At 51.2% G+C, this 138,027-nt stretch overlaps 17 protein-coding genes and 1 long non-coding RNA gene across 23 annotated transcripts in view; 8 read left to right on the plus strand and 10 right to left on the minus strand.

The window, feature by feature from the left end:
* The first annotated feature begins 6,142 nt into the window (after positions 1–6,142).
* LOC149914558 (olfactory receptor 14J1-like) lies at positions 6,143–7,105 on the plus strand. Its single transcript, XM_090126562.1, has one exon. The coding sequence runs from the start codon at positions 6,143–6,145 to the stop codon at positions 7,103–7,105; it is 963 nt and encodes a 320-aa protein (XP_089982688.1).
* Positions 7,106–12,815: 5,710 nt separating this feature from the next.
* On the minus strand, positions 12,816–13,772 carry LOC149914559 (olfactory receptor 14J1-like). The gene has a single exon (XM_090126540.1). The coding sequence runs from the start codon at positions 13,770–13,772 to the stop codon at positions 12,816–12,818; it is 957 nt and encodes a 318-aa protein (XP_089982666.1).
* A 9,300-nt stretch (positions 13,773–23,072) lies between these two features.
* Positions 23,073–29,363, plus strand: LOC149914560 (olfactory receptor 14C36-like). Its single transcript, XM_090126426.1, has 2 exons — positions 23,073–23,985; positions 29,239–29,363. Exons 1-2 carry the CDS (start codon positions 23,073–23,075, stop codon positions 29,361–29,363), a joined length of 1,038 nt encoding a protein of 345 aa, XP_089982552.1.
* A 446-nt stretch (positions 29,364–29,809) lies between these two features.
* LOC149914561 (olfactory receptor 14A16-like) lies at positions 29,810–30,784 on the minus strand. Its single transcript, XM_090126427.1, has one exon. It carries the CDS (start codon positions 30,782–30,784, stop codon positions 29,810–29,812), a length of 975 nt encoding a protein of 324 aa, XP_089982553.1.
* Positions 30,785–37,737: 6,953 nt separating this feature from the next.
* Positions 37,738–38,694, plus strand: LOC149914562 (olfactory receptor 14J1-like). Its single transcript, XM_090126511.1, has one exon. It carries the CDS (start codon positions 37,738–37,740, stop codon positions 38,692–38,694), a length of 957 nt encoding a protein of 318 aa, XP_089982637.1.
* A 2,666-nt stretch (positions 38,695–41,360) lies between these two features.
* Positions 41,361–49,183, minus strand: LOC149914563 (uncharacterized). 6 transcript variants are annotated; one of them, XR_016460373.1, is made up of 7 exons: positions 48,848–49,183; positions 46,377–48,362; positions 45,213–45,349; positions 44,904–45,081; positions 44,539–44,664; positions 44,339–44,432; positions 41,361–44,058 (listed from the first exon to the last, which is right to left on the minus strand). It is a non-coding gene; the product is annotated as an uncharacterized LOC149914563 (long non-coding RNA). The 6 variants fall into 6 exon arrangements; XR_016460374.1 differs by having other exon boundaries at positions 44,527–44,664; XR_016460371.1 differs by having other exon boundaries at positions 41,361–41,845; positions 41,954–44,058; positions 44,339–44,664.
* A 216-nt stretch (positions 49,184–49,399) lies between these two features.
* On the minus strand, positions 49,400–55,081 carry LOC149914564 (uncharacterized). The gene is made up of 4 exons (XM_090126680.1): positions 53,238–55,081; positions 53,068–53,139; positions 52,897–52,968; positions 49,400–52,798 (listed from the first exon to the last, which is right to left on the minus strand). Exons 1-4 carry the CDS (start codon positions 53,821–53,823, stop codon positions 52,191–52,193), a joined length of 1,338 nt encoding a protein of 445 aa, XP_089982806.1. The 5' UTR covers positions 53,824–55,081; the 3' UTR covers positions 49,400–52,190.
* A 6,468-nt stretch (positions 55,082–61,549) lies between these two features.
* LOC149914565 (olfactory receptor 14A16-like) lies at positions 61,550–62,506 on the minus strand. Its single transcript, XM_090126695.1, has one exon. It carries the CDS (start codon positions 62,504–62,506, stop codon positions 61,550–61,552), a length of 957 nt encoding a protein of 318 aa, XP_089982821.1.
* Positions 62,507–72,349: 9,843 nt separating this feature from the next.
* Positions 72,350–73,306, plus strand: LOC149914566 (olfactory receptor 14J1-like). The gene has a single exon (XM_090126702.1). The coding sequence runs from the start codon at positions 72,350–72,352 to the stop codon at positions 73,304–73,306; it is 957 nt and encodes a 318-aa protein (XP_089982828.1).
* A 4,659-nt stretch (positions 73,307–77,965) lies between these two features.
* Positions 77,966–80,995, plus strand: LOC116241635 (uncharacterized). Its single transcript, XM_090126428.1, has 5 exons — positions 77,966–78,176; positions 78,912–79,589; positions 79,687–79,758; positions 79,858–79,929; positions 80,029–80,995. Exons 1-5 carry the CDS (start codon positions 77,966–77,968, stop codon positions 80,634–80,636), a joined length of 1,641 nt encoding a protein of 546 aa, XP_089982554.1. The 3' UTR covers positions 80,637–80,995.
* A 5,554-nt stretch (positions 80,996–86,549) lies between these two features.
* Positions 86,550–87,506, minus strand: LOC149914567 (olfactory receptor 14J1-like). Its single transcript, XM_090126429.1, has one exon. The coding sequence runs from the start codon at positions 87,504–87,506 to the stop codon at positions 86,550–86,552; it is 957 nt and encodes a 318-aa protein (XP_089982555.1).
* An 8,947-nt stretch (positions 87,507–96,453) lies between these two features.
* On the plus strand, positions 96,454–97,386 carry LOC149914568 (olfactory receptor 14C36-like). The gene has a single exon (XM_090126430.1). The coding sequence runs from the start codon at positions 96,454–96,456 to the stop codon at positions 97,384–97,386; it is 933 nt and encodes a 310-aa protein (XP_089982556.1).
* Positions 97,387–102,222: 4,836 nt separating this feature from the next.
* On the minus strand, positions 102,223–102,837 carry LOC149914569 (olfactory receptor 14J1-like). Its single transcript, XM_090126712.1, has one exon. The coding sequence runs from the start codon at positions 102,835–102,837 to the stop codon at positions 102,223–102,225; it is 615 nt and encodes a 204-aa protein (XP_089982838.1).
* A 7,268-nt stretch (positions 102,838–110,105) lies between these two features.
* On the plus strand, positions 110,106–111,068 carry LOC149914570 (olfactory receptor 14J1-like). The gene has a single exon (XM_090126432.1). It carries the CDS (start codon positions 110,106–110,108, stop codon positions 111,066–111,068), a length of 963 nt encoding a protein of 320 aa, XP_089982558.1.
* A 5,713-nt stretch (positions 111,069–116,781) lies between these two features.
* LOC149914571 (olfactory receptor 14J1-like) lies at positions 116,782–117,738 on the minus strand. Its single transcript, XM_090126433.1, has one exon. The coding sequence runs from the start codon at positions 117,736–117,738 to the stop codon at positions 116,782–116,784; it is 957 nt and encodes a 318-aa protein (XP_089982559.1).
* A 4,994-nt stretch (positions 117,739–122,732) lies between these two features.
* LOC149914572 (olfactory receptor 14C36-like) lies at positions 122,733–123,707 on the plus strand. The gene has a single exon (XM_090126434.1). The coding sequence runs from the start codon at positions 122,733–122,735 to the stop codon at positions 123,705–123,707; it is 975 nt and encodes a 324-aa protein (XP_089982560.1).
* A 4,035-nt stretch (positions 123,708–127,742) lies between these two features.
* Positions 127,743–129,549, minus strand: LOC149914573 (uncharacterized). Its single transcript, XM_090126679.1, has 4 exons — positions 128,950–129,549; positions 128,781–128,852; positions 128,610–128,681; positions 127,743–128,511 (listed from the first exon to the last, which is right to left on the minus strand). The coding sequence occupies exons 1-4, from the start codon at positions 129,536–129,538 to the stop codon at positions 127,904–127,906; spliced, it is 1,341 nt and encodes a 446-aa protein (XP_089982805.1). The 5' UTR covers positions 129,539–129,549; the 3' UTR covers positions 127,743–127,903.
* Positions 129,550–137,192: 7,643 nt separating this feature from the next.
* LOC149914574 (olfactory receptor 14J1-like) overlaps positions 137,193–138,027 on the minus strand; it is a 957-nt gene continuing 122 nt past the window's right edge. The window contains exon 1 of the mRNA XM_090126693.1: positions 137,193–138,027. This exon is cut by the window's right edge and continues 122 nt beyond it. Coding sequence (XP_089982819.1) covers positions 137,193–138,027 — 835 coding nt within the window.

Genomic DNA, 138,027 nt, shown 5'->3' on the forward strand with positions numbered 1-138,027 from the left:
CAGTAAAAGCAGCAGCACTGCCTGCAGCCAGAGACTTACCGTGTCTATGGCTGTGAGCAGTGTTCCTTCCGTGAGCTCACAGCCTGCTCACACTCCACATAGACTGTAACTCTCCTTCCTCTCTCTTCTATCCTCATGTCACCTGCGGATCATGCCCCCAGCCCTGCTGTGCTGTGCAGAAGAGCTGCTCCTGGGCACAGCTGTCTCTCTGCAGCACTGCCCCCTTGTAGGAGCTTCCTGTGTCCCAGGAGCCTGGCCCAACTCAGCAACAGAGGATGTGATTTTTTTTTCCCCAGGTAATCTCCCTTGAGATGTCCCTGCATCTCCATGGCCAACAGCTCCTGAAAAACAACCGTGTCATGACTTTACTTTGAAATCTGCTTAGTTAACCACCAAACGTCCGGTGGACAGTGACTAATTCCAGACATATGATTAGAGAGTGTTTGCTGAAACAAAAAGGACACACTGAGAAGGTCAGGAAGGGTGGACTTCCCCTGGGCAGGGCACTGATCCAGCTGAGGTAGTGCAGGCATTTCATCGCTAGTTGGAAACTCTGGGGCTGAAATCAGATTCTGCTCCCCACGGACCAACAGGAGTTTCAGAGATTCCTCTGGTTCAGTTCAGATGTGCACAAGGAGTTGCCTGCATGTGAGCTGCTGCTCCGAGTCCTTGGTCCTTCAGCGGGGAGTCAGTTGCCCAACACAGGCCCTGGGTGATGACCAAGGTGCCTGGGGTGCTCCTGGATGTGTGCTAGTGCTTGGGAAGTGCGTGGGAAATCCCTGACTTAGACACCTCCTTTCCTTCCTGAGCATCAGCTGAGGGCCAGAGAGGGGATGGAGATATTCTTGGCCATCCTAAATGATATCTGACCCATGCATTTATGGCAATTTATGGCACTTGTGTGTCTTTTTTCACTTTTCTCCATGGAGCATGCAGAGGTATGCAGCTGACTAAATGGATGAGCTCTCAAAAGAAGAGGCAGATCTTTCTCTGTTCTACATCTGCTGAATATTCTGGAGCTCAAGGCACGACAGAGCTAACACATCTGTATTGTTTAACAGAAAACACTTCAGTTTTCTATGGGCTCTCAAGCAAACGGTGTCAGAAGCAGCCACGTCCTGTCATGTGATGTCATGCCAGTTCTCCAGGCTGTCCAGCACACTCACATGCAGCTGCAAATGCAGCCCAGGGCCTTCAGGAAAGACATATCCAGGAGTGTCTGTGCTGCTTAGTCAACTTGACGCCCCACAGTGGATCCAATGCCTTTGTGCCATCTTCAGAAAGACAATGGATGCACTGAATCCAATGACCCATCCTGAATAGGTTGTTTTCTTCTGTGCTTTTTCACTATTGTGAACACCAGCACATGCTGGGCTAGAAAGCTTTGAAGAGTTGCAGACCTGAGGTCTTGTTTGGATCTCAGGGATGTGGTTAAATGGCTTCCAAAAGAGACAAGGAAGGGCAACTGCCCTTTCAGAGAGTGCACTGAGCTCATCTTGGGGGAGGCAGAGCAGCCAGGTCAGAGTGAATGGCAATGGCAATGGCAAACAGAGGAGACCAACGGTGTCTGTTCCTGGCTTCCTGATCAGGAAGAGCAAGTGGAAGGTGCCCTTTACATGCAGATGGGAGCCTCGTGTTGTCAGGCCCTTGTCCCATTTGGGGGCTTTTTCCACTGCAGTATCTGCTGCAGGGACAGCAGAGCAGGGCATGCACCATCCAGAAGAACCCTGGAGAGCACAGCTGGCAGCTTCTTGACCAAGCCATAGAGGAACCAAAGAGCAGAGGTGCTCTGCTGCATCTCATACTGCCAAGGAAGGGTTGATAGGGAATGTGAATGTGAAAGAGAACCTGGTCTGCAGTGGCCATGGGATGGTGGAGCTGAGGAATCTGAAGGGAGGGCAAATGAGAAGCTCACACCTTTGGGCTTCAGGAGAGCACACCTTGGCTTCTTCAAGTGTCTGTGGTGTACAGAACAGCAGGGAAAGGCACTGAGGGAATAGGGTCAAAAAATGTGGCAACTATCTAAGCAACTTGGCTTCCAAGCAGAATATTTCCATTCCGAGGAAGAGGAAGGCAAGTTAAGATGTCAGAAATCCTGCATTATTGTGAATTGATTGTGTTGCTCTAACCCAAACACAGAAAGGAAGCGTACAGGAAATGGAAACAAGAAGTGATCACCTGGCAGCAATGCAGAGACTTTGTCCAGTGTTCCTGAGATGAGTCTAGGAAAGTCAGAGTTCAACTGCAATTGAATGTGCCCAGGCATATCACAGACAAGAAGGGCTTGTAGAAATATGTAGTCTACAAAAGAAAGGCTAGCGAGAATGTGGGCCCACAGTAGAATGGTGTAGGGAACATGGTGAGACAGGACATGGAAAAGTCTCTGATACTCATTTCCTTCCTGACCTCACGGTTTATTAGTTTGTCTGGTCTTCTTGGAATCCTAGGAGGCAGAGACAGGTGGGAATTGTTGGTGCATGGCAGATGTGTCCTTGGTGAAAAAAGAGGTGATCAGGGAATACCTAAGCAAACAGGATTCTGAGTTGGATGAGACTGACAGGAACCCCAGAATCCTTGAATGGCTTGGATCGGAAGGACCTAAAAGACCATCCAGTTTCAGCTCCCTTGCTGTGGGCAGCGCTGTCATCCAGTACATGAGGATGCTTGGGGCCCTTGACATCTTGAACTTTGCCAGGGATGGGGCATCCACCACTTCTCTGGGCTACCTGTTCCACAGCTGTTCCATGCCTCACAATCATGATCTTAGAAATGTTAAGAATTCCTTCCAAATGTTTAATGTTAGTATCTCCTGTAATCAATAACTATTCTTCCTTGTTTCAGAATTTGGAAATCTGGTAAGAAATCAAGTTTCCAGTTTTTTAATATGAAGAAGATAATGGGTGGAAGATGGAGGGAAGGCATTATCCAGAGCATTGCCTCTACAGTTCGGATCCCCAACACAAGGCTGATGAGAGCAAGACAAAGTGAGTTTGGGAAGGTTCACTCAAGGTGACTGGGGATGGAGCACTTCACATGTGAGGAGAGACTGATGGAGCTGGGCTTGTCCAGCAAGGAAAACGGAAGCCTGATGGGGATCTGTCCACACAGTGACAGAGCAGAGCTCATTAGGGGACATCCTGGGTCAATATCAGTTCCAAAGTGTTGCTTTAAATTCTTGTTTAAACTGAACAATAACTAACTAAATAAATAGACTTCATTAATGCCTGTTGTTCTCGTCCTCTTTTAGATGTCTCCAGATACCTGTCCAGTTTGCTGTACAAGTTCTGAACACCTGAAGAAGATGACAGGAAGGCACAAGGCACAGGAGGGCTCTTCAGGTTGTAATGGGCCCCAGGGGGCATTTGCTGCTGAGTCCATCACCTCCAGTGCAGAAAGAAGATTGCACGAAGTGCTCAAGAGTACAAAGTCAGAAGGAACAGTGAAGTTTCTTGGAGTAGTAATGGGCCCCACTGAGGGCCATGGACAAGCAAGCTTCCCCAGGGACTTGTTAGAGCAGATAATTGGAAGCCATGATTGCAGGCAGACCAAGGCACTGGGATGGTGGCTGTGATGCTGAGCAAAGCCTCCTTTGTCTTCTGAAGCAGAAAGGCCAAGCCCTGATCCCCAGAGCCTTGGCAGGGAGATCGTGTCCCTCCCTCCTGCTGGCTCAGGGCCCTTCCTGGGGCAGTGGGATGGAGGTTTGTCTGATGTCAAATGAAAGACCAGGGCACAGCAGCTGCCAGACTCTGCATGGGGTGCAAGGATGCCGTGAGGCCAAGTCCCATGTGGGCAGTGTGTCTCATGCCAGGATGTGGGATGTGAGAGGGGCCCAGTCTGAACAAGCAGTCAATCACAACAGAACTTTGAACTCCCAGGCCCAAGGTGGAGGCACCATTTCCTCACTGGTAGCATTTGGTTCTGGGGATGCCGTGTTTGATGCTCACCCACATGCAGAGCTCCTGTCTCACTGCAACACCACTGTGCTCATATCAGCTGTGACGACACAGTGGAGCTGAAATCACTGAGATTGTCTCCCCTTTCCAGCACAGTGACTCTGACATCACTGTAATAATGATCACTGCCACAACCCAGTAATTCTGACATCACTGCTCTCCACACTTTTGAGAGAACATCGTGACTGTGTTACTGAACTCCTACCCACAGTGACACCACAGTCATTCCAACCCACCGTGCTTGTATCCAGCTTGTCATGGAATCCTAGGACAACCCACAATGGGAAGGACCCATAGTGATCATCAGGTCCAACGTTTGGCTCCACACGCCCGTCCTAAAAGCAGAGCACATGACTGAGTGTGTTGTCTTGTTACGTAGTTATCTGGATCAATGTGTGTCCATGACAGAGGGCTGAAGGCTTGGCAGTCCCACTGGCCAAAAAATAAAATAAAATAAAATAAAATAAAATATAAAAAAATTATAATAATAAATAAAGAAATAAAATAATAATAAAAATAATAAAGAACAGCATCAATGATTGAAGAAGGAAACTTATTTTTACTAAACATGATACTGGAATGTAAGATAACACAATGTTATAAAATAAAATTGGAATTCAGGGTAATAACTCAAATATAATGAGAGAGCAAGTGTCTGAAACCAAAAGCCTTACTTTGAACTGAAGGCGCACGGCTGGGGCGCGCAGCCACACACTGCCAGGCAGCGAGCAAGTGAGAGATCCCAGGTCTTCCTCCCACGGCTTATCTTCCCCTCTGAACTCAGAGTCCCCTGGGATATGCGGTTCTTCTTCTCTTCTGAGAACCAGGTATCCAGAAAGTTGTCCGTCCACAGAACTGGAGTATTAACTCTTTAATTCCCGGTGCTTTACATGATGTTATGATGTGGAATACTGATAACAAGAATCATAAAGCCATGACACCAGATGGGGCATTGGCAGCTTTGCTCGGCACACACAATTTTTTAGGACAAACAATGCTTCTGGAATCAAACTGTCTACTGGTGATTAATTCATCTGACTTCAAAGTACGTTTTGCAGAGATGACCCTGTTGTCTATCGGGAGCTGCCAGCCCTGCAGCCCCCAAGTCATCTCCAGGGAGAGCAGTGAGGAAGAGAAAATGACATCCTCTGCTGGGCTGGGCTGGGCTGGGCTCCTGGGACTCAGGGAGCTCCTACAAGTGGGCAGCGCTGCAGAGAGACAGCTGTGCCCAGGAGCAGCTCTTCTGCACAGCACAGCCTGCAGGTGACAGGAGGAGAGGAGAGAAAGGGCAGAGAGCTTATAGGATATGTATGGTTTGAGCAGGTGTTGAGTTCACTGCAGGAGCACTGCTCACAGCCTTTGACAAGGTAAGTCTCACTGCAGGCTGTGACTCTGCCGCCTGCCAGGCTCAGCACTCAGCACTCAGCACTCAGCACTCAGCACTCAGCACTCAGCCTGCCCGGGGAGCTGCCCAGGGCGCTGCGGGGAGATGTGTGGGGGGAAGGAGACCCACGGCAGGGCAGGGCAGAGGTCTGCTGCTGCTACAGCTGCTGCCTGGGGCAGGGGGATAACAGCTACACTCACCACTGGGTGTTTTTTTTTCCAAGGGTGCTTTGCAGGAGGAGAGACGAGGCAGGGATTTTCCAACACCTGTTCTTAGGGAAGGAGAATGAGTTGGAGGCAGAATTCTGAAAGGAGATGTGAAATATGAACACATCTCTGAGAATCCTGAGTTGTACCATTCACAATTTGCCCTTATATGAACATTCTCCTAAAGTGCTTTCAGCTGAAATTGCTATCGTTTTCTGCTGACATGAATAATGCTCTTATCCTGAAAACAGACAGCTTTCTCTAACAGAAATTTAAGGGCAGAAAAGAGGTAGGGATGGGCACTGTGAGTGCAGACAGCATAAAGATATGAGGGATGGAAATTGATTGTAAGAGGAAATTATCTAGGAAGCTGAGATATGATTAGGAAATGAGAGGAAAGTAAGAGCTCTTTCAGCTTCTACTTCTTAAGGTACACTAAAGCTCATGCAAGGAAATTGAAGTTATGGAGTTAAATGAACATTTTTCAAAGAGAAAGAAACATTTCTATAGAATAGCAGGAGGAGAGTGTCTGCAAGTTATCTTGACTTCTGTCATTATTTTCTGCACTCTGCACAGGACTCCCTGCCCAGGAACTGCAGATGCCCAACAGCAGCTCCATCAGCGAGTTCCTCCTGCTGGCGTTGGCAGACACGCGGCAGCTGCAGCTCCTGCACTTCTGGCTCTTGCTGGGCATCTACCTGGCTGCCCTCCTGGGCAACGGCCTCATCAGCACAGCCGTAGCCTGCCACCACCGCCTGCACACCCCCATGTACTTCTTCCTCCTCAACCTCGCCCTCCTCGACCTGGGCTGCATCTCCACCACTCTCCCCAAAGCCATGGCCAATGCCCTCTGGGGCACCAGGCACATCTCCTACTCAGGATGTGCTGCACAGGTCTTTTTTTTGTTGTTTTTGTTTTCCGCAGAGTATTGCATTCTCACCATCATGTCCTATGACCGCTACGTTGCCATCTGCAAGCCCCTGCACTACGGGACCTTGATGGACAGCAGAGCTTGTGCCACCATGGCAGCAGCTGCCTGGGGCACTGGGGTTCTCTATTCCCTGCTGCACACTGCCAATACATTTTCCCTGCCTCTCTGCCAAGGCAATGCCATCAATCAGTTCTTCTGTGAAATCCCCCAGATTCTCAAGCTCTCCTGCTCAGAATCAGACTACCTCAGGGAAATGGGTTTTATTATGTTTAGTGTTCTTGCCGTATTTGTGTGTTTTGTTTTCATTGTTGTGTCCTATGTGCAGATCTTCAGGGCCGTGCTGAGGATGCCCTCTGAGCAGGGACGGCACAAAGCCTTCTCCACGTGCCTCCCTCACCTGGCCGTGGTCTCCCTCTTTGTCAGCACTGACTTTTTGGCCTACCTGAAGCCCCCCTCCATCTCCTCCCCATCCCTGGACCTGGTGGTGTCATTTTTGTACTCGGTGGTGCCTCCCACACTGAACCCCCTCATCTACAGCATGAGGAACCAGGAGCTCAAGGATGCAGTTCGGAAAATGATATCATGGACAAATTTCAGCAGGGATTGTCTTCTCATCTGTCTCAACAAATGACTCACAGCCTTTTCCGCAAGTTGCCTATGTTATCACAGAGTCATTGAATGGCCTGTATTGAAAAGGATCACAATGATCATCTGGTTTCAACCCCCCTGCCACAGGCTGGGTTGCCAACCAGCAGACCAGGCTGCTCAGAGTCACGTCCAGAGTGGCCTTGAATGCCTCCAAGATGGGGCATCCTCAACCTCCTTGGGCAACCTGTCCCAGTGCCTCACCACCCTCTGAGTGAAAAACTTCCTTTTAATATCTAACTTAAGCCTCCCCAGACTCCGTTTAAAACCATTGCCCCTTGTCCTATCAGCATTCACCCTCGTACACAGTCGTTCTCCCTCCTGTTTATCTGCTCCCTTCAAGTATTGGAAGGCCACAATAAGGTCTCCCTGCAGCCTTCTCTTCTCCAAGCTAAACAAGCCCAGTTCCCTCAACCTTTCATCATAGGAGAGGCTCTCCAGCCTTCTTATCACCTTAGTGGCCCTCCTCAGGAACCGCCCCAAGAGCTCCACGTCCTTCCTCTACTGGGGGCCCCAGGCCTGGACGCAGCACTGCAGATGGGGCCTCACAAGAGCTGAGTAGAGGGGGACAATCACCTCCCTCTCCCTGCTGGCCACCCCTTTTTTAATGCAGCTCAGAACACAGTTGGACTTCTGGGCTGCAAGCGCACACTGCTGGCTCATGTCCACCTTCTCATCCACCAGGACCCCCAAGTCCTTCTCCGCAGGGCTGCTCTCAAGTGTTTCTTTGCCCAGTCTGTATAAACACCTTGCATTGCTCCAGCCAAAGTGCAGCACCTTGCGCTTAGCCTTCTTGAACCTCTTTAGGTTCACATGGTCGCACTTCTCCAGCCTGTCCAGGTCCCTCTGGATAGCTTCCCTTCCCTCCAATGGATCAACTGCACTGCTCAGCTTGGTGTCATTTTCAAACTTGCTGAGGGTGCACTCGATGCCATCATCTGTGTCACTGATGAAGATGCTGAAGAGCATCCATGTCAAGACTGACCCTTGAGGGACACCACCTTCTTTCTTCCTGATGTTGTCATAAACCAGTGTCCTTCACTCTGACAGTGTTTGTATCAGCTCATGGATTAAATGAATTAGACCTCCTTTAGTTCTTTGAGTCACAATTCAATGCCTTTTGCTCTCCGCCTCTGTAGCAGATAAATTTTTACTCATCTGAGGACTGACCTGGTGGGTCTTTTCACACTGTTCCTTTTTCATGTCCATAGTTGGGTGGGGACGTTTTTCCAATGCGATGGGTTTCACCACAGTGACTGTGACCCATACTTGAGACTTTTGGGCAGAGCTTGACACCAATGACCCACAGTGGTTCACGGATGTTTGTGTTTATTGAGAATAAATCAGAGTTTCTTGGCTTCCCAGTGGCCATTTCAGCGCTGAGTCACCCCCAGGGCTCCACTGACTTGTCTGGGGGGCATTGAGTGCGCTGGGTTGGGCTGCAGCTACAAGGACAAAGACAACAGTTGGCAGTTACTTCCCGGAGACCCTCTTCCCAAGTTCCATCTGCAGCTTCCAGGGGCTCTGGTCTCCTGTAGGTCCTCTTGGAAAGCTGCCTGTCCCTGGGGCCTCCGGAGATGGCATGGGATGCTTGTGATCACACAGTGGAGCTTTGCTCCCCACTCATTTATCCTTCAATTAATCATAATCCTCACTCATTTATCCTTCAATTAATATGTGTTTCCTATTAATATTTATCATTTCCTATCTACCTATGTAAAGTACTTATCCTTTGGGTTAGGTGAACCACGCTGGTGGGATATGGCTGAGGAGTATGCTCTGTTTTTAGGGAAGTTGTATTGTATTTTACTGTTGCTTGTTTCAAAGTAGGAAGCAACATCCTGTGCTTGTTGCAAACAGTTCTCTAAGGAAAGCAGGTGAAGGAATGGTGTAAAGGAACTGTAACATCCAGACTTCAGTGAAGAATTCTGCTGTCGGGAAAAGTGATGCAAGTGCCAGGTGGCATACAGCAGACACGTCAGGCCTGGGGAGGTGAGCAGTCAGGTTGTCCGTACTGTGTCAGACCTCAAGCAATTGCTTTTCCTGCCTATGCAGCTCTCCTTAGGAGACTCTCTGGATCAACATCAATTGGAGAATCACAGAATCACAAAATGGCCTGGGTTTGAAGGGGCCTCAAGGATCGTGGATCTCCAACCCTCCGGCCACATGCAGGGCCACCAACCTCCACATTTAATACCATCCCAGGATGCCCAGGGCCCCATCCAACCTGGCCTTGAACACCTCCAAGGATGAATGGGGCATCCACAGCCTCTCTGGGCAGCTGCTCCAGCACCTCACCACTCTCTCTGTAAAGAACTTCCCCCTGACAGCCAACCTAAATCTTCCCTCCCTCAACTTCAAACCATTTTCCTTTGTCCTGCTGTTACCTACCCCTTCAAAGAGTTGATTCCCCTCCTGCTTGTAGGCTCCCTTTAGGTACTGAAAGGCTGCAATGAGGTCACCCTGCAGCCTTCTTTTCTCCAGGCTGAACAAGCCCAGCTCCCTCAGCCTGTCTTAGTAGAGGAGGTGTTCCAACACCCTGATCATTTCCATGGCTCTCCTCTGGATCCTCTCCAACAGAATAATGCTCCAAAAGCAACAAGATGCACTACTTAAAAACACAAAACATTTTTATTGGGTGCCCTTTGAAGCCTTTTTTCTTTACTACATTATGAAACCTCTCCAACTATCTGTATAAATCTTGACTTCAAACACATTATGGAACAGACATGGCTCATTGCAACTTGCTGTACTTCAGAGAGACCCGTGGTACATTTGATGTCAGGTCTAAGAACCTCAGGTATTGAGTGGATAATGTTGTAAGCACTTGAGAAAGTAAAGTTGGAAGAAAAAGAGGAGGGATCTTGGCGTAGTAATGGGGCCCACTGAGGGACATTACCAACACAGCCTCCCCTTGGACTTGTTAGAGCAGGGAATTGTAGGCAATGATTATAGTTAGGTAAAGACTTGTGCTGAGAAATCTTCTGGTTTGTTTGATGAAGAAAGACAAGGCCTGACATCCAGACCCCGGAGGGGAGATCCATCGTATGTGAGGGAATGAGCTCAGGGCTCATCCTGGGGTTGGTGTGATGGGGCAGATTGTACTCCATGTGAAGGACAGCAGTGTGACACCTCCCAGTCTCTGCACAGAGATTCAAGGAGGCATTAAGGACCCATTACCATAAGCATAGCAAATCTCCTCACAAACCATGGCCAAGGGGACAAAGATTTCATTGCTTTTGGGCCCTCCATCCTCACCAGCACCCACTGCCTTCTCCTCTGCAGGATTTCCTACGCTGCTCCAACCCAGCCCCTATTTCCCTGTGGTCTGCAGACACCCACCTCTCCTCTCTGCCCCGCTCTGACCCTGGCACTGCAGTCATGTCACTGATGTCTCTCAAGCCCCTCTGAACGTCCCTTGAAACACAAAGCCATGGAGTGATCCCTCAGCATGGCCCCACATCATAACTTCCAGTGACAATTCCTCCTCCTCATGCCCCATCTCAAGCTTTCAAGCTGCACTTTGAGGGAGTTTTATCCCTCCTTTGCACATTTCCACTACCAAGGTCAACTCCATCATGTTGGAAATCACTTCCTCATGGAAACGCCACCCATCAGCTTTCTTGTGGCCTGTCAGCCATTGAGAAGAAGGAACCTCACCATCATCTTCCAAGGCACGTGCCAGCTTCATGGACAGACACAACCAAGTCACGTCCCTCCTGCTATGGAGTTGTGTCCTCACACAGAAGAGCCATCACAATCCCTTACACAAACCTCCTTCTTCCTCCATGGGCCATGCCAAGTGCTCAGGCAGAGAGGATCCCACAGGCAACACAGCAACCTGGCACTTTCTGTCGGCCTCTCAGGGACACTGCAGATGTGATCCTGTGTGCACAGATCCCAGCCAGAAGTCAAGGGCTGACCACCAGCTGCTTCAGGCAGAAGGCAGCACACCATTCCTTTCTGGGACACGCTCCTGGGGCTGGCCTGTCAACTGCACACACAGAAGTGACCTCACAGCCACCTTCACAGCCTCGTGCCACCTGCAGGCCCATGAGGGCCTGAGGTAGAGCTGAGCTCATGGCAGCATTCCTACCCACCTCCTCCTTATGGCCTCAAGCTGATCAGTCACACGTCACCTCCTGTACAGACATCGCCTCACATTCATCACTGCATTACATGGATTTGCTCTAAGACTCCACCATTCCTGCTCTGCCCTGAAGGGCCAAGTACCCAAGTTTAGGGTTAGGGGAGGGGTTGATGTTCAAGAGGGCAGAGCACAGGAGCAGGGTCTGTGGGTGTTGGGTGTTCAGGATAGGGATTAGGGGTTAGAAGTCACCTTTAGGGGCAGAGATTAAGCAAAGGTTTGGTGAGAGGGCTTGGTGTTTTGCTAAGGTTTTCAGGACAGTGTTAGGGTACAGGTAAGCATTACGGATTAGCGTTCTGTTTTGGGCTGCAGTGAGGGTATTTAACAATTGTTAAATTCAATATTTTAATGCTAGCAATTAAAGCTTGGTTTTAGCATGAGTGGGAGAGTAAGTGTGGGAATCTGTGCAGTCCATTCCTTGGGAATGTTCTTGGCAGCAACTTTTAAAAAAGCCCAGAGCCTTCAGGCACTGCCATGAGGAGATCTCCATTAGCAATAGACTTGCTGTGGTGGAAACTGTCTGACAGAAGTGCCCACTGCGTGTCCTTGCTTGTGTTTGCAGCCACACAGCAGCACTGTCACCAAGCCACAGGAGCTGCAAGGCTAAGGGGCTATGGGGTTGAGTTTCAGCTCAACACAGCGCCAACACATCACTGAATTCTGTCTCTCAGTGCAACCCTGAGCCTTTTCTTGAAAAGTTTCTGTCTCACCTCTGTTGGCTGTTCCATTCCTGAGATGGAAGTGGCACCTGACTCAGGAAGGAGAAGGACACAGAGCTCTGCAGGAGGACCTGCACCACCTGCCCAGCAGCTCTGAGCTACCCCACAGTTGCACTTCCTACCTACAAATTCATGCTCCAGAATGTCTCCTGAGAGTCCTGGGGAACCTTTCCTGGCTCTCATGTGTGCTTCAGCTACCATAGGCTTTCCTGGACGCAGTGCCCACCTCTGTGTGGCAAATGGAAAGAAGCCTGAAGGGAGACTTCAGGGAAAAGTCTAAGCCTCTGAGATGAAAACCCATATCCAAGACATTTTCATACACAAGGTCTCACAGGGACTGAGGAAGAGGGGATCTGACAACCAACGTGCAAACCAGGTGCTGCTGCTGGCCTGTCAGAGGCACTGACAGATGTCAGCCTGAAAGCACAGACCCCAGCCAGGCGCCAAGGGATGGCCCGTCAGCTATTGCAGGCTGCAGTCACTGCACAGTTTGATTAACAGCTGTATGCTTCGTGCTGGATTATGGGGTGCTGAGAACAGCTGACCCCGAAAGCTCCATAAATGTCCCACAGTAAGGAAGACAGACAAAGTCATTGCATTCCCGTTGTTTGGATAAGCTTCACGGAGATCCTGTTTTATAATGTACTGTGTGACTGGGCAACACTGCAAAGGTACAAACTGAGTAGTAATTGATGTGGATAATGACATTTAAATGAAAAACATTAGAACACATAAAACACGGAATAAAACATTCAATAAATTACACTTAGAAAAGTAATACGTAAACCAAGTAAGACAGTTTGATTCTGTCAAAAACTGTATTACAACTCTTAGATAGAAAAAGGTGGGCAGTTCACTGCTTTCGAAACGCATTTGGTCATCAGTTTCTGAAGAGCATCTTTGAGCTCCTGGTTCCTCATGCTGTAGATGAGGGGGTTCACAGCTGGAGGCACCACTGAGTACAGAAATGACACCACCAGGTCCAGGGATGGGGAGGAAAGTGATGGGGGTTTCAGGTGGGTAAACATCACGGTGCTGAGAAATAGGGAGAGCACGGCCAGGTGAGGGAGGCACGTGGAGAAGGCTTTGTGCCGTCCCTGCTCAGAGGGCATCCTCAGCACGGCCCTGAAGATCTGCACATAGGACACAACAATGAATACAAAGCACCCAAAGAAGGCAAGAATACTAACAACAATAAGCCCAACTTCCCTGAGATAGGATTTTGAGCAGGAGAGCTTGAGAATCTGGGGGATTTCACAGAAGAACTGATCCACAGCATTCCCTTTGCAGAGAGGCAGGGAAAATGTATTGGCAGTGTGCAGCAGGGAATAGAGAACCCCAGTGCCCCAGGCAGCTGCTGCCTTGGTGGCACAAGCTCTGCTGTCCATCAAGGTCCCGTAGTGCAGGGGCTTGCAGATGGCAACGTAGCGGTCATAGGACATGATGGTGAGAATGCAATACTCTGCTGAGATGAAGAAGAGAAAGAAAAAGACCTGTGCAGCACATCCTGCGTAGGAGATGTGCCTGGTGTCCCAGAGGGCATTGGCCATGGCTTTGGGGAGAGTGGTGGAGATGCAGCCCAGGTCGAGGAGGGCGAGGTTGAGGAGGAAGAAGTACATGGGGGTGTGCAGGCGGTGGTGGCAGGCTACGGCTGTGCTGATGAGGCCGTTGCCCAGGAGGGCAGCCAGGTAGATGCCCAGCAAGAGCCAGAAGTGCAGGAGCTGCAGCTGCCGCGTGTCTGCCAACGCCAGCAGGAGGAACTCCCTGATGGAGCTGCTGTTGGGCATCTGCAGTTCCTGGGCAGGGAGTCCTGTTCAGAGAGCAGAAGATAATGATGAGTCAAGACCTTTTTCAGAAACACTCCTCCTGCTAAACTTCAAATTTTTTTGCTCCATAACTTGAATTTATTTTCATGAAGTTTAGCACTCCATAAGCAGAAGACCATTATGGAGCTTTTACATTTCTCTCATTTCCTAATCTTATCCCATCTCCCTGGGTACTTTCATCTGTTTCCCTGTCTCATATCTTTAACACAACTGCTCTAAAAGCACCCAGCACCAACTGCTGTGCCCTTAAAATTCTATTAGAGTAAGTTGACTGATTGCAGGGTAAGTACATGTATGTACTTCATGTCTGCAGAAAACGATGGTATAGTAATTTTGTTCTATTGCTCAAGAGAGGAGAGGCTGAAAGCACATTCTGTGTGACTGTTCATAGAACAATTGATTGAGAAAAGTGTGATTCAGGAGTCTCAGAGGTGTGTTCAAAGTTGACAGCCCCTTTTAAATTTCTGCCTTGAATCATTTTCTTTACACTGAGAAAAGGAAAATCCCTGCCTTGTCTCTCCTCTTGCACAGTGCCCTTCGAAACACTCTGGCATGCACTGTATCTATGATGCCCCTGCCTGAGGCAGCAGCTGTGGCAGCTGTCGTGCCGGGGGCCTCCTTCCCCCCACACATCTCCTGCAGCGCCCTGGGCAGCTCCCCAGGCAGGCTGAGTGCTGAGCCTGGCAGGCGGCAGAGTCCCTGCCCCGGCACACAGCCCCTGGGGCACAGCAGGGACCTGCTCTGCAGGACAGCCCTGGGCACCCGGCTGCAGCCCCGGCTGCACAGCCTGCAGCCATCCTGGGACACGCAGCCCTCAGGGCTGTGCTCTGATGCAGCAGCAGGGAAGCCTTCAGCTGGAGCAGGTCTTTTTCCATGATCAAGAAACTGAGCGTATGCAGCCTGTTTTGCAAAGGGATGTCCCTGATTTAGATATCCATATCCCTGCAGTAAAGCCCACTCTGCTGCCCACAGCCAGAGACTTACTGGGTCAAGGGCTGTGAGCAATGCCCTTCCAGTGAGCTCACATCCTGCTAGCATACCACTCTGCCTGTACGCTCTTTTCCTTCTTCTCTCTGTCACTTGCAGATCATGCCCCCAGCCCTGCAGTGTGTTGCACAGGAGCTGCTCCTGGGCACAGCTGTCCAACCTGCTGTGCTGCCCACTTGTATGAGCTCTCTGTGTCCCAAGAGCCCAGAGCAGCTCAGCAGCAGAGAATGTCATTTCTATCCTCCCAAAGACCTCCCTCGAGATGTCCCTGGGTCTCCAAGGCCAACAGCTCCTGTAAGACAACTGCATCATGACTGTACTCTGAAATCTGCTGAATTAACCACCAAATGCCCACTGGACAGTGGCCAACTCCAGACATATGGTTAGTCCAACCCGAGAGTGTCTGCTGTAACAAAAAGGGCACACAGACCTGGACAGGGAGGGGTGGACTTCCCCTGGGCAGGGCAATGATCCAGCTGAAGCAGTGCAGGCATCTCATCCCTAGATGGAAACCCTGCAGCTGAAATGGGATTCAGCTCCCCACGGACGCCCAGGAGCTGAGATTCCTCTGGTTCAGTTCAGATGTGCACAAGGAGTTGCCTGCATGTGAGCTCTTGCTCCGAGTCCTTGGTCCTTCAGCAGCAGGGAGTCAGTTGCTCACACACAGAGCCTGGGTGATGACCAAGGTGCCTGGGGTGCTCCTGGATGTGTGCTAGTGCTTGGGAAGTGTGTGGGAAATCCCTGACTTAGACACCTCCTTCCTGAGCATCAGCTGAGGGCCATAGAGGGGATAGTGGTATTCTTGTTCATCCTAAATGGCAACAGACTCCTGCGTTTAGGGCACCCAAGTGTGCCTTTTCCACCCATCTCCATGGAACATGGAGAGTTATGCAGCTGACTAAATGGATCTTTCTCTGTTCTCTATCTACTGCATATTCTGAAGCTCAAGGCACTTGAGCTTATATACACGTCTTTATTCTTCAACTGATGAAACCTCATTTTTCTATAGGCTCTCATGTGAATGGCATCAGAAGCAGCCTAGTGTCATGCCAGTTCCCTGGGCTGTCCAGCACACTCACATGCAGCTGCAAATTCAGCACTGGGCCTTCAGGAAAGCCATGTCCTTGCTTTGTGTGTGCTGCTTGGGCAACTTGGCGCCCCACAATGTGTTCAATGCCTTTGTGACACCTTTATAAATGCCACTGATTTATGAGGGCCAATGGCATCCTGGCCTGCATTAGAAATAGTGTGGCCAGCAGGAGCAGGGAGGGAATCATCCCACTGTACTCAGCACTGGTGAGGCCGCACCTTGACTATTGTGTCCAGTTTTGGGCCCCTGACTACAAGAAAGACATTGAGGCCCTGGAGCGTGTCCAGAGAAAGGCAACAAAAGTGGTGAGGGGTCTGGAGCACAAGGGGGTCTTAAGAGGAGCGGTTGAGGGAGCTGGGATTGTTTAGAGCTGGTAGTAGCAATGGTAATGGGAGGATAGTTGGCTAGATGATCTTACAGGTCATTTCCAACCTTGTGATTCTATGATTCTATGATTCTATGGATGCACTGAATCCAATAATGCCTCCTGAATAGGATGTATTTTTATGTGTTTTTACACTAATGAGAACACCAGCATATGCTGGGCTAGAAAGCTTTGTACACTTGCAGGTCTGAGCTCTTGTTTGGACCACAGGGATATGCTTATATGGCTTCCACAACTGGACTGTAGCACAAGTCTTTACAATGGATGAGCAAGAAGACAAGGCAGGGCCACTGCCCTCTGTGAGAATGCACTGAGCTCTTTCTGGGGATGGCAGAGCAGCCAGGTCAGAGTGAATGGCAATGGCAAACCGAGGAGACCAACAGTGTCTGTTCCTGGCTTCCTGATCAGGAAGAGCAAGTGGAAGGTGCCCTCTGCAGAAAGGTGGGAGCCTGATGTTGTCAGGCCCTTATCCCCTTTGGGGGCCTTTTCTACTGCAGGGACAGCAGAGCAGGGCATACACCATCCAGAAGATCCCTGCAGAGCACAGATGGCAGCTTCTTGAACAAGCCATACAGGAACCAGAGATGAGGGGTGCTCTGCCAGATCTCATACTGGCAAGGAAGGGCTGGTGGGGAAAGGAAATGTCAAAGGGAACTTGGTCTGCAGTGGCCATGGGATGTTGGAGCTGAGGAGTCTGAAGGGAGGGCAAAAGACACGTTCACACATCTGAGCTTCAGGAGAGCACACCTTGGCTTCTTCAAGTATCTGTGGGGTACAGAACAGCAGGGAAAGGCTCTGAGGGAATAGAGTAAAAAAATGTGGTAACTATCTGAGGATCTTGGCTTCCAGGCAGAATACGTCCATTCCAAGGAAGAGGAAGCCAAATAAAAATGTCAGAATTCCTGCATGGTTGGGAATGGATTGATCTCACCCAAACACTGAAAGGAAGCCAATAGGTAGTGGAAACAAGAAGAGGTCACCTGGCAGCAATGCAGAGACTTTGTCCAGAGTACCTGTTGAGATGAATATAGGTAAGTCAGAGTTCAACTGCAATTGAATGTGCCCAGGCATACCACAGACAAGAAGGGCTTGTAGAAATACAATGTAGTCTACGAAAGGAAGGCTAGAGAGAATGTGGGCCCAGTGTAGAATGGGGCAGGGAACCTGGTGAGACAGGACATGGAAAAGCCTCTGATACTCATTTTCTTCCTGACCTCACGGTTTATTAGTTGGTCTGGGCTTCTTGGAATCCTAGGTGCCAGAGACAGGTGGGAACTGTTAGTGTAAGGCAGATGTACTGTTGGTGAAGAAAGAGGTGGAATACCTAAGCAAACAGGATCCCCAGTTGGAAGAGGCCGACAGGAATGGTAGGATTTTGGAATGGTTTGGGTTGGAAGGACCTTAAAGACCATCCAGTTCCATCTGCCTTGCTGTGGGCAGGGCTGTCACACAGTAGATCAGGATGCCTGGAGCCCTTGACATCTCGAACATCTCCAGGGATGGGGCAGCAACATCTTCTCTGGGCAGCCTGTTCCCTACCAGCTCCATGCCTCACATCATGATCTATGGAATGTTAGAAATTCCTTCCAAATGTCCAATGTAAATCTCTCTTTCAGTTTATTATCTTGTCATCCTAGCCCTACAATTCAGAAGTAATGTAAGAAGTCCGTCTCCACCTTTTTGTGTTTGAGCAAGACCATGGCTAGAAGATGGAAGGAAGGCATAATGCAGAGTAGTGCCTCCACATTTCAGATCCCCAACACAAGGAAGATGTCTGCAAGTGGGAGATGGTATAAATGTGTTCACACTTCTCAACTTCAAATATTCTCATGTGTCATTTCTCACTTTTTAAGCTGTAGACACTCATATTTGAGGGATATTGTGTCTTTTATTTTATTTATTTATTTAGATACTTTTCCTAAAAGGACAATGTTTTCAAGAACTGTGTTAGCAGGACACAGATGCCTTCAGGCACAGGGACACAGACAGTTGTGCCAGTGCCAATGCCCTATGACTAATGCCCAGCATCCACTGCTGCTCTACCCTGCTGCGTATTTGATGTCCCTCATCCTCCAGGTGTCTCCAGCTCTCCTAAATCAGTGACCATGGTTCAGGGCGTGTTTTCAGCCCTGAAAACCTCCCAGCTATCTGGCTGATCTGTGACCTTCACAGAGATTACTGGAACTTGCTCCGTCTCTCCAAAATGTGATGGACTCTTTTCTCAGTTCCTTAGCTGTGACTGTATCTATCCCTTCCTATCCCCGTCTAACTCATTTCTTGTACAAATATTCTGAGTGAAAGACAAACATTATTAGGTGCATCTTGGACAAGGCATGCAGTTATCACTGTGTTTTACCATTCATTCAATTGCATCATGTTTACAAAAGTTTGTTGGCAAAAAAAAAAAAAAAAAAAGAGAGAGAGAGAAATCTTTCCTTGCCCATGTGCAGCTGGTTCTCTAAGGAAAGCCAGTGGGAGTTGGTGCAAAAGACGTTTAACTCTGTGTGGGTAACTGCAGAGGAGAAGTGTGATGTGATGAAAAGAGGTGCAAGTCCCATAGGGAAAAATGAGTAGAAGTGGGGTGGAAAAGTTGAGGAGGACATTTGTCCATATAGTGACAGAACAAAGTCCGTTAGGGGACATCTTGGATCAATATCAGTTGCCAAGTGCTGCTTTAAATTCTTGTTTAAACCCAACTGTAAATAAATAATCAATAAATGTCTGTTGGATTCATCGTCCTTAAGCAGTCTCCAGATGCCTCTCCAGTTTGCTGCACAAGTTCTGAACACCTGAAGAAGATGACAGGAAGGCACAAGGCACAGGAGGGCTCTTCAGGTTGTCATGGGCCCCAGGGGGCATTTGCTGCTGAGTCCATCAACCTCCAGTGCACAGAGAAGATTGCACGAAGTGCTCAAGAAGACAAAGTCAGAAGGAACAGTGAAGTTTCCTGGAGTATTAATGGGCCCCACTGAGGGCCATTGACAAGCCAGCTTCCCCAGGGACTTGTTAGAGCAGATAATTGGAAGCCATGATTGCAGGCAGACCAAGGCACTGGGATGGTGGCTGTGATGCTGAGCAAAGCCTCCTTTGTCTTCTGAAGCAGAAAGGCCAAGGCCTGATCCCCAGAGCCTTGGCAGGGAGATCGTGTCCCTCCTGCTGGCTCAGGACCCTTCCTGGGGCAGTGGGATGGAGGTTTGTCTGATGTCAAATGAAAGACCAGGGCACAGCAGCTGCCAGACTCTGCATGGGGTGCAAGGATGCCGTGAGGCCCAAGTCCCATGTGGGCAGTGTGTCTCATGCCAGGATGTGGGATGTGAGAAGGGCCCAGTCTGAACAAGCAGTCAATCCCAGTGAAACGTCGAACTCCAGATCTTTCAGCTCTTCTGCCCTCCTTTGGACAGTCCCCAATAGTTTTATGTCCTTTATGTTCTGCAGTGCCCAGAAATGCTTCCAGTGCTCCAGCAGTGCAGAGCAGATCAGGAAAATCCCCCCTCAGTTCCACATTTAGCAATGCCATGCACAGTGCACCCAAGGGAATGGTTGGCCTTCCTGGCTGCCTGGGCACACTGCTGACTCATGTTCAATTTGATGTTGACCAGGACCCCCAATCCCTTTCAGTCAAACTGCTCTCCAGTGTCCCATATTCAGTCAGTATGTTCAGGGTTGCCCCTACCCAGGTGCAGAATCAGGCACTTGTTCTTGTTACATGTATTACAATTGGTGCTTACCCAGTTCTCTAACTTGTCCACAACGCTCTGTAAGTCTTCTCCAATCTCATAGAATCAACTTGGTATCATCAGCAAACTTTCTCAAAACATCTAGTCCTGCATACAAGTCATTGATGAAAACAATAAAGAGAAGTGCCCTTAATTGGAGTACTAGGGAACCCTGCTATTGGCAGTCCATTAGCCTGATGGAACCACATTTACTGTAATCCTTTGGTCCAACCCATTGGCCAACTGCTCACCCATCACATTATGTTTCCGTGTAGCTGAATGCAGGACATTTGGCCCAGAAGTATGCTGTGAGAAATAGTATCAAAGGCTCTATTGAAATCCTAAAGGATAACCTCAACTGTCTTCCCTTGGTCGACTCAATGGGTGATGTTGTCATAAAAGGACATTAAATTAAACAGGACCTTCCCCTCATGAACTTGTGTTGGCTGGGCCAATGACAGAATTGTCCTTCAAGTTCTTTTCAGGAACTCTCAGCACCATTTTCTCCATATGTTTACCAGCCTTTGAAGTAAGAATGACAGCTCTGTAATTGCCGATGTCCTCTTTCTTCCTCTTCTTTAAAATTAGCTCAGTGTTTGCCATCTTCCTCTGAACTGGGAACTGGCATGACCCTAGACTTCTTCTGATGCCACTCTCATAGGAGTCCAGAGCAAACTAGTAAGGTGTCATGAGTGAAAGACTGTAGATATGTCATAGCTTTGTAATGCCTTGAACTCCAGACTATGCCACAGATGGAGCAGAGAGAAAGATCTGCCTCTTGTTCTGAGCTCATCCATTTGGTCAGCAGAATAACACGACATGCTCCATGGAGACAGGTGCAAAAGGCACAGTGGGTGCCCCAAGCACAGGGCTGTGGTGGCATTTAGGATGGCCACGAATACCTCCCTTCTGGCCCTCAGCTGATGCTCAGGAAGGAGCTGTCTGTCTCACAGATTTTCCACCACAGTTTACAAGCACGAGCGCACAGCTAGGATCACCCCAGGCACCTTGGTCATCCCTGAGTGTGTGTGTGTGAGCAGTGCAGTCCCTGTTGAATAAAGAGCATGGATTCAGATGAGGGGCTCACACACAGACACCTCACTGTGCACACCTGAACTCAGCTAAGAGGACTTCTGGCTCCCATGATCCTGTGAGGAACAGAATCCCATTTCAGCCCCAGGGTTTGCATCTGAAGATGAAATGCCTAAACTTAGTGTTAGGGTGAGATGGCCTGATAGAAACAGGACAAGGGGAAATAGCTTTAAATTTAAAAGGGGACTGAGGTTAGATGTTAAGAAGACATTTTTTTACACACGGGCACTGGAAAATGTTGCCAAAAGAAGCTGTGGATGACCCATCTTTGGAGGCATTCAAGGTCAGAATGGATGAGATTCTGGGCAGCCTGATCTGGTGTTTGGCAACTCTGGCCATGGCTAGGGACCAGAACTGGGTGATCTTCAAAGTCCCCTCCAGCCAAAATTTTTCTATGGTTCTGTGATGTTACGACTGCATTTACAAGTCATGAATGGAGCATTTCCAGATTTGCCATTTGTTTCTCTCATGATAAAATTTCTTCTTGTAGGAACAACTGTGCTTTCGGAATCCAGTGGATGTTTTGATTAATTGAGCTGACTTTGAAGTACATTCTGTAGCTATGACCCTACTGCGTTGCAGGAGCTCTCAGTTCAGGAGGGCCATGGATACCTCCAGGGAGAGAAGGAAATCACATTCTCTGCTGCTGAGCTGGGTTGGGCTCCTGGGACACAGGGAGCTTATAGTAGTGGGCAGCACAGCAGAGAGACAGCTGTGCCCAGGAGCAGCTCCTGTGCAGCACACAGCAGTGCTGGGAGCATGATCTGCAGGTGACTGGGACAGAAGGAAAGAGCTTACAGGCTGTGAGGTACGTTTGCAGGCTGTGAGATCACTGAAGGAGCATTGCTCACAACCCTTGACAAGGTAATTTCTCATTGCAGGCAATGTTGTGGCTTTTTCTGCGGGGATCACTATGCTGGTGACATCCCATTGCAGATCAGGCTGCAAACTCTGTTTCTTTATCATGGAAAAAGACCTGCTCCAACTGAGGGCTTCCGTGCTGCAGCATCAGAGCACAGCCCTGAGGGCTGCGTGTCCCAGGACGGCTGCAGGCTGTGCAGCCGGGGCTGCAGCCGGATGCCCAGGGCTGTCCTGCAGAGCAGGTCCCTGCTGTGCCCCAGGGGCTGTGTGCCGGGCCAGGGACTCTGCCGCCTGCTAGGCTCAGCACTCAGCACTCAGCACTCAGCACTCAGCACTCAGCGCTCAGCACTCAGCACTCAGCACTCAGCACTCAGCACTCAGCCTGCCCAGGGAGCTGCCCAGGGAGCTGTGGGGAGATGTGTGAGGGGAAGGAGCCCCCCGGCAGGGCAGGGCAGGGCAGGGGCCTTCTGCTGCCACAGCTGCTGCCTGGGCAGGGGGATCACAGCTACACTGCACTGTAGGCTGTTTCCGAAGGCACTTTGAAAGAGGAGAGAGAAGGCAGGGATTTTCCATTTTCTGTACATAGGAAAGAGGAAGTGTTTTAGACAGAAATCTGAAAGGAGCTGTGGAATATGAGCACTGAGAATCCTGAATTGTACATTTCTCATTCTGCTGTTATATGAATCATGTCCTCAAGTGCTTTCAGTTTCTCCTCTCCCAAAGGACAGCACCAGCTGAAATTATCGTAATTCTAAGCAGACGGGAACAATGCACTTTGTCTGCAAACAGGCAGCTTTCTTTAAGAGAACTTTGAATGCACAAAAGTTGAGATGGGAACTCTGTGTGCAGACAGGTAAAGACATGAGACATGGAAATGGCTTGTAAGAGTAAAATATCCAGGCAGCTGAGATATGATCAGAGAAAGAGAGGAAATAAGAGCCCCATAAGCTTCTACTTATTAAGGTACGGTGAAGCTCATTAAAATAAACTCCCGTAATGGAGTTAAAAGAACATTATCCATAGACATAGAAAAACTTCTGTATAGCAGTGGGAAGAGTGTTTGTGCGAATGGTCTTGACTCGTCATTATCTTCTGCACTGTGCACAGGACTCCATGCCCAGGAACTGCAGATGCCCAACAGCAGCTCCATCAGCGAGTTCCTCCTGCTGGCGTTGGCAGACACGCGGCAGCTGCAGCTCCTGCACTTCTGGCTCTTGCTGGGCATCTACCTGGCTGCCCTCCTGGGCAACGGCCTCATCAGCACAGCCGTAGCCTGCCACCACCGCCTGCACACCCCCATGTACTTCTTCCTCCTCAACCTCGCCCTCCTCGACCTGGGCTGCATCTCCACCACTCTCCCCAAAGCCATGGCCAATGCCCTCTGGGACACCAGGCACATCTCCTACGCAGGATGTGTTGCCCAGACCTTCCTGTTTGTCTTTCTGATATCTGCAGAGTATTTCATTCTCACCATCATGTCCTATGACCGCTACGTTGCCATCTGCAAGCCCCTGCACTATGGGACCTTGATGGACAGCAGAGCTTGTGCCACCATGGCAGCAGCTGCCTGGGGCTCTGGGGTTCTCTATTCCCTGCTGCACACTGCCAATACATTTTCCCTGCCTCTCTGCCAAGGCAATGCCATCAATCAGTTCTTCTGTGAAATTGCCCAGATCCTCAAGCTCTCCTGCCCTGATTCTTACTTCAGAGAAGTTGGGCTTATCATATTTAGTGCCTTAATCTTTCTTGCTTGTTTTGTTTTCGTTGTGCTGTCCTATGTGCAGATCTTCAGGGCCGTGCTGAGGATGCCCTCTGAGCAGGGACGGCACAAAGCCTTCTCCACGTGCCTCCCTCACCTGGCCGTGGTCTCCCTGTTTCTCAGCACTGGTATATCTGCCAATCTGAAGTCCCCATCACTTTCTTCCCCATTTCTGGACCTGGTGCTGGCACTGTTATACACAGTGGTACCTCCTGTAGTGAACCCCCTCATCTACAGCATGAGGAACCGGGAGCTCAAGGTTGTCCTCAAGAAACTATTTCTATGTATGTTTTTTCAGCATTAATTATATCTTCATCATCTTCACATGATTACCACAAACTCAAGAAAAGCTGGGAATGGCATCATGTAATATTTCTTTTTTTTTTTTTTTTTTTTCGCTGTTAATTTTTTTTAATTATTGCAATAGTTTTTACTCCACTTAAATAATATTATTAATTGATATTTCCCATGTACATTTCTTTTTCTTACTCCTTAAATCTTTACTATTCTTCAAGCACTTGGTTGTTTGAGTAGATTTAAAATAATAATAATAAAAATAAAATGTAGATTATCATCTGTATCTCAGAGAGCAGCCCTGCACACAGGAGGGCTGCAGGAACCAAGAGCCCAATGCCACACGTTGCAGCAGCCCTGGTGTCTGTGGGGCTGCCCCTCACCGCCCGCTGGGCGCTCCCTCTCTGCTGCCTTGGAGTTGTGCTGCTGCTTCCCTGGAGCCACGGCCATGGGCAGCAGCAGGACGTGCACTTTTCAGTGCTGCTCTCTTTGCACCACCTTTGCACGCTGTTCTCCTTTCTCCTTGCACTTGTGTCAGCCCTCAGGTCCTGCATTACGTAGCAGACCAACAAAAAACACTTTGCCTGCTGTGTGCCTGGAGTTGTCTCAAAGGCTTGGAAGAGCATTGCCATGTCAACAGACTGAAGGCTGGACACTTGGGGAGGAGGGAATCCTGTGAAAAATGAGACAGCCTTGCTCTGCCCAAAACGTTCCCATCATGCTGTAGGATGTTGTGACTGCAAACTTGTTTTTGATGGGCTTGTTTATTGCCACCTCACTCACAGCCCTGGATGGCACACCTGTAAACCTAGGAGCCACAGAAGGACACCAGAGAGATCCTTGAGGTCCTGTTTGGAGACTGTACTGCTTCAAAACTATGGGACAAGCACGCTTACAAGTCAAGGACCCCCCACCTCTCTCTGCTGGATCAAAGCTGGAACCAGGACCTGTGATCTCTTTCTCTGTCTTCCCCCCCCCCCCACCCCCCCCACCCCAACTCTGTCACTCCCTTTTCTTTCTTTTCCTCTCACAAAGTTGTCAAGTAACACAAGGCTTACTTTGATTTCTTATAACATCACAAGGTGTAGCTGCACATGGAAATAAGTGTAGAAGTGCCAGTACCTTACAGATAACTGTAGTGCACAGATTCACATTAAACTGATGCCTGTGTCTGGACACTGAGTGTCAGTTTCACTGTTATCCAACCAGGGGTTGCAAATCAGCTGAGGTTCCCCATCCGCGCTCGTTGTGTAATCAGTGCAACCCACTTACTCCAAGTGGCATCAGTTGCATGATGGGTGGAGGGAACCTTTCGTTTAAACATCCAGTTCAGCACTGGCAGTCGAGGTGCCAGAGGAGCTGTGTTTCAGTACCGACCACTTCAGAAGCAGCCCGAATCCCCTCATATGCAGCTAAGATCTCCTTCTCAGTTGCAGTGTAGCACTCTTTGGACCCTCTGTATACTCGCCTCCAAAATCCCAGGCAGCATCCTCGGGTCTCTCCTGAGGATCTTTACCACAAACTCCAAGTGGGACCTTTCTCTCCAGCAGCAGTGTACAGGATGTTCTTTACATCCTGTCCCAGCCATACTGGCCCTAGGGCCATGGCACGGGCTATGTCCTCTTTAATCTGTTCAAACGCCTGCTGCTTTTGAAATGTGAAGTCATTTTTCATCCGCGTCACCTGATGAAGGAAGTGCACAATAAGGCCATAGTTTGGAACATGCAGTCTCCAAAAGCCCACTACACCCAGAAAAGACTGTGTCTCTCTCTTGCTAGTGGGTGGAGACATAGCAGTGATGTTGTTGGTCACATCTGCTGGAATGTGATGACGCCCATCTTGCCACTTTATACCTAGGAACTGAATCTCCTGGGCAGGTCCATTCACTTTGCCTCGCTTAATAGCAAAAACAGCTTGCAGAAGAATTTGGATTATTCGCTCTCCTTTTGTGAAGGTGACTTCTGCTGCACCTCCCCACCCAACAGTATCACAAATGTAATGCAGGGATCCTTGAAATGCCCACCTCACTCTTTACTCCAAGTTCTCTCACACATTACTCTGAGTTTATTCACATTTTGTGTGTGTGTGTGTTTTACTCACATTTCCTCAGCGTTTACTGAAACATTTCTTCAAGTTTACTCACACTTCACTCTGGGTTTACTCAAACTTTTCTCCGATTTTTACTGACACCCTGCTCCGGGTGTACTCACGCTCTACTCCTGGTCTACCCACACTTTGCTCCTGGTCTTGCTCACACTTCAAGTTTATTCACACTTTAGTCCAGCTTTATTCACACTTCTCTACGTGCTTTACCCATACTTCACTCTGGTTTTTACACACACATTTCTTTAGATTTGCTCTCAATTCACATCCACTTTTCTCTTCCGTCCTCCCCATGGGCAAAGAACCCATAGTTCTGTGGTGGCACCAACCTTTCTGCCACTTATTCAAAGCCTGCCATTTCCTAGACTGCTCTGCATCCCTCACCACCACAGAAGAAGGAGAGAGAAAAATACCACTTGTGAAGCCACTCTCTCAGCCATTCGCCCTAACCCCTGAAATCCTTTTGAATCGGTCGCAGGCTTCCCTGAACAATTTCATCACTGCTTACCTGAACTATCAAGAATGGGTAGTAATCAGAGGAGCGAACCAGACCTGGGACTTTTCTGGTGATGTCGGTGGTGCAGGGAGGCCCCAGGGAGGCCACGCACTCTGGGAGAGGTGGAAGGGCCGAGAGCTAGTAGATGGGTTTAACAAATGGATCACAACAGCAACGATCTGAGGAGGAATGGTAATTTACTAAATCCTACTGAACCAAAGTGTGCCCAAAGTGTGAGTCCCCACGACAGTACAAGGGAAGCACATGCCCTTCTCTGCTGCAAACTGAGTGGGGCCTGAGGGAGAGCCACTGTGGTGCAGTCTGGATCTCCACCTATCTTCCTCTTCACACCATGTGCTCCAGGGAATTCTGCCCCTCCCCTCCCATCAGAATGCTCAAAATGCCCATAAAAGGCAGCAAGTGGAACCAGAACGCTAACTCTTTAACTCCCACTGCTTCACATGATGTTTTGGTGTGGAATACTGACATTAAAAAAAAGCACGAAATCACAACAGCCAGGACCTCACCACCCTCTCTCTGAAAAGATCCTCCCAGTCTCTAATCTAAATCTCAACTCTTGTAATTTAAAACATTTGTACCTTGTGATATCTGCCCATGTTAAAAGTTGATTTCCATCTTGTTTCTGAGCTCTCGGTGAGTACTGGAAGGCTGCAATGTGTTCTCCTCCAGGCTGTTTCTTCTCCCATCTCCCTCAGCCTGTCTTTCCAGGAGAGGTCCTCCAGCCCTCTGATCACCCTCGTGGCTTTCCTCTGGACCTTCTCTAAAAGCTTTACATCATGCTCCAGATGGGGCCTTCTGAGGGCTGAATAGAGAAGGACAGTGCCCTCCCTTGCTCTGATGACCACCTCTCTGTTGATGCAGCCCAGGGTGCAGTTGGCCTCTCAGGCTGCAAGCACACATTACTGGCTCCTGTTCAGGTTTTCATCTACCATCTTGAAGTCCTTCCCCTCAGGGCTGCTCTCTAGGAATTCAACCCTCATGCCTGGGATTGTCCCGACACAAGTGCAAAAACTGGCATTTGATCTTGTTGAACCTCATGCTGTTTCTTTGGGCCCACTTTTCAAGCCTGGCCAGGTCCCTCTGGATGGCACCCCTTCATTCTGTCATGCCAACTGCACCACACAGCTTGGTGACATCAGCACACTTGCTGAGGGTGCTCTCTGTCTCATCATCCATGCCACTGATAGACGTTGAACAGCTCTGGTCCCAAGGCTGACCCCTGTGGACATAACTTGTGATCAGCCTCCACCCGGTGGAGCCGATTTCCCAGAGAGCCATTTACCACAGTCCTTTGGCTGCGACCTTCCAACCAATTTCTTATCCAATGAACACTCTGCCCTTCAAATCCATCTCAGACATCTCTCCACAGAGATAAGGAAGTGATGTGGGACCATGCCAAAGGACTTCCAAAAGTGCAGGGAGATTTCTGTACCACTCTGTGTAACTGATGTACTGACAAAGCATCCACATTATCATTCTGACCATAAAGAACCAGGACATGTATTGAACTGTGGGGCAAATACTGATTTCTCATTTAGATCCTTGTAATATTGAGCTAAAGAAAGCATTGTAGATCCTAGGACTAAGGCTGTGTTATAGTAAACACACATCTTTTTGCAGCACACACGAAGAAATTGTTTATTAGATTGATTCTTTGCTTACAAGTGGCACCTGGTAGATAAGTGTCTTTCTGTAACTTAGCAACCTTCCCTTCAGTACCCAGAGAGCTGTTATTGGAATGGTCTGGAGTTCAGCAAAGGAATCATTACCAGAGCTGCAGTGACACAACAGACTGGGTCTGACAACAAGAACAGAAATAACAACTTGTGCACAGGGGTAATTTGGGAAGTTATTCTTAAATATTAGGGAAAAAAAGTCAGGACATGAGACAATAAAGATTAAATAGAAACATGGCATATCACTTGGATTAGAGTAAATAGGTAAGGAAGAAGAGGATGTGAAATCCTAACTAACAGTGAGCAGATGTATGTGTTGGAAATAATTTATATTATATAGAATAACAGTAAAATGTGTTGTGGGTTAGGTGCAGTTTCAAACAATATATTAACGTGAAAGGGACGCAGAATTCAATCGCTGATCCCAAGTGTGCAGAAAAAAACAAACAAACAACAACAACAAAAAACCCTGCATTGATATGTAGCCATTGACACACACAGTTTGTTGTCTTTGGGTTTTAAGCAAAGAAAGAATAAAACGCTTTGTGCCTCAACCCAGGAATTGCTGAGATGTGTTCTCTCCCCTGTCCTGTAGAGGGGCAGTGACAGAGCAGCACAGGGGGCACCTGGGAGCCAGGCAAGGTGAGCACAGCGCAGCTGGGCGCTGAGTTCCAGGCTGATTTTGGGGTCCCAGCCCCGCAGCATGAGGCTCCGTGTGCCTTCCCCTCTGCAGGACAGCCCGGCCCCACCGCCCCACAGGCAGCCCCTGGCAGCTCAGTGCAGGCACTGTGTGGGGCAGCATGCGTGCAGTGGTACAGAGATGGGCCCCCAGCACAGCCCCTGACACCACATGTCCTCCTTCTCACAGCACCTACTTCCTCCCCTTTAGTTCATCTTCCTCTTCATCATGGTGCACCCTGGCTCACCTTTTAGCTCTTTCCCCCCAGTTTGGCAAACTTCCATTGCTTGTTTTGCCACAATCAACAACTTTCTATCTTGGTCTGGTGTAAGTGCAAACAGTTATATCAAACCCAAGAACAAATCCTTGCACCTGGTGGAGGCAAAAAAGTGATTTCAGAGCTTCTGTGAAACAGGATCATTGATAAAAACAGGGCTGTTCACACACCAGTCAAAGCTAAACACAGAAGTTTTACGACGAGCACACTCTGATTCCTTCTGCTAAAGTAATATATTGTTCAACCGGCTAATACATTGATCCCATTTGCTAATCAAGCCTATATCAGCTCCACGGTGCCTGCTGGCATCTCATTTGCCTGCAGACACAGAGGTGCAACATGGAGGCTGTGAGAAAGTCAGCACTGAGCCAGAGTTCCTATGGGCTCCAGGAGAAAGAGAGCACGGTGATGCCTCAGTACAAGTGGAAGGAAGCCAAACATATGTGTAGGACCGTGATAACCACTAATGATAATTACACACACACACATATATATGAACAGCAAAGAAAAAAGAAGTGATAAACATAAATAAATATTATAATCAGTAAGGAACGTAAGTATGTTATTGTACAAACTGAGTCACTTGTTGAGACATGTGAAGTTTATGCCTGCTAAAATGTGACCAGGGCATCATTTTCCTCACCGCATTCTTGAGCTCCTGGTTCCTCATGCTGTAGATGAGGGGGTTCACTGCTGGAGGCACCACCGAGTACAGAAATGACACCACCAGGTCCAGGGATGGGGAGGAGATGTAGGGGAGCTTCAGGTAGGCAACCATGCCTGTGCTGAGAAACAGGGAGACCACGACCAGGTGAGGGAGGCACGTGGAGAAGGCTTTGTGCTGTCCCTGCTCAGAGGGCATCCTCAGCACGGCCCTGAAGATCTGCACATAGGACACAACAATGAATACAAAGCACCCAAATAAGGCAAGAATACCAACCACAATAAGCCCAACTTCCCTGAGGTAGGCATCTGAGCAGGAGAGCTTGAGGATGTGGGGGATTTCACAGAAGAACTGATCCACTGCATTGCCTTGGCAAAAAGTCAGAGAAAATGTGCTGGCAGTGTGCAGCAAAGCATTGAGAACCCCAGTGCCCCAGGCAGCTGCTGCCATGCTGGCACAAGCTCTGCTGTCCATCAAGGTCCCATAGTGCAGGGGCTTGCAGATGGCAACGTAGCGGTCATAGGACATGATGGTGAGAAGAGAATACTCTGCTGAAAACAAAAACAACAAAAAAAAGACCTGTGCAGCACATCCTGAGTAGGAGATGGTCCTGGTGTCCCAGAGGGCATTGGCCATGGCTTTGGGGAGAGTGGTGGAGATGCAGCCCAGGTCGAGGAGGGCGAGGTTGAGGAGGAAGAAGTACATGGGGGTGTGCAGGCGGTGGTGGCAGGCTACGGCTGTGCTGATGAGGCCGTTGCCCAGGAGGGCAGCCAGGTAGATGCCCAGCAAGAGCCAGAAGTGCAGGAGCTGCAGCTGCCGCGTGTCTGCCAACGCCAGCAGGAGGAACTCGCTGATGGAGCTGCTGTTGGGCATCTGCAGTTCCTGGGCAGGGAGTCCTGTGCAGAGTGCAGAAGATAATGTCAAGATCATTCTCAGAGGCACTCCTTCTGCTATAATTTTTTTTTTTCTTTCTCTCTGCACAATGTTCATTTAGCTCCATAACTTCAATTTAATTTCATGAAGTTTAGCATTCCATAAGCAGAAGACGAGTATGCAGCTTATATATTTTTCTCATTTTTTAATCTTATCCCATCTCCCTGGATATTTTCATCTCTTTCCCTGTCTTTAACCCAACTGCTTTTAAAGCACCCAGTCCCATCCTACGTGCCATTACATTTCTGTTAGAGAAAGCTGCCCGACTGCAGCTTAATTTCATTATTCATGTCTGGAGAATACAACAGTATTGTAATTTTGTTCTATCCTTCAAGAGAGGAGAGGCTGAATGCACATTGTGTGACTGTTCACAGAATGAGTGAGAATAGTGTGAATCAGGAGTCTCAGAGATGTGTTCTAAGTGAACAGCCCCATCTAGATTTCTGCCTCCAGTCCTTTCCCTTCCCCTGCCTTGTCTCTCCTCTTGCACAGTGTCCTTAGAAACATTCTGGCATGCAGTGAATCTGTGAGTCCCCTGCCCCGGGCAGAAGCTGTGGCAGCTGAAGGCCCCTGCCCTGAGGGGGGAAGCCCTCATATGGAACAAGTCATTTTCATAATAAAGAAACACAGACTCTCTGCATCCTGATCTGCAATGGGAAGTCCCTGATTTAGTGATCCCTCCAGTAAAAGCAGCAGCACTGCCTGCAGCCAGAGACTTACCGTGTCTATGGCTGTGAGCAGTGTTCCTTCCGTGAGCTCACAGCCTGCTCACACTCCACATAGACTGTAACTCTCCTTCCTCTCTCTTCTATCCTCATGTCACCTGCGGATCATGCCCCCAGCCCTGCTGTGCTGTGCAGAAGAGCTGCTCCTGGGCACAGCTGTCTCTCTGCAGCACTGCCCCCTTGTAGGAGCTTCCTGTGTCCCAGGAGCCTGGCCCAACTCAGCAACAGAGGATGTGATTTTTTTTCCCCAGGTAATCTCCCTTGAGATGTCCCTGGGTCTCCATGGCCAACAGCTCCTGAAAAACAACCGTGTCATGACTTTACTTTGAAATCTGCTTAGTTAACCACCAAACGTCCAGTGGACAGTGACTAATTCCAGACATATGATTAGAGAGTGTTTGCTGAAACAAAACGGACACACTGAGAAGGTCAGGAAGGGTGGACTTGCCCTGGGCAGGGCACTGATCCAGCTGAGGCAGTGCAGGCATTTCATCGCTAGTTGGAAACTCTGGGGCTGAAATCAGATTCTGCTCCCCACGGACCAACAGGAGTTTCAGGGATTCCTCTGGTTCAGTTCAGATGTGCACAAGGAGTTGCCTGCATGTGAGCTCCTGCTCCGAGTCCTTGGTCCTTCAGCGGGGAGTCAGTTGCCCACACACAGGCCCTGGGTGATGACCAAGGTGCCTGGGGTGCTCCTGGATGTGTGCTAGTGCTTGGGAAGTGCGTGGGAAATCCCTGACTTAGACACCTCCTTTCCTTCCTGAGCATCAGCTGAGGGCCAGAGAGGGGATGGAGATATTCTTGGCCATCCTAAATGATATCAGACCCTTGCATTGATGGCAATTTATGGCACTTGTGTGTCTTTTTTCACTTTTCTCCATGGAGCATGCAGAGGTATGCAGCTGACTAAATGGATGAGCTCTCAAAAGAAGAGGCAGATCTTTCTCTGTTCTACATCTGCTGAATATTCTGGAGCTCAAGGCACGACAGAGCTGACACATCTGTATTGTTTAACAGAAAACACTTCAGTTTTCTATGGGCTCTCAAGCAAACGGTGTCAGAAGCAGCCACGTCATGTCATGTCATGCCAGTTCTCCAGGCTGTCCAGCACACTCACATGCAGCTGCAAATGCAGCACAGGGCCTTCAGGAAAGACAGATCCAGGAGTGTCTGTGCTGCTTAGTCAACTTGACGCCCCACAGTGGATCCAATGCCTTTGTGCCATCTTCATAAAGACCATGGATGCACTGAATCCAATGACCCATCCTGAATAGGTTGTTTTCTTCTGTGCTTTTTCACTATTGAGAACACCAGCACATGCTGGGCTAGAAAGCTTTGAAGAGTTGCAGACCTGAGGTCTTGTTTGGATCTCAGGGATGTGGTTAAATGGCTTCCAAAAGAGACAAGGAAGGGCAACTGCCCTTTCAGAGAGTGCACTGAGCTCATCTTGGGGGAGGCAGAGCAGCCAGGTCAGAGTGAATGGCAATGGCAATGGCAAACAGAGGAGACCAACGGTGTCTGTTCCTGGCTTCCTGATCAGGAAGAGCAAGTGGAAGGTGCCCTTTACATGCAGATAGGAGCCTCGTGTTGTCAGGCCCTTGTCCCATTTGGGGGCTTTTTCCACTGCAGTGTCTGCTGCAGGGACAGCAGAGCAGGGCATGCACCATCCAGAAGAACACTGGAGAGCACAGCTGGCAGCTTCTTGACCAAGCCATAGAGGAACCAAAGAGCAGAGGTGCTCTGCTGCATCTCATACTGCCAAGGAAGGGTTGATGGGGAATGTGAATGTGAAAGAGAAGCTGGTCTGCAGTGGCCATGGGATGGTGGAGCTGAGGAATCTGAAGGGAGGGCAAATGAGAAGCTCACACCTTTGGGCTTCAGGAGAGCACACCTTGGCTTCTTCAAGTGTCTGTGGTGTACAGAACAGCAGGGAAAGGCACTGAGGGAATAGGGTCAAAAAATGTGGCAACTATCTAAGCAACTTGGCTTCCAAGCAGAATATTTCCATTCCGAGGAAGAGGAAGGCAAGTTAAGATGTCAGAAATCCTGCATTATTGTGAATTGATTGTGTTGCTCTAACCCAAACACAGAAAGGAAGCGTACAGGAAATGGAAACAAGAAGTGAGCACCTGGCAGCAATGCAGAGACTTTGTCCAGTGTTCCTGAGATGAGTCTAGGAAAGTCAGAGCTCAACTGCAATTGAATGTGCCCAGGCATATCACAGACAAGAAGGGCTTGTAGAAATATGTAGTCTACAAAAGAAAGGCTAGCGAGAATGTGGGCCCACAGTAGAATGGTGTAGGGAACATGGTGAGACAGGACATGGAAAAGTCTCTGATACTCATTTCCTTCCTGACCTCACGGTTTATTAGTTTGTCTGGTCTTCTTGGAACCCTAGGAGGCAGAGACAGGTGGGAATTGTTGGTGCATGGCAGATGTGTCCTTGGTGAAAAAAGAGGTGATCAGGGAATACCTAAGCAAACAGGATTCTGAGTTGGACGAGACTGACAGGAACCACAGAATCCTTGAGTGGCTTGGATCGGAAGGACCTAAAAGACCATCCAGTTTCAGCTCCCTTGCTGTGGGCAGCGCTGTCATCCAGTACATGAGGATGCTTGGGGCCCTTGACATCTTGAACTTTGCCAGGGATGGGGCATCCACCACTTCTCTGGGCTACCTGTTCCACAGCTGTTCCATGCCTCACAATCATGATCTTAGAAATGTTAAGAATTCCTTCCAAATGTTTAATGTTAGTATCTCCTGTAATTAATAACTATTCTTCCTTGTTTCAGAATTTGGAAATCTGGTAAGAAATCAAGTTTCCAGTTTTTTAATATGAAGAAGATAATGGGTGGAAGATGGAGGGAAGGCATTCTCCAGAGCATTGCCTCTACAGTTCAGATCCCCAACACAAGGCTGATGAGAGCAAGACAAAGTGAGTTTGGGAAGGTTCACTCAAGGTGACTGGGGATGGAGCACTTCACATGTGAGGAGAGACTGATGGAGCTGGGCTTGTCCAGCAAGGAAAACGGAAGCCTGATGGGGATCTGTCCACACAGTGACAGAGCAGAGCTCATTAGGGGACATCCTGGGTCAATATCAGTTGCAAAGTGTTGCTTTAAATTCTTGTTTAAACTGAACAATAACTAAATAAATAAATAGACTTCATTAATGCCTGTTTTCTCTTCCTCTTTTAGATGTCTCCAGATACCTGTCCAGTTTGCTGTACAAGTTCTGAACACCTGAAGAAGATGACAGGAAGGCACAAGGCACAGGAGGGCTCTTCAGGTTGTAATGGGCCCCAGGGGACATTTCCTGCTGAGTCCATCACCTCCAGTGCAGAAATAAGATTGCACAAAGTGCTCAAGAGTACAAAGTCAGAAGGAACAGTGAAGTTTCCTGGAGTATTAATGGGCCCCACTGAGGGCCATTCACAAGCCAGCTTCCCCAGAGACTTGTTAGAGCAGATAATTGGAAGCCATGATTGCAGGCAGACCAAGGCACTGGGATGGTGGCTATGATGCTGAGCAAAGCCTCCTTTGTCTTCTGAAGCAGAAAGGCCAAGGCCTGATCCCCAGAGCCTTGGCAGGGAGATCGTGTCCCTCCCTCATGCTGGCTCAGGGCCCTTCCTGGGGCAGTGGGATGGAGGTTTGTCTGATGTCAAATGAAAGACCAGGGCACAGCAGCTGCCAGACTCTGCATGGGGTGCAAGGATGCCGTGAGGCCAAGTCCCATGTGGGCAGTGTGTCTCATGCCAGGATGAGGCATGTGAGAGGGGCTCAGTCTGAACAAGCAGTCAATCACAACAGAACTTTGAACTCCCAGGCCCAAGGTGGAGGCACCATTTCCTCACTGGTAGCATTTGGTTCTGGAGATGCCGTGTTTGATGCTCACCCACATGCAGAGCTCCTGTCTGACTGCAACACCACTGTGCTCATATCAGCTGTGACAACACAGTGGAGCTGAAATCACTGAGCTTGTCTCCCCTTTACAGCACAGTGACTCTGACATCACTGTAATAATGATCACTGCCACAACCCAGTAATTCTGACATCACTGCTCTCCACACTTTTGAGAGAACATCGTGACTGTGTTACTGAACTCCTACCCACAGTGACACCACAGTCATTCCAACCCACCGTGCTTGTATCCAGCTTGTCATGGAATCCTAGGACAACCCACAATGGGAAGGACCCATAGTGATCATCAGGTCCAACGTTTGGCTCCACACACCCGTCCTAAAAGCAGAGCATATGACTGAGTGTGTTGTCTTGTTACGGAGTCATCTGGATCAATGTGTGTCCGTGACAGAGGGCTGAAGGCTTGGCAGTCCCACTGGCCAAAAAATAAAATAAAATAAAATATATAAAATAAAATAAAATAAAATAAAATAAAATAAAATAAAATAAAATAAAATAAAATAAAATAAAATATATAAAAAAATATTATAATAAATAAAGAAATAAAATAATAATAAAAATAATACAAAAACAGCATCAATGATTGAAGAAGGAAACTTATTTTTACTAAACATGATAGTGGAATGTAAGATAACACAATGTTATAAAATAAAATTGGAATTTAGGGTAATAACTCAAATATAATGAGAGAGCAAGTGTCTGAAACCAAAAGCCTTACTTTGAACTGAAGGCGCACGGCTGGGGCGCGCAGCCACACACTGCCAGGCAGCGAGCAAGTGAGAGATCCCAGGTCTTCCTCCCACGGCTTATCTTCCCCTCTGAACTCAGAGTCCCCTGGGATATGCGGTTCTTCTTCTCTTCTGAGAACCAGGTATCCAGAAAGTTGTCCGTCCACAGAACTGGAGTATTAACTCTTTAATTCCCGGTGCTTTACATGATGTTATGATGTGGAATACTGATAACAAGAATCATAAAACCATGACACCAGATGGGGCATTGGCAGCTTTGCTCGGCACACACAATCTGTTAGGACAAACAATGCTTCCGAAATCAGCTTGGCTACTGGTGATTAATTCATCTGACTTCAAAGTACGTTTTGCAGAGATGACCCTGTTGTCTATCGGGAGCTGCCAGCCCTGCAGCCCCCAAGTCATCTCCAGGGAGAGCAGTGAGGAAGAGAAAATGACATCCTCTGCTGGGCTGGGCTGGGCTCCTGGGACTCAGGGAGCTCCTACAAGTGGGCAGCGCTGCAGAGAGACAGCTGTGCCCAGGAGCAGCTCTTCTGCACAGCACAGCCTGCAGGTGACAGGACGAGAGGAGAGAAAGGGCAGAGAGCTTATAGGATGTGTATGGTTTGAGCAGGTGTTGAGTTCACTGCAGGAGCACTGCTCACAGCCTTTGACAAGGTAAGTCTCACTGCAGGCTTTGACTCTGCCGCCTGCCAGGCTCAGCACTCAGCACTCAGCACTCAGCACTCAGCACTCAGCACTCAGCACTCAGCACTCAGCACTCAGCCTGCCCGGGGAGCTGCCCAGGGCGCTGCGGGGAGATGTGTGGGGGGAAGGAGTCCCACGGCAGGGCAGGGCAGAGGTCTTCTGCTGCTACAGCTGCTGCCTGGGGCAGGGGGATAACAGCTACACTCACCACTGGGTGTTTTTTTTCCAAGGGTGCTTTGCAGGAGGAGAGACGAGGCAGGGATTTTCCAACACCTGTTCTTAGGGAAGGAGAATGAGTTGGAGGCAGAATTCTGAAAGGAGATGTGAAATATGAACACATCTCTGAGAATCCTGAATTGTACCATTCACAATTTGCCCTTATATGAACATTCTCCTAAAGTGCTTTCAGCTGAAATTGCTATCGTTTTCTGCTGACATGAATAATGCTCTTATCCTGAAAACAGACAGCTTTCTCTAACAGAAATTTAAGTGCAGAAAAGAGGTAGGGATGGGCACTGTGAGTGCAGACAGCATAAAGATATGAGGGATGGAAATTGATTGTAAGAGGAAATTATCTAGGAAGCTGAGATATGATTAGGAAATGAGAGGAAAGTAAGAGCTCTTTCAGCTTCTACTTCTTAAGGTACACTAAAGCTCATGCAAGGAAATTGAAGTTATGGAGTTAAATGAACATTTTTCAAAGAGAAAGAAACATTTCTATAGTATAGCAGGAGGAGAGTGTCTGCAAGTTATCTTGACTTCTGTCATTATTTTCTGCACTCTGCACAGGACTCCATGCCCAGGAACTGCAGATGCCCAACAGCAGCTCCATCAGCGAGTTCCTCCTGCTGGCGCTGGCAGACACGCGGCAGCTGCAGCTCCTGCACTTCTGGCTCTTGCTGGGCATCTACCTGGCTGCCCTCCTGGGCAACGGCCTCATCAGCACAGCCGTAGCCTGCCACCACCGCCTGCACACCCCCATGTACTTCTTCCTCCTCAACCTCGCCCTCCTCGACCTGGGCTGCATCTCCACCACTCTGCCCAAAGCCATGGCCAATGCCCTCTGGGACACCAGGCACATCTCCTATGCTGGATGTGTTGCCCAGACATTCCTGTTTGTCTTTCTGATATCGGCAGAGTATTGCATTCTCACCATCATGTCCTATGACCGCTACGTTGCCATCTGCAAGCCCCTGCACTACGGGACCTTGATGGACAGCAGAGCTTGTGCCACCATGGCAGCAGCTGCCTGGGGCACTGGGGTTCTCCATGCTCTGCTGCACACTGCCAATACATTTTCACTGCCTCTCTGCCAAGGCAATGCCATCAACCAGTTTTTTTGTGAAATCCCCCACATCCTTAAGCTCTCCTGCTCACACTCCTACCTCAGGGAAGTTGGGCTTATTGTATTTTGTGTCCCTTTGGAGTTTGGCTGCTTTGTATTCATTGCTGGGTCATATATGCAGATCTTCAGGGCCGTGCTGAGGATGCCCTCTGAGCAGGGACGGCACAAAGCCTTCTCCACGTGCCTCCCTCACCTGGCCGTGGTCTGCCTGTTTCTCAGCACAGGCATGGTTGCCTATTTGAAGTCACCCTCCATCTCCTCCCCATCCCTGGACCTGGTGGTGTCATTTCTGTACTCGGTGCTGCCTCCAGCAGTGAACCCCCTCATCTACAGCATGAGGAACCAGGAGCTCAAAGATGCTCTTCGGAAACTGATGACCAAATGTGTTTCGAAAGCAGTGAACTGCCCACCTTTTCCTATCTAAGAGTTGTAATACAGATTTTAATGGAATCAAACTGTCTTACATGGTTTATGTATTAGTTTTCTAAGTGTAATTTATTGAATGTTTTATTCTGTGTTTTAATTATTGTAATGTTTTTCACTTAAATGTCATTATCCACATCAAGTACTACTCTGTTTGTACCTGTGCAGTGTTGCCCAGTCACAGAGTACATTATAAACCAGGATCTCTGTGAAGCTTATCCAAACAACGGGAATGCAATGACTTTTTCTGTCTTACTTCCTGTGGGACATTTATGGAGCTGCCAGGGTCAGCTGTTCTCAGCACCCCATAATCCAGTACGAAGCATACAGCTGTTAATCAAACTGTGCGGTGACTGCAGCCTGCAATAGCTGACGGGCCATCCCTTGGCGCCTGGCTGGGGTCTGTGCTTTCAGGCTCACATCTGTCAGTGCCTCTGACAGGCCAGCAGCAGCACCTGGTTTGCACGCTGCTTGTCAGATCCCCTCTTCCTCAGTCCCTGTGAGACCTTGTGTAAGAAAATGTCTTGGATATGGGTTCCATCTCAGAGGCTTAACTTTTTCCCTGAAGTCTCCCTTCTGTGCTTCTTTCCATTTACCACACAGAGGTGAGCACTGCCTCCACAATGCCCTAGGGTAGCTGAAGCACACGTGAGAGCCCAAGAAGGTTTGCCCACGACTCTCAGGACATTCTGGAGCATGAATCTGTAGGTAGGAAGTGCAACTGTGGGGTAGCACAGAGCTGCTGGGCAGGTGGTGCAGGTCCTCCTGCAGAGCTCTGTGTCCTTCTCCTTCCTGAGTCAGGTGCCACTTCCATCTCAGGAATGGAACAGCCAACAGAGGTGAGACAGAAACTTTTCAAGAAAAGGCTCAGGGTTGCTCTAAGAGACAGAATTCAGTGATGTGTTGGCGGTGTGTTGAGCTGAAACTCAGCCCCATAGACCCTTAGCCTTGCAGCTCCTGTGGCTTGGTGACAGTGCTGCTGTGTGGCTGCAAACACAAGCAAGGACACGCAGTTAGCACTTCTGTCACACAGTTTCCACCACAGCAAGTCCATCGTTAATGGAGATCTCCTCATGGCAGTGCCTGAAGGCTCAGGGCTTCTTTAAAAGTTGCTGCCAAGAACATTCCCAAGGAATGGACTGCACAGATTCCCACACGTACTCTCCCCCTCATGCTAAAACCAAGCTTTAATTGCTAGCATTAAAATATTGTATTTAACTCTAGCCTTCCCTGCAGCCCAAAACAAAACACCTATCCGTAATGCTTACCTGTACCCAGTGTTCTGAAAAATTCAGCAGAACACCAAGCCCTCTTACTAAACTTTTGCTTACTTGCTGCCCCCAAATGGTGAGTTCTAACCCCTAATCCCTATCCTGAACACCCAACACCCACAGACCCTGCTCTTGTGCTCTGCCCTCCTCACCTTCAACTCCTCCCCTAACCCTAAACTTTGGGTACTTGGCTCTTCAGGGCAGAGCAGGAATGGTGGAGTCTTAGAGTCACCATCCCTGGATGTGTTTGAAAACAGTTTGGATGTGGTGCTCAGGGACGTGATTTAGCTGAGGGATGTTAGAGTTAGGGTAGGATGGTTAGGTTGGACTCGATGATCTTGAAGGTCTTTTCCAGCCTGAGTGATTCTGTGATGCTATGGAAGGGGCCCCCTTCCCCGCTCACCCTTCAAACTGTCACCGCCCAGCAGCTCTGCAGCCAGCAGTGCGCTCCCAGCCACCTCTACAGCCACGTGCCTCCTGCGGGCCCACGAGGCTCTGAGGCAGAGCTGCTGCACCCCTGTGCATGCACACACACGTGTATCCACACACCTGCACACACCCTTTGTGCAAACGCACGCACGTGTGCGAGGACACCTGTAATGAAGGCACTGGGGCACAGCTGCAGCCCCATCCCGAGATGCGGGTTGCTGCAGGATTCCTCGTTTGGACGCTGCGGGGTTAACCCGGAGCCGCAGTCTGAGGGACACTCCTCATGTGCTCTGCAGATGGAAGATGTGCCAGGAGCCAAGGCAAGACTTTCACAGACAGCGCAGGGGTGGCGTTCCTGGGCCGGGCGGGGACATGCAGAGCAGCGCCCACTGCCCTGGGATCTGCAGCACTGCACAAGGGCTCAGGGCGCAGCACTGCGGCACAGCTCCCCGAGGACGCCGGGTTCAGCACCAGAGCCCTGGGTGGGCTATGGGGGGCCTGGGACGGTGATGGGGGTCCTGTCAGGGACTGTGGGGGGCTGTGAGATCCCTGGGGGGGCCTGGAATGGGTCAGGGGGGTCCGAGGGAGGAAATACGGGGTTGAAAGGGAGCCCAGTGGGGGACATGGGGTGCTGCTGGGGACTGTGGGGCTCTGTGAGGTACCAGGCAGAATTTGGGGGAGGTGTACTGGGTCTGAGAAAGTCCTTGAGGAGATCTGGGGCTCTGTGGGGTGCTATGGGGGATGGGGGACATGGGCTGGATATGAAAACACAGCCTGCAGGGGCAGAATGCTGCTCTCAAGTAGGCAGGATGTTGGCTGAAGGTAGGACACGGGGGTATGGAGTTGTATGGGGACACGGGGGGAACGGGGGGATGTGGGGAGCATTTTGGGGTAAAAAGGGGGGATGTGGGGCAGTGTTGGAGCGCATTTCTTTTTTTGTGAGACTGTACAGGGGGGCCCTGGACCCAAAGGTGGGGCCCTGAGCCATAACCCCACATGAGCCAGAACCCAAGAGGACCACGTAACCCTGTATGTGTGTGACCCCATGGCTGCACGTGACCCACAGCCCTGTGTGAACCATACCCCCCACACCACACTGTGACTCCCTGACCCTGCCTGCCCCCATCACGCTGCAACCCCTGACATGTGGCTCCAGAACTCTGGGATCCTTGCCTCCACCTCAACTTGACTATATAACCCCATGTGGCCCATAACCCCATGTCACCCCAAATGCCCCTACCATCCCATATGACCCCATCACTGTGACCCACAATCTCATCTGACCCCATAACACTGAGCCACCCCATAACCCGACGTAACCGCATAACCCTGTGACCCTCCAGGACCCTCATGTGACCCACGACCCCGTGTCCTCACCCCATGTGGCCATAGAACCAGCTGTGTGTGGGGAAAAGGCATCTCCTCCTTCCTCAGAGTGGGGCTGCCCCAGAGCTGCCCCAAGGAAGACATGGGGCGGGTTGCAGCCATACGTCTGTTTGGAGAGCTGGGAACTGGACAAAGGGGCCACAAGAAGGACAAGAATGCTTTGGAGGGAAATACCTGTCACAAGGGTTGGTGGGTTGGTAGCTTCTGTTCCTCTAAGTGGACGAGAACAGAACAAACTGATCCCACTGAGACTGGGGAAGGGACAGGACCTGCAGTGCTGCGTGGCAATGAGGGAGACTTGAACCAGGAATGGAGCTGGGATGGACTGAAGCAAATCAACTCCTTCACAAGACAGTGGGAGAAGAAATCCAAGTCAGCTGCAGAACAAACAGCAGAACTCCTTACAAAAAAAAGGTATCCCAGATTGGGGCTGTTGGAGCAGGAATGGACAAAGAACTCTGATGGCAGCGCAGCACGAGGAGGAAGGAATGCATGGTGGTGCAGAAGGAGAAGGATGGAGAACATCAGCGGTGGGATTCCCCTTTTGCACGGTCACCCAGCACTATGGGACTCTGCAACAAGAAGCTGCACCCTGCCGTGGTCAGCATGGCTGTGTGTGTCACCTGTGTGCTGCTGGAAATCATCTGAGCAATAAGAAATGAGCTTTGCTGCTGCACCGAGAACTGTGCCTAATGGAACATCAGATGAGAGCGTCTCTTGCACATCCCAAAGGCACTTGGGGGGATCTGCTGGGATGTGGGTAAGTCGTAGAGGGTTGTGGGGCAGTTAAAGGACGCCTATGGGAGGGCTATAGGGGCACTCTGGGGCAGCTATGGGGCAGAGCCACACCTTGGAGCTGCCTTTACCCAACACACCGCTGTGGTGGAACTGCTGCTGGCCACGGGCCGTGGGCAGTGATGGGGCTGTTCTGGGGCTGCTCTAGGTTGGCTCTGGGGCTGCTATGGGGCAGCTATGGGACACACCCACAGCTCAGTGGGGCTGATGTTCCCTCACACGCAGCTGGTGGGGAATCTGCTCTGATCATGGGACCCCCTCCATAGCCCCCCATTGCCCTTTTGACCCCCATCTTGCCCCCCAAGATGTGGGCAAGATGAGGGTCGGGGCAGATAGAGACTGCTGTTCTACAGCAGCCCCACAGACACCCTCCAGTACCGCCTGAACTACCCAAGAACTGACCCATCACTGTCCACAGCCTCATATGGGCTGATGGTGCTCATAGGGCTATGGGTCACGTGGAGCCTTGGGGTCACGCCGAGTTCTATGGGGTTATGGGGTCATGTGGGGTTATGGATCACGTCTCCACCTTTGGGCCACAGGGAACCCCAGTCCCCTCTCAGGAAGAAATCAATACATGCACTCCAACATGGCCCACATCCCCCATTCTGACCCCAAACCTCTCCCCACGTGCCCCCAGACCCGCTACGTCCCCATGCCACCCCATGTCCCCGTGCCCACAAGTCCCACCTTTACCTCACACGTTGCCTTCTGCTGTGCAGCACTCTGCTCCTGCAGCCTGTGGCCCAGATCCCCATATCCTCCCATGTTCCTGGGCCCCCATATCTCTAATGCCCCACACGTCACTGTTACCCACATCTGTACCCTACCCCTTCTCCAGCTCCAAATTCCTCTCCTGCAGCAGGCAGCCCTGACCCATTATTGTGCAATTGTATGGGATCTGGGAGGACACGGAGGTGAGGAGAGGCCCCAGGTGGGCTACGGGATTCCTGGAATGGTGACCTGGGTCCTGTGTCAGGGACTGTGGGGGAGATCCCAGGGAGGTCCTGGAGGTGGCAAGGGAGGACAGAGGGAGGAAATAAGGGGGCTCAGTGGGAGTCCAGTAAGGGACATGGGGTGCTGCTGGGGACTGTGGAGGTCTGGGATGTTTCCAGCCAGCTATGGGGGAGGAGTACCAGGTCTGAGGAGGTCCTGAAGGGGCTATGGGGTTCTGTGGGGGCTGCGGGGTGCCTACAGGGATCTTGCTGGGGAAATGCTGAGGGGGTTATTGGCGCTCTGAGGGAATTATGGGTGGGCTGTCATGGGAAAGGAGAGGGAAAGCTTGGGGAAAACAAGGGGTAGCCAGTAGGATGGAAGGGAAACAGGAATGCAAAAGGGAATTCGGGCTGAGGCAAGGGAACAGCTAGGGGAAGAACAGTGGAACGTCCCAGGAACTGAGTTCTTCTTTTAAATCCACATCTTCTGCTTCCCAACTCAGCTGCAAAGCTGCCAGAGGAGCTGCAGTACCACTGCCCACCTCCTGCCTGTGTCAGAAAGAGCTGCATGTTAGCAGGGTGTAGTTGCCATTAAAAAGCCGACTCCATAATTGCAGTCACAAAACCATCACCTTCAGTCTCTGCTACAGGCAGACGACCATGGCCTTGCACAGGAACCATTCCTACACAGCAAGGGAAGTCCTTCACTGCCTTAGGATGTGAGTAACACGGAGGAAGGGCCCCAAAGCCTTCAAAACATGCTATCAAGCCACCGACTGTGGAAGCTAAACACTCCTACTTCAAGAATAAGCAAGACAAACCAATGCACCTTGCTGCTGGAGAGGGCTGCGCTGCATCTCCTGCTGCCATCCTTGGGCTGTCATCGCGCCGCCCATCCACAGCGCACTTTGAAGGGCCGCAGTCTTGCGAGAAAGAACAGAGAGCAGAGAGCTCTGCCTCACATTTCCTGGAAAACACAGAGATGAGCCGCACAGCCCTTGCTCTCAGAACACACACCTCTTCTCTTACCAGCTTCTTTCATGCCTGCACACCGCTGTTCAAACCCCTCCTCCATCTCTCCCTTCACAATGCAATGCGCAGCCTCTCCCCAGTGATGAGCTCCGGGCTGTTTAATGCCTGTGCCATCATCAGGACCTGCAGAACAAACCTTGCAGTTAAGAGGTTGGATTAGACAAGCACTCTGTCTAGCAAAATTCACCATCTTAAACACTTCCAAAAAGACACTTCTCCAAACCGGCTGGAGGGGGAGCAAAGACGCACGGAGGTCTGACACCTTTGAACAAAAGCAGGGCCACAAACACTGAGAAATACAAACACGGGGACATTCTGCATGCACACAGATCAAATGGCATTACACACCAACACCGCTTTACCTCCTCCGCACCAACAGGCTCTGCAGTGCCCCAAAGTCTGTCAGTGGCAGTCTGTGAGGAACGGCCCTGCAGAACACGCAGAGTCATGCAGGCTCTCCTCCTCCTGCTGCGTTCCTTCCTCTGGCACACAGAGCTCAGCTGCTGCTGCTGCAGGCAGTGCTTCCCGTGTCTGCCCAGCCTAAAGCCACCAGACAACGTCAGCGGATGCTCACATACAAGCAGAAGTGCTGGTGGAAAATCACCGCACAGCACAGACTGAATCGCTGGTACCTTGCAGCGAGGAAAGGCTGAGATGCACAACATCCTCACCTGCTTGCTGGTTGCAAGTGGAGGGTCAGCAGCAGCTCCACTCGTGATTAAGTCCTCCAAAACATTCCTCTTTCTTCCTGATCAGGAGATTTCATACTGAAACCTTCTCCAAAGTCCTTATTAAACAATACCTGCATCTAAGGAGAAAACACGTTTCAGATTTAAGACCACAAAATAATCATATTCTATTCCAATACAACTTCAATTCTGATTTAAGTTTCATGACCAGCATTTCATCCACCATGCTATGGAAGGGGGAAAGGGAGGGGGCAAAGGTAGGGGGGCAAAGGTAGGGACAGCCTTTTAGCCCCACATCCCGTTATGGCCCATCCTATAGCCCCGTATCACCCTATGGCCCCACACAGCCCCTTTGAAATCCATATCCCCCATATAATCCCTACAGCCCCATTCTCCCTATTCCCACCAATAACCTCCCACTGCCACCCTATATCCTCCCCACAGCCTCCCTCACAACCCCTCATAGCACAACATCCCTCTCTATAGCCCCCTGCCTCCTATCACCCCAAACCCTCTCACAGCCCACCACAAACCCTTATAACCCTATATCCCTCTATAACACCCCTTATAATTCTGTATCCCCCTATAACACCCCCCTTATTGCCCCATATCTCCCTATATCCCTCCACAACCCCTATACCTCCTCAATAGAATTGTATAGCCCCTTACAGCCCCATTTCGCCCCGATAGCCCCCTGAGATCCCAACAGCCCCCTATAGAGCCCACATAGCCCTAAAACCCTCCCTACAGCCCCCCCACCCCTTATAGCCACCCACAGCCCCATATCGATCCCCCCCCCACAGTTCCCCATATCAGCCCCACAGCCCCCTCTTGTTCCATATCCTCTTATACCCCTTCTATAGTCCCCCACAGCTTTCTATACCCCATATCCCCCAGAGGCCCCAACAGCCCCCATCACCCCTACATTCTGCTCAGAACTTCCTGTTTCCTCACAGCCCCCGATATCCCCCCCCCATATCCACCCCTACAGACCCCCCACAGCCCCCAATATCCCCACATTACTCCATGCCCCCCTGTAGCCCCACAGTACCCCACATCCCCCAATACCCCCCAATATCCCCACAGCCCCTAAACTCCCACATCCCCCCGGATCTCTCCCACCGCCCCCCCGCACCCACAGCCCACCTCAGCCCCGGGGGGCACCGCGAGCAGCGCTGCCGGCTCCTCTCCCCGGCCCCGGCCCGGAGCCGTTCTCCCGCGCACCTCCGGCGCCGCTGTCCTCAGCACCGCTCCCGTCGTGCCGCGGTTCCGTCTCGGTGCTGCCCGGACAGCTCCGGCGCGCAGCGGCTGTGGGACCGGCGCCGTCCGAGGGGAGAGCCGGCTGCCGACGGCCGTTCCCGCGCGCGGCGCCTCAGCCAATCGGAGCCGGCGGCGCTGCCGCTGACCAATGACAGGCACGAATGAGCCGGAACTGCCTATAACTAGAGAGAGGCGGGGGCGGGACAGAGCTGCACTTGACCAATGAGATGCTGCGACAAGCCGGAACTGCCCCTGACCAATGAGAGCCTGGGGGCGGGACGGAGCTGCGATGGGGGCGGGGCTCGGAGTGTTCCCTCTTGCTGTAGGGGATGGGATTGGGATTGGGATCGGGATTTGGGATGAGGGATTGGGATTGACAGGTGTGAGATGGGGTTGGGATGAGGGATGGGGAATGAGATTTGGAATTGGGATTGGGATGTGGGATATAGGATGTGGGGTTGGGATGGGGGATATAGGACATGGGTTTGGGATATGGAGTTGGGATGTTGGATGTGAGGTTGGAATGTGCAGTTGGGATGTTGGATGTGGCATTGGGATGTGGGGTGCGGGAATATGGATATGGGATGGATACGGGATGGGATATTGGGAAATGGGATATATATGGGCTGGGCTCTGCATACGGGATGGACTTGGAATGGATATGGCAGCGAGTGTGGAAGCTTAGAAGCACAGAACGGCTCAGGTTGGCAGAGCAGCGCTCCCTCTGAACTCAGGGCCGTCTGTGAACGCACTGAGGGTGCACTCAGTGCCCTGCTCAAGGTCATTGATAAAGGTGTTCAGTAGGAGTGGCCCCAGTCCCCAGCCCTGGGGGACAGCACTCGTGAGCGGCCGCCAGCTGGAAAATCCTGCTCTGGGTGTACAGACTTGGCCGGGTCCCCGTCTGCAGACAAAAGTGCCAGGAGCCAAACGGTGTGGGGGCAGAAGAACCGTGACGTGGGAGGCGTCTTGATGCCTGTCTGTCCGTCTGCACGGCAGGCCCAGCCGCCCCTGCTTCCCCCCTCCATGGGAACTGCCCCTGCTGCCGCTGCCGGAGTCTCTGCTGGCCACAGTGACCCAATGCGATTCCCCTCCATCCGCCCGTGCCCTGCCTGCTGCCCATCCCCACGGCAATTCACAGCACTGGGCAGAGCAGGCGAGCTGTGTGAAACGCCCTCTGCATCCCGCTGCACAAAGGACTGCAGGGAGAGAGGAGGGCTGGGGCTGCTGGTGGCAGCTGAGGGACACCGTGGCCATCTGTGGTGCCCCATCCTGCCCCGGAGGTGGGTGTGGGGAGCTGGGGGGCTGTGACACAGCACAAATGACTGCAGGCAGAGGGACGTAGCAAAACACAAACACAAAGCTTTTAATAACCTATCCGAGAATACAACGAGAAACAGAAACAACAGTAATCGCCGCGCTGGAATAAACATTGGAGGAAACGGCAGCCAAGGTTTGAAGAGAGAGCTTCCAGATCGTGCCAGAGATAGGATATCAGAGTGCTGAGATGTTAATTATCACTAAGGGAAAATACAGCCTGAGCCATGTCCAAATCATTAGCCCAGTGAGCACAGAATCCAACCGCTTATTGAGGTCACAAAAGAGCAGAAGGACTCCTCCTGCTCCATCCCGTCCCTTAAAATGAGAAAAAAAGAAGAAATACCAAGCAAAAGATACCCAGCCATACCTTTCCACTCACAAGGCAGAAATAGGAATAGCAGTCCTCTCCTCGCTGAGACATGACCGGTGAAGTGTCAGAGGAAACTGAAGTTCCGAGGGCTCTCTCCGCAGGAACTTCCCCCGCTCTTGGAAAGAGCTGGCTTCACTCTTCCTCAGACTGCCTCGATCCCCAGACTCTCCTTTTGGACAGGAATCCTGCAGAAAGCACCAACAAGTGACAAATCATGAGGAAGAAGCATTTTCCCACCTTTCTTCTGCCACGCAACTCAGTCTCTTGAGGAGGGCAATGTCTGCAAATCAGCTGGCTGCAAGAGCTGCCCAACCCTAGCTCCAGCTTGTGTCTGACTGCATGGCTTGTGTCAGCAAGTGCTCTTCTCCATCTCCTCAGCAGCTCTGCACCCAGCCATCCGTGGGGCAGCAAGGCACGACTTGAACTCTATGATGTCTGTGCTCTCCTTTTTCCGGAACTGACATGAAGGCGGGGGCCCGGCAGCAACTGACCAGGGGAGGAATGACATTTCATCGTCCTCACCGAATCGTGGGATGGAATCACAACAAGAACCCATTTCCCCTGGAAACAGCCGTGCTGAGGGGCACTGCTGGAGCTGGGAACTCCTCCCCAGCCCAGCCTTCCTGCCCTGACAGCTCCCGGCAAGCAGCCGGCACCAAACCCAGCTCACCTGGTCCCTGCTCAGCCGGAGCTGTGCCCAGCTCACACACACGCCGCAGCGGTGCTTCTGACGGGCTCTCACAGGTGATCTGCTCCAAGGAAGGCTCACAGCTCAGTCTGCGTGCAGCACGCTCACCAGAGCACCAGCTCTGCTCACCAGCTGTGGCACAAACGCTCCCAGCCCAGCAACCACTGTGACCTCAGCGAGTGCCCGCATCGCTTCTGTGCCTTCATCACAAGGGAAGGAAACGGACGCCTCCCAGATCCAGCTTTTGGGAAATAAACACTGGGGTCACCCAATGGGGTTATGTGCAGTAAAGTAACGGAGAAGCGAGGATGACTTTGTGCAGCCCAGTAGAAACCAGGAAAGACCAATACGGCCTCGTGGTGGTCAGTGGAGTCCCAGGGAACCAGCAGCAGCACTAGGAATGCACATCTGTATGCCCCAGGGCCGGTGCTGGCCTCTGGCTGTGGCTTCAGGCCCTGGGGCCGATGTCGGCCTCCCGGGCTGCAGCTTCAGGCCCTGTGGCCAGTGCCGGCCTCGCTGGCTGTGGCTGTGGCTTTCGATCCCTGGGCTGCTGTCGGCCTCTGTGGCTGTAACTGTGGCTGTACAGCCCAGGGCTGGTGCTGGCCTCTTGTGCTGCGGCTGTGGCTTCAGGCCCTTGGCCTGGCTCTGGCCTCTTGTGCTGTGCTTTGGGCCCAGGGCTGGTGCTGCTCTGCCTGGCTGTGGCTCCGGGCCCCATGGCCGCCGTCAGCATCCCTGGCTGTGGATTCAGGCCCCGGGGTCGGTGCTGGGCTCTGGTTGCAGCTTTAGGCCCCATGGCTGGTGCCAACCTGTCTGGCTGTGGATGTGGCTTTAAGCCCCATGGCTGTGCTGGCCTCTGTGGTGGTGGCTTCAGTGCTCGGGGCCGGTGCCAGCCTCTCAGGCAGTGGCTGTGGCTCCAGGCCCCGGTGCCAGTGCCGGTCTCTCTGCTGAGTTCTCAGGCCCCAGAGCTGGTGTCGGCCTCTCAAGTGGTGGTTTTAGGCACTAAAGCTTGTGCCAGCCTGGAACAACACACATTTTAAAACAGTTCATGTAAGCAAATGAAAGCAGGACAACACTGAGCTCTTCTGGGTATTTCTAGCACTGGGACAGAGACAGGAGAGCGTGCTCAGCCGTGTGTGCTTGGCTGTATGCAGCAATCTCTGCCACATTTGTAACACCTTCTGTTGAGATTCCCACCAGTGAAGAAGTATTAGTGCCACTCCTCGCTCCTTGCTGCTAGGATGGGCTGTTTGAAGACTGACGCACGTGCCGTGATCAAATCTCTCTTGTAGGAATAATGTGCTGAGCAAAAGGAACGTTTGGGCCAGGTGACCTCAGAAATCTGGCTGTTGTGGATGATGGCTGCTGATGGAAACAGGTATTCTTGTGGCTGTTCAGCTTTTAACGTGAGTCAGGTGTGCTGTAGCAAGAACCATTGGGCTCTAAAATGCCTTTAAACACGCACACTACCTATTTCTGTCCTGCATGCCATCTTTGCTGCTTTTTGGTGCAGGAGTTTTTACTAGCATGTATTGGGCTTGTTTGCTTGCGGAAGGAACATTATGTGTAGTTTTCACAGAGAACTTCTGTTATGATTTCTTTATGCTTTTAATTCTAAATATCAGGAGTGGTGCTGCAAGAAAGGGCCCTGCCAGTGCCAGTAAGTTCCTACCCAGCTCTGTGTGACAGACCCCACTGTGGAGGGAAGCATAAAGGATGGCAGTTCAGAATCCTCTCTTGCCAGCCTGACGTGCTGGATTTTGAGCATATGAAGTGTGCTCTGTCTACCCAAGGTGTTCCCTTCTGCTTTAAAGGAGAAGGCTGCAGGGTGATATTTCCCTTTTGTCTTGCAGATGCGCTCCTTGGCACAGACCTCTCTCGGCCTTCAGCATTGTTTCCTCGTGCCAGACTATTTTGCAGACTGTGGGTGTCCCAGATTCAGCTTTCTATTTCTCTAGTCTGACAAATATTTTATTTGGAGGAGGAAAGAAAGACTGTAGTTTAATGAGAATAACATCTGAGTGCTAGCGCAGTGAGGTGAATGAGGGCCACAGAGGCAACTTGGTGCTGCTGAAGCACTGCCCAGTGACGAGGTCGGGGGTAACACCTGCTGGCAGATGAGGATAATGCTTTTGGACTGAGTCAGGAGAGAATAAAACACAATGACTGAGCTGCCTGCAAAGAGCTGCTGGGGGAAGCTTGGTGCCAACTTTGTGTTTGATCTGATAACCTCCTGTGCATGTTCTACGTTTATCCCACCCTCCATCTTTCCCACAGCCACACACGGGGCTCTGGGCAGCGGACGTTTCCGTTGCTGGGGGTCCTGCTGCCACCTCGAGGTGCTGAGCCAAACTGCCACCTTCTGTGTGAAACATGAGGAAAAAACGCAATTCTGAACCCACGGCACCTCAAAGTCCCTTCAAGAGCCCCCACCTACTGTCCTCAGCCCTCCGGTTTTCCCTGCTGTCCCTTAGAAGCCTCAGGAGTGCCAGCAGCACCTCATGCCTTAGGATGCCTGGTGGATTTCACGAAGATGCACTCATCTCCTGCATTGTGATCATTGGCAAAAATATTCAGTGGCGCTGACCCAAGCTGGGGGCTCAGTGGTGACATACAGGGAAACCTGCTGTGCTGCAGTGCGAGCCTCCGGTCCTGCTGCTGGGCACTGCTGGGTGCAGCCCGGCTCCGTCCTCTCTGTACCTCCCTGCAGGGACTGATGGCTGTGCCCGGGATCCACCGAGCCTCCTCTTCTGCAGGCTGAGCCGCCCCAGCTCTCCCAGAATCCCACCCCAACCATTCCCCATCCTTACATTCCCAGGCAGTGCTGACTGAGGAGGAGAGGGGATTTTGGAGGGGTGGAATTGGGCCAGTGAGGGCAGGCCTGGGACACGGCCCTTTGTGCTGCCCCATCCTGCCCCATAGGTGTCTGTAGGGGGCCTTGGGGGGTTTTGGAGCTGCATGAACAACTGCAGGTGGAGGCGTAGGAAAGTGAATGCAAAACATTTAATGATATAACGTAATGTAAAGTAAAATAATTGATCATAACTGAACAGAATCTAACAGGATTTAACATAACTTAATTTAACACAGTCCCACATCATCCTAGTCCAAGATGATATTTGTGGACAGCCCAGGTTTGGAGGAGTAGGGCTGGGCCGGTGCTGGTGCCCCTGGAGCACTGCTGCTGCTCTCTGTGTGCCACTGGGGCCGGCGAGGAGCCCAGGGCTACAGGTAGGCTTCTTTGTTGGCTATGGCCGTGCCTCCTGCTGCACCACGTGGGCCGGTTTCTGCGGAGGCTCCCGCTCGTGCTGAGCCCACCCAGCTTCACCTAGCGCCGGCGTTTCTGTCCTGGAGCGTCCTGGCCCAGGGGCAGCTCCCTCTTTCTGGTTGGGACGCTGCCAGTGCGCTGCTCGTGCCCTCTGCTCTTGCCTTTCCCGGTGGTGCAGGCGGGCGCTGGGCACTCGGCCGGCTCGGTGCCATCCCCGTGGGGGTTGTCTGGCACGTGGCAGGAGATGCAGCCGGGTGGCAGCGCCAGGCGGGTGAGAACCACCCGGGGCTGCCTCTGCCGCACCTCTTCCGTCAGATGCCCAAAGGGCAGCGACTCGGAGAGCTGCCCACAGCATGCTGGCTGCCTCCAGAACAGGTCGCTGATGGGCCTGGCATCAGCCTCTGCCTCTCCGCTGAGCTCCGTGCCGGCCCAGGGAAAGTCAGGGAGCGCTGCGATGAAAGGAGCGCTGTCGAGGCTGCTGGGGACATCTGGGCTCGGTGGCCACGTGGCATCGATCCACCGCAGCAGCTCTGCCCTTTCCTGGGCGTTCAGTTCTGGCAGCAGCTCACTGTGACCGTTTTCCACAGTCTCAGTGCAATCGGTCCCCTCTGCTTGGACATCAACCAGGTCCTGGTTCAGCTGGGGGACCTCCAGAGGACTTGTCACTTCTGAAAAAGCAAGAACATCCCCCAGAATGGTGATCACATCATTCCCACAGCCACCCAATGCAGACACCCCCCGCCAGCTCTGCAGCCCCCAGACTCACCGTTGTTGACCCACGCCAGGAGGTCATCCATGTCCGGGATGTCGTCCGGGATCTCTGTGCTGGATGTCACTTCTGGAAAAGGGAAGAAAATCCCCACATGGGCAATTCCAGCTTTCCCATGCCCACTCACTGCAAACACCTCCCTGCCAGCTCTGCTGCCCCCAAACTCACCGCTGTTCATCCACGTCAGGAGGTCATCGATGTCCATGGTGTCCTGCGAGACGTCTGCGCTCGTTGTCGCTGCTGGAAAAGCAAGAAAATCCCCAGTGGGGCAATGCCAGCTTTCCCACAGCCAGCCGGTGCGGACAGCCTGCCGCCCGCTCTGCAGCCCCCAAACTCACCACCTGATTCCAGCGCTGCGGTGCTGCAGGTGAGTGGAGCCGTGGTGGGATGGAGGCACACGTCGGTGGGCGCTGGGTGCCCCTGGTCCTCCGTGAGCACCACGGCATCTCCAAAGGGCCCCACCGCCTGCTCCCAGCTGGCGGGCAGCGTGCAGGGCACGGGGAGCACCTGCTGCTGCACCGAAAGTGCTGGCAGAAGGACGGGGCTGCCGGAGGCCTGCAGCGGGCAGCTGCCTGCGGGCTGCGGGGGCTCCCCATGGAACACGGCCCCAGGCCACGGCCCCATCGGCTGCTGGGGCTGCGGCGTCCCTGCCAGCAGGGGATGTCCCCAGCAGTGGGCAGGGGCCGTGGGGGGAGCCATGCCTGGGTTCTGATCCCAGGATAGCAGCTGCAGCAGCGGTAAGTGCTGTCCCCCGGGTGGCAGCTGAACCACGGCTGGAGGTTCCCCAGGTGGGAGCTGTGCTCCCTGTCCCTGGACGCCTGGTAGCCCAGGCCAGACGGAGGCCTGAGGCGCCACGTGGGTGACACTGGGGACAGGGAGGGGTTGCGGTGACACCGGCACTGCTCCGCCGATGCTGGGCTGCATTGCAGCAGTGGCCGGTGGTGGCACAAGGGATCCAAAGAAAGCAGCGTCGGGTGTCGGAAGCACCGTCAGCGTCCCTGAAGGGATTCTCTCTGTGGGGAAATGCCCAAATGGGCGCCGGGCTGAGATCTGGGGCACTGGGATCACCCGGAGGGCCGCAGTGCCAGGAGCAGAGCAGCCTGCTGCCTTACCTGCCGCGGGAGCTCAAGAGTGGCAGTGGGGGGTTCCGTGACCGCTGAGGTCAGCCCCTCTCCCCTGAGCTCACAAGGATTCTCTGTGACACTGTCACAGGCATTGCTCTCTGCCTGCCCCGTCACCAACACTCGCTGTGGCTGCTCACTGTGGCCTTCCATTGTTTCAGTGGAGATGATAAACTTGATGGAAATGAACTTTTTACGCGTCGAGATGGTGATGGGACAAAGGGGAATGGTTTTAACATAAAGGGGGCAGATTTGGATTAGATGTCAGGGAAGTTCATCCCAGAGGCAGCCGAGGCCCTGGCACTGCTGCCCAGACAGGCCGTGGGTGCCCCAGCCCTGCAGCTGCACACAACTCAGCTCCCATTGCAGTGAAGGGAGACAAAGGGAGGGACGTGGCTGATGACGCTCAGACACGCGGTGGCATCGCAGGGCTGCAGTGCTCTGACTCTGCAAAGCCACCAAACTTCCACCTGCTGGCCGTCTCCCTTCACACATCCGCCTGTCACAGAAGCACAGGGGCTGGAAGGGACCTCTGCAGATGAGCGCAGTACAACCTTCCCCCAGAGCAGCTTCCCTGCAGCGCTTGCACAGGAGAGGCTGCCTGGAGCTGCGGAGCCCAGAACTGACCCAGAGGTTGGACGTCAGGGGGAAATTCTTTACAGAGAGAGTGGTGAGGTACTGGAACAGCTGCCCAGAGAGGTTGTGGATGCGCCGTCCCTGGAGGTGTTCAAGGCCAGATTGGATGGGGCCCTGAGCAGCCTGGTCAAGCAATAGGTGGGATGATTGGTGGCCCTGCATGTGGCAGGGGCGTTGGAGATGCATGATCCTTGAGGTCCCTTCCAACCCTGGCAATTCTGTGATTCTGTGAGCGTATTTTGGGCTAGCAAAGGTTAAACAATAAGTTCCCCTTGAGCTAACAAGAGTTTAAACTAAGAAACGAATTCCCTAAGCTAAGCAATAAATTCCTCCCGAGTTAGCAAGAAGGGTTGAATTACGTGATGCGAATTTCTTTTGAGTTAGCAAAACCAAGCGGTGCTACAGACCCCTTTCATCTTCCCACTTTACTGTCTCAGTGCAAGCAGGGGGAAGCGGCGCGGCGGCGGCGGCGGCAGCGGCAGCGCCGCGGGGAAACCCGCTGTGCTGCAGCGCGAGTCTCCGGTCCTGCCGCTGGGCACCGCCGGGCGCGGCCCGGCTCCGTCCTCTCCGCGCCTCCCTGCGGGGACCGACGGCCGTGCCCGGGATCCCCCCGAGCCTCCTCTTCTGCGGGCTGAGCCGCCCCGGCTCTCCCAGAATCCCAGCCCAGCCATTTCCCACGCGGTGCCGAGGACGGCAGGGGATGCGGGGGGAGCGACGGGGCCGGCGCTCGCATCCTATGACGCGGCCGTTCGCGCCGCCCCGTCCTCACCCGGCGCCGGGCGCGGGGACGGGGCGGGTTATCGGAGCCGCAGAAACGACCGCGGGCAGAAGCGCCGGGAAACGAAGCTTCGACGTTTAATCGACGAACGCGCAGAGCCATCAACGGAAACGACCGCGTTCCCGACCGGCTCCCGTCCGAACGGCGACTCCGGAGGACGGCTCGGCGCCGACGGGGGACGGACGGCCCCGCGCCGCCTTCCCCTGACCGCCCGGCGTCCCCCGGACGGGGCCGCAGCCGCGGCCGCCATTGGCGGAGAGCCCGCGCTCGGCCCGCCCCCGTCGCGCTGCCATTGGTCGGGCCGCGGAACGGGGCGGGCTCTGCGCGCGGGGTCCTTTCTGTGGTGGTCGCGCGGTTTTTTGCGTCATCACCGTGCGCGTCTCAGCTGGCTGCGGCCCGGCTGCCTTCGGCGATGCCTGTCGCCGCGCGCCCGCTCCGCTTCCACGGCCCCTGGGAGCGTGTGTATGCGCGTGTGTGCAGAACCGTGCACACGAGTGCAAAGAGGCACTCACACGCACCCCTCTGCATTCACACACGCGGGCACCGATGTGCACGCACCACCGATGAGCGTGCAGTCGTGTGCAAAACCATGCAGCCACGTGCAAAGACCCCGATGCTCCCAGCCGTGGTTATGCAGGCACACACACGCGTGCAGACACGTGTGCAACGCAGCCCTTTTGCACGCTCACACGCAGGTGCCGTCGAGGAAACATCCTCGTGCGCGTGCACGCGTGCAATCCCACCGCTCTGCACCGCCTTTGGCTGTCTGTCCGTCTGTCCGTCCCAGGGTACGTTTGGAGCTGACAGACAGGCTGTCTCAGGAGCAGAGGCGAGCAAACCACGCACCCAGAGCAGCACACGGCCCTGTGAGTTTCGTTCAGCACGCTCACACGGACACACACACAGGCACCCCTTGCAGGTGCTGGAAACATCCCAGTGATTTTTGTCAGGACGGGATCTCTGAGAAAAGCAGATTTTAGTCGCGATTGCAACGGCGGGCGTCCCACGGGCAGGAGCACCTCTGGACACAACACAACAGTCTGCATACCCTGTTCTTCCCCCCTTGCCTCCCCCGTTTCCCCATTGGCTGGGTACTCCAGGTTCACAATTGTATCAAAGGTTCACATTTGTTAATTACTGTTAATTTGTTTGTTATCTGGTGTCAGCCCTGAAGATGTCTCAACTCTTCTTGTTCATACTCATATGGTGATTTTCTTCAGAGTCCTTGTTAAACAAAGGGTACGGAGGGGACGTGCCCCATCTTCCTCAATACCTTCTTCAGGCACTCCCTGAGCCATGTAACAAATTGTCCTTTTAATTTGGGCAGGATACTCTTGCAGTGCGTGACATCTATTTTCAATGCTGGCTATACATAAGTTGTCGCTGGCCTATCTGTATGTTTTAAATTATTTATTACCTCTAGCTTGCCTTGGATACTGTCTCCCACAACATCCTTATAACAAAGCTGAGGAAGTGTGGGATAGATGAGTGGACAGTGAGGTGGGTTGAGAACTGGCTGACTGGCAGAGCGCAGAGGGTCGTCGCTGGTGCTGCAGAGTCCGGTTGCAGACCTGTAACCAGCGGTGTTCCCCAGGGGTCGGTGCTGGGTCCAGTCTTGTTCAACATCTTCATCCGTGACCTCGATGAGGGGACGGTGGCCACCCTCAGCAAGTTTGCTGATGATACGAAGTTGGGAGGATCGGCTGACACGCCTGAAGGCTGTGCTGCCATTCAGCGAGACCTGGACAGGCTGGAGAGCTGGGCAGTAAGAGACCAGATGAGGTTTAACAAAAGCAAGTGTCGAGTCTTGCATTTGGGGAGGAATAATCGCATGCACCAGTACAGGTTGGGGGATGAGCTGCTGGAGAGGAGCTCTGCAGAAAGGGATCTGGGTGTCCTGGTGGACGACAGTTTGGCCATAAGCCAGCAGTGTGCCCTTGTGGCCAAAAAGCCCAATGGCATTCTGGGGTGCATTAAAAAGAGCATGGCAAATGGGTCGAGGGAGGCGATCCTCCCTCTCTAATCTGCCCTGGTAAGGCCTCATCTGGAGTACTGTGTCCAGTTCTGGGCTCCCCAGTACAAGAAAGACTGGGATCGCTTGGAAAGAGTCCAGCGGAGGGCCACAAAGATGGTGAAGGGCCTGGAGCATCTCCCCTATGAAGAAAGGTTGAGTGAGCTGGGTCTGTTTAGCCTTGAGAAAAGAAGACTGAGAGGGGACCTGAATCAAGTCTATAAATATCTAAGGTGTGGGGGGCAGAGTGTCAAGGCCAGACTCTTTTCAGTAGTATGTGGAGACAGGACGAGGGGAAACGGCCAGAAGCTGGAGCATAGGAAGTTCCGCACCAATGTGCACAAGGACTTCTTTACAGTGAGGTGACGGAGCAGTGGAACAGGCTGCCCAGGGAGGTTGTGGAGTCTCATTCTCTGGAGATATTCAAGACCTGCCTGGACATCTACTTGTGCGACCTGGTGTAGGGAACCTGCTTTGGCAGGGGGGTTGACTCCACGATCTCTGGAGGTCCCTTCCAACCCCTACGACTCTGTGATTCTGTGACTCTGTGAAGAAGGGCTATGGAGAATTGCTCTGAGTTAGAGGATGGATGAGAAGGAACATGCTCTGCTTGCCCTCCTGCTGCAGTTTCGAGGGGGCTCTGGTCTCCTGCAGGTCCTATCGGAAAGCTGCCTGTTCCAGAAAGGACCTCTGAGGCCTCTGGAGATGGCGTGGGATGCTTGTGATCACACAGTGGGGTTTTGCTCCTTATCATTTATCCTTCAATTAATGTGTTTCCTATTAACATTTATCATTTCCTATCTACCTATGTAAAGTACTTCTCCTATTGGGAAGGTGAACCACACTGGTGGGATATGGCTGAGGAGCGTGCTCTGTTTTTAGGGAAGTTGTATTGTATTGTTGCTTGTTTTAAAGTTGGAAACCTGTCCTGTGCCCGTGCGCAGACAGTTCTCTAAGGAAAGCAGGTAAAGGAGTGGTCTGAAGGAACTGTAACATCCAGCTGCAGACTTCAGTGGAGAATTCTGCTGTCGGGAAAAGTGATGCAAGTGCCAGGTGGCATACAGCAGACACGTCAGGCCTGGGGAGGTGAGCAGTCAGGCTGTCCATACTGTGTCAGACCTCAAGCAATTGCTTTTCCTGCCTATGCAGCTCTCCTTAGGAGACTCTCTGGATCAACATCAGTTGGTGAATGATGCTCCAAAAGCAACAAGATGCACTACTTTAAATCAGAAAAAAAATAAATTATTGGGTGCCCTTTGAAATCTTCTTCCTTTACTACATTATGAAACCTCTCCACCTAGCTGTATAAATCTTGACTTTAAGCATATTATGAAACAGACATGGCTCACTGCAACTTTCTGCACTGCAGAGAGACGCGTGGTACATTTGATGCCAGGTCTATCAACTTCAGGTACTGAGAGGAGAATGCTGTAAGCACTTGAGAAAGTAAAGTTGGAAGAAAAAGAGGAGGGATCTTGGCGTACTAATGGGGCCCACTGAGGGACATTACCAACACAGCCTCCCTTGGACTTGTTAGAGCAGGGAATTGGAGGCAATGATTATAGTTAGGTAAAGCCTTGTGCTGAGAAATCTTCTGGTTTGTTTGATGAAGAAAGACAAGGCCTGACATCCAGACCCCGGAGGGGAGATCCATCGTATGTGAGGGAATGAGCTCAGGGCTCATCCTGGGGTTGGTGTGGTGGGGCAGATTGTACTCCATGTGAAGGACAGCAGTGTGACACCTCCCAGCCTCTGCACAGGGATGCAAGGAGGCATTGAGGCCCCATTACCATAACCATAGCAAATCTCCTCACAAACCATGGCCAAGGGGACAAAGATTTCATTGCTTTTGGGCCCTCCATCCTCACCAGCACCCACTGCCTTCTCTGCAGGATTTCCAATGCTGCTCCAGCCCAGCCCCTATTTCCCTGTGGTCTGCAGACACCCACCTCTCCTCTCTGCCCCACTCTGACCCTGGCACTGCAGTCATGTCACTGATGTCTCTCAAGCCCCTCTGAACGTCCCTTGAAACACAAAGCCATGGAGTAATCCCTCAGCATGGCCCCACATCATAATCCTTCCAGTGACATTTCCTCCTCCTCATGCCCAGTCTCGAGCTTTCAAGCTGCACTTTGAGGGAGTTTTTTCCCCCCTTTGCTCATTTCCACTACCAAGGTCAACTCCATCATGTTGGAAATCACTTCCTCATGGAAACGCCACCCATCAGCTTTCTTGTGGCCTGTCAGCCGTTGAGAAGAAGGAACCTCACCATCATCTTCCAAGGCACGTGCCAGCTTCATGGACAGACACGACCAAGTCACGTCCCTCCTGCTATGGAGTTGTGTCCTCACACAGAAGAGCCATCACAATCCCTTACACAAACCTCCTTCTTCCTCCATGGGCCCTGCCAGGTGCTCAGGCAGAGAGGATCCCACTGGCAACACGGCAACCTGGCACTTTCTGTCGGCCTCTCAGGGACACTGCAGATGTGATCCTGTGTGCACAGATCCCAGCCAGAAGTCAAGGGCTGACCACCAGCTGCTTCAGGCAGAAGGCAGCACACCATTCCTTTCTGGGACACGCTCCTGGGGCTGGCCTGTCAACTGCACACACAGAAGTGTCCTCACAGCCACCTTCACAGCCTCGTGCCACCTGCAGGCCCATGAGGTCCTGAGGTAGAGCTGAGTTCATGGCAGCATTCCTACCCACCTCCTCCTTATGGCCTCAAGCCGATCAGTCACGCGTCACCTCCTGTACAGACATCGCCTCACATTCATCACTGCATTACATGGATTTGCTCTAAGACTCCACCAGTCCTGCTCTGCCCTGCAGAGCCAAGAACCAAAAGTTTAGGGTTAGGGGAGGGGTTGATGTTCAAGAGGGCAGAGCGCAGGAGCAGGGTCTGTGGGTGTTGGGTGTTCAGAATTGGGATTAAAGATTAGAAGTCGCCTTTAGGGGCAGAGATTAAGCAAAGGTTTGGTGAGAGGGCTTGGTGTTCTGCTAAGCTTTTCAGGACAGTGTTAGGGTACAGGGAAACATTACAGATTAGTGTTTGGATATGGGTTCTCATCTCAGAGGCTCTAAATACAATATTACAATGCTAGCAACTAATGCTTGGTTTTAGAATGAGCGGGAGAGTAAGTGTGGGAATCTGTGCAGTCCATTACTTGTTAATGTTCTTGGCAGCAACAACACTGCCACCACACCACTGAATTCTGTCTCTCATGCAACCCTGAGCCTTTTCTTGAAAAGTTTCTGTCTCACCTCTGTTGGCTGTTCCATTCCTGAGATGGAAGTGGCACCTGACTCAGGAAGGAGAAGGACACAGAGCTCTGCAGGAGGACCTGCACCACCTGCCCAGCAGCTCTGTGCTACCCCACAGTTGCACTTCCTACCTACAAATTCATGCTCCAGAATGTCTCCTGAGAGTCCTGGGCAATCTTTCCCTGGCTCTCATGTGTGCTTCAGCTACCCTAGGTCATCGTGGAGGCAGTGCCCACCTCTGTGTGGCAGATGGAAAGAAGACTCAAGGGAGACTTTAGGGAAAAGTTTAAGCTTCTGAGATGAAAACCCATATCCAAGACATTTTCTTACACAAGGTCTCACAGAGACTGAGGAAGAGGGGATCTGACAACCAGCGTGCAAACCAGGTGCTGCTGCTGGCCTGTCAGAGGCACTGACAGATGTCAGCCTGAAAGCACAGACCCCAGCCAGGCACCAAGGGATGGCCCGTCAGCTATTGCAGGCTGCAGTCACTGCACAGTTTGATTAACAGCTGTATGCTTCGTGCTGGATTATGGGGTGCTGAGAACAGCTGACCCTGGCAGCTCCGTAAATGTTCCATAAGAAGGAAGACAGACAAACTCATTGCATGCCTTTTGTTTTGATAAGATTCACAGAGATCCTGGTTCCTTATGTACCCTGTGACTGGGCAACACTGCATAGGTACAAACTGAGTAGTAATTGATGTGGATAATGACATTTAAGTGAAAAACATTACAATAAATAAAACACGGAATAAAACAATCAATAAATTACACTTAGAAAACTAATATATAAACCAAGTAAGACAGTTTGATTCTGTTAATATCTGTATTACAACTCTTAGATAGAAAAAGGTGGGCAGTTCACTGCTTTCGAAACACTTTTGGTCATCAGTTTCTGAAGAGCATCTTTGAGCTCCTGGTTCCTCATGCTGTAGATGAGGGGGTTCACTGCTGGAGGCAGCACCGAGTACAGAAATGACACCACCAGGTCCAGGGATGGGAAGGAAATGGAGGGTGGCTTCAAATAGGCAACCATGCCTGTGCTGAGAAACAGGGAGACCACGGCCAGGTGAGGGAGGCACGTGGAGAAGGCTTTGTGCCGTCCCTGCTCAGAGGGCATCCTCAGCACGGCCCTGAAGATCTGCACATAGGAGAAAAGAATGAAAACAAAGCATCCAAATAAGACAAGGACACTACACATAATAAGTCCAACTTCCCTGAGGTAGGACTGTGAGCAGGAGAGCTTGAGGATCTGGGGGACTTCACAGAAGAACTGATTGATGGCATTGCCTTGGCAGAGAGGCAGAGAAAATGTATTGGCAGTGTGCAGCAGAGCATTGAGAACCCCAGTGCCCCAGGCAGCTGCTGCCATGGTGGCACAAGCTCTGCTGTCCATCAAGGTCCCATAGTGCAGGGGCTTGCAGATGGCAACATAGCGGTCATAGGACATGATGGTGAGAGTGCAATACTCTGCTGAGATGAAGAAAAAAAAGCAAAAGACCTGTGCAGCACATCCAGCATAGGAGATGTGCCTGGTGTCCCAGAGGGCATTGGCCATGGCTTTGGGCAGAGTGGTGGAGATGCAGCCCAGGTCGAGGAGGGCGAGGTTGAGGAGGAAGAAGTACATGGGGGTGTGCAGGCGGTGGTGGCAGGCTACGGCTGTGCTGATGAGGCCGTTGCCCAGGAGGGCAGCCAGGTAGATGCCCAGCAAGAGCCAGAAGTGCAGGAGCTGCAGCTGCCGCGTGTCTGCCAACGCCAGCAGGAGGAACTCGCTGACGGAGCTGCTGTTGGGCATCTGCAGTTCCTGGGCATGGAGTCCTGTGCAGAGTGCAGAAGATAATGACGAGTCAAGACCATTCGCACAAACACTCTTCCCACTGCTATACAGAAGTTTTTCTATGTCTATGGATAATGTTCATTTAAGTCCATTATGGGAGTTTATATTAATGAGCTTCACCGTACCTTAATAAGTAGAAGTTTATGGGGCTCTTATTTCCTGTCATTCTCTGATCATATCTCAGCTGCCTGGATATTTTACAAGCCATTTCCATGTCTCATGTCTTTACCTGTCTGCACACAGAGTTCCCATCTCAACTTTTGTGCATTCAAAGTTCTCTTAGAGAAAGCTGCCTGTTTGCAGACAAAGTGCATTGTTCCCGTCTGCAGAGAATTACGAAAATTTCAGCTGGTGCTGTCCTTTGGGAGAGGAGAAACTGAAAGCACTTGAGGACATGATTCATATAACAGCAGAATGAGAAATGTACAATTCAGGATTCTCAGTGCTCATATTCCACAGCTCCTTTCAGATTTCTGTCTAAAACACTTCCCCTTTCCTATGTACAGAAAATGGAAAATCCCTGCCTTCTTACTCCTCTTGCAAAGTGCCTTTGGAAACAGCCTACAGTGCAGTGTAGCTGTGATCGCCCTGCCCAGGCAGCAGCTGTGGCAGCAGAAGGCCCCTGCCCTGCCCTGCCCTGCCGGGGGGCTCCTTCCCCCCACACATCTCCCCACAGCGCCGTGGGCAGCTCCCCGGGCAGGCTGAGTGCTGAGTGCTGAGTGCTGAGTGCTGAGTGCTGAGTGCTGAGTGCTGAGCGCTGAGTGCTGAGCGCTGAGTGCTGAGTGCTGAGTGCTGAGTGCTGAGCCTGGCAGGCGGCAGAGTCCCTGGCCCGGCACACAGCCCCTGGGGCACAGCAGGGACCTGCTCTGCAGGACAGCCCTGGGCACCCGGCTGCAGCCCCGGCTGCACAGCCTGCAGCCGTCCTGGGACACGCAGCCCTCAGGGCTGTGCTCTGATGCTGCAGCACAGAAGCCCTCAGCTGGAGCAGGTCTTTTTCCATGATAAAGAAACAGAGTTTGCAGCCTGATCTGCAATGGGATGTCACCAGCATAGTGATCCCTGCAGAAAAAGCCACAACATTGCCTGCAATGAGAAATTACCTTGTCAAGGGTTGTGAGCAATGCTCCTTCAGTGATCTCTCAGCCTGCAAACGTACCTCACAGCCTGTAAGCTCTTTCCTTCTGTCCCAGTCACCTTCAGATCATGCTCCCAGCACTGCTGTGTGCTGCACAGGAGCTGCTCCTGGGCACAGCTGTCTCTCTGCTGTGCTGCCCACTACTATAAGCTCCCTGTGTCCCAGGAGCCCAACCCAGCTCAGCAGCAGAGAATGTGATTTCCTTCTCTCCCTGGAGGTATCCATGGCCCTCCTGAACTGAGAGCTCCTGCAACGCAGTAGGGTCATAGCTACAGAATGTACTTCAAAGTCAGCTCAATTAATCAACACATCCACTGGATTCCGAAAGCACAGTTGTTCCTACAAGAAGAAATTTTATCATGAGAGAAACAAATGGCAAATCTGGAAATGCTCCATTCATGACTTGTAAATGCAGTTGTAACATTACAGAACCATAGAAGAGTTTTGGCTGGAGGGGACTTTGAAGATCACCCAGTTCTGGTCCCTAGCCATGGCCAGAGTTGCCAAACACCAGGTCAGGCTGCCCAGAATCTCATCCATTCTGACCTTGAATGCCTCCAAAGATGGGTCATCCACAGCTTCTTTTGGCAACATTTTCCAGTGCCCGTGTGTAAAAAAATGTCTTCTTAACATCTAACCTCAGTCCCCTTTTAAATTTAAAGCTATTTCCCCTTGTCCTGTTTCTATCAGGCCATCTCACCCTAACACTAAGTTTAGGCATTTCATCTTCAGATGCAAACCCTGGGGCTGAAATGGGATTCTGTTCCTCACAGGATCATGGGAGCCAGAAGTCCTCTTAGCTGAGTTCAGATGTGCACAGTGAGGCGTCTGCGTGTGAGCCCCTCATCTGAATCCGTGCTTTTTATTCAACAGGGACTGCACTGCTCACACACACACACTCAGGGATGACCAAGGTGCCTGGGGTGATCCTAGCTGTGTGCTCGTGCTTGTAAACTGTGGTGGAAAATCTGTGAGACAGAAGCTCCTTCCTGAGCATCAGCTGAGGGCCAGAAGGGAGGTATTCGTGGCCATCCTAAATGCCACCACAGCCCTGTGCTTGGGGCACCCACTGTGCCTTTTGCACCTGTCCCCATGGAGCATGTCATGTCATTCTGCTGCCCAAATGGATGAGCTCAGAACACAAGAGCCAAATCTTCCTCTCTGCTCCATCTGTGGCATAGTCTGGAGTTCAAGGCATTACAAAGCTATGACACATCTTCAGTCTTTCACTGATGACACCTTATTAGTTTGCTCTGGGCTCTCACTTGAATGGCATCAGAAGAAGTCTGGGGTTATGCCAGTTCCCAGTTGACAGGAAGCTGGCAAACATTGTTCCAGTTTTAAAGAAAAGTAAGAAAGAAGACCCCAGCAATTATGGACCTGTCTGTCTCACTGTCTCTCAGTGTGTTAAAGTTATGGAGAAAATAATGCTGGGAGTTATTGAAAAACACCTGGAGAGGATGAATTAAGAAGAATTCTGTCATTGGTCACAGGCAATGCTTGCTAGTGAGGGGAAGGTCCTGTTTAACTTAACGTCCTTTTGTGAAGTGCTCACCCATCTGGTTGACCAAGGGAAGCCAGCTGCTTTCAGTGGAGCTTTTGATACTCTTTCTCATAGAATTTGTGGCATCCTCTGGAGTTCAAGGTGTTACAAAGCTATATGACACATCTACATTCTTTCACTGACGACACCTTATTAGTTTGCTCTGGGCTCTCATTTGAGAGGCATCAGATGAAGTCTAGGGTCATGCAAGTACCCAGTTGACAGGAAGATGTCAATCGTTGTTCCAGTTTTAAATAAGAACAAGAAAGATTATCTAGGCCATTACAGAGCTCACGGTCTCATTTCTATGCCTGGTATAATTATGCAAAAAAAGATGCTGGTATTTACTGAGAAACACCTCAGTAGAATAATTCCGTCACTGGTCACAGCCCACACAATTTCATGAGTGGAAGTTCCAGTTAAACTTAGCGTCCTTTTATGACAAAATCACACATCTGGTTGACCAAGGTAAAACAGCTGATGTTATCCTTGAGGATTTCAGTGGAGCTTTTGATATTCTTTCTTAGATAATTCTTCTGGACAAACTGCATAGGTCTAGACAGAAAAAACTGCTGGGTGAGCAGTGAGCAGTTGGCCAATGGATCCTGCCCAAATGATTTCATTAAGTGGAGTTCGATCAGGCTGGTGGATGGTCACTAGCAGGGTTTCCCAGGGCTCCATTTGAAGGCCGCTTTTCTTCAATGTTTTTGTGAATGACTTGCATGTAGGACTAGAAGATGTTTGAGCCAGTTTGCTGGTGACACCAAAATCGGTGGAAATGTTTCCTCCATTGAGGGTGGAGAGGACTTACAGAGAGCTGTGCTGAAGTTAGAGAACTGGTTAAACACAACCACATGAAGTGTAACAAGAACAAGTGCCTGATTCTGCACGTGGGTAGGTGCAACCCTGGACATACACACTGACTGGGAAATGGGACACTGGAGAGCAGTCCCAATGAAAGGGATTGGGGGTCCTGGTCATCATCAAATCAAACATGAGTCAGCAGTGTGCCCAGGCAGCCAGGAAGGCCAGCTGTCCTCTGGGTGCATTGAGCATGGCAGTGCCAGCTGGGTGAGGGAAGGAATTGTCCCGTTCTGCTCTGCACTGCTGCACCTTCACCTGGAGCACTGGGTGCACTTCTGGGTACTGCAGAACAAAAAGGACATAAAACAATTGCAGACTGTCCAAAGGAGGACTCCAGAACTGAGAGATCTGAAGCTCAAAGTGTCATTGCGATTGACTGTTTGTTCAGACTGGGCCCTTCTCACATCCCACATCCTGGCATGAGACACACTGCCCACATGGGACTTGGGCCTCACGGCATCCTTGCACCCCATGCAGAGTCTGGCAGCTGCTGTGCCCTGGTCTTTCATTTGACATCAGACAAATCTCCATCCCACTGCCCCAGGAAGGGCCCTGAGCCAGCAGGAGGGAGGGACACGATCTCCCTGCCAAGGCTCTGGGGATCAGGCCTTGGCCTTTCTGCTTCAGAAGACAAAGGAGGCTTTGCTCAGCATCACAGCCACCATCCCAGTGCCTTGGTCTGCCTGCAATCATGGCTTCCAATTATCTGCTCTAACAAGTCCCTGGGGAAGCTTGCTTGTCAATGGCCCTCAGTGGGGCCCATTAATACTCCAGGAAACTTTACTGTTCCTTCTGATTTTGGCTTCTTGAGCACTTCGTGCAATCTTCTCTGTGCACTGGAGGTTGATGGCCTCAGCAGCAAAAGTCCCGTGGGGCCCATTACAACCTGAAGAGCCCTCCTGTGCCTTGTGCCTTCCTGTCATCTTCTTCAGGTGTTCAGAACTTGTGCAGCAAACTGGACAGGTATCTGGCGAGAGCTAAAACTGGAAAAGAATGATGGGCATTTATGAAGACTATTTATTTATTTATTTATAGTTGGGCTTAAACAAGAAGTTTAAGCAGTACTTCGTGAGTTATATTGATCCAGGATGCCCCCTAATAAGTTCTCTTCTGTCACTGTGTGGACAAACATTCTTCTCAACCTCCCCACCCCATTTCTACTCTCATTGGCCCCATGGGACTTGCATTACTTTTCCTCACTTCACTCTTCTCCTCTGGAGTCACTCGCTCAGTGTTAAATCTCCTTTGCACCAACTCCCCCCCGCTTTCCTCAGAGAATAAGCTGCACATGGGCAAAAAAAAAAAAAAAAAGTGATGCAATTGATCAGTAATGAATGACACAGTGGTTAACTGCAAGCCTTATCCTTATCCATGCTGCATGTAATGAGGTTTGTCTTACACTGGGAATATTTGTACAGGACATGAGTTAGACAGAGATAGGAAGGGATTGATAGAATCACAGTTAAGGAGTTGAGAAAAGAGTCCATTGGACTTTGGAGAGATGGAACAAATTCCAATAATCTCCCTGAAGATGATAGATCAATAAGCAACAGATGGGGAAATCTGGAGAGCAGTAGGAAGACATGTGTCCAGATGGCCTGCTGAAAACACACCCTTAAGCATGGCCATTTATTTAGGAGAGCTGGAGACATCTGGAAAGTGAGGGACATCAAATACACAGCAGGGTAGAGCAACAGTGGACGCTGGGCATTGGTCACAGAGCATTGGCACTGGCACCACTGTCTGTGTCCCTGTGCCTGAAGGCATTTGTGTACTGAAAACACAGTTCTGGAAAACATTGTCCTTTTAGGGAAAATAAATAAATAAATAAATAAATAAATAAATGACGCAATATTCCCTCAAATGTGAGTGTTTTCAGCTTAAAAAGAGAGAGAGAGATGTGAGAATATTTGAAGTTGAGAAGCGTTAATGCATTTATATCAACTCCCACTTGCAGACATCTTTGTTTTGTTGGGGATCTGAAATATGGATGTACTACTCTGGATAATGCCTTCCCTTCGTCTTCTAGTCACTGTCTTGTTCAAATAAAAAAGGTGGAGACTGAATTCTTACATCATTTCTGAATAATAAAACAAGGATGAATGATAATAAACTAAAGAGAGTTTTACATTAGACATTTGGAGGGAATTTCGAACATTCCATAGATCATGATGTGAGGCATGGAGCTGGTAGAGAACAGGCAGCCCAGAGAAGATGTTGCTGCTCCATCCCTGGAGATGTTCAAGATGTCAAGGGTCCAAGCATCCTGATCTACTGGTTGACAGCTCTGCCCACAGCAAGGGAGGTGGAACTGGATGGTCTTTAGGGTCCTTCCAACCCAAACCATTCCAAAATCCTACGATACTTGTCAGGCTCTTCCAACACGGGATCCAGTTTGCTTAGGTATTCCCTGATCACCTCTACTTTCACCAACAGTAGATCTGCGTTGCACCAACATTTCCCACCTGTCTTTGGCACCTAGGATTCCAAGAAACCCAGTCCAATTAATAAACAGTAAGGAAATGACTATCAAAGGCTTTTCCATGTCCTGTCTCACCAGGTTCCCTGCCCCATTCTACACTGGGCCCACATTCTCTCTAGCCTTCCTTTCGTAGACTACACTGTATTTCTACAAGCCCCTCTTGTCTGTGGTATGCCTGGGCACATTCAATTGTGGTTGAACTCTGACTTACCTATACTCATCTCAGCATGTGCGCTGGACAAAGTCTCTGCATTGCTGCCAGGTGATCTCTTCTTGTTTCCACTTCTTCTATGCTTCTTTTCTGTGTTTGGATTTGAACAGGTCAATCCATTATGATTCCTGCTGCAGTTTTGATATTTTTACCTGGCTTCTTCTTCCTTGGAATGGACTTACCCTATTTGGAAGCAGTGATCCTCAGATAGTTAGCAGATTTTTTGACCTTATGCACCTCAGAGCCTTACCCTGCTGTTCTGTACCCCACAGATACTTGAAGAAGCCAAGGTGTGCTCTACTGAAGCTCAAATGTGTGAACATGTCTTTTGCCCTCCCTTCAGACTCCTCAGCTCCACCATCCCATGGCCACTGCAGACCAGCTTCTCTTTCACATTCACATTCCCCACCTGCCTTTCCGTGCCGGTGAGTATGAGATCCAGTAGAGCACCTCTTCTCTTTGGTTCCTCCAGGGCTTGGTCAAGAAGCTGCCATCTGTGCTCTCCAGGGATCTTCTGGATGGTGCATGCCTTGCTGTTCTGTCCCTGCAGCAGATACTGCAGTGAAAAATAGTCCCAAAGTGGACAAGGGCCTGACAACATGAGGCTCCCATCTGTGTGTACAGGGCACTTTCCACTTGCTTTTCCTGATCAGGAAGGCAGGAACAGACACCATAGGTCTCCTCTGTTTGCCATTTCCATTCTCTCTAACCTGGCTGTTCGGCCATCCCCATCAAGAGCTCAGTGCACTCTCACACTTCCTTGTCTCCTCGCCCATCCATTGTTAAGACTCTGTATCCCCCCTGTGCTGCAGTCAGTTGTGGAAGCCATTGAACCGTGTCCCTGTGGTCCAAACATGACCTGAGGCCTATGGTATTTGTGTCCAGAAGGAAAAACACAGGCATTAGACCCATTGTGGGGCTCAGAATTGTCCAAGCAGCACGGACACTCCTAGGTCACGGTTTTCCTGAAGGCCTCGAGCTGCACCTGCAGCTGCAAGAGAGTGTGCTGGACACCTAAGGAAGTCAGTATGACATTAGGCTGCTTCTGATGCCATTCACATGAGAACACACAGAAAACTGACGTTTTGTCAGTTGAAGAATGAAGATGTGTGTTAGCTTTGCAGTGCCTGGAGCGCCAGAATATGCATCAGATGGAGAACAGAGAAAGATCTGGCTCATTTTGTGAGCTCAGCCATTTAGTCAGCTGCATAACTCTTCATGCTCCATGGAGAAGGGCGGAAAAAGGGTCTTAGAGGAGAACTCAATGCAGGGTTCTCTTGTTGTTTAGGATGGCCAAGAAATGCTTTATCCCCTCTCTGGCCCTCAGCTGATTCTCAGGAAGGAGGTGTCTGTCTCAGGGATTCCCCACACACTTCCCAAGCACTAGCACACATCCAGGAGCACCCCAGGCACCTTGGTCATCACCCAGGGTCTGTGTGTGAGCAACTGACTCCCTGCTGCTGAAGGACCAAGGACTCAGAGCAAGAGCTCACATGCAGGCAACTCCTTGTGCACATCTGAACTGAACCAGAGGAATCCCAGCTTCTCTGTGTCTGTGGGGATCTGAATCCCATTTCAGTCATAGGGTTTCCATCTAGGGATGAGATGCCTGCACTGCCTCAGCTTCATCACTACTCTGCCCAGGAGAAGTCCACCTCTCTCTGTCCAGGTCTTTGTGCCCTTTTTTCACAGCAAACACTCTCTGGTAGGACTAGCCACATGTATGCAATTGGTCACTGTCCAGTGGACATTTGGTGGTTAATGCAGCAGATTTCAGAGTACAATCATGATGCTGTTGTCTTCCAGGAGCTGTTGGCCACAGAGACCCAGGGTCATCTCAGGGAAGATCAGTTGGGAAAAATAAAGTCACACCCTCTTCTGCTGAGCTGTTCTGAGCTCCTGGGACACAGGGAGCTCCTACAAGTGGGCAGTGCTACAGAGACACAGCTCTGACTAAGAGCAGCTCCCGTGTACTCTGCCTCAGCACAAGGGGCGCATTCGCCAGGTGACATGAAGATGGAAGAGAAAGGAGAGAGGGATTACAGGATGTGTGGGGTGTGAATAGGCTGCGACCTCACTGCAGGAGCATTGCTTTCAGCCACTGACATGGTAAGTCTCTCACTATAGGTAATGCAAACACTTTTCCAAGAGGGATCACCAGATCTGGCATATCCCAGTGCATATCAGGCTGCATACACTCTGTGTTTCTTTATCATGGAATAAGAGCTGTTCCAGCTGAGGGCTTCCCTGCTGCAGCATCAGAGCTCAGCCCTGAGGGCACATCAAGAGAGAGAACCCTTAAGTGCATTTTACCTCTCTGCTTTCCTCTAACATATATATTCTTTCAGTAAAGCCATGGGAGCTCTCTTAGGTTCCCTTTTTCACTTGAAAAAATGAATCTGAAGACGGAGTGGGTTCTGGACAGCAAATAGGAATGCAGAGATTTGGGCTGGTGTCTGTATGCTCAGTCAGGGAAATGGCAGGAAAACAGCCCCCAGGATAAAAATCTGCAGACCACAGAGATATGATCAGGGAATTACCCCCTTCAGTGCAGGGACCTTCCTCTGAGCAAGCTCCCACCTAGAAACGTTTCTGCCCACATGACATGGGGTCCAATGCGTGAACCACCTCCTGTGAAGGCAGAGCTCCAGCAGAGCAGAGCAGCATCTCCCCAGGCACGTATCCATCACCCTCTGCAGTGCACAGGGGCTGAGAGCCACTGCCTGGGGCTGTGGGCAATGCAGTCTGTGAGGCTGGGAAGGAGCTGGCTTTCCCTTAATGAGATGCCATCAGTAGGACACATCTCCCTGAGGTGTGCTTCAGAGCTGTGAGCTGACCTTCAGGATGCAAATCTTTCCCCTAGTCAGGCGATCAAAGTGCAGGGAAGAAGCAGAGAGATGCAATATGCAAATGCTGCGGGGTTGGTGAAATCAGTGTTAGGGGTCATTTGCAAGATGTGTGGTGATGAGGCACTGCTGAAGTACATTGAGAAAGGGTGAATACACAGTGATGGGCAGAGGACTCCTGTTTTCTGAGTGGGTCTGACTTCAGAACTTTATGGGAATGCAATCGTCTTGCGTCTGCTAAGTAGTCAAGCTCAGAGCAATTGAAAAGAAAGCCAGTCAGCTCCCCTTGCCCTGCACTAAGCAGCAGTGAATCCATTTGCCTCTTAGGTCTTACAGCTGTTCAGACTTCAGCAAACACTCCTTAGGCATGGTGAGCAGGATGAGAATTTGTAGGAAAAAGTGATCCCTAGAACTTCTATTTTTTATCCACATATTTTTGGCATTAACATTCAGATGCCAACCAGCACTTCTGCATTAGAAGTGATTTTATCGGATACATTCTGAAAGTGAAGTTTGACTCCACACCATCACCATGGTTCCATGTAACCATAGGGACAAGTCTGCTTCATTGAGATTAAAAGTGCAGAGACCCTCATGGCAAATTTGACCTCATGAAATGTAGATCACATCATGGAGATGAATGAACACAGCCCACATGGAAAGACTTGTCCTTGACTTTTATCCTCCTTGAACAGGTCCTGGTGCCCAGAAGTACTGCAGATGCCCAACAGCAGCTCCATCAGCGAGTTCCTCCTGCTGGCGTTGGCAGACACGCGGCAGCTGCAGCTCCTGCACTTCTGGCTCTTGCTGGGCATCTACCTGGCTGCCCTCCTGGGCAACGGCCTCATCAGCACAGCCGTAGCCTGCCACCACCGCCTGCACACCCCCATGTACTTCTTCCTCCTCAACCTCGCCCTCCTCGACCTGGGCTGCATCTCCACCACTCTGCCCAAAGCCATGGCCAATGCCCTCTGGGGCACCAGGCACATCTCCTACTCAGGATGTGTTGCCCAGACCTTCCTTTTTGTCTTACTCATGTCAGCAGAATATTCTGTCCTCACCATCATGTCCTATGACCGCTACGTTGCCATCTGCAAGCCCCTGCACTACGGGACCTTGATGGACAGCAGAGCTTGTGCCAGCATGGCAGCAGCTGCCTGGGGCACTGGGGTTCTCTATTCCCTGCTGCATACTGCCAATACATTTTCCCTGCCTCTCTGCCAAGGCAATGCCATCAATCAGTTCTTCTGTGAAATTGCCCAGATCCTCAAGCTCTCCTGCCTTGGTTCTTACCTCAGAGAAGTTGGGCTTATCATATTTAGTGCCTTAATCTTTCTTGCTTGTTTTGTTTTAATTGTTGTGTCATATGCACAGATCTTCAGGGCCGTGCTGAGGATGCCCTCTGAGCAGGGACGGCACAAGGCCTTCTCCACGTGCCTCCCTCACCTGGCCGTGGTCTCCCTGTTTCTCAGCACTGGCATGGTTGCCTACCTGAAGCCACCCTCCATCTTCTCCCCATCCCTGGACCTGCTGGTGTCATTTCTGTACTCGGTGCTGCCTCCAGCAGTGAACCCCCTCATCTACAGCATGAGGAACCAGGAGCTCAAAGATGCTCTTCGGAAACTGATGACCAAATGCGTTTCGAAAGCAGTGAACTGCCCACCTTTTTCTATCTAAGAGTTTTAATACAAATATTAACAGAATCAAACTGTCTTACTTTGTTTATATATTATTTTTCTAAGTGTAATTTATTGATTGTTTTATTCCATGTTTTATTTATTGTAATGTTTTTCACTTAAATGTCATTATCCACATCAAGTACTACTCTGTTTGTACCTACCAAGCTTTAATTGCTAGCATTATAGTATTGTATTTAACAATTGTTAAATACCCTCACTGCAGCCCAAAACAGAACGCTAATCCATAATGCTTACCTGTACCCTAACACTGTCCTGAAAACCTTAGCAAAACACCAAGCCCTTTCACTAAACCTTTGCTTACTTGCTGCCCCAAAAGGTGACGTCTAACCCTGAATCCCTATCCTGAACACCCAACACCCACAGACCCTGCTCCTGCGCTCTGCCCTCTTGAACATCAACCCCTCCCCTAACCCTAAACTTTGGGTACTTGGCCCTTCAGGGCAGAGCAGGAATGGTGGAGTCTTAGAGCAAATCCATGTAATGCAGTGATGAATGTGAGGCGATGTCTGTACAGGAGGTGACGTGTGACTGATCAGCTTGAAGCCATAAGGAGGAGGTGGGTAGGAATGCTGCCATGAGCTCAGCTCTACCTCTGAGGAGATTTATTATGGTTATGGTAATGGGGCCTCAATGCCTCCTTGCATCCCTGTGCAGAGGCTGGGAGGTGTCACACTGCTGTCCTTCACATGGAGTACAATCTGCCCCACCACACCAACCCCAGGATGAGCCCTGAGCTCATTCCCTCACATACGATGGATCTCCCCTCCGGGGTCTGGATGTCAGGCCTTGTCTTTCTTCATCAAACAAACCAGAAGATTTCTCAGCACAAGGCTTTACCTAACTACAATCATTGCCTCCAATTCCCTGCTCTAACAAGTCCAAGGGAGGCTGTGTTGGTAATGTCCCTCAGTGGGCCCCATTAGTACGCCAAGATCCCTACTCTTTTTCTTCCAACTTTACTTTCTCAAGTGCTTACAGAATTCTCCTCTCAGTGCCTGAAGTTGATAGACCTGGCATCAAATGTACCACGCGTCTCTCTGAAGTGCAGAAAGTTGCAGTGAGCCATGTCTGCTTCATAATATGCTTAAAGTCAAGATTTATACAGCTAGGTGGAGAGGTTTCATAATGTAGTAAAGGAAGAAGATTTCAAAGGGCACCCAATAATTTATTTTTTTTCTGATTTAAAGTAGTGCATCTTGTTGCTTTTGGAGCATCATTCACCAACTGATGTTGATCCAGAGAGTCTCCTAAGGAGAGCTGCATAGGCAGGAAAAGCAATTGCTTGAGGTCTGACACAGTACGGACAACCTGACTGCTCACCTCCCCAGGCCTGACGTGTCTGCTGTATGCCACCTGGCACTTGCATCACTTTTCCCGACAGCAGAATTCTCCACTGAAGTCTGCAGCTGGATGTTACAGTTCCTTCAGACCACTCCTTTACCTGCTTTCCTTAGAGAACTGTCTGCGCACGGGCACAGGACAGGTTTCCAACTTTAAAACAAGCAACAATACAATACAACTTCCCTAAAAACAGAGCACGCTCCTCAGCCATATCCCACCAGTGTGGTTCACCTTCCCAATAGGAGAAGTACTTTACATAGGTAGATAGGAAATGATAAATGTTAATAGGAAACACATTAATTGAAGGATAAATGATAAGGAGCAAAACCCCACTGTGTGATCACAAGCATCCCACGCCATCTCCAGAGGCCTCAGAGGTCCTTTCTGGAACAGGCAGCTTTCCGATAGGACCTGCAGGAGACCAGAGCCCCCTCGAAACTGCAGCAGGAGGGCAAGCAGAGCATGTTCCTTCTCATCCATCCTCTAACTCAGAGCAATTCTCCATAGCCCTTCTTCACAGAGTCACAGAATCACAGAGTCGTAGGGGTTGGAAGGGACCTCCAGAGATCGTGGAGTCAACCCCCCTGCCAAAGCAGGTTCCCTACACCAGGTCGCACAAGTAGATGTCCAGGCAGGTCTTGAATATCTCCAGAGAATGAGACTCCACAACCTCCCTGGGCAGCCTGTTCCACTGCTCCGTCACCTCACTGTAAAGAAGTCCTTGTGCACATTGGTGCGGAACTTCCTATGCTCCAGCTTCTGGCCGTTTCCCCTCGTCCTGTCTCCACATACTACTGAAAAGAGTCTGGCCTTGACACTCTGCCCCCCACACCTTAGATATTTATAGACTTGATTCAGGTCCCCTCTCAGTCTTCTTTTCTCAAGGCTAAACAGACCCAGCTCACTCAACCTTTCTTCATAGGGGAGATGCTCCAGGCCCTTCACCATCTTTGTGGCCCTCCGCTGGACTCTTTCCAAGCGATCCCAGTCTTTCTTGTACTGGGGAGCCCAGAACTGGACACAGTACTCCAGATGAGGCCTTACCAGGGCAGATTAGAGAGGGAGGATCGCCTCCCTCGACCCATTTGCCATGCTCTTTTTAATGCACCCCAGAATGCCATTGGGCTTTTTGGCCACAAGGGCACACTGCTGGCTTATGGCCAAACTGTCGTCCACCAGGACACCCAGATCCCTTTCTGCAGAGCTCCTCTCCAGCAGCTCATCCCCCAACCTGTACTGGTGCATGCGATTATTCCTCCCCAAATGCAAGACTCGACACTTGCTTTTGTTAAACCTCATCTGGTCTCTTACTGCCCAGCTCTCCAGCCTGTCCAGGTCTCGCTGAATGGCAGCACAGCCTTCAGGCGTGTCAGCCGATCCTCCCAACTTCGTATCATCAGCAAACTTGCTGAGGGTGGCCACCGTCCCCTCATCGAGGTCACGGATGAAGATGTTGAACAAGACTGGACCCAGCACCGACCCCTGGGGAACACCGCTGGTTACAGGTCTGCAACCGGACTCTGCAGCACCAGCGACGACCCTCTGCGCTCTGCCAGTCAGCCAGTTCTCAACCCACCTCACTGTCCACTCATCTATCCCACACTTCTTCAGCTTTGTTATAAGGATGTTGTGGGAGACAGTATCCAAGGCAAGCTAGAGGTAATAAATAATTTAAAACATACAGATAGGCCAGCGACAACTTATGTATAGCCAGCATTGAAAATAGATGTCACGCACTGCAAGAGTATCCTGCCCAAATTAAAAGGACAATTTGTTACATGGCTCAGGGAGTGCCTGAAGAAGGTATTGAGGAAGATGGGGCACGTCCCCTCCGTACCCTTTGTTTAACAAGGACTCTGAAGAAAATCACCATATGAGTATGAACAAGAAGAGTTGAGACATCTTCAGGGCTGACACCAGATAACAAACAAATTAACAGTAATTAACAAATGTGAACCTTTGATACAATTGTGAACCTGGAGTACCCAGCCAATGGGGAAACGGGGGAGGCAAGGGGGGAAGAACAGGGTATGCAGACTGTTGTGTTGTGTCCAGAGGTGCTCCTGCCCGTGGGACGCCCGCCGTTGCAATCGCGACTAAAATCTGCTTTTCTCAGAGATCCCGTCCTGACAAAAATCACTGGGATGTTTCCAGCACCTGCAAGGGGTGCCTGTGTGTGTGTCCGTGTGAGCGTGCTGAACGAAACTCACAGGGCCGTGTGCTGCTCTGGGTGCGTGGTTTGCTCGCCTCTGCTCCTGAGACAGCCTGTCTGTCAGCTCCAAACGTACCCTGGGACGGACAGACGGACAGACAGCCAAAGGCGGTGCAGAGCGGTGGGATTGCACGCGTGCACGCGCACGAGGATGTTTCCTCGACGGCATCTGCGTGTGAGCGTGCAAAAGGGCTGCGTTGCACACGTGTCTGCACGCGCGTGTGTGCCTGCATAACCACGGCTGGGAGCATCGGGGTCTTTGCACGTGGCTGCGTGGTTTTGCACACGGCTGCACGCTCGTCGGTGGTGCGTGCACATCGGTGCCCGCGTGTGTGAATGCAGAGGGGTGCGTGTGAGTGCCTCTCTGCACTCGTGTGCACGGTTCTGCACACACGCGCATACACACGCTCCCAGGGGCCGTGGAAGCGGAGCGGGCGCGCGGCGACAGGCATCGCCACGGGCAGCCGGGCCGCGGCCAGCCGAGTCGCGCGCGGTGATGACGCAAAAAACCGCGCGACCACCACAGAAAGGACCCCGCGCGCAGAGCCCGCCCCGTTCCGCGGCCCGACCAATGGCAGCGCGACGGGGGCGGGCCGAGCGCGGGCTCTCCGCCAATGGCGGCCGCGGCTGCGGCCCCGTCCGGGGGACGCCGGGCGGTCAGGGGAAGGCGGCGCGGGGCCGTCCGTCCCCCGTCGGCGCCGAGCCGTCCTCCGGAGTCGCCGTTCGGACGGGAGCCGGTCGGGAACGCGGTCGTTTCCGTTGATCGCTCTGCGCGTTCGTCGATTAAACGTCGGAGCTTCGTTTCCCGGCGCTTCTGCCCGCGGTCGTTTCTGCGGCTCCGATAACCCGCCCCGTCCCCGCGCCCGGCGCCGGGTGAGGACGGGGCGGCGCGAACGGCCGCGTCATAGGATGCGAGCGCCGGCCCCGTCGCTCCCCCCGCATCCCCTGCCGTCCTCGGCACCGCGTGGGAAATGGCTGGGCTGGGATTCTGGGAGAGCCGGGGCGGCTCAGCCCGCAGAAGAGGAGGCTCGGGGGGATCCCGGGCACGGCCGTCGGTCCCCGCAGGGAGGCGCGGAGTGGGGGATGTTGGGGTGGTTGCAGCGGACCGAGAGCTGCGGCTCCTCCTCGCTGCTGCTGCCAGTGCCCCCGTCGCCCTGCTTTGTGCCCGGGGAAGGAGATGGTCACGTACTGAGCGTCGGGTGTGTTGGCCCCAGTGGGGGCACTGGGCAGGACTGGTGGCCCTTGGGAGGCTGTGGAGGGCCGCAGGAAGCGCTGGGCACGTATGGAGCTCTGGGTCAGTTCTGGGCTCCGCAGCTCCAGGCAGCCTCTCCTGTGCAAGCGCTGCAGGGAAGCTGCTCTGGGGGAAGGTTGTACTGCGCTCATCTGCAGAGGTCCCTTCCAGCCCCTGTGCTTCTGTGACAGGCGGATGTGTGAAGGGAGACGGCCAGCAGGTGGAAGTTTGGTGGCTTTGCAGAGTCAGAGCACTGCAGCCCTGCGATGCCACCGCGTGTCTGAGCGTCATCAGCCACGTCCCTCCCTTTGTCTCCCTTCACTGCAATGGGAGCTGAGTTGTGTGCAGCTGCAGGGCTGGGGCACCCACGGCCTGTCTGGGCAGCAGTGCCAGGGCCTCGGCTGCCTCTGGGATGAACTTCCCTGACATCTAATCCAAATCTGCCCCCTTTATGTTAAAACCATTCCCCTTTGTCCCATCACCATCTCGACGCGTAAAAAGTTCATTTCCATCAAGTTTATCATCTCCACTGAAACAATGGAAGGCCACAGTGAGCAGCCACAGCGAGTGTTGGTGACGGGGCAGGCAGAGAGCAATGCCTGTGACAGTGTCACAGAGAATCCTTGTGAGCTCAGGGGAGAGGGGCTGACCTCAGCGGTCACGGAACCCCCCGCTGCCACTCTTGAGCTCCCGCGGCAGGTAAGGCAGCAGGCTGCTCTGCTCCTGGCACTGCGGCCCTCCGGGTGATCCCAGTGCCCCAGATCTCAGCCCGGCGCCCATTTGGGCATTTCCCCACAGAGAGAATCCCTTCAGGGACGCTGACGGTGCTTCCGACACCCGACGCTGCTTTCTTTGGATCCCTTGTGCCACCACCGGCCACTGCTGCAATGCAGCCCAGCATTGGCGGAGCAGTGCCGGTGTCACCGCAACCCCTCCCTGTCCCCAGTGTCACCCACGTGGTGCCTCAGGCCTCCGTCTGGCCTGGGCTACCAGTTGTCCAGGGACAGGGAGCGCAGCTCCCACCTGGGGGGCTGCCTCCAGCCATGGTTCAGCTGCCACCCAGGGGGCAGCACTTACCGCTGCTGCAGCTGCTACCCTGGGATCAGCACCCAGGCATGGCTCCCCCCACGGCCCCTGCCCACTGCTGGGGACATCCCCTGCTGGCAGGGACGCCGCAGCCCCAGCAGCCGATGGGGCTGTGGCCTGGGGCCGTGTTCCATGGGGAGCCCCCGCAGCCCACAGGCAGCTGCCCGCTGCAGGCCTCCGGCAGCCCCGTCCTTCTGCCAGCACCTTCAGTGCGGCAGCAGGTGCTCCCCGTGCCCTGCACGCTGCCCGCCAGCTGGGAGCAGGCGGTGGGGCCCTTTGGAGATGCCGTGGTGCTCACGGAGGACCAGGGGCACCCAGCGCCCACCGACGTGTGCCCCCATCCCACCACGGCTCCGCTCACCTGCAGCACCGCAGCGCTGGAATCAGGTGGTGAGTTTGGGGCTGCAGAGCGGGCGGCAGGCTGTCCGCACCGGCTGGCTGTGGGAAAGCTGGCATTGCCCCACTGGGGATTTTCTTGCTTTTCCAGCAGCGACAACGAACGCAGACGTCTCGCAGGACACCATGGACATCGATGACCTCCTGACGTGGATGAACAGCGGTGAGTTTGGGGGCAGCAGAGCTGGCAGGGAGCTGTTTGCATTGAGCGGGTGTGGGAAAGCTGGAATTGCCCGTGTGGGGATTTTCTTCCCTTTTCCAGAAGTGACATCCAGCACAGAGATCCCGGACGACATCCCGGACATGGATGACCTCCTGGCGTGGGTCAACAACGGTGAGTCTGGGGGCTGCAGAGCTGGTGGGGGGGTGTCTGCATTGGGTGGCTGTGGGAATGCTGTGATCATCATTCTGGGGGATGTTCTTGCTTTTTCAGAAGTGACGAGCCCTCTGGAGATCCCCCAGCAGAACCAGGACCTCGTTGATGTCCAAGCAGAGGGGACCGATTGCACTGAGACTGTGGAAAATGGTCACAGTGAGCTGCTGCCAGAACTGAACGTCCAGGAAAGGGCAGAGCTGCTGCGGTGGATCGATGCCACGCAGCCACCGAGCCCAGCTGTCCCCAGCAGCCTCGACAGCGCTCCTTTCATCACAGCGCTCCCTGACTTTCCCTGGGCCGGCACGGAGCTCAGCGGAGAGGCAGAGGCTGATGCCAGGCCCATCAGCGACCTGTTCTGGAGGCAGCCAGCATGCTGTGGGCAGCTCTCCGAGTCGCTGCCCTTTGGGCATCTGACGGAAGAGGCGCGGCAGAGGCAGCCCCGGGTGGTTCTCACCCGCCTGGCGCTGCCACCCGGCTGCATCTCCTGCCACGTGCCAGATGACCCCCACGGGGATGGCACCGAGCCGGCCGAGTGCCCAGCACCCGCCTGCACCACCGGGAAAGGCAAGAGCAGAGGGCACGAGCAGCGCACTGGCAGCGTCCCAACCAGAAAGAGGGAGCTGCCCCTGGGCCAGGACGCTCCAGGACAGAAACGCCGGCGCTAGGTGAAGCTGGGTGGGCTCAGCACGAGCGGGAGCATCCGCAGAAACCGGCCCACATGGTGCAGCAGGAGGCACGGCCATAGCCAACAAAGAAGCCTACCTGTAGCCCTGGGCTCCTCGCCGGCCCCAGTGGCACACAGAGAGCAGCAGCAGTGCTCCAGGGGCACCAGCACCGGCTCAGCCCTACTCCTCCAAACCTGGGCTGTCCACAAACGTCATCTTGGACTAGGATGATGTGGGACTGTGTTAAATTAAGTTATGTTAAATCCTGTTAGATTCTGTTCAGTTATGATCAATTATTTTACTTTACATTACGTTATATCATTAAATGTTTTGCATTCACTTTCCTACGCCTCCACCTGCAGTTGTTCATGCTGCTCCAAAGCCCCCCAAGGCCCCCTACGGACACCTATGGGGCAGGATGGGGCAGCACAAAGGGCCGTGTCCCAGGCCTGCCCTCACCGGCCCAATTCCACCCCTCCAAAATCCCCTCTCCCCCTCAGTCAGCACTGCCTGAGAATGTAAGGATGGGGAATGGCTGGGTGGGATTCTGGGAGAGCTGGGGCGGCTCAGCCTGCAGAAGAGGAGGCTCGGTGGATCTCAGGCATGGCCTTCAAACCCTGCAGTGAGGTGCAGAGAGGACGGAGCCGGGCTGCACCCAGCAGTGCCCAGCAGCAGGACCGGAGGCTCGCACTGCAGCACAGCAGGTTTCCCTGTATGTCACCACTGAGCCCCCAGCTTGGGTCAGCGCCGCTGAATATTTTTGCCAATGATCACAATGCAGGAGATGAGTGCATCTTCGTGAAATCCACAAGGCATCCTAAGGCATGAGGTGCTGCTGGCACTCCTGAGGCTTCTAAGGGACAGCAGGGAAAACCGGAGGGCTGAGGACAGTAGGTGGGGGCTCTTGAAGGGACTTTGAGGTGCCATGGGTTCAGAATTGCGTTTTTTCCTCATGTTTCACACAGAAGGTGGCAGTTTGGCTCAGCACCTCGAGGTGGCAGCAGGACCCCCAGCAACGGAAACGTCCACTGCCCAGAGCCCCGTGTGTGGCTGTGGGAAAGATGGAGGGTGGGATAAACGTAGAACATGCACAGGAGGTTATCAGATCAAACACAAAGTTGGCACCAAGCTTCCCCCAGCAGCTCTTTGCAGGCAGCTCAGTCATCGTGTTTCATTCTCTCCTCACTCGGTCCAAAAGCATTATCCTCATCTGCCAGCAGGTGTTACCCCCGACCTCGTCACTGGGCAGTGCTTCAGCAGCACCAAGTTGCCTCTGTGGCCCTCATTCACCTCACTGCGTTAGCACTCAGATGTTATTCTCATTAAACTACATTCTTTCTTTCCTCCTCCAAATAAAATATTTGTCAGACTAGAGAAATAGAAAGCTGAATCTGGGACACCCACAGTCTGCAAAATAGTCTGGCACGAGGAAACAATGCTGAAGGCCGAGAGAGGTCTGTGCCAAGGAGCGCATCTGCAAGACAAAAGGGAAATATCACCCTGCAGCCTTCTCCTTTAAAGCAGAAGGGAACACCTTGGGTAGACAGAGCACACTTCATATGCCCAAAATCCAGCACGTCAGGCTGGCAAGAGAGGATTCTGAACTGCCATCCTTTACGCTTCCCTCCACAGTGGGGTCTGTCACACAGAGCTGGGTAGGAACTTACTGGCACTGGCAGGGCCCTTTCTTGCAGCACCACTCCTGATAATTAGAATTAAAAGCATAAAGAAATCATAACAGAAGTTCTCTGTGAAAACTACACATAATGTTCCTTCCGCAAGCAAACAAGCCCAATACATGCTAGTAAAAACTCCTGCACCAAAAAGCAGCAAAGATGGCATGCAGGACAGAAATAGGTAGTGTGCGTGTTTAAAGGCATTTTAGAGCCCAATGGTTCTTGCTACAGCACACCTGACTCACGTTAAAAGCTGAACAGCACAAGAATACCTGTTTCCATCAGCAGCCATCATCCACAACAGCCAGATTTCTGAGGCCACCTGGCCCAAACGTTCCTTTTGCTCAGCACTTTATTCCTGCAAGAGGGATCTGATCACGGCACGTGCGTCAGTCTTCAAACAGCCCGTCCTAGCAGCAAGGAGCGAGGAGTGGCACTAATACTTCTTCACTGGTGGGAATCTCAACAGAAGCTGTTGTGCTAAAGGTGTGAGGTTAAGGGAACATCCCTATCAAGAGACAAGTCTTAGCATGGAAGGTTTAGTCATGGCATGCTGACCAGAGCCAGGCCAAGGGCCTGAAGCCACAGCCGCAGCTCGAGAGGCCGGCACCAACCCTGGGCTGTACAGCCACAGTTACAGCCACAGAGGCCGACAGCAGCCCTGGGGCCTAAAGCCACGTCGACAGCCAGAAAGGCCAGCACCAGCCCTGGGGACCAGAGACACAGCGCGAGAGGCTGGAACCAGACCAGGGACCGAAAGCCACAGCCACAGCCAGCGAGGCCGGCACTGGCCACAGGGCCTGAAGCCACAGCCCGGGAGGCCGACATCAGCCCCAGGGCCTGAAGCCACAGCCAAAGGCCAGCACTGGCCCTGGGGCATACAGATGTGCATTCCTAGTGCTGCTGCTGGTTCCCTGGGACTCCACTGACCACCACGAGGCTGTATTGGTCTTTCCTGGTTTCTATTGGGCTGCACAAAGTCATCCTCGCTTCTCCGTTACTTTACTGCACATAACCCCATTGGGTGACCCCAGTGTTTATTTCCCAAAAGCTGGATCTGGAAGGCGTCCGTTTCCTTCCCTTGTGATGAAGGCACAGAAGCGATGCGGGCACTCGCTGAGGTCACAGTGGTTGCTGGGCTGGCAGCGTTTGTGCCACAGCTGGTGAGCAGAGCTGGTGCTCTGGTGAGCGTGCTGCACGCAGACTGAGCTGTGAGCCTTCCTTGGAGCAGATCACCTGTGAGAGCCCGTCAGAAGCACCGCTGCGGCGTGTGTGTGAGCTGGGCACAGCTCCGGCTGAGCAGGGACCAGGTGAGCTGGGTTTGGTGCCGGCTGCTTGCCGGGAGCTGTCTCAGCAGGAAGGCTGGGCTGGGGAGGAGTTCCCAGCTCCAGCAGTGCCCCTCAGCACGGCTGTTTCCAGGGGAAATGGGTTCTTGTTGTGATTCCATCCCACGTTTTGGTGAGGATGATGAAATGTCATTCCTCCCCTGGTCAGTTGCTGCCAGGCCCCCGCCTTCATGTCAGACCCTGACAAGGAAGGAGAGCACAAACATCGTAGAGTTCAAGTCGTGCCTTGCTGCCCCACAGATGGCTGGGTGCAGAGCTGCTGAGGAGATGGAGAAGAGCACTTGCTGACACCAGCCATGCAGTCAGACACAAGCTGGAGCTAGGGTTGGGCAGCTCTTGCAGCCAGCTGATTTGCAGACATCGCCCTCCTCAAGAGACTGAATTGCGTGGCAGAAGAAAGGTGGGAGAATGCTTCTTCCTCACCATTTGTCGCTTGTTGGTACTTTCTGCAGGATTCCTGTCCAAAAGGAGAGTCTGGGGATCGAGGCAGTCTCAGGAAGAGTGAAGCCAGCTCTTTCCAAGAGCGGGGGAAGTTCCTGCGGAGAGAGCCCTCGGAACTTCAGCTTCCTCTGACACTTCACAGAATCACAGAATTGGCAGGGTTGGAAGGGACCTCAAGGATCATGAATCTCCAACCCCCCTGCCACATGCAGGGCCACCAACCATTCCACCTAATGCTAGACCAGACTGCCCAGGGCCCCATCCAATCTGGCTTTGAACACCTCCAGGTATGGATGGGGCATCCACAACCTCCCTGGGCAGCCTGTTCCAGTACCTCACCACTCTCTCCGTAAAGAATTTCCCCCTGACGTCCGACCTAAATCTCCCTTCCCTCAGCTTAAAACCATTTCCCCTTGTCCTGCTGTCACTCACCCTTTCAAAGAGTTGATTCCCCTCCTGTTTGTAGGCTCCCTTTAGGTACTGAAAGGCTGCAATGAGGTCACCCCGCAGCCTTCTTTTCTCCAGGCTGAACAAGCCCAGCTCTTTCAGCCTGTCCTCATAGGGGAGGTGCTCCAGTCCCCTGATCATCTTCGTGGCCCTCCTCTGGACCCTCTCCAACAGCTCCCTGTCTTTCTTGTACTGGGGGCTCCAGACCTGGACGCAGTACTCCAGATGGGGCCTCACAAGAGCAGAGTAGAGGGGAACAATCACCTCTCTGTCCCTGCTGGCCACCCCTCTTCTGATGGAGCCCAGGATCCCATTTGCCTTCCGAGCCGCAAGGGCACACTGCTGGCTCATGTTAAGTTTTTCGTCTACCAAGACCCCCAGGTCCTTCTCCACAGGGCTGCTCTCAAGGACCTCTCCTTCCAGTCTGTAGGGATGCTTGGGATTCCTCCGGCCCAAGTGCAAAACTCTGCACTTTGCCGTGTTGAACCTCATCAGGTTCACCCGGGCCCACCTTTCTAGCCTCTTGAGGTCCCTCTGAATGGCATCCCTTCCTTCAACCGTGTCGACCGTACCACTCAGCTTGGTGTCGTCAGCAAACTTGCTGAGGGTGCACTCAATTCCGTCATCGATGTCATTGATAAAGATGTTAAAGAGCACCGGTCCCAAGACAGATCCTTGGGGGACGCCACTCGTTACCGGCCTCCACCTGGACATAGAGCCATTGATGACCACTCTCTGTCTGCGGCCTTTCAACCAGTTTCTTATCCATTGAGTGGTCCATCCATCAAATCCACATCCCTCCAGTTTGGAGATAAGGATGTGGTGGGGGACCATGTCAAAGGCCTTGCTCAAGTCCAGGTAAATGACATCAGTCGCCTTTCCCTTGTCCACCGATGCCGTCACTCCATCATAAAAGGCCACCAGATTGGTCAAGCATGACCTTCCTCTGGTGAAGCTGTGCTGGTTGTCACGGATCACACGCCCTTTCCTCATGTGATCAAGCATGTCATCCAGGATGACCTGCTCTGCCCTGCATAACCAAGTACCCAAAGTTTAGGGTTAGGGGAGGGGTTGAAGGTGAGGAGGGCAGAGTGCAGGAGCAGGCTCTGTGGGTGTTGGGAGTTCAGGATAGGGATTAAGGGTTAAAAGTCACCTTGTGGGGCATAGATTATGCAAAGATTTAGTGAGAGAGTTTGGTGTTCTGCTAAGGTTTTCAGGACAGTGTTAGGGTACAGGTAAGCATTACAGATAGGTGTTTTGTTTTGGGCTGCAGTTTGGGCTAGCGTTAAATATAACATTTTAATGCTAGCAACTAAAGCTTGGTTTTAGAATGAGTGGGAGAGTAAGTGTGGGAATCTGTGCAGTCCGTTCCTTGGGAATGTTCTTGGCAGCAACTTTTAAAGAAGCCCGGAGCCTTCAGGCACTGCTATGAGGAGATCTCCATTAACAGGAGACATGCTGTGGTGGAAACAGTCTGTGTGACAGAAGTGCCCACTGCGTGTCCTTGCTTGTGTTTGCAGCCACAGAGCAGCACTGTCACCAAGCCACAGGAGCTGCAATGCTAAGGGTCAATGGGATTGAGTTTCAGCTCAACACACCACCACCACACCACTGAATTCTGTCTCTTAGCACAACATTGTGCATTTTCATGCACAGTTTGATTAACAGTTGTATGCTTCCTGCAGGATTTTGGGTTTCTGAGAACAGTTTACGCCAGCAGCTCCAGAAATGTTTCATAGGAAGGAAGAGAAATGAAGCCATTACATGTCCTTTGTTTTGTTAAACTTCACAGAAATGCTGGTCACTCATGTACAGCGTGTCTGGGCAACACTGAATAGGTACAAACTGAGTACTACTGGATGTGAATAGTGATGTTTCAGCAAAAAATATTAGAGTACATAAAACACACACACAAAAAAATTCAATAAATTACACTTAGAAGATGAATATACAAACCAAAAAAAAAAGGCAGTTGTATTCCATTAAAATCTGCATTACAATGCTTAGGTAGAAAAATGTGGGCAGTTCACTGCTTTCGAAACGCATTTGGTCATCAGTTTCCACAGAGCATCCTTGAGCTCCTGGTTCCTCATGCTATAGATGAGGGGGTTCACTGCTGGAGGCACCACCGAGTACAGAAATGACACCACCAGGTCCAGGGATGGGGAAGAGATGGAGGGTGGCTTCAGGTAGGCAACCATGGCAGTGCTGAGAAACAGGGAGACCACGGCCAGGTGAGGGAGGCACGTGGAGAAGGCTTTGTGCCGTCCCTGCTCAGAGGGCATCCTCAGCACGGCCCTGAAGATCTGCACATAGGACAGCACAATGAAAACAAAGCACCCGAAGGCTAAACAGACACTAACAAGGAGAAACCCAAATTCCCTGAAGTAGGAGTGTGAGCAGGAGAGCTTGAGGATCTGGGGGACTTCACAGAAGAACTGATCCACAGCATTGCCTTGGCAGAGAGGCATTGAAAATATATTGGCAGTGTGGAGCAGGGAATAGAGAACCCCAGTGCCCCAGGCAGCTGCTGCCATGGTGGCACAAGCTCTGCTGTCCATCAAGGTCCCGTAGTGCAGGGGCTTGCAGATGGCAACGTAGCGGTCATAGGACATGATGGTGAGAATGCAATACTCTGCTGAAAACAAAGAGAAAAAGAAAAAGACCTGTGCAGCACATCCTGCGTAGGAGATGTGCCTGGTGCCCCAGAGGGCATTGGCCATGGCTTTGGGGAGAGTGGTGGAGATGCAGCCCAGGTCGAGGAGGGCGAGGTTGAGGAGGAAGAAGTACATGGGGGTGTGCAGGCGGTGGTGGCAGGCTACGGCTGTGCTGATGAGGCCGTTGCCCAGGAGGGCAGCCAGGTAGATGCCCAGCAAGAGCCAGAAGTGCAGGAGCTGCAGCTGCCGCGTGTCTGCCAACGCCAGCAGGAGGAACTCGCTGATGGAGCTGCTGTTGGGCATTTGGTTCTTCTGGGCATCAGTACCTGTTCAAGGAGGAATAAATCAAGGACAAGTCTTTCTATGTGGGGAGGGTTCATTCAGCTCCATGATGTGATCTACATTTCATGAGGACAGGTTTGCCACGAGGGACTCTGCACTTATCTCTGTGCAGATAAGCAGACTTGTCCCTATGGGTACATGGGAATGTGGTGATGGTGCGGGGTCAGGCTTTCTTTTCAGAGTGTATCAGATAAAATCACTTCTAGTACAGAAGTGCTGGTTGGCATCTGAACCTTAATGCCAAAAATATGTGGATAAAAAATAGAAGTTCTAGGGATCACTTTTTCCTACAAATTCTCACCCTGCTCAGTATGCCTAAGGAGTGTTTGCTGAAGTCTGAACAGCTGTAAGACCTGAGAGGCAAAGGGATTCACTGCTGCTTAGTGCAGGGTAAGGGGAGCTGACTGGCTTTCTTTCCAATTGCTCTGAGCTTGACTACTTAGCAGATGCAAGACAATTGCATTACCATAAAGTTCTGAAGTCAGACCCAGCTCAGAAAACAGGAGTCCTCTGCCCATCACTGTGTATTCACCCTTTCTCAATGTACTTCAGCAGTGCCTCATCACCACACATTTGCAAATGACCCCTAACACTGATTTCACCAACCCCACAGCATTTGCATATTGCATCTCTCTGCTTCTTCCCTGCACTTTGATTTCATGACTAGGGGAAATATTTGCATCCTGAAGGTCAGCTCACGGCTCTGAAGGACACCTCAGGGGGATGTGTCCTACTGATGGCATCTCATTAAGGGAAAGCCAGCTCCTTCCCAGCCTCACAGACTGCATTGCCCACAGCCCCAGGCAGTGGCTCTCAGCCCCTGTGCACTGCAGAGGGTGATGGACACGTGCCTGGGGAGATGCTGCTCTGCTCTGCTGGAACTCTGCCTGCACAGGAGCTGGTTCACGCATCGGACCCCATGGTCATGTGGGCAGAAACGTTTCTAGGTGGGAGCTTGCTCAGAGGAAGGTCCCTGCACTGAAGGGGGTAATTCCCTGATCATATCTCTGTGGTCTGCAGATTTTTATCCTGGGGGCTGTTTTCCTGTCATTTCCCAGATTGAGCATACGGACACCAGCCCAAATCTCTGCATTCCTATTTGCTGTCCAGAACCCACCCCGTCTGCAGAGCACTATCTAAGTGCATGTTCATTTCTTCAAGTGAAAAAGGGAACCTAAGAGAACGCCTATGGGTTTTTCTGAAAGAATATATACGTTAAAGGAAAGCAGAGAGGTAAAATGCACTTTAGGGTTCTCTCTTGATGTGCCCTCAGGGCTGTGCTCTGATGCTGCAGCAGGGAAGCCCTCTGCTGTAACAGCTCTTATTCTATGATAAAGAAACACAGAGTGTATGCAGCCTGATATGCACTGGGATGTGCCAGATCTGGTGATCCCTGTTGGAAAAGTGTTTGCATTACCTATAGTGAGAGACTTACCTTGTCAGTGGCTGAAAGCAATGCTCCTGCAGTGAGGTCGCAGCCTATTCACACCCCACACATCCTGTAATCCCTCTCTCCTTTCTCTTCCATCTTCATGCCACCTGCCGAATGCGCCCCTTGTGCTGAGGCAGAGTACACGGGAGCTGCTCTTAGTCAGAGCTGTGTCTCTGCAGCACTGCCCACTTGTAGGAGCTCCCTGTGTCCCAGGAGCTCAGAACAGCTCAGCAGCGGAGGATGTCATTTCTATCCTCCCAATCATCTCCCATGCGATGTCCCTGGGTCTCCGTGGCCAACAGCTCCTGAAAGACAGCAGTGTCATGATTGTACTCTGAAATATGCTGCATTAACCACCAAATGTCCAGTGGACAGTGACTAATTCCAGACATATGGTTAGTCCTACCAGAAAGTGTTGCTGTACAAAAAAGAGCACACAGGCAAGGACAGGGATGGGTAGACTTGCCCTGGGCAGGGCAGTGATCCTGCTGAGGCGGTGCTGGCATCTCATTCCTAGATGGAATCCCTATGGCGGAAATGGGTTTGGGATTCCTCTGGTTCAGTTCAGATGTGCACAAGGAGTTGCCTGCATGTGAGCTCCTGCTCTGAGTCCTTGGTCTTCCAGTGGAGAGTCAGTTGCTCACACACAGACCCTGGGTGATGACCAAGGTGCCTGGGGTGCTCCTGGATGTGTGCTAGTGCTTGGGAAGTGCTTGGGAAATCCCTGAGACAGACACCTCCTTCCTGAGCATCAGATGAGGGCCAGAGATGGAACAGAGCTATTCTTGGCCATCCTAAATGACAACAGACCACTGCGTTTAGGGCACTGGAGTATGTCTTTTTTACTCATCTCCAAGGAGCATGCAGAGTTATTCAGCTGACTAAATGGATGAGCTCACAAAAGAAGAGGCAGATCTTCCTCTGTTCTCCATCTGCTGCCTATTCTGGAGCTCAAGGCACTACAGAGCTGACACACATCTGTGTTCTTCACCTGAAGAAGCCTCAGTTTTCTATGTGCTCTCATGTGAATGACATCAGAAGCAGCCTAGTGTCATACCAGTTCCCTGGGCTGTCCAGCACACTCACATGCAGCTGCAAATGCAGCTCAAGGCCTTCAGGAAAGCCATGCCCAGGAGTGTCCATGCTGCTTGGACAACTTGGCGCCCCACAGTGGGTCCCATGATTATGTGCCACCTTCATAGATACCATGGATGCACTGAATCCAATAATGCCTCCTGAACAGGATGTTTTCTTATGTGGTTTTACACGAATGAGAACACCAATATGTGCTGGGCTAGAAAGCTTTGTACACTTGCAGGTCTGAGTTCTTGCTTGGATCACAGGGACGTGGTTTAATGGCTTCCACAACTGGACTGTAGCACAAGTCTTTATGATAGATGGATGAGGAGACAAGGAAGGGCAACTGCTCTCTGTGGGAGTGCACTGAGCTCTTCCTGAGGATGGCAGAGCAGCCAGGTCAGAGTGAATGGCAGTGGCAAACAGAGGAGACCAACAGTGTCTGCTCCTGGCTTCCTGATCAGGAAGAGCAAGTGGAAGGTGCCCTCTGCAGACAGATGGGAGCCTGATGTTGTCAGGCCCTTGTCCCCTTTGGGGGCCTTTTTCACTCCAGTATCTGCTGCAGGGACGGCACAGCAGGGCATACAAGATCCAGGATATCCTTGGACAGCGCAGCTGACAGTTTCTTCGCCAAACCTCAGAGGAACCAAAGAGGAGAGGTGCTCTGCTGCATCTCATACTCACCGGCAAGGAAGGGCTGGTGGAGAAGTTGAAGGTCAAAGTGAACCTGGTCTGCAGTGGCCATGGGATGGTGGAGCTGAGGAGTCTGAAGGGAGGGCAAAAGTCAACCTCACACCTTTGGGTTTCAGGAGAGCACACCTTGGCTTCTTCAAGTGTCTGTGGTGTACGGTACAGAAAGAAAGCAGATATAGGAATTGGAAACAAGAAGTGGTCAGCTGGGAGCAATGCAGAGTGTTTGTCCTAGTGCACCTGCTGAGATTAATTTAGAAAGTCTAAAGCTCACACAGAATTGAACCTGCCCAGACATATCAAAGACAGAAGGGCTTTCAGAAATTTATACACAGCAAAAGGAAAGCTAGGGTGAATGTGAGCTCACAGTGAAATGCGGCATGCTACCTGGCATGAAGGGCGTGAAGCGTCCTGTGCTGCATGTGACCTTCTAAAACAAGGTCTGAGAACGTGAGAAGATCTCAGTACCACAGTGTGACCCAGATAGTGGGAACACTGAGAGCTGCCATGGACAATTCTTGGCAGGGAAATTCTGGGGAGCGCCAGGCTCTGTTCAAAACACAGATGGATTTTCTTTTATTTTTGAAGCTGTAAGTCTGAAAGATGTTCATGTCAATAAAACTGAAGCAATTGAACTGAATTGAATGGATTGAAGACCAAGACAGAAATCAGTGAAAATGAGTTAACACACCTCTCAAGTTCTGAAATACTCATGAGATCTGTTTTTTTTTAAGTTGAAAATTCAAGTCTTTCAGGGGATTTTGTGTCCTTTCTATCTTATTCCAAAAAGAACAACATTTTGCAGAACTGTGTTAGCAGGAAACACAAGCCTTCAGGTACAGAGACACAGACTGTGTTTCACTGTTCATCATGAAGGATTTCTGTTTGTTGGAAAAAAGAGAAATCTTTCATTGCCCATGTGCAGCTGGTTCTCTGAGGAATTGGTGCCAGTGCCAGTGCCCTGTGACTGATGCCCAGCATCCACCGCTGCTCTACCCTGCTGTGTATTTGATGTCCCTCATCCTCCAGGTGTCTCCAGCTCTCCTAAATCAATGACCATGGTTCAGGGCAAGTTTTCTGCAGGCCATCTGGACACATGCTCTTCCCACTGCTCTACAAATTTTTCCTTCCCTTGCTCTTTGTTCACTCAGATACCTCCCAGTTATCTGGCTGATCTGTGAACTTCAGGGAGATTATTGGAACTTGCTCCATCTCTGCAAAGTCTGATGGACTCTTTGATCAACTCCTTAACTGTCTATCTATGTCTTCCTATCTCTGCCTAACATATTTCTTGTACAGATATTCCCAGTAAAAGACAAACCTCATTAGGTGTGGTTTGGACAAGGCATGCAGTTGATTACATTGTTCTACTGTTCATTCAATTGCATGATGTATACAGCTGATGGCAAAAAAAAAAAAAAAAAAATCTTTCATTTCCCATGTGCAGCTGGTTCACTGAGGAAAGCCAGTGGGAGTTGGTGCAAATGAGGTTTAACACCGAGTGGAGGAATGCAGAGAAGTGTGATGTGAGAAAAACTGATGCAAGTCCCATGGGGCCAATGGGAGTAGAAATGGGGTGGAGTAGCTGGGGAGGACATTTGTCCACACAGTGATGGGGCAAAGCTCATTAGGGGACATCCTGGGTCAATATAATTTACAAAGTGCTGCTGCAACTTCTTGTTTAAACCCAACTATAAATAAATAAATAAATAGTCTTCATAAATGCCCATCATTGTCTTCCTCTTTAAGCACTTTCGAGATACCTCTCCAGTTTGCTGTACAAGTTCTGAACACCTGAAGAAAATGACAGGAAGGCACAAGGCACAGGAGGGATCTTCAGGTTGTAATGGGCCCCACGGGACTTTTGCTGCTGAGTCCATCCACCTCCAGTGCTGAGAGAAGATTGCAAGAAGTGCTCAAGAAGCCAAAATCAGAAGGAACAGTGAAGTTTCCTGGAGTATTAATGGGCCCCACTGAGGGCCATTGACAAGCCAGCTTCCCCAGGGACTTGTTAGAGCAGATAATTGGAAGCCATGATTGCAGGCAGACCAAGGCACTGGGATGGTGGCTGTGATGCTGAGCTAAGCCTCCTTTGTCTTCTGAAGCAGAAAGGCCAAGGCCTGATCCCCAGAGCCTTGGCAGGGAGATCGTGTCCCTCTCTCCTGCTGGCTCAGGGCCCTTCCTGGGGCAGTGGGATGGAGGTTTGTCTGATGTCAAATGAAAGACCAGGGCACAGCAGCTGCCAGACTCTGCATGGGGTGCAAGGATGCCGTGAGGCCCAAGTCCCATGTGGGCAGTGTGTCTCAGCAGAGGATGAGGCATGTGAGAAGGGCCCAGTCTGAACAAGCAGTCAGTCACAATGAAACCTTGAACTCCAGATCTCTCACCTCTTCTGCCCTCCTTTGGACAGTCTCCAATAGTTTTATGTCCTTTATTTTCTTTGTGTTCTGTGGTGCCCAGTAGTGCTCCCAGTGCTCCAGGTGAGGCTGCAGCAGTGCAGAGCAGAATGGGACAGTCCTTCCTGCACACAGCTGGCATTGCCTACTCAATGCATCCAGGGGACAGCTGGCCTTCCTGGCTGCCTGGGCACACTGCTGACTCATGTTTGATTTGATGATGACCAGGACCCCCAATCCCTATCAGTGGGACTGCTCACCAGTATCCCATTCTCCAGTCAGTGACTATCTTCAGTGTTGCCCCTACCCAGGTGCAGAATCTGGCACTTGTTCTTGTTATAATTCATGTGCATTTTATGTTTACCCAGTTCTCTTACTTGTCCACATCTTCCTGAAAGTCTTCTCTACCCTCAGTAGAGGAAACAGCTGTACCCAGCTTTGTCTCATCAGCAAATGTACTCAAAGCATTTTCTAGTCCTGCATGCAAGTCATTGAGGAAACCTTATAGAGAAGTGGCCCTCAAATGGAGCCCTGGGGAACCCTGATAGCGAACGTCCACCAGCCTGAGGGAACCTCATTTAATTTAACCCTTTAGAGCCAGACCCATCGGCCAACTGCTCATCCATCACATTATGTTTCTGTTTAGCCCTGTGCAGGAAAATTTGTCTGGAAGAATTAAGTAATAGTATCAAAAACTACGGTGAAATCTTCAATGGTAACATCAACTGGCTTCCTTTGGTCAACTAGATGTGTGATCTTGTCATAAAAGGACATTAAGTTTAATAAGACCTTCCTCTAGTGAATTTGTGTTGGCTGTGACCAATGACAGAATTGTCCTTCAGGTGTTTCTCAGTAACTCCCAGCATATTTTTTTTCCATAATTATACCAGGAACAGAAGTGAGACTGACAGCTCTGTAATTGCCTGTGTCCTCTTTCTTGCTCTTGTTTAAAACTGGAACGTTTGCCAGTTTCCTGTCAGCTGGGAACTCCAGAATTTGCCACAGATGGAACAGAGAGGAAGATTTGGCTCTTCTGTTCTGAGCTCATCCATTTGGGCAGCAGAATGACACAACATGCTCCATGGGGACAGGTGCAAAAGGCACAGTGGGTGCCCCAAGCACAGGGCTGTGGTGGCATTTAGGATGGCCAAGAATACCTCCCTTCTGGCCCTCAGCTGATGCTCAGGAAGGAGCTGTCTGTCTCACAGATTTTCCACCACAGTTTACAAGCACGAGCACACAGCTAGGATCACCCCAGGCACCTTGGTCATCCCTGAGTGTGTGTGTGTGAGCAGTGCAGTCCCTGTTGAATAAAGAGCAAGGATTCAGATGAGGGGCTCACACACAGACACCTCACTGTGCACACCTGAACTCAGCTAAGAGGACTTCTGGCTCCCATGATCCTGTGAGGAACAGAATCCCATTTCAGCTCCAGGGTTTGCATCTGAAGATGAAATGCCTAAACTTAGTGTTAGGGTGAGATGGCCTGATAGAAACAGGACAAGGGGAAATAGCTTTAAATTTAAAAGGGGACTGAGGTTAGATGTTAAGAAGACATTTTTTTACACACAGGCACTGGAAAATGTTGCCAAAAGAAGCTGTGTATGACCCATCTTTGGAGACATTCAAGGTCAGAATGGATGAGATTCTGGGCAGCCTGAATGTGTGTGTTTGGCATCTCTGGCCATGGCTAGGGACCAGAACTGGGTGATCTTCAAAGTCCCCTCCAGCCAAAACTTTTCTATGGTTCTGTAATGTTACGACTGCATTTACAAGTCATGAATGGAGCATTTCCAGATTTGCCATTTGTTTCTCTCATGATAAAATTTCTTCTTGTAGGAACAACTGTGCTTTCGGAATCCAGTGGATGTGTTGATTAATTAAGCTGACTTTGAAGTACATTCTGTAGCTATGACCCTACTGCGTTGCAGGAGCTCTCAGTTCAGGAGGGCCATGGATACCTCCTGGGAGAGAAGGAAATCACATTCTCTGCTGCTGAGCTGGGTTGGGCTCCTGGGACACAGGGAGCTTATAGTAGTGGGCAGCACAGCAGAGAGACAGCTGTGCCCAGGAGCAGCTCCTGTGCAGCACACAGCTGGACTGGAGACATGATCTGCAGGTGACTGGGACAGAAGGAAAGAGCTTACAGGCTGTGAGGTACGTTTGCAGGCTGTGAGATCACTGAAGGAGCATTGCTCACAACCCTTGACAAGGTAATTTCTCATTGCAGGCAATGTTGTGGCTTTTTCTGCGGGGATCACTTTGCTGGTGACATCCCATTGCAGATCAGGCTGCAAACACTGTTTCTTTATCATGGAAAAAGACCTGCTCCAGCCAGGGCTTCTGTGCTGCAGCATCAGAGCACAGCCCTGAGGGCTGCGTGTCCCAGGACGGCTGCAGGCTGTGCAGCCGGGGCTGCAGCCGGGTGCCCAGGGCTGTCCTGCAGAGCAGGTCCCTGCTGTGCCCCAGGGGCTGTGTGCCGGGCCAGGGACTCTGCCGCCTGCCAGGCTCAGCACTCAGCACTCAGCGCTCAGCACTCAGCGCTCAGCACTCAGCACTCAGCACTCAGCCTGCCCGGGGAGCTGCCCAGGGAGCTGTGGGGAGATGTGTGGGGGGAAGGAGCCCCCCGGCAGGGCAGGGCAGGGGCCCTCTGCTGCCACAGCTGCTGCCTGGGCAGGGGGATCACAGCTACACTGCACTGTAGGCTGTTTCCAAAGGCACTTTGCAAGAGGAGTGAGAAGGCAGGGATTTTCCATTTTCTGTACATAGGAAAGGGGAAGTGTTTTAGACAGAAATCTGAAAGGAGCTGTGGAATATGAGCACTGAGAATCCTGAATTGTACATTTCTCATTCTGCTGTTATATGAATCATGTCCTCAAGTGCTTTCAGTTTCTCCTCTCCCAAAGGACAGCACCAGCTGAAATTATCGTAATTCTCTGCAGACGGGAACAACGCACTTTGTCTGCAAACAGGCAGCTTTCTCTAAGAGAACTTTGAATGCAGAGAACTTGAGATGGGCACTCTGCGTGCAGACAGGTAAAGACATGAGACATGGAAATGGCTTGTAAGAGTAAAATATCCAGGCAGCTGAGATATGATCAGAGAAAGAGAGGAAATAAGAGCCCCATAAGCTTCTACTTATTAAGGTACGGTGAAGCTCATTAAAATAAACTCCCGTAATGGAGTTAAATGAACATTATCCATAGACATAGAAAAACTTCTGTATAGCAGTGGGAAGAGTGTTTGTGCGAATGGTCTTGACTCGTCATTATCTTCTGCACTCTGCACAGGACTCCATGCCCAGGAACTGCAGATGCCCAACAGCAGCTCCATCAGCGAGTTCCTCCTGCTGGTGTTGGCAGACACGCGGCAGCTGCAGCTCCTGCACTTCTGGCTCTTGCTGGGCATCTACCTGGCTGCCCTCCTGGGCAACGGCCTCATCAGCACAGCCGTAGCCTGCCACCACCGCCTGCACACCCCCATGTACTTCTTCCTCCTCAACCTCGCCCTCCTCGACCTGGGCTGCATCTCCACCACTCTCCCCAAAGCCATGGCCAATGCCCTCTGGGACACCAGGCACATCTCCTACGCAGGATGTGTTGCCCAGACCTTCCTGTTTGTCTTTCTGATATCTGCAGAGTATTTCATTCTCACCATCATGTCCTATGACCGCTACGTTGCCATCTGCAAGCCCCTGCACTATGGGACCTTGATGGACAGCAGAGCTTGTGCCACCATGGCAGCAGCTGCCTGGGGCTCTGGGGTTCTCTATTCCCTGCTGCACACTGCCAATACATTTTCCCTGCCTCTCTGCCAAGGCAATGCCATCAATCAGTTCTTCTGTGAAATTGCCCAGATCCTCAAGCTCTCCTGCCCTGATTCTTACTTCAGAGAAGTTGGGCTTATCATATTTAGTGCCTTAATCTTTCTTGCTTGTTTTGTTTTCGTTGTGCTGTCCTATGTGCAGATCTTCAGGGCCGTGCTGAGGATGCCCTCTGAGCAGGGACGGCACAAAGCCTTCTCCACGTGCCTCCCTCACCTGGCCGTGGTCTCCCTGTTTCTCAGCACTGGTATATCTGCCAATCTGAAGTCCCCATCACTTTCTTCCCCATTTCTGGACCTGGTGCTGGCACTGTTATACACAGTGGTACCTCCTGTAGTGAACCCCCTCATCTACAGCATGAGGAACCGGGAGCTCATCGATGCCCTCAAGAAACTATTTCTATGTATGTTTTTTCAGCATTAATTATATCTTCATCATCTTCACATGATTACCACAAACTCAAGAAAAGCTGGGAATGGCATCATGTAATATTTCTTTTTTTTTTTTTTTTTTTTTCGCTGTTAATTTTTTTTAATTATTGCAATAGTTTTTACTCCACTTAAATAATATTATTAATTGATATTTCCAATGTGCATTTTTTTTTTCTTACTCCTGAAATCTTTACTATTCTTCAAGCACGTGGCTGTTTGAGTAGATTAAAAAAAATAATAATAAAAATAAAATTTAGATTATCATCTGTATCTCAGAGAGCAGCCCTGCACACAGAGGGCTGCAGGAACCAAGAGACCAATGCCACACGTTGCAGCAGCCCTGGTGTCTGTGGGGCTGCCCCTCACCGCCCGCTGGGCGCTCCCTCTCTGCTGCCTTGGAGTTGTGCTGCTGCTTCCCTGGAGCCACGGCCATGGGCAGCAGCAGGACGTGCTCTTTTCAGTGCTGCTCTCCTTGCACCACCTTTGCACGCTGTTCTCCTTTCTCCTTGCACTTGTGTCAGCCCTCAGGTCCTGCATTACGTAGCAGACCAACAAAAAAAGGACGCTTTGCCTGCGGTGTGCCTGGAGTTGTTTTAACAGCTTGGAAGAGCATTGCCATGTCAACAGACTGAAGGCTGGACACTTGGGGAGGAGGGAATCCTGTGAAAAATGAGACAGCCTTGCTCTGCCCAAAACGTTCCCATCATGATGTAGGATGTTGTGACTGCAAACTTGTTTTTGATGGGCTTGTTTATTGCCACCTCACTCACAGCCCTGGATGGCGCACCTGTAAACCTAGGAGCCACAGAAGGACGCCAGAGAGATCCTTGAGGTCCTGCTGGAGACTTTCATGCTTCAAAACTATGAGACAAGCACGCTTACAAGTCAAGGACCCCCCACCTCTCTCTGCTGGATCAAAGCTGGAACCAGGACCTGTGATCTCTTTCTCTGTCTTCCCCCCCCCCCCACCCCCCCCACCCCAACTCTGTCACTCCCTTTTCTTTCTTTTCCTCTCACAAAGTTGTCAAGTAACACAAGGCTTACTTTGATTTCTTATAACATCACAAGGTGTAGCTGCACATGGAAATAAGTGTAGAAGTGCCAGTACCTTACAGATAACTGTAGTGCACAGATTCACATTAAACTGATGCCTGTGTCTGGACACTGAGTGTCAGTTTCACTGTTATCCAACCAGGGGTTGCAAATCAGCTGAGGTTCCCCATCCGCGCTCGTTGTGTAATCAGTGCAACCCACTTACTCCAAGTGGCATCAGTTGCATGATGGGTGGAGGGAACCTTTCGTTTAAACATCCAGTTCAGCACTGGCAGTCGAGGTGCCAGAGGAGCTGTGTTTCAGTACCGACCACTTCAGAAGCAGCCCGAATCCCCTCATATGCAGCTAAGATCTCCTTCTCAGTTGCAGTGTAGCACTCTTTGGACCCTCTGTATACTCGCCTCCAAAATCCCAGGCAGCATCCTCGGGTCTCTCCTGAGGATCTTTACCACAAACTCCAAGTGGGACCTTTCTCTCCAGCAGCAGTGTACAGGATGTTCTTTACATCCTGTCCCAGCCATACTGGCCCTAGGGCCATGGCACGGGCTATGTCCTCTTTAATCTGTTCAAAAGCCTGCTGCTTTTGAAATGTAAAGTCATTTTTCATCCACGACACCTGATGAAGGAAGTGCACAATAAGGCTATAGTTTGGAACATGCAGTCTCCAAAAGCCCACTACACCCAGAAAAGACTGTGTCTCTCTCTTGCTAGTGGGTGGAGACATAGCAGTGATGTTGTTGGTCACATCTGCTGGAATGTGATGACGCCCATCTTGCCACTTTATACCTAGGAACTGAATCTCCTGGGCAGGTCCATTCACTTTGCCTCGCTTAATAGCAAAACCAGCTTGCAGAATAATTTGGATTATTCGCTCTCCTTTTGTGAAGATGACTTCTGCTGCACCTCCCCACACAACAGTATCACAAATGTAATTCAGGGATCCTTGAAATGCCCACCTCGCTCTTTACTCCAAGTTCTCTCACACATTACTCTGGGTTTATTCACATTTTGTGTGTGTGTGTGTTTTACTCACACTTTCCTCAGCGTTTACTGAAACATTTCTTCAAGTTTACTCACACGTCACTCTGGGTTTACTCAAACTTTTCTCCGATTTTTACTGACACCCTGCTCCGGGTGTACTCACGCTCTACTCCTGGTCTACCCACACTTTGCTCCTGGTCTTTCTCACACTTCAAGTTTATTCACACTTTAGTCCAGCTTTATTCACACTTCTCTACGTGCTTTACCCATACTTCACTCTGGTTTTTACACACACATTTCTTTAGATTTGCTCTCAATTCACATCCAGTTTTCTCTTCCGTCCTCCCCATGGGCAAAGAACCCAGAGTTCTGTGGTGGCACCAACCTTTCTGCCACTTATTCAAAGCCTGCCATTTCCTAGACTGCTCTGCATCCCTCACCACCCCAGAAGAAGGAGAGAGAAAAATACCACTTGTGAAGCCACTCCTTCAGCCATTCGCCCTAACCCCTGAAATCCTTTTGCATAGGTCGCAGGCTTCCCTGAACAATTTCATCACTGCTTACCTGAACTATCAAGAATGGGTAGTAATCAGAGGAGCGAACCAGACCTGGGACTTTTCTGGTGATGCTGGTGGTGCAGGGAGGCCCCAGGGAGGCCACACACTCTGGGAGAGGTGGAAGGGCCAAGAGCTAGTAGATGGGTTTAACAAATGGATCACAACAGCAACGATCTGAGGAGGAATGGTAATTTACTAAATCCTACTGAACCAAAGTGTGCCCAAAGTGTGAGTCCCCACGACAGTACAAGGGAAGCACATGCCCTTCTCTGCTGCAAACTGAGTGGGGCCTGAGGGAGAGCCACTGTGGTGCAGTCTGGATCTCCACCTATCTTCCTCTTCACACCATGCGCTCCAGGGAATTCTGCCCCTCCCCTCCCATCAGAATGCTCAAAATGCCCATAAAAGGCAGCAAGTGGAACCAGAACGCTAACTCTTTAACTCCCACTGCTTCACATGATGTTTTGGTGTGGAATACTGACATTAAAAAAATCACAACACCACAACAGCCAGGACCTCACCACCCTCTCTCTGAAAAGATCCTCCCAGTCTCTAATCTAAATCTCAACTCTTGTAATTTAAAACATTTGTACCTTGTGATATCTGCCCATGTTAAAAGTTGATTTCCATCTTGTTTCTGAGCTCTCGGTGAGTACTGGAAGGCTGCAATGTGTTCTCCTCCAGGCTGTTTCTTCTCCCATCTCCCTCAGCCTGTCTTTCCAGGAGAGGTCCTCCAGCCCTCTGATCACCCTCGTGGCTTTCCTCTGGACCTTCTCTAAAAGCTTTACATCATGCTCCAGATGGGGCCTTCTGAGGGCTGAGTAGAGAAGGACAGTGCCCTTGTTGAACCTCATGCTGTTTCTTTGGGCCCACTTTTCAAGCCTGGCCAGGTCCCTCTGGATGGCACCCCTTCATTCTGTCATGCCAACTGCACCACACAGCTTGGTGACATCAGCACACTTGCTGAGGGTGCTCTCTGTCTCATCATCCATGCCTCTGATAGACGTTGAACAGCTCTGGTCCCAAGGCTGACCCCTGTGGACATAACTTGTGATCAGCCTCCACCTGGTGGAGCCGATTTCCCAGAGAGCCATTTACCACAGTCCTTTGGCTGCGGCCTTCCAACCAATTTCTTCTCCAGTGAACACTCTGCCCTTCAAATCCATCTCAGACATCTCTCCACAGAGATAAGGAAGTGATGTGGGACCATGCCAAAGGACTTCCAAAAGTCCAGGGAGATTTCTGTACCACTCTGTGTAACTGATGTACTGACAAAGCATCCACATTATCATTCTGACCATAAAGAACCAGGACATGTATTGAACTGTGGGGAAAATACTGATTTCTCATTTAGATCCTTGTAATATTGAGCTAAAGAAAGCATTGTAGATCCTAGGACTAAGGCTGTGTTATAGTAAAACACATCTTTTTACAGCACACACGAAGAAATTGTTTATTAGATTGATTCTTTGCTTACAAGTGGCACCTGGTAGATAAGTGTGTTTCTGTAACTTAGCAACCTTCCCTTCAGTACCCAGAGAGCTGTTATTGGAATGGTCTGGAGTTCAGCAAAGGAATCATTACCAGAGCTGCAGTGACACAACAGACTGGGTCTGACAACAAGAACAGAAATAACAACTTGTACACAGGGGTAATTTGGGAAGTTATTATTAAATATTAGGGAAAAAAAGTCAGGACATGAGACAATAAAGATTAAATAGAAACATGGCATATCACTTGGATTAGAGTAAATAGGTAAGGAAGAAGAGGATGTGAAATCCTAACTAACAGTGAGCAGATGTATGTGTTGGAAATAATTTATATTATATTGAATAACAGTAACATGTGTTGTGGGTTAGGTGCAGTTTCAAATAATATATTAACTAATAATTAATAAATAATATATCAATTACATTGATCCCATTTGCTAATCAAGCCTATATCAGCTCCACGGTGCCCACTGGCATCTCATTTGCCTGCAGACACAGAGGTGGAACATGGAGGCTGTGAGAAAGGCAGCACTGAGCCAGAGTTCCTATGGGCTCCAGGAGAAAGAGAGCACGGTGATGCCTCAGTACAAGTAGAAGGAAGCCAAACATATGTGTAGGACCATGATAACCACTAATGATAATTACACACACACACATATATATGAACAGCAAAGAAAAATGAAGTGATAAACATAAATAAATATTATAATCAGTAAGGAACATAAGTTTGTTATTGCACAGACTGAGTCACTTGTTGAGACAGATGTGAAGTTTATGCCTGCTGAAAAGTGACCAGGGCATCATTTTCCTCACCGCGTTCTTGAGCTCCTGGTTCCTCATGCTGTAAATGAGGGGGTTCACTGCTGGAGGCACCACCGAGTACAGAAATGACACCACCAGGTCCAAGGATCGGGAGGAGATGGAGGGGAGCTTCAGGTAGGCAACCATGACTGTGCTGACAAAGAGGGAGACCACGGCCAGGTGAGGGAGGCACGTGGAGAAGGCTTTGTGCTGTCCCTGCTCAGAATGCATCCTCAGCACGGCCCTGAAGATCTGCACATAGGAGAAAAGAATGAAAACAAAACACCCAGATGCTAAAGAGGCACTGATCACAAGAAGCCAAATCTCTTTGAGGTAGGAGTGTGAGCAGGAGAGCTTGAGGATGTGGGGTATTTCACAGAAGAACTGGTCCACTGCATTGCCTTGGCAGAGAGGCAGTGAAAATGTGCTGGCAGTGTGCAGCAAAGCATTGAGAACCCCAGTGCCCCAGGCAGCTGCTGCCATGGTGGCACAAGCTCTGCTGTCCATCAAGGTCCCGTAGTGCAGGGGCTTGCAGATGGCAACGTAGCGGTCATAGGACATGATGGTGAGAATTAAATACTCTGCCAATATCAGAAAGACAAACAGGAAGGTCTGGGCAACACATCCAGAGTAGGAGATGGTCCTGGTGCCCCAGAGGGCATTGGCCATGGCTTTGGGGAGAGTGGTGGAGATGCAGCCCAGGTCGAGGAGGGCGAGGTTGAGGAGGAAGAAGTACATGGGGGTGTGCAGGCGGTGGTGGCAGGCTACGGCTGTGCTGATGAGGCCGTTGCCCAGGAGGGCAGCCAGGTAGATGCCCAGCAAGAGCCAGAAGTGCAGGAGCTGCAGCTGCCGCGTGTCTGCCAACGCCAGCAGGAGGAACTCGCTGATGGAGCTGCTGTTGGGCATCTGCAGTTCCTGGGCATGGAGTCCTGTGCAGAGTGCAGAAGATAATGTCAAGATCATTCTCAGAGGCACTCCTTCTGCTATAATTTTTTTTTTTTTTTCTTTCTCTCTGCACAATGTTCATTTAGCTCCATAACTTCAATTTAATTTCATGAAGTTTAGCATTCCATAAGCAGAAGACGAGTATGCAGCTTATATATTTTTCTCATTTTTTAATCTTATCCCATCTCCCTGGATATTTTCATCTCTTTCCCTGTCTTTAACCCAACTGCTTTTAAAGCACCCAGTCCCATCCTACGTGCCATTACATTTCTGTTAGAGAAAGCTGCCCGACTGCAGCTTAATTTCATTATTCATGTCTGGAGAATACAACAGTATTGTAATTTTGTTCTATCCTTCAAGAGAGGAGAGGCTGAATGCACATTGTGTGACTGTTCACAGAATGAGTGAGAATAGTGTGAATCAGGAGTCTCAGAGATGTGTTCTAAGTGAACAGCCCCATCTAGATTTCTGCCTCCAGTCCTTTCCCTTCCCCTGCCTTGTCTCTCCTCTTGCACAGTGTCCTTAGAAACATTCTGGCATGCAGTGAATCTGTGAGTCCCCTGCCCCAGGCAGAAGCTGTGGCAGCTGAAGGCCCCTGCCCTGAGGGGGGAAGCCCTCATATGGAACAAGTCATTTTCATAATAAAGAAACACAGACTCTCTGCATCCTGATCTGCAATGGGAAGTCCCTGATTTAGTGATCCCTCCAGTAAAAGCAGCAGCACTGCCTGCAGCCAGAGACTTACCGTGTCTATGGCTGTGAGCAGTGTTCCTTCCGTGAGCTCACAGCCTGCTCACACTCCACATAGACTGTAACTCTCCTTCCTCTCTCTTCTATCCTCATGTCACCTGCGGATCATGCCCCCAGCCCTGCTGTGCTGTGCAGAAGAGCTGCTCCTGGGCACAGCTGTCTCTCTGCAGCACTGCCCCCTTGTAGGAGCTTCCTGTGTCCCAGGAGCCTGGCCCAACTCAGCAACAGAGGATGTGATTTTTTTTCCCCAGGTAATCTCCCTTGAGATGTCCCTGGGTCTCCATGGCCAACAGCTCCTGAAAAACAACCGTGTCATGACTTTACTTTGAAATCTGCTTAGTTAACCACCAAACGTCCAGTGGACAGTGACTAATTCCAGACATATGATTAGAGAGTGTTTGCTGAAACAAAACGGACACACTGAGAAGGTCAGGAAGGGTGGACTTGCCCTGGGCAGGGCACTGATCCAGCTGAGGCAGTGCAGGCATTTCATCGCTAGTTGGAAACTCTGGGGCTGAAATCAGATTCTGCTCCCCACGGACCAACAGGAGTTTCAGGGATTCCTCTGGTTCAGTTCAGATGTGCACAAGGAGTTGCCTGCATGTGAGCTCCTGCTCCGAGTCCTTGGTCCTTCAGCGGGGAGTCAGTTGCCCACACACAGGCCCTGGGTGATGACCAAGGTGCCTGGGGTGCTCCTGGATGTGTGCTAGTGCTTGGGAAGTGCGTGGGAAATCCCTGACTTAGACACCTCCTTTCCTTCCTGAGCATCAGCTGAGGGCCAGAGAGGGGATGGAGATATTCTTGGCCATCCTAAATGATATCAGACCCTTGCATTGATGGCAATTTATGGCACTTGTGTGTCTTTTTTCACTTTTCTCCATGGAGCATGCAGAGGTATGCAGCTGACTAAATGGATGAGCTCTCAAAAGAAGAGGCAGATCTTTCTCTGTTCTACATCTGCTGAATATTCTGGAGCTCAAGGCACGACAGAGCTGACACATCTGTATTGTTTAACAGAAAACACTTCAGTTTTCTATGGGCTCTCAAGCAAACGGTGTCAGAAGCAGCCACGTCATGTCATGTCATGCCAGTTCTCCAGGCTGTCCAGCACACTCACATGCAGCTGCAAATGCAGCACAGGGCCTTCAGGAAAGACATATCCAGGAGTGTCTGTGCTGCTTAGTCAACTTGACGCCCCACAGTGGATCCAATGCCTTTGTGCCATCTTCATAAATACCATGGATGCACTGAATCCAATGACCCATCCTGAATAGGTTGTTTTCTTCTGTGCTTTTTCACTATTGAGAACACCAGCACATGCTGGGCTAGAAAGCTTTGAAGAGTTGCAGACCTGAGGTCTTGTTTGGATCTCAGGGATGTGGTTAAATGGCTTCCAAAAGAGACAAGGAAGGGCAACTGCCCTTTCAGAGAGTGCACTGAGCTCATCTTGGGGGAGGCAGAGCAGCCAGGTCAGAGTGAATGGCAATGGCAATGGCAAACAGAGGAGACCAACGGCGTCTGTTCCTGGCTTCCTGATCAGGAAGAGCAAGTGGAAGGTGCCCTTTACATGCAGATAGGAGCCTCGTGTTGTCAGGCCCTTGTCCCATTTGGGGGCTTTTTCCACTGCAGTGTCTGCTGCAGGGACAGCAGAGCAGGGCATGCACCATCCAGAAGAACCCTGGAGAGCACAGCTGGCAGCTTCTTGACCAAGCCATAGAGGAACCAAAGAGCAGAGGTGCTCTGCTGCATCTCATACTGCCAAGGAAGGGTTGATGGGGAATGTGAATGTGAAAGAGAAGCTGGTCTGCAGTGGCCATGGGATGGTGGAGCTGAGGAATCTGAAGGGAGGGCAAATGAGAAGCTCACACCTTTGGGCTTCAGGAGAGCACACCTTGGCTTCTTCAAGTGTCTGTGGTGTACAGAACAGCAGGGAAAGGCACTGAGGGAATAGGGTCAAAAAATGTGGCAACTATCTAAGCAACTTGGCTTCCAAGCAGAATATTTCCATTCCGAGGAAGAGGAAGGCAAGTTAAGATGTCAGAAATCCTGCATTATTGTGAATTGATTGTGTTGCTCTAACCCAAACACAGAAAGGAAGCGTACAGGAAATGGAAACAAGAAGTGATCACCTGGCAGCAATGCAGAGACTTTGTCCAGTGTTCCTGAGATGAGTCTAGGAAAGTCAGAGTTCAACTGCAATTGAATGTGCCCAGGCATATCACAGACAAGAAGGGCTTGTAGAAATATGTAGTCTACAAAAGAAAGGCTAGCGAGAATGTGGGCCCACAGTAGAATGGTGTAGGGAACATGGTGAGACAGGACATGGAAAAGTCTCTGATACTCATTTCCTTCCTGACCTCACGGTTTATTAGTTTGTCTGGTCTTCTTGGAACCCTAGGAGGCAGAGACAGGTGGGAATTGTTGGTGCATGGCAGATGTGTCCTTGGTGAAAAAAGAGGTGATCAGGGAATACCTAAGCAAACAGGATTCTGAGTTGGACGAGACTGACAGGAACCACAGAATCCTTGAGTGGCTTGGATCGGAAGGACCTAAAAGACCATCCAGTTTCAGCTCCCTTGCTGTGGGCAGCGCTGTCATCCAGTACATGAGGATGCTTGGGGCCCTTGACATCTTGAACTTTGCCAGGGATGGGGCATCCACCACTTCTCTGGGCTACCTGTTCCACAGCTGTTCCATGCCTCACAATCATGATCTTAGAAATGTTAAGAATTCCTTCCAAATGTTTAATGTTAGTATCTCCTGTAATCAATAACAATTCTTCCTTGTTTCAGAATTTGGAAATCTGGTAAGAAATCAAGTTCCCAGTTTTTTAATATGAAGAAGATAATGGGTGGAAGATGGAGGGAAGGCATTATCCAGAGCATTGCCTCTACAGTTCAGATCCCCAACACAAGGCTGATGAGAGCAAGACAAAGTGAGTTTGGGAAGGTTCACTCAAGGTGACTGGGGATGGAGCACTTCACATGTGAGGAGAGACTGATGGAGCTGGGCTTGTCCAGCAAGGAAAACGGAAGCCTGATGGGGATCTGTCCACACAGTGACAGAGCAGAGCTCATTAGGGGACATCCTGGGTCAATATCAGTTGCAAAGTGTTGCTTTAAATTCTTGTTTAAACTGAACAATAACTAACTAAATAAATAGACTTCATTAATGCCTGTTTTCTCTTCCTCTTTTAGATGTCTCCAGATACCTGTCCAGTTTGCTGTACAAGTTCTGAACACCTGAAGAAGATGACAGGAAGGCACAAGGCACAGGAGGGCTCTTCAGGTTGTAATGGGCCCCAGGGGACATTTCCTGCTGAGTCCATCACCTCCAGTGCAGAAATAAGATTGCACAAAGTGCTCAAGAGTACAAAGTCAGAAGGAACAGTGAAGTTTCCTGGAGTATTAATGGGCCCCAGTGAGGGCCATTCACAAGCCAGCTTCCCCAGAGACTTGTTAGAGCAGATAATTGGAAGCCATGATTGCAGGCAGACCAAGGCACTGGGATGGTGGCTATGATGCTGAGCAAAGCCTCCTTTGTCTTCTGAAGCAGAAAGGCCAAGGCCTGATCCCCAGAGCCTTGGCAGGGAGATCGTGTCCCTCCCTCATGCTGGCTCAGGGCCCTTCCTGGGGCAGTGGGATGGAGGTTTGTCTGATGTCAAATGAAAGACCAGGGCACAGCAGCTGCCAGACTCTGCATGGGGTGCAAGGATGCCGTGAGGCCAAGTCCCATGTGGGCAGTGTGTCTCATGCCAGGATGAGGCATGTGAGAGGGGCTCAGTCTGAACAAGCAGTCAATCACAACAGAACTTTGAACTCCCAGGCCCAAGGTGGAGGCACCATTTCCTCACTGGTAGCATTTGGTTCTGGGGATGCCGTGTTTGATGCTCACCCACATGCAGAGCTCCTGTCTGACTGCAACACCACTGTGCTCATATCAGCTGTGACGACACAGTGGAGCTGAAATCACTGAGCTTGTCTCCCCTTTCCAGCACAGTGACTCTGACATCACTGTAATAATGATCACTGCCATAACTCAGTAATTCTGACAGCACTGCTCTCCACACTTTTGAGCGAACATCGTGACTGTGTTACTGAACTCCTACCCACAGTGACACCACAGTCATTCCAACCCACCGTGCTTGTATCCAGCTTGTCATGGAATCCTAGGACAACCCACAATGGGAAGGACCCATAGTGATCATCAGGTCCAACGTTTGGCTCCACACACCCGTCCTAAAAGCAGAGCATATGACTGAGTGTGTTGTCTTGTTACGGAGTCATCTGGATCAATGTGTGTCCGTGACAGAGGGCTGAAGGCTTGGCAGTCCCACTGGCCAAAAAATAAAAATAAAATAAAATAAAATAAAATAAAATAAAATAAAATAAAATAAAATAAAATAAAATAAAATAAAATATATAAAAAAATATTATAATAAATAAAGAAATAAAATAATAATAAAAATAATACAAAAACAGCATCAATGATTGAAGAAGGAAACTTATTTTTACTAAACATGATACTGGAATGTAAGATAACACAATGTTATAAAATAAAATTGGAATTTAGGGTAATAACTGAAATATAATGAGAGAGCAAGTGTCTGAAACCAAAAGCCTTACTTTGAACTGAAGGCGCACGGCTGGGGCGCGCAGCCACACACTGCCAGGCAGCGAGCAAGTGAGAGATCCCAGGTCTTCCTCCCACGGCTTATCTTCCCCTCTGAACTCAGAGTCCCCTGGGATATGCGGTTCTTCTTCTCTTCTGAGAACCAGGTATCCAGAAAGTTGTCCGTCCACAGAACTGGAGTATTAACTCTTTCATTCCCGGTGCTTTACATGATGTTATGATGTGGAATACTGATAACAAGAATCATAAAACCATGACACCAGATGGGGCATTGGCAGCTTTGCTCGGCACACACAATCTGTTAGGACAAACAATGCTTCCGAAATCAGCTTGGCTACTGGTGATTAATTCATCTGACTTCAAAGTACGTTTTGCAGAGATGACCCTGTTGTCTATCAGGAGCTGCCAGCCCTGCAGCCCCCAAGTCATCTCCAGGGAGAGCAGTGAGGAAGAGAAAATGACATCCCCTGCTGGGCTGGGCTGGGCTGGGCTCCTGGGACTCAGGGAGCTCCTACAAGTGGGCAGCGCTGCAGGGAGACAGCTGTGCCCAGGAGCAGCTCTTCTGCACAGCACAGCCTGCAGGTGACAGGAGGAGAGGAGAGAAAGGGCAGAGAGCTTATAGGATATGTATGGTTTGAGCAGGTGTTGAGTTCACTGCAGGAGCACTGCTCACAGCCTTTGACAAGGTAAGTCTCACTGCAGGCTTTGACTCTGCCGCCTGCCAGGCTCAGCACTCAGCACTCAGCACTCAGCACTCAGCACTCAGCACTCAGCCTGCCCGGGGAGCTGCCCAGGGCGCTGCGGGGAGATGTGTGGGGGGAAGGAGTCCCACGGCAGGGCAGGGCAGAGGACTTCTGCTGCTACAGCTGCTGCCTGGGGTAGGGGGATAACAGCTACACTCACCACTGTGTGTTTCCAAGGGTGCTTTGCAGGAGGAGAGACAAGGCAGGGATTTTCCAACACCTGTTCTTAGGGAAGGAGAATGAGTTGGAGGCAGAATTCTGAAAGGAGATGTGAAATATGAACACATCTCTGAGAATCCTGAATTGTACCATTCACAATTTGCCCTTATATGAACATTCTCCTAAAGTGCTTTCAGCTGAAATTGCTATCGTTTTCTGCTGACATGAATAATGCTCTTATCCTGAAAACAGACAGCTTTCTCTAACAGAAATTTAAGGGCAGGAAAGAGGTAGGGATGGGCACTGTGAGTGCAGACAGCATAAAGATATGAGGGATGGAAATTGACTGTAAGAGGAAATTATCTAGGAAGCTGAGATATGATTAGGAAATGAGAGGAAAGTAAGAGCTCTTTCAGCTTCTACTTCTTAAGGTACACTAAAGCTCATGCAAGGAAATTGAAGTTATGAAGTTAAATGAACATTTTTCAAAGAGAAAGAAACATTTCTATAGTATAGCAGGAGGAGAGTGTCTGCAAGTTATCTTGACTTCTGTCATTATTTTCTGCACTCTGCACAGGACTCCATGCCCAGGAACTGCAGATGCCCAACAGCAGCTCCATCAGCGAGTTCCTCCTGCTGGCGTTGGCAGACACGCAGCAGCTGCAGCTCCTGCACTTCTGGCTCTTGCTGGGCATCTACCTGGCTGCCCTCCTGGGCAACGGCCTCATCAGCACAGCCGTAGCCTGCCACCACCGCCTGCACACCCCCATGTACTTCTTCCTCCTCAACCTTGCCCTCCTCGACCTGGGCTGCATCTCCACCACTCTCCCCAAAGCCATGGCCAATGCCTTCTGGGGCACCAGGCATATCTCCTACTCAGGATGTGCTGCACAGGTCTTTTGCTTTTTGCTTTTGTTATCAGCAGAGTATTGCATTCTCACCTTCATGTCCTATGACCGCTACGTTGCCATCTGCAAGCCCCTGCACTACGGGACCTTGATGGACAGCAGAGCTTGTGCCACCATGGCAGCAGCTGCCTGGGGCGCTGGGGCTCTCCATGCTCTGCTGCACACTGCCAATACATTTTCAATGCCACTCTGCCAAGGCAATGCCATCAATCAGTTCTTCTGTGAAATCCCCCAGATTCTCAAGCTCTCCTGCTCAGAATTAGACTACCTCACGGAAATTGGTTTTATTATGTTTAGTGTTCTTGCCGTATTTGTGTGTTTTGTTTTCATTGTTGTGTCCTATGTGCAGATCTTCAGGGCCGTGCTGAGGATGCCCTCTGAGCAGGGACGGCACAAAGCCTTCTCCACGTGCCTCCCTCACCTGGCCGTGGTCTCCCTCTTTGTCAGCACTGACTTTTTGGCCTACCTGAAGCCCCCCTCCATCTCTTCCCCATCCCTGGACCTGGTGGTGTCATTTCTGTACTCGGTGGTGCCTCCCACACTGAACCCCCTCATCTACAGCATGAGGAACCAGGAGCTCAAGGATGCAGTTCGGAAAATGATATCATGGACAAATTTCAGCAGGGATTGTCTTCTCATCTGTCTCAACAAATGACTCACAGCCTTTTCCGTAACATGCCTATGTTATCACAGAGTCATTGAATGGCCTGTATTGAAAAGGATCACAATGATCATCTGGTTTCAACCCTCTGTCACAGGCTGGGTTGCCAACCAGCAGACCAGGCTGCTCAGAGTCACATCCAGAGTGGCCTTGAATGCCTCCAAGATGGGGCATCCTCAACCTCCTTGGGCAACCTGTCCCAGTGCCTCACCACCCTCTGAGTGAAAAACTTCCTTTTAATATCTAACTTAAGCCTCCCCAGACTCCGTTTAAAACCATTGCCCCTTGTCCTATCAGCATTCACCCTCGTACACAGTCGTTCTCCCTCCTGTTTATCTGCTCCCTTCAAGTATTGGAAGGCCACAATAAGGTCTCCCTGCAGCCTTCTCTTCTCCAAGCTAAACAAGCCCAGTTCCCTCAACCTTTCATCATAGGAGAGGCTCTCCAGCCTTCTTATCACCTTAGTGGCCCTCCTCAGGATCCACCCCAAGAGCTCCACGTCCTTCCTGTACTGGGGGCCCCAGGCCTGGACGCAGCACTGCAGATAGGGCCTCACAAGAGCTGAGTAGAGGGGGACAATCACCTCCCTCTCCCTGCTGGCCACCCCTTTTTTAATGCAGCTCAGAACACAGTTGGACTTCTGGGCTGCAAGCGCACACTGCTGGCTCGTGTCCACCTTCTCATCCACCAGGACCCCCAAGTCCTTCTCCGCAGGGCTGCTCTCAAGTGTTTCTTTGCCCAGTCTGTATAAACACCTTGCATTGCTCCAGCCAAAGTGCAGCACCTTGCGCTTAGCCTTCTTGAACCTCTTTAGGTTCACATGGTCGCACTTCTCCAGCCTGTCCAGGTCCCTCTGCTTAGCTTCCCTTCCCTCCAATGGATCAAGTGCACTGCTCAGCTTGGTGTCATTTTCAAACTTGCTGAGGGTGCACTCGATGCCATCATCTGTGTCACTGATGAAGATGCTGAAGAGCATCCATGTCAAGACTGACCCTTGAGGGACACCACCTTCTTTCTTCCTCACGTTATGTCATAAACCAGTGTCCTTCACTCTGACAGTGTTTGTATCAGCTCATGGATTAAATGAATTAGACCTCCTTTAGTTCTTTGAGTCACAATTCAATGCCTTTTGCTCTCCGCCTCTGTAGCAGATAAATTTTTACTCATCTGAGGACTGACCTGTGGTGGGTCTTTTCACACTGTTCCTTTTTCATGTCCATAGTTTGGTGGGGACGTTTTTCCAATGTGATGGGTTTCACCACAGTGACTGTGACCCATACTTGAGACTTTTGGGCAGAGCTTGACACCAATGACCCACAGTGGTTCACGGATGTTTGTGTTTATTGAGAATAAATCAGAGTTTCTTGGCTTCCCAGTGGCCATTTCAGCGCTGAGTCACCCCCAGGGCTCCACTGACTTGTCTGGGGGGCATTGAGTGCGCTGGGTTGGGCTGCAGCTACAGGGACAAAGACAACAGTTGGCAGTTACTTCCCGGAGACCCTCTTCCCAAGTTCCATCTGCAGCTTCCAGGGGCTCTGGTCTCCTGTAGGTCCTCTTGGAAAGCTGCCTGTCCCTGGGGCCTCCGGAGATGGCATGGGATGCTTGTGATCACATAGTGGAGCTTTGCTCCCCACTCATTTATCCTTCAATTAATCATAATCCTCACTCATTTATCCTTCAATTAATATGTGTTTCCTATTAATATTTATCATTTCCTATCTACCTATGTAAAGTACTTATCCTTTTGGTTAGGCGAACCACGCTGGTGGGATATGGCTGAGGAGAATGCTCTGTTTTTAGGGAAGTTGTATTGTATTTTACTGTTGCTTGTTTCAAAGTAGGAAGCAACATCCTGTGCTTGTTGCAAACAGTTCTCTAAGAAAAGCAGGTGAAGGAATGGTGTAAAGGAACTGTAACATCCAGACTTCAGTGGAGAATTCTGCTGTCGGGAAAAGTGATGCAAGTGCCAGGTGGCATACAGCAGACACGTCAGGCCTGGGGAGGTGAGCAGTCAGGTTGTCCGTACTGAGTCAGACCTCAAGCAATTGCTTTTCCTGCCTATGCAGATCTCCTTAGGAGACTCTCTGGATCATCATCAATTGGAGAATCACAGAATCACAAAATGGCCTGGGTTTGAAGGGGCCTCAAGGATCGTGGATCTCCAACCCTCCGGCCACATGCAGGGCCACCAACCTCCACGTTTAATACCATCCCAGGATGCCCAGGGCCCCATCCAACCTGGCCTTGAACACCTCCAAGGATGAATGGGGCATCCACAGCCTCTCTGGGCACTGCTCCAGCACCTCACCACTCTCTCTGTAAAGAACTTCCCCCTGACAGCCAACCTAAATCTTCCCTTCCCTCAGCTTAAAACCATTTCCCCTTGTCCTGCTGTCACTCACCCCTTCAAAGAGTTGATTCCCCTCCTGCTTGTAGGCTCCCTTTAGGTACTGAAAGGCTGCAGTGAGGTCACCCTGCAGCCTTCTTTTCTCCAGGCCGAACAAGCCCAGCTCCCTCAGCCTGTCTTAGTAGAGGAGGTGTTCCAACACCCTGATCATTTCCATGGCTCTCCTCTGGATCCTCTCCAACAGAATGATGCTCCAAAAGCAACAAGATGCACTACTTTAAAACACAAAACATTTTTATTGGGTGCCCTTTGAAGTCTTTTTTCTTTACTACATTATGAAACCTCTCCAACTATCTGTATAAATCTTGACTTCAAACACATTATGGAACAGACATGGCTCATTGCAACTTGCTGTACTTCAGAGAGACCCGTGGTACATTTGATGTCAGGTCTAAGAACCTCAGGTATTGAGTGGATAATGTTGTAAGCACTTGAGAAAGTAAAGTTGGAAGAAAAAGAGGAGGGATCTTGGCGTAGTAATGGGGCCCACTGAGGGACATTACCAACACAGCCTCCCCTTGGACTTGTTAGAGCAGGGAATTGGAGGTAATGATTAAAGTTAGGTAAAGTATTGTGCTGAGAAATCTTCTGGTTTGTATGATGAAGAAAGACAAGGCCTGACATCCAGACCCCGGAGGGGAGATCCATCGTATGTGAGGGAATGAGCTCAGGGCTCATCCTGGGGTTGGTGTGGTGGGGCAGATTGTACTCCATGTGAAGGACAGCAGTGTGACACCTCCCAGTCTCTGCACAGAGATTCAAGGAGGCATTAAGGACCCATTACCATAAGCATAGCAAATCTCCTCACAAACCATGGCCAAGGGGACAAAGATTTCATTGCTTTTGGGCCCTCCATCCTCACCAGCACCCACTGCCTTCTCCTCTGCAGGATTTCCTACGCTGCTCCAGCCCAGCCCCTATTTCCCTGTGGTCTACAGACACCCACCTCTCCTCTCTGCCCCGCTCTGACCCTGGCACTGCAGTCATGTCACTGATGTCTCTCAAGCCCCTCTGAACGTCCCTTGAAACACAAAGCCATGGAGTGATCCCTCAGCATGGCCCCACATCATAACTTCCAGTGACAATTCCTCCTCCTCATGCCCCATCTCAAGCTTTCAAGCTGCACTTTGAGGGAGTTTTATCCCTCCTTTGCACATTTCCACTACCAAGGTCAACTCCATCATGTTGGAAATCACTTCCTCATGGAAACACCACCCATCAGCTTTCTTGTGGCCTGTCAGCCGTTGAGAAGAAGGAACCTCACCATCATCTTCCAAGGCACGTGCCAGCTTCATGGACAGACACAACCAAGTCACGTCCCTCCTGCTATGGAGTTGTGTCCTCACACAGAAGAGCCATCACAATCCCTTACACAAACCTCCTTCTTCCTCCATGGGCCCTGCCAGGTGCTCAGACAGAGAGGATCCCACAGGCAACACGGCAACCTGGCACTTTCTGTCAGCCTCTCAGGGACACTGCAGATGTGATCCTGTGTGCACAGATCCCAGCCAGAAGTCAAGGGCTGACCACCAGCTGCTTCAGGCAGAAGGCAGCACACCATTCCTTTCTGGGACACGCTCCTGGGGCTGGCCTGTCAACTGCACACACAGAAGTGACCTCACAGCCACCTTCACAGCCTCGTGCCACCTGCAGGCCCATGAGGGCCTGAGGTAGAGCTGAGCTCATGGCAGCATTCCTACCCACCTCCTCCTTATGGCCTCAAGCTGATCAGTCACACGTCACCTCCTGTACAGACATCGCCTCACATTCATCACTGCATTACATGGATTTGCTCTAAGACTCCACCAGTCCTGCTCTTCCCTGAAGGGCCAAGTACCCAAAGTTTAGGGTTAGGGGAGGGGTTGATGTTCAAGAGGGCAGAGCGCAGGAGCAGGGTCTGTGGGTGTTGGGTGTTCAGGATAGGGATTAAGGGTTAGAAGTCACCTTTAGAGGCAGAGATTAAGCAAAGGTTTGGTGAGAGGGCTTGGTGTTCTGCTAAGGTTTTCAGGACAGTGTTAGGGTACAGGTAAGCAATACGGATTAGCGTTCTGTTTTGGGCTGCAGTGAGGGTATTTAACAACGGTTAAATACAATACTATAATGCTAGCAATTAAAGCTTGGTTTTTGCATGAGTGGGAGAGTACGTGTGGGAATCTGTGCAGTCCATTCCTTGGGAATGTTCTTGGCAGCAACAATTATAGAAGCCCTGAGCCTACAGGCACTGCCATGAGGAGATCTCCATTAGCAATAGACTTGCTGTGGTGGAATCTGTGACACAAGTGCCCACTGCGTGTCCTTGCTTGTGTTTGCAGCCACACAGCAGCACTGTCACCAAGCCACAGGAGCTGCAAGGCTAAGGGGCTATGGGGTTGAGTTTCAGCTCAACACACCACCACCACACCACTGAATTCTGTCTCTTAGAGCAACCCTGAGCCTTTTCTTAAAAAGCTTCTGTCTCACCTCTGTTGGCTGTTCCATTCCTGAGATGGAAGTGGCACCTGACTCAGGAAGGAGAAGGACACAGAGCTCTGCAGGAGGACCTGCACCACCTGCCCAGCAGCTCTGAGCTACCCCACAGTTGCACTTCCTACCTACAAATTCATGCTCCAGAATGTCTCCTGAGAGTCCTGGGGAACCTTTCCTGGGCTCTCATGTGTGCTTCAGCTACCCTAGGGCATCGTGGAGGCAGTGCTCACCTCTGTGTGGTAAATGGAAAGAAGCACAGAAGGGAGACTTCAGGGAAAAAGTTAAGCCTCTGAGATGGAACCCATAACCAAGACATTTTCTTACACAAGGTCTCACAGGGACTGAGGAAGAGGGGATCTGACAACCAACGTGCAAACCAGGTGCTGCTGCTGACCTGTCAGAGGCACTGACAGATGTCAGCCTGAAAGCACAGACCCCAGCCAGGCGCCAAGGGATGGCCCGTCAGCTATTGCAGGCTGCAGTCACCGCACAGTTTGATCAACAGCTGTATGCTTCGTGCTGGATTATGGGGTGCTGAGAACAGCTGACCCCAGCAGCTCCAGAAATGTCCCACAGGAAGTAAGACAGACAAAGTCATTGCATTCCCGTTGTTTGGATAAGCTTCACGGAGATCCTGTTTTATAATGTACTGTGTAACTGGGCAACACTGCATAGGTACAAACTGAGTAGTAATTGATGTGGATAATGACATTTAAGTGAAAAACATTACAATAAATAAAACACAGAATAAAACAATCAATAAATTACACTTAGAAAACTAATATATAAACCAAGTAAGACAGTTTGATTCTGTCAAAAACTGTATTACAACTCTTAGATAGAAAAAGGTGGGCAGTTCACTGCTTTCGAAACGCATTTGGTCATCAGTTTCCGAAGAGCATCCTTGAGCTCCTGGTTCCTCATGCTGTAGATGAGGGGGTTCACTGTTGGAGGCAGCACCGAGTACAGAAATGACAGCACCAGGTCCAGGGATGGAGAAGAGACAGAGGGGGGCTTCAGGTAGGCAACCATGCCAGTGCTGAGAAACAAGCAGACCACGGCCAGGTGAGGGAGGCAGGTGAAGAAGGCTTTGTGCCGTCCCTGCTCAGAGGGCATCCTCAGCACGGCCCTGAAGATCTGCACATAGGACAGCACAACGAAAACAAAACAAGCAAGAAAGATTAAGGCACTAAATATGATAAGCCCAACTTCTCTGAGGTAAGAACCAGAGCAGGAGAGCTTGAGGATCTGGGCAATTTCACAGAAGAACTGATTGATGGCATTGCCTTGGCAGAGAGGCAGGGAAAATGTATTGGCAGTGTGCAGCAGGGAATAGAGAACCCCAGTGCCCCAGGCAGCTGCTGCCATGGTGGCACAAGCTCTGCTGTCCATCAAGGTCCCGTAGTGCAGGGGCTTGCAGATGGCAACGTAGCGGTCATAGGACATGATGGTGAGAATGCAATACTCTGCGGAAAACAAAAAGAAAAAGAAAAAGACCTGTGCAGCACATCCTGAGTAGGAGATGTGCCTGGTGTCCCAGAGGGCATTGGCCATGGCTTTGGGGAGAGTGGTGGAGATGCAGCCCAGGTCGAGGAGGGCGAGGTTGAGGAGGAAGAAGTCCATGGGGGTGTGCAGGCGGTGGTGGCAGGCTACGGCTGTGCTGATGAGGCCGTTGCCCAGGAGGGCAGCCAGGTAGATGCCCAGCAAGAGCCAGAAGTGCAGGAGCTGCAGCTGCCGCGTGTCTGCCAACGCCAGCAGGAGGAACTCGCTGATGGAGCTGCTGTTGGGCATCTGCTGCCTTTTGCCACAAGAACCTGTCCAAGGAGTACAAAAGTTAAAGACAGAGATTTCAGTGTGGAAAATGTTCATTCAACCTCAATGATGTGAGCTACATTTCTTGACGTCGAGTTTGCCTTGAGGGCTTCTGCACTTTTTCTCTCCAGGGAACAGTCTTGTCCCCATAGGGACAGGAAAATGTGGTCGTGTAGGGAAAGGTTTTCATTTCAAAATGTGTCACATGAAGTCAATTCCAATAGGGAGGTGCTTGTCAGCATCTGTGGACTCAATGCCAGAAATATGTGGGTTACAAATGGAAGTTGCAGTGATAGTTTTTTCTGCACTCTGTGTCCATAGAGTGTTTGCGGAATTGAGAAATTCGGAGCACTTCTGTTGTACTCAATATGCATGCCTATGAGACCTGAGAGGCAAAGGGATTCACCTCTGCTTAGTGTGGAGAAAGGGGAGTTGGTTGGGCTTGTTACTAATTGCTCTGAGATTGTCAGTTTTGAAGAGGAATAATGATTACACTCCCAAAACATTGTGAAAAGAAGGCAGACCGAGCTGAGAGCAGAGGAATCCACTGCCCATCACTGAATATTCATCATTTCTCAACGTACTTCAGCAGTGCCTCATCACCACGCGAATTGCAAAGGAAACCTAACATTCATTTCACCAGCCCCACAGCATTTCCTTGCATATTGCATCTCTCTGCAACTTCCCTCAAATTTGTTGTCCAGGCTATGTGAAAGATTTGCATTCTGAAGGTTGGCTCACGGCTCTGAAGGGCACCTCAGGGAGATGTGTCCTAATGATGGCATCTCATTAAGGGAAGGCCAGCTCCTTCCCAGCCTCACAGACTGCATTGCCCACAGCCCCAGGCAGTGGCTCCCAGCCCCTGTGCACTGCAGAGGGTGATGGACACGTGCCTGGGGAGATGCTGCTCTGCTCTGCTGGAGCTCTGCCTGCACAGGAGCTGGTTCACGCATCGGACCCCATGGTCATGTGGGCAGAAACGTTTCTAGGTGGGAGCTTGCTCAGAGGAAGGTCCCTGCACTGAAGGGGGTAATTCCCTGATCATATCTCTGTGGCCTGCAGATTTTCATCCTGGGGGCTGTTTTCCTGTCATTTCCCAGACTGAGCATACAGACACCAGCCCAAACACTCTGCATTCCTATTTACTGTCCAGAACCCACCCTGTTTGCAAGGCACTGTCTAAGTGCATGTTTATTTTTTCAAGTGAAAAAGGGATCCTAAGAGAACTCCCATGGCTTTATTGAAAGAATATATACGTTAAAGGAAAGCAGAGAGGTAAAATGCACTTTAGGGTTCTCTCTTGATGCGCCCTCCAGGCTGTGCGCTGATGCTGCAGCAGGGAAGCCCTCAGCTGTAACAACTCTTATTCCATGATAAAGAAACAAAGAGTATATGCAGCTTGATCTCGACTGGGAAGTGCCAGATTTGGTGATCCCTGTTGGAAAAGTGTTTGCATTACCTATGGTGAGAGACTTACCGTGTCAATGCTCCTGCAGTGAGGTCGCAGCCCGCTCACACCCCTTATATCCTGTAATCCCTCTCTCCTTTCTCTTCTATCTTCATGTCACCTGCAGAATGTGTCCCTAGTACTGATGCACAGTACACAGGAGCTGCTCTTAGTCAGAGCTGTGTCTCTGCAGCACTGCCCACTTGTAGGAGCTCCCTGTGTCCCAGGGGCTCAGCCCAGCTCAGCAGCAGAGGATTTCATTTTTATTCACTGATCCCCCCGGAGATGATCCTGGGTCTCTGTGGCCAACAGCTCCTGAAAAACAACAGCATCATGATTGTACTCTGAAATCTGCTACATTAACCACCAAATGTCCACTGGACAGTGACCAATTGCATACATGTGGTTAGTCCTGCCAGAGAGTGTTTGCTAAAACAAAAAGGGCACACAGACCTGGACAGGGAGGGGTGGACTTTCCCTGGGCAGGGCAGCGATCCAGCTGAAGCAGTGCAGGCATCTCATCCCTAGATGAGACCAGAGAAAGATTAGGAATACTTGTGGCAATCCTGAATGAGAACAAACTTCCTGCATTTATGGCATCTCAAAATGTCTTTTTCACCCGTCTCCATGGAGCATGGAGAATTTTGCAGCTGACTAAATGGCTGGGCTCCCAAAAGAAGAGCCAGATCTTTGTTCTCCTTCTGCTGCACATTCTGTATCACAAGGCACTGCAAAGCTAATACACATCTTTATTCCTCAACTGATGAAAACCCATGTGAATGGCATCAGAAGCAGCCTAGTGTTGTGCTGATTTCCTTAGTTGTCCAGCAAACTCACATGCAGCTGCAAATGCAACTCAGGGCCTTCAGGAAAGCCATGCCCTAGCAGAGTCCGTGCTGCTTGGACAGCTCTGAGCCTTACAATGGGTCTAACGCATGTGTGCCACCTTCTGAACAAAAATAACATAGATGCACTAAATCGAATGATCCATCCTGGGTAGGTTTGTTGTCTTATGTGTTTTTACACTAATGAGAACAGCAACACATGCTGAGCTAGAAATGCTGGTAGAGTTGCTCTTGTTTGGACCACAGGGACGTGGTTAAATGGCTTCCACAACTGGACTGTAGCACCAGGGGATACAGAGTCTTTACGATGGATGGATGAGGAGACAAGGAAGGGCGACTGCTCTCTGTGAGAGTGCACTGAGCTCTTCCTGGGGATGGCAGAGCAGAGAGGACAGAGCAAATTGAAATGGTAAACAGAGGAGATCAGCAGTGTCTGTTCCTGGCTTCCTGATCAGGAAGAGCAAGTGGAAGGTGCCCTCTGCAGACAGATGGGGGCCTGATGTTGTCAGGCCCTTATCGCCGGTGGGGGCCTTTTTCACTGCAGTATCTGCTGCAGGGACAACACAGCAGGGCATGCACCATCCAGAAAATCTCTGGAGAGCACAGCCGGCAGCTTCTTGACCAAGACATAGAGGATCGGAAGAGGAGAGGTGCTTTGCTAGATCTCATACTCACCAGCAGCAAGGACCCATGGGGAATGTGATGGTCAAAGAGAACCTGGTCTGCAGTGGCCATGGGATGGTGGAGCTGAGGAGTCTGAGGGGAGGGAAAAGGACAAACTCACATCTTTGGACTTCAGGAGAGCACACTTTGGCTTCTTCTTCAAGTCTGTGGTGTACAGTACAGAAAGAAAGCATGTAGGAAGTGTAAACAAGAAGTGGTCAGCTGGGAGCAGTGCAGAGTGTCTGCACTATTGTACCTGCTGAGATGTGTTTAAGAAGGCCAAAGTTCAAACACAGCTCAATCTGCCCAGGCATATCAAACACAATAAAGATTTGTAGAAATACATAGGCAGCTCAAGGAACACTGTGGCCAGTGTGTACCAACAGTAGAATGGGGCAGCGTACCTGGCATGAAGGGCATGAAGGGCATGATGAATCCTGTGCTGCATGGGACCATCTAAAACAACAACTGAGAAAGAAGAAAAAAGCTCATTACCACAGTGAAACTCCATTTATACAAAGACTGAGAGATGTCACGGACAGCTCTGGGCAGGGAAATTCTGGGGAGCAACAGGCACCGTGCAAGACACAAATGGATCTTCTCTTCTTTTTGAAGCTGTGAGCCTGAAAGATTCATTAATGTTAGTAAAACTGGAAAAAAAGGATTGAAGACTAAGATAGAAATCAGTGAAAATAAGTTAACAAAATTCTCACTTGTAGTATCCTCAGGAGTCCTCTCTCTTTTGACGTTGGAAACACAAGTCTTTGAGAAGATCTTTGGTCTTTGGGAAGTCCACCCTTCCTGACCTTCTCAGTGTGTCCTTTTTGTTTCAGCAAACACTCTCTAATCATATGTCTGGAATTACTCACTGTCCACTGGACGTCTGGTGGTTAACTAAGCAGATTTCAAAGTAAAGTCATGACACTGTTGTTTTTCAGGAGCTCTGTGCCATGGAGATGCAGGGACATCTCAAGGGAGATTACCTGGGGAAAAAAAAATCACATCCTCTGTTGCTGAGTTGGGCCAGGCTCCTGGGACACAGGAAGCTCCTACAAGGGGGCAGTGCTGCAGAGAGACAGCTGTGCCCAGGAGCAGCTCTTCTGCACAGCACAGCAGGGCTGGGGGCATGATCCGCAGGTGACATGAGGATAGAAGAGAGAGGAAGGAGAGTTACAGTCTATGTGGAGTGTGAGCAGGCTGTGAGCTCACGGAAGGAACACTGCTCACAGCCATAGACACGGTAAGTCTCTGTCTGCAGGCAGTGCTGCTGCTTTTACTGGAGGGATCACTAAATCAGGGACTTCCCATTGCAGATCAGGATGCAGAAAGTCTGTGTTTCTTTATTATGAAAATGACTTGTTACATATGAGGGCTTCCCCCCTCAGGGCAGGGGCCTTCAGCTGCCACAGCTTCTGCCTGGGGCAGGGGACTCACAGATTCACTGCATGCCAGAATGTTTCTAAGGACGCTGTGCAAGAGGAGAGACAAGGCAGGGGAAGGGAAAGGACTGGAGGCAGAAATCTAGATGGGGCTGTTCACTTAGAACACATCTCTGAGACTCCTGATTCACACTATTCTCACTCATTCTGTGAACAGTCACACAATGTGCATTCAGCCTCTCCTCTCTTGAAGGATAGAACAAAATTACAATACTGTCGTATTCTCCAGACATGAATAATGAAATTAACCTGCAGTCGGGCAGCTTTCTCTAGCAGAAATGTAATGGCACATAGGATGGGACTGGGTGCTTTAAAAGCAGTTGGGTTAAAGACAGGGAAAGAGATGAAAATATCCAGGGAGATGGGATAAGATTAAAAAATGAGAAAAATATATAAGCTGCATACTCGTCTTCTGCTTATGGAATGCTAAACTTCATGAAATTAAATTGAAGGTATGGAGCTGAATGAACATTGTGAGAGAGAAAGAAAAAAAAAAATATAGCAGAAGGAGTGCCTCTGAGAATGATCTTGACATTATCTTCTGCACTCTGCACAGGACTCCATGCCCAGGAACTGCAGATGCCCAACAGCAGCTCCATCAGCGAGTTCCTCCTGCTGGCGTTGGCAGACACGCGGCAGCTGCAGCTCCTGCACTTCTGGCTCTTGCTGGGCATCTACCTGGCTGCCCTCCTGGGCAACGGCCTCATCAGCACAGCCGTAGCCTGCCACCACCGCCTGCACACCCCCATGTACTTCTTCCTCCTCAACCTCGCCCTCCTCGACCTGGGCTGCATCTCCACCACTCTCCCCAAAGCCATGGCCAATGCCCTCTGGGACACCAGGCACATCTCCTACTCTGGATGTGTTGCCCAGACCTTCCTGTTTGTCTTTCTGATATTGGCAGAGTATTTAATTCTCACCATCATGTCCTATGACCGCTACGTTGCCATCTGCAAGCCCCTGCACTACGGGACCTTGATGGACAGCAGAGCTTGTGCCACCATGGCAGCAGCTGCCTGGGGCGCTGGGGCTCTCCATGCTCTGCTGCACACTGCCAGCACATTTTCACTGCCTCTCTGCCAAGGCAATGCAGTGGACCAGTTCTTCTGTGAAATACCCCACATCCTCAAGCTCTCCTGCTCACACTCCTACCTCAAAGAGATTTGGCTTCTTGTGATCAGTGCCTCTTTAGCATCTGGGTGTTTTGTTTTCATTCTTTTCTCCTATGTGCAGATCTTCAGGGCCGTGCTGAGGATGCCCTCTGAGCAGGGACGGCACAAAGCCTTCTCCACATGCCTCCCTCACCTGGCCGTGGTCTCCCTCTTTGTCAGCACAGGCATGGCTGCCTACCTGAAGCTCCCCTCCATCTCCTCCCCATCCCTGGACCTGGTGGTGTCATTTCTGTACTCGGTGGTGCCTCCAGCAGTGAACCCCCTCATTTACAGCATGAGGAACCAGGAGCTCAAGAATGCGGTGAGGAAAATGATGCCCTGGTCACATTTCAGCAGGGATAAACTTCACATGTCTCAACAAGTGACTCAGTTTGTACAATAACATACTTACGTTCCTTACTGATTATAATATTTATTTATGTTTATCACTTCATTTTTCTTTGCTGTTCATATATATGTGTGTGTGTGTAATTATCATTAGTGGTTATCATGGTCCTACACATATGTTTGGCTTCCTTCTACTTGTACTGAGGCATCACCGTGCTCTCTTTCTCCTGGAGCCCATAGGAACTCTGGCTCAGTGCTGACTTTCTCACAGCCTCCATGTTCCACCTCTGTGTCTGCAGGCAAATGAGATGCCAGCAGGCACCGTGGAGCTGATATAGGCTTGATTAGCAAATGGGATCAATGTATTAGCCGGTTGAACAATATATTACTTTAGCTGAAGGAATCAGTGTGTGCTCATCATAAAACTTCTGTGTTTAGCTTTGACTGGTGTGTGAACAGCCCTGTTTTTATCAATGATCCTGTTTCACAGAAGCTCTGAAATAACTTTTTTGCCTCCACCAGGTGCAAGGACTTGTTCTTGGGTTTGATATAACTGTTTGCACTTACACCAGACCAAGATAGAAAGTTGTTGATTGTGGCAAGACAAGCAATGGAAGTTTGCCAAATTGGGGGGAAAGAGCTAAAAGGTGAGCCAGGGTGCACCGTGATGAAGAGGAAGATGAACTAAAGGGGAGGAAGTAGGTGCTGTGAGAAGGAGGACATGTGGTGTCAGGGGCTGTGCTGGGGGCCCATCTCTGTACCACTGCACACATGCTGCCCCACACAGTGCCTGCACTGAGCTGCCAGGGGCTGCCTGTGGGGCGGTGGGGCCGGGCTGTCCTGCAGAGGGGAAGGCACACGGAGCCTCATGCTGCGGGGCTGGGACCCCAAAATCAGCCTGGAACTCAGCGCCCAGCTGCGCTGTGCTCACCTTGCCTGGCTCCCAGGTGCCCCCTGTGCTGCTCTGTCACTGCCCCTCTACAGGACAGGGGAGAGAACACATCTCAGCAATTCCTGGGTTGAGGCACAAAGCGTTTTATTCTTTCTTTGCTTAAAACCCAAAGACAACAAACTGTGTGCGTCAATGGCTACATATCAATGCAGGGTTTTTTGTTGTTGTTGTTTGTTTGTTTTTTTTCTGCACACTTGGGATCAGCTATTGAATTCTGCGTCCCTTTCACGTTAATATATTATTTGAAACTGCACCTAACCCACAACACATGTTACTGATATTCTATATAATATAAATTATTTCCAACACATACATCTGCTCACTGTTAGTTAGGATTTCACATCCTCTTCTTCCTTTCCTATTTACTCTAATCAAAGTGATATGCCATGTTTCTATTTAATCTTTATTGTCTCCTGTCCTGACTTTTTTTCCCTAATATTTAATAATAACTTCCCAAATTACCCCTGTGTACAAGTTGTTATTTCTGTTCTTGTTGTCAGACCCAGTCATTGTGTCACTGCAGCTCTGGTAATGATTCCTTTGCTGAACTCCAGACCATTCCAATAACAGCTCTCTGGGTACTGAAGGGAAGGTTGCTAAGTTACAGAAACACACTTATCTACCAGGTGCCACTTGTAAGCAAAGAATCAATCTAATAAACAATTTATTCGTGTGTGCTATAAAAAGATGTGTTTTACTATAACACAGCCTTAGTCCTAGGATCTACAATGCTTTCTTTAGCTCAATATTACAAGGATCTAAATGAGAAATCAGTATTTTCCCCACAGTTCAATACATGTCCTGGTTCTTTATGGTCAGAATGATAATGTGGATGCTTTGTCAGTACATCAGTTACACAGAGTGGTACAGAAATCTCCCTGCACTTTTGGAAGTCCTTTGGCATGGTCCCACATCACTTCCTTATCTCTGTGGAGAGATGTGTGAGATGGATTTGAAGGGCAGAGTGTTCGTTGGATAAGAAATTGGTTGGAAGGTCGCAGCCAAAGGACTGTGGTAAATGGCTCTCTGGGAAATCGGCTCCACCAGGTGGAGGCTGATCACAAGTTATGTCCACAGGGGTCAGCCTTGGGACCAGAGCTGTTCAACGTCTATCAGTGGCATGGATGATGAGACAGAGAGCACCCTCAGCAAGTGTGCTGATGTCACCAAGCTGTGTGGTGCAGTTGGCATGACAGAATGAAGGGGTGCCATCCAGAGGGACCTGGCCAGGCTTGAAAAGTGGGCCCAAAGAAACAGCATGAGGTTCAACAAGATCAAATGCCAGTTTTTGCACTTGTGTCGGGACAATCCCAGGCATGAGGGTTGAATTCCTAGAGAGCAGCCCTGAGGGGAAGGACTTCAAGATGGTAGATGAAAACCTGAACAGGAGCCAGCAGTGTGTGCTTGCAGCCTGAGAGGCCAAATGCACCCTGGGCTGCATCAACAGAGAGGTGGTCATCAGAGCAAGGGAGGGCACTGTCCTTCTCTACTCAGCCCTCAGAAGGCCCCATCTGGAGCATGATGTAAAGCTTTTAGAGAAGGTCCAGAGGAAAGCCACGAGGGTGATCAGAGGGCTGGAGGACCTCTCCTGGAAAGACAGGCTGAGGGAGATGGGAGAAGAAACAGCCTGGAGGAGAACACATTGCAACCTCCCAGTACTCACAGAGAGCTCAGAAAGAAGAGGGAAATCAACTTTTAACATGGGCAGATATCACAAGGTACAAATGTTTTAAATTACAAGAGTTGAGATTTAGATTAGAGACTGGGTGGATCTTTTCAGAGAGAGGGTGGTGAGGTCCTGGCTGTTGTGGTGTTGTGATTTTTTTTTATGTCAGTATTCCACACCAAAACATCATGTGAAGCAGTGGGAGTTAAAGAGTTAGCGTTCTGGTTCCACTTGCTGCCTTTTATGGGCACCCGGACTGCACCACAGTGGCTCTCCCTCAGGCCCCACTCAGTTTGCAGCAGAGAAGGGCATGTGCTTCCCTTGTACTATCGTGGGGACTCACACTTTGGGCACACTTTGGTTCAGTAGGATTTAGTAAATTACCATTCCTCCTCAGATCGTTGCTGTTGTGATCCATTTGTTAAACCCATCTACTAGCTCTTGGCCCTTCCACCTCTCCCAGAGTGCGTGGCCTCCCTGGGGCCTCCCTGCACCACCAGCATCACCAGAAAAGTCCCAGGTCTGGTTTGCTCCTCTGATTACTACCCATTCTTGATAGTTCAGGTAAGCAGTGATGAAATTGTTCAGGGAAGCCTGCGACCTATGCAGAAGGATTTCAGGGGTTAGGGCGAATGGCTGAAGGAGTGGCTTCACAGGTGGTATTTTTCTCTCTCCTTCTTCTGGGGTGGTGAGGGATGCAGAGCAGTCTAGGAAATGGCAGGCTTTGAATAAGTGGCAGAAAGGTTGGTGCCACCACAGAACTATGGGTTCTTTGCCCATGGGGAGGACGGAAGAGAAAACTGGATGTGAATTGAGAGCAAATCTAAAGAAATGTGTGTGTAAAAACCAGAGTGAAGTATGGGTAAAGCACGTAGAGAAGTGTGAATAAAGCTGGACTAAAGTGTGAATAAACTTGAAGTGTGAGAAAGACCAGGAGCAAAGTGTGGGTAGACCAGGAGTAGAGCGTGAGTACACCCGGAGCAGGGTGTCAGTAAAAATCGGAGAAAAGTTTGAGTAAACCCAGAGTGAAGTGTGAGTAAACTTGAAGAAATGTTTCAGTAAACGCTGAGGAAAGTGTGAGTAAAACACACACACACACAAAATGTGAATAAACCCAGAGTAATGTGTGAGAGAACTTGGAGTAAAGAGTGAGGTGGGCATTTCAAGGATCCCTGCATTACATTTGTGATACTGTTGTGTGGGGAGGTGCAGCAGAAGTCACCTTCACAAAAGGAGAGCGAATAATCCAAATTCTTCTGCAAGCTGGTTTTCACAAAATCACAGAATCACAGAATCACAGAATTGCCAGGGTTGGAAGGGACCTCAAGGATCATGAATCTCCAACCCCCCTGCCACATGCAGGGCCACCACCATTCCACCTAATGCTAGACCAGACTGCCCAGGGCCCCATCCAATCTGGCTTTGAACACCTCCAGGGACGGGGCACCCACAACCTCCCTGGGCAGCTGGTGCCCCTGGAGCACTGCTGCTGCTCTCTGTGTGCCACTGGGGCCGGCGAGGAGCCCAGGGCTACAGGTAGGCTTCTTTGTTGGCTATGGCCGTGCCTCCTGCTGCACCACGTGGGCCGGTTTCTGCAGATGCTCCCGCTTGTGCTGAGCCCACCCAGCTTCACCTAGCGCCGGCGTTTCTGTCCTGGAGCGTCCTGGCCCAGGGGCAGCTCCCTCTTTCTGGTTGGGACGCTGCCAGTGCGCTGCTCGTGCCCTCTGCTCTTGCCTTTCCCGGTGGTGCAGGCGGGCGCTGGGCACTCGGCCGGCTCGGTGCCATCCCCGTGGGGGTCGTCTGGCACGTGGCAGGAGATGCAGCCGGGTGGCAGCGCCAGGCGGGTGAGAACCACCCGGGGCTGCCTCTGCCGCACCTCTTCCGTCAGATGCCCAAAGGGCAGCGACTCGGAGAGCTGCCCACAGCATGCTGGCTGCCTCCAGAACAGGTCGCTGATGGGCCTGGCATCAGCCTCTGCCTCTCTGCTGAGCCCCGTGCCGGCCCAGGGAAAGTCAGGGAGCGCTGCGATGAAAGGAGCGCTGTCAAGGCTGCTGGGGACAGCTGGGCTCGGTGGCTGCGTGGCATCGATCCACCGCAGCAGCTCTGCCCTTTCCTGGGCGTTCAGTTCTGGCAGCAGCTCACTGTGACCGTTTTCCACAGTCTCAGTGCAATCGGTCCCCTCTGCTTGGACATCAACCAGGTCCTGGTTCTGCTGGGGGACCTCCAGAGGACTCGTCACTTCTGAAAAAGCAAGAACATCCCCCAGAATGATGATCACAGCATTCCCACAGCCACCCAATGCAGACACCCCCCGCCAGCTCTGCAGCCCCCAGACTCACCATTGTTGACCCACGCCAGGAGGTCATCCATGTCTGGGATGTCGTCCGGGATCTCTGTGCTGGATGTCACTTCTGGAAAAGGGAAGAAAATCCCCACACGGGCAATGCCAGCTTTCCCACACCCGCTCAATGCGAACAGCTCCCTGCCAGCTCTGCTGCCCCCAAACTCACCGCTGTTCATCCACGTCAGGAGGTCATCGATGTCCATGGTGTCCTGCGAGACGTCTGCGCTCGTTGTCGCTGCTGGAAAAGCAAGAAAATCCCCAGTGGGGCAATGCCAGCTTTCCCACAGCCAGCCGGTGCGGACAGCCTGCCGCCCGCTCTGCAGCCCCAAACTCACCACCTGATTCCAGCGCTGCGGTGCTGCAGGTGAGTGGAGCCGTGGTGGGATGGGGGCACACGTCGGTGGGCGCTGGGTGCCCCTGGTCCTCCGTGAGCACCACGGCATCTCCAAAGGGCCCCACCGCCTGCTCCCAGCTGGCGGGCAGCGTGCAGGGCACGGGGAGCACCTGCTGCTGCACCGAAGGTGCTGGCAGAAGGATGGGGCTGCCGGAGGCCTGCAGCGGGCAGCTGCCTGCGGGCTGCGGGGGCTCCCCATGGAACACGGCCCCAGGCCACGGCCCCATTGGCTGCTGGGGCTGCGGCGTCCCTGCCAGCAGGGGATGTCCCCAGCAGTGGGCAGGGGCTGTGGGGGGAGCCATGCCTGGGTGCTGATCCCAGGGTAGCAGCTGCAGCAGCGGTAAGTGCTGCCCCCCGGGTGGCAGCTGAACCACGGCTGGAGGCAGCCCCCCAGGTGGGAGCTGCGCTCCCTGTCCCTGGACGCCTGGTAGCCCAGGCCAGACGGAGGCCTGAGGCGCCACGTGGGTGACACTGGGGACAGGGAGGGGTTGCGGTGACACCGGCACTGCTCCGCCGATGCTGGGCTGCATTGCAGCAGTGGCCGGTGGTGGCACAAGGGATCCAAAGAAAGCAGCGTTGGGTGTCGGAAGCACCGTCAGCGTCCCTGAAGGGATTCTCTCTGTGGGGAAATGCCCAAATGGGCGCCGGGCTGAGATCTGGGCACTGGGATCACCCGGAGGGCCGCAGTGCCAGGAGCAGAGCAGCCTGCTGCCTTACCTGCCGCAAGAGCTCAAGAGTGGCAGCGGGGGGTTCCGTGACCGCTGAGGTCAGCCCCTCTCCCCTGAGCTCACAAGGATTCTCTGTGACACTGTCACAGGCATTGCTCTCTGCCTGCCCCGTCACCAACACTTGCTATGGCTGCTCACTGTGGCCTTCCATTGTTTCAGTGGAGATGATAAACTTGATGGAAATGAACTTTTTAAGTGTCGAGATGGTGATCGGACAAAGGGGAACGGTTTTAACATAAAGGGGGGAGATTTGGATTAGATGTCAGGGAACTTCATCCCAGAGGCAGCCGAGGCCCTGGCACTGCTGCCCAGACAGGCCGTGGGTGCCCCAGCCCTGCAGCTGCACTCGACTCAGCTCCCATTGCAGTGAATGGAGACAAAGGGAGGGACGTGGCTGATGACGCTCAAACAAGCGGTGGCATCGCAGGGCTGCGGCGCTCTGACTCTGCAAAGCCACCAAACTTCCAGCTGCTGGCCGTCTCCCTTCACACATCCGCCTGTCACAGAAGCACAGGGGCTGGAAGGGACCTCTGCAGATGAGCGCAGTACAACCTTCCCCCAGAGCAGCTTCCCTGCAGCGCTTGCACAGGAGAGGCTGCCTGGAGCTGCGGAGCCCAGAACTGACCCAGAGCTCCATACGTGCCCAGCGCTTCCTGCGGCCCTCCACAGCCTCCCAGGGCCACCAGTCCTGCCCAGTGCCCCCACTGGGGCCAACACACCCGACGCTCAGTACGTGACCATCTCCTTCCCCGGGCACAAAGCAGGGCGACGGGGGCACTGGCGGCAGCAGCGAGGAGGAGCTGGAGGAGCCGCAGCTCTCGGCCCGCTGCAACCACCCCAACATCCCCCACTCCGCGCCTCCCTGCGGGGACCGACGGCCGTGCCCGGGATCCCCCCGAGCCTCCTCTTCTGCGGGCTGAGCCGCCCCGGCTCTCCCAGAATCCCAGCCCAGCCATTTCCCACGCGGTGCCGAGGACGGCAGGGGATGCGGGGGGAGCGACGGGGCCGGCGCTCGCATCCTATGACGCGGCCGTTCGCGCCGCCCCGTCCTCACCCGGCGCCGGGCGCGGGGACGGGGCGGGTTATCGGAGCCGCAGAAACGACCGCGGGCAGAAGCGCCGGGAAACGAAGCTTCGACGTTTAATCGACGAACGCGCAGAGCCATCAACGGAAACGACCGCGTTCCCGACCGGCTCCCGTCCGAACGGCGACTCCGGAGGACGGCTCGGCGCCGACGGGGGACGGACGGCCCCGCGCCGCCTTCCCCTGACCGCCCGGCGTCCCCGAGGCACGGGGCGGGCGGCGGCGGGGACGCGGGGCGGCGGAGCGCCGCTTTCCCCCCGCGGAGCCCCGCGCTCCGCCGGCGCCGTCGCAGCCGCGGCCGCCATTGGCGGAGAGCCCGCGCTCGGCCCGCCCCCGTCGCGCTGCCATTGGTCGGGCCGCGGAACGGGGCGGGCTCTGCGCGCGGGGTCCTTTCTGTGGGCGGTCGCGCGGTTTTTTGCGTCATCACCGCGCGCGTCTCGGCTGGCCGCGGCCCGGCTGCCTTCGGCGATGCCTGTCGCCGCGCGCCCGCTCCGCTTCCACGACCCCTGGGAGCGTGTGTATGCGCGTGTGTGCAGAACCGTGCACACGAGTGCAAAGACGTACTCACACGCACCCCTCTGCATTCACACACACGTACACCGATGTGCACGCACCACCCACGAGCGTGCAGCCGTGTGCAAAACCACGCAGCCACGTGCAAAGACCCCGATGCTCCCAGCCGTGGTTATGCAGGCACACACGCGCGTGCAGACACGTGTGCAACGCAGCCCTTTTGCACACTCACACGCAGATGCCGTCGAGGAAACGTCCTCGTGCGCGTGCACGCGTGCAATCCCACCGCTCTGCACCGCCTTCGGCTGTCTGTCCGTCTGTCCGTCCCAGGGTACGTTTGGAGCTGACAGACAGGCTGTCTCAGGAGCAGAGGCGAGCAAACCACGCACCCAGAGCAGCACACGGCCCTGTGAGTTTCGTTCAGCACGCTCACACGGACACACACACAGGCACCCCTTGCAGGTGCTGGAAACATCCCAGTGATTTTTGTCAGGACGGGATCTCTGAGAAAAGCAGATTTTAGTCGCGATTGCAACGGCGGGCGTCCCACGGGCAGGAGCACCTCTGGACACAACACAACAGTCTGCATACCCTGTTCTTCCCCCCTTGCCTCCCGCGTTTCCCCGCTGGCTGGGTACTCCAGGTTCACAATCGTATCAAAGGTTCACATTTGTTAATTACTGTTATTTTGTTTGTTATCTGGTGTCAGCCCTGAAGATGTCTCAACTCTTCTTGTTCATACTGATATGGTGATTTTCTTCAGAGTCCTTGTTAAACAAAGGGTACGGAGGGGACGTGCCCCATCTTCCTCAATACCTTCTTCAGGCACTCCCTGAGCCATGTAACAAATTGTCCTTTTAATTTGGGCAGGATACTCTTGCAGTGCGTGACATCTATTTTCAATGCTGGCTATACATAAGTTGTCGCTGGCCTATCTGTATGTTTTAAATTATTTATTACCTCTAGCTTGCCTTGGATACTGTCTCCCACAACATCCTTATAACAAAGCTGAGGAAGTGTGGGATAGATGAGTGGACAGTGAGGTGGGTTGAGAACTGGCTGACTGGCAGAGCACAGAGGGTCGTCGTTGGCGCTGCAGAGTCCGGTTGCAGACCTGTAACCAGCGGTGTTCCCCAGGGGTTGGTGCTGGGTCCGGTCTTGTTCAACATCTTCATCAGTGACCTCGATGAGGCGACGGTGGCCACCCTCAGCAAGTTTGCTGATGATATGAAGTTGGGAGGATCGGCTGACACGCCTGAAGGCTGTGCTGCCATTCAGTGAGACCTGGACAGGCTGGAGAGCTGGGCAGTAAGAGACCAGATGAGGTTTAACAAAAAAAAGTGTTGAGTCTTGCATTTGGGGAGGAATAATCGCATGCACCGGTACAGGTTGGGGGATGACCTGCTGGAGAGGAGCTCTGCGGAGAGGGACTTGGGTGTCCTGGTGGACGACAGTTTGGCCATAAGCCAGCAGTGTGCCCTTGTGGCCAAAAAGCCCAATGGCATTCTGGGGTGCATTAAAAAGAGCATGGCAAATGGGTCGAGGGAGGCGATCCTCCCTCTCTAATCTGCCCTGGTAAGGCCTCATCTGGAGTACTGTGTCCAGTTCTGGGCTCCCCAGTACAAGAAAGACTGGGATCGCTTGGAAAGAGTCCAGCGGAGGGCCAAAAAGATGGTGAAGGGCCTGGAGCATCTCCCCTATGAGGAAAGGCTGAGTGAGCTGGGTCTGTTTAGCCTTGAGAAAAGAAGACTGAGAGGGGATCTGAATCAAGTCTATAAATATCTAAGGTGTGGGGGGCAGAGTGTCGAGGCCAGACTCTTTTCAGTAGTATGTGGAGACAGGACAAGGGAAACGGCCAGAAGCTGGAGCTTAGGAAGTTCCGCACCAATGTGCACAAGGACTTCTTTACGGCGAGGTGACGGAGCACTGGAACAGGCTGCCCAGGGAGGTGGTGGAGTCTCCTTCTCTGGAGATATTCAAGACCTGCTGGGACATCTACTTGTGCGACCTGGTGTAGGGAACCTGCTTTGGCAGGGGGGTTGACTCCATGATCTCTGGAGGTCCCTTCCAACCCCTACGACTCTGTGATTCTGTGACTCTGTGAAGAAGGGCTATGGAAAATTGCTCTGAGTTAGAGGATGGATGAGAAGGAACATGCTCTGCCCTCCTGCTGCAGTTTCGAGGGGGCTCTGGTCTCCTGCAGGTCCTATCGGAAAGCTGCCTGTCCCAGGCAGGACCTCTGAGGCCTCTGGAGATGGCGTGGGATGCTTGTGATCACACAGTGGGGTTTTGCTCCTTATCATTTATCCTTCAATTAATGTGTTTCCTATTAACATTTATCATTTCCTATCTACCTATGTAAAGTACTTCTCCTGTTGGGAAGGTGAACCACACTGGTGGGATATGGCTGAGGAGCATGCTCTGTTTTTAGGGAAGTTGTATTTTATTGTTGCTTGATTTAAAGTTGGAAACCTGTCCTGTGCCCGTGCGCAGACAGTTCTGTAAAGAAAGCAGGTAAAGGAACGGTCTGAAGGAACTGTAACATCCAGCTGCAGACTTCAGTGGAGAATTCTGCTGTCGGGAAAAGTGATGCAAGTGCCAGGTGGCATACAGCAGACACGTCAGGCCTGGGGAGGTGAGCAGTCAGGCTGTCCATACTGTGTCAGACCTCAAGCAATTGCTTTTCCTGCCTATGCAGCTCTCCTTAGGAGACTCTCTGGATCAACATCAGTTGGTGAATGATGCTCCAAAAGCAACAAGATGCACTACTTTAAATCAGAAAAAATATATATATATATTGGGTGGCCTTTGAAATCTTCTTCCTTTACTACATTATGAAACCTCTCCACCTAGCTGTATAAATCTTGACTTTAAGCATATTATGAAACAGACATGGCTCACTGCAACTTTCTGCACTTCAGAGAGACGCGTGGTACATTTGATGCCAGGTCTATCAACTTCAGGTACTGAGAGGAGAATGCTGTAAGCACTTGAGAAAGTAAAGTTGGAAGAAAAAGAGGAGGGATCTTGGCGTACTAATGGGGTTCACTGAGGGACATTACCAACACAGCCTCCCTTGGACTTGTTAGAGCAGGGAATTGGAGGCAATGATTATAGTTACGTAAAGCACTGAGCTGAGAAATCTTCTGGTTTGTTTGATGAAGAAAGACAAGGCCTGACATCCAGACCCCGGAGGGGAGATCCATCGTATGTGAGGGAATGAGCTCAGGGCTCATCCTGGGGTTGGTGTGGTGGGGCAGATTGTACTCCATGTGAAGGACAGCAGTGTGACACCTCCCAGCCTCTGCACAGGGATGCAAGGAGGCATTGAGGCCCCATTACCATAACCATAATAAATCTCCTCACAAACCATGGCCAAGGGGACAAAGATTTCATTGCTTTTGGGCCCTCCATCCTCACCAGCACCCACTGCCTTCTCCTCTGCAGGATTTCCTATGCTGCTCCAGCCCAGCCCCTATTTCCCTGTGGTCTGCAGACACCCACCTCTCCTCTCTGCCCCACTCTGACCCTGGCACTGCAGTCATGTCACTGATGTCTCTCAAGCCCCTCTGAACGTCCCTTGAAACACAAAGCCATGGAGTGATCCCTCAGCATGGCCCCACATCATAACTTCCAGTGACAATTCCTCCTCCTCATGCCCCATCTCAAGCTTTCAAGCTGACCTTTGAGGGAGTTTTATCCCTCCTTTGCACATTTCCACTACCAAGGTCAACTCCATCATGTTGGAAATCACTTCCTCATGGAAACGCCACCCATCAGCTTTCTTGTGGCCTGTCAGCCATTGAGAAGAAGGAACCTCACCATCATCTTCCAAGGCACGTGCCAGCTTCATGGACAGACACAACCAAGTCACGTCCCTCCTGCTATGGAGTTGTGTCCTCACACAGAAGAGCCATCACAATCCCTTACACAAACCTCCTTCTTCCTCCATGGGCCATGCCAAGTGCTCAGGCAGAGAGGATCCCACAGGCAACACAGCAACCTGGCACTTTCTGTCGGCCTCTCAGGGACACTGCAGATGTGATCCTGTGTGCACAGATCCCAGCCAGAAGTCAAGGGCTGACCACCAGCTGCTTCAGGCAGAAGGCAGCACACCATTCCTTTCTGGGACACGCTCCTGGGGCTGGCCTGTCAACTGCACACACAGAAGTGACCTCACAGCCACCTTCACAGCCTCGTGCCACCTGCAGGCCCATGAGGGCCTGAGGTAGAGCTGAGCTCATGGCAGCATTCCTACCCACCTCCTCCTTATGGCCTCAAGCTGATCAGTCACACGTCACCTCCTGTACAGACATCGCCTCACATTCATCACTGCATTACATGGATTTGCTCTAAGACTCCACCATTCCTGCTCTGCCCTGAAGGGCCAAGTACCCAAAGTTTAGGGTTAGGGGAGGGGTTGATGTTCAAGAGGGCAGAGCACAGGAGCAGGGTCTGTGGGTGTTGGGTGTTCAGGATAGGGATTAGGGGTTAGACGTCACCTTTTGGGGCAGCAAGTAAGCAAAGGTTTAATGAAAGGGCTTGGTGTTTTGCTAAGGTTTTCAGGACAGTGTTAGGGTACAGGTAAGCAATACGGATTAGCGTTCTGTTTTGGGCTGCAGTGAGGGTATTTAACAATTGTTAAATTCAATATTTTAATGCTAGCAATTAAAGCTTGGTTTTAGCATGAGTGGGAGAGTAAGTGTGGGAATCTGTGCAGTCCATTCCTTGGGAATGTTCTTGGCAGCAACTTTTAAAAAAGCCCAGAGCCTTCAGGCACTGCCATGAGGAGATCTCCATTAGCAATAGACTTGCTGTGGTGGAAACTGTCTGACAGAAGTGCCCACTGCGTGTCCTTGCTTGTGTTTGCAGCCACACAGCAGCACTGTCACCAAGCCACAGGAGCTGCAAGGCTAAGGGGCTATGGGGCTGAGTTTCAGCTCAACACAGCGCCAACACATCACTGAATTCTGTCTCTCAGTGCAACCCTGAGCCTTTTCTTGAAAAGTTTCTGTCTCTCCTCTGTTGGCTGTTCCATTCCTGAGATGGAAGTGGCACCTGACTCAGGAAGGAGAAGGACACAGAGCTCTGCAGGAGGACCTGCACCACCTGCCCAGCAGCTCTGAGCTACCCCACAGTTGCACTTCCTACCTACAAATTCATGCTCCAGAATGTCTCCTGAGAGTCCTGGGGAACCTTTCCCTGGCTCTCATGTGTGCTTCAGCTACCATAGGCTTTCCTGGACGCAGTGCCCACCTCTGTGTGGCAAATGGAAAGAAGACTGAAGGGAGACTTTAGGGAAAAGTCTAAGCCTCTGAGATGAAAACCCATATCCAAGACATTTTCTTACACAAGGTCTCACAGGGACTGAGGAAGAGGGGATCTGACAACCAACGTGCAAACCAGGTGCTGCTGCTGGCCTGTCAGAGGCACTGACAGATGTCAGCCTGAAAGCACAGACCCCAGCCAGGCGCCAAGGGATGGCCCGTCAGCTATTGCAGGCTGCAGTCACTGCACAGTTTGATTAACAGCTGTATGCTTCGTGCTGGATTATGGGGTGCTGAGAACAGCTGACCCCGAAAGCTCCATAAATGTCCCACAGTAAGGAAGACAGACAAAGTCATTGCATTCCCGTTGTTTGGATAAGCTTCACGGAGATCCTGTTTTATAATGTACTGTGTGACTGGGCAACACTGCAAAGGTACAAACTGAGTAGTAATTGATGTGGATAATGACATTTAAATGAAAAACATTAGAACACATAAAACACGGAATAAAACATTCAATAAATTACACTTAGAAAAGTAATACGTAAACCAAGTAAGACAGTTTGATTCTGTCAAAAACTGTATTACAACTCTTAGATAGAAAAAGGTGGGCAGTTCACTGCTTTCGAAACGCATTTGGTCATCAGTTTCTGAAGAGCATCTTTGAGCTCCTGGTTCCTCATGCTGTAGATGAGGGGGTTCACTGCTGGAGGCACCACTGAGTACAGAAATGACACCACCATGTCCAGGGATGGGGAGGAAAGTGATGGGGGTTTCAGGTGGGTAAACATCACGGTGCTGAGAAATAGGGAGAGCACGGCCAGGTGAGGGAGGCACGTGGAGAAGGCTTTGTGCCGTCCCTGCTCAGAGGGCATCCTCAGCACGGCCCTGAAGATCTGCACATAGGACACAACAATGAATACAAAGCACCCAAAGAAGGCAAGAATACTAACAACAATAAGCCCAACTTCCCTGAGATAGGATTTTGAGCAGGAGAGCTTGAGAATCTGGGGGATTTCACAGAAGAACTGATCCACAGCATTCCCTTTGCAGAGAGGCAGTGAAAATGTATTGGCAGTGTGCAGCAGGGAATAGAGAACCCCAGTGCCCCAGGCAGCTGCTGCCTTGGTGGCACAAGCTCTGCTGTCCATCAAGGTCCCGTAGTGCAGGGGCTTGCAGATGGCAACGTAGCGGTCATAGGACATGATGGTGAGAATGCAATACTCTGCTGAAATGAAGAAGAGAAAGAAAAAGACCTGTGCAGCACATCCTGCGTAGGAGATGTGCCTGGTGTCCCAGAGGGCATTGGCCATGGCTTTGGGGAGAGTGGTGGAGATGCAGCCCAGGTCGAGGAGGGCGAGGTTGAGGAGGAAGAAGTACATGGGGGTGTGCAGGCGGTGGTGGCAGGCTACGGCTGTGCTGATGAGG

Source organism: Phasianus colchicus, chromosome 29 (genome assembly GCF_987193195.1).
Source record: "Phasianus colchicus chromosome 29, bPhaCol1.hap1.1, whole genome shotgun sequence".
Classification (NCBI taxonomy): Eukaryota; Metazoa; Chordata; class Aves; order Galliformes; family Phasianidae; genus Phasianus; species Phasianus colchicus.

Excerpts from the sequence above, each read along its gene's own strand:
- LOC149914558 (XM_090126562.1), top strand. The coding sequence starts at position 6,143 with ATGCCCAACAGCAGCTCCATCAGCGAGTTCCTCCTGCTGGCGTTGGCA.
- LOC149914559 (XM_090126540.1), bottom strand. The coding sequence starts at position 13,772 with ATGCCCAACAGCAGCTCCATCAGGGAGTTCCTCCTGCTGGCGTTGGCA.
- LOC149914560 (XM_090126426.1), top strand. The coding sequence starts at position 23,073 with ATGCCCAACAGCAGCTCCATCAGCGAGTTCCTCCTGCTGGCGTTGGCA. Across the intron at positions 23,986-29,238 it reads CCTCAAGAAACTATTTCTAT|TTTGGCAAACTTCCATTGCT; the intron begins GTATGTTTTTTC and ends CTTTCCCCCCAG.
- LOC149914561 (XM_090126427.1), bottom strand. The coding sequence starts at position 30,784 with ATGCCCAACAGCAGCTCCATCAGCGAGTTCCTCCTGCTGGCGTTGGCA.
- LOC149914562 (XM_090126511.1), top strand. The coding sequence starts at position 37,738 with ATGCCCAACAGCAGCTCCATCAGCGAGTTCCTCCTGCTGGCGCTGGCA.
- LOC149914564 (XM_090126680.1), bottom strand. The coding sequence starts at position 53,823 with ATGCAGCCCAGCATCGGCGGAGCAGTGCCGGTGTCACCGCAACCCCTC. Across the intron at positions 53,140-53,237 it reads CGCAGCGCTGGAATCAGGTG|CAGCGACAACGAGCGCAGAC; the intron begins GTGAGTTTGGGG and ends TTGCTTTTCCAG. Across the intron at positions 52,969-53,067 it reads CCTGACGTGGATGAACAGCG|AAGTGACATCCAGCACAGAG; the intron begins GTGAGTTTGGGG and ends TCCCTTTTCCAG.
- LOC149914565 (XM_090126695.1), bottom strand. The coding sequence starts at position 62,506 with ATGCCCAACAGCAGCTCCGTCAGCGAGTTCCTCCTGCTGGCGTTGGCA.
- LOC149914566 (XM_090126702.1), top strand. The coding sequence starts at position 72,350 with ATGCCCAACAGCAGCTCCATCAGCGAGTTCCTCCTGCTGGCGTTGGCA.
- LOC116241635 (XM_090126428.1), top strand. The coding sequence starts at position 77,966 with ATGTTGGGGTGGTTGCAGCGGACCGAGAGCTGCGGCTCCTCCTCGCTG. Across the intron at positions 78,177-78,911 it reads GGGCACGTATGGAGCTCTGG|AGAGAATCCCTTCAGGGACG; the intron begins GTCAGTTCTGGG and ends ATTTCCCCACAG. Across the intron at positions 79,759-79,857 it reads CCTGACGTGGATGAACAGCG|AAGTGACATCCAGCACAGAG; the intron begins GTGAGTTTGGGG and ends TCCCTTTTCCAG.
- LOC149914567 (XM_090126429.1), bottom strand. The coding sequence starts at position 87,506 with ATGCCCAACAGCAGCTCCATCAGCGAGTTCCTCCTGCTGGCGTTGGCA.
- LOC149914568 (XM_090126430.1), top strand. The coding sequence starts at position 96,454 with ATGCCCAACAGCAGCTCCATCAGCGAGTTCCTCCTGCTGGTGTTGGCA.
- LOC149914569 (XM_090126712.1), bottom strand. The coding sequence starts at position 102,837 with ATGTCCTATGACCGCTACGTTGCCATCTGCAAGCCCCTGCACTACGGG.
- LOC149914570 (XM_090126432.1), top strand. The coding sequence starts at position 110,106 with ATGCCCAACAGCAGCTCCATCAGCGAGTTCCTCCTGCTGGCGTTGGCA.
- LOC149914571 (XM_090126433.1), bottom strand. The coding sequence starts at position 117,738 with ATGCCCAACAGCAGCTCCATCAGCGAGTTCCTCCTGCTGGCGTTGGCA.
- LOC149914572 (XM_090126434.1), top strand. The coding sequence starts at position 122,733 with ATGCCCAACAGCAGCTCCATCAGCGAGTTCCTCCTGCTGGCGTTGGCA.
- LOC149914573 (XM_090126679.1), bottom strand. The coding sequence starts at position 129,538 with ATGCAGCCCAGCATCGGCGGAGCAGTGCCGGTGTCACCGCAACCCCTC. Across the intron at positions 128,682-128,780 it reads CCTGACGTGGATGAACAGCG|AAGTGACATCCAGCACAGAG; the intron begins GTGAGTTTGGGG and ends TCCCTTTTCCAG. Across the intron at positions 128,512-128,609 it reads CCTGGCGTGGGTCAACAATG|AAGTGACGAGTCCTCTGGAG; the intron begins GTGAGTCTGGGG and ends TTGCTTTTTCAG.